The 143,065-nt window shown below is 36.7% G+C and overlaps 13 protein-coding genes, 1 long non-coding RNA gene and 1 pseudogene across 16 annotated transcripts; 9 read left to right on the forward strand and 6 right to left on the reverse strand.

Moving 5' to 3' along the window:
• Window positions 1–1,824: 1,824 nt before the first annotated feature.
• Window positions 1,825–5,382, forward strand: LOC103326557 (U3 small nucleolar RNA-associated-like protein). The gene is given in 8 exon segments (XM_008228797.3): window positions 1,825–1,967; window positions 2,158–2,606; window positions 2,852–3,224; window positions 3,227–3,507; window positions 3,635–4,084; window positions 4,192–4,364; window positions 4,536–4,719; window positions 5,147–5,382. Coding segments are annotated over 7 exon segments (1,965 nt in total). The 5' UTR covers window positions 1,825–1,967; window positions 2,158–2,192; the 3' UTR covers window positions 5,237–5,382.
• A 518-nt stretch (window positions 5,383–5,900) lies between these two features.
• On the forward strand, window positions 5,901–23,223 carry LOC103326583 (TMV resistance protein N-like). Of its 2 annotated transcripts, XR_016125089.1 has the most exons (6): window positions 5,901–6,679; window positions 18,377–19,502; window positions 20,234–20,506; window positions 20,780–21,829; window positions 21,940–22,563; window positions 23,085–23,223. XR_016125089.1 is itself a non-coding variant. In XM_089048011.1 (5 exons), exons 1-5 carry the CDS (start codon window positions 6,069–6,071, stop codon window positions 22,474–22,476), a joined length of 3,597 nt encoding a protein of 1,198 aa, XP_088904137.1. In that variant the 5' UTR covers window positions 5,901–6,068; the 3' UTR covers window positions 22,477–22,777. The 2 variants fall into 2 exon arrangements, 1 of the variants encoding a protein (XP_088904137.1); XM_089048011.1 differs by lacking the exon at window positions 23,085–23,223 and having other exon boundaries at window positions 21,940–22,777.
• LOC148918932 (uncharacterized) lies at window positions 15,605–16,268 on the reverse strand. Its single transcript, XM_089048012.1, has one exon. It carries the CDS (start codon window positions 16,251–16,253, stop codon window positions 15,741–15,743), a length of 513 nt encoding a protein of 170 aa, XP_088904138.1. The 5' UTR covers window positions 16,254–16,268; the 3' UTR covers window positions 15,605–15,740.
• A 1,887-nt stretch (window positions 23,224–25,110) lies between the features above and the next one.
• PPX2 (protein phosphatase X 2) lies at window positions 25,111–30,255 on the reverse strand. The gene is made up of 8 exons (XM_008228799.2): window positions 29,912–30,255; window positions 29,097–29,249; window positions 27,390–27,452; window positions 27,226–27,311; window positions 26,613–26,688; window positions 26,245–26,513; window positions 26,082–26,160; window positions 25,111–25,626 (listed from the first exon to the last, which is right to left on the reverse strand). Exons 1-8 carry the CDS (start codon window positions 30,050–30,052, stop codon window positions 25,576–25,578), a joined length of 918 nt encoding a protein of 305 aa, XP_008227021.1. The 5' UTR covers window positions 30,053–30,255; the 3' UTR covers window positions 25,111–25,575.
• A 163-nt stretch (window positions 30,256–30,418) lies between these two features.
• Window positions 30,419–33,027, forward strand: LOC103326560 (NADH-ubiquinone oxidoreductase B8 subunit). Its single transcript, XM_008228801.3, has 3 exons — window positions 30,419–30,578; window positions 30,678–30,784; window positions 32,640–33,027. The coding sequence occupies exons 1-3, from the start codon at window positions 30,493–30,495 to the stop codon at window positions 32,741–32,743; spliced, it is 297 nt and encodes a 98-aa protein (XP_008227023.1). The 5' UTR covers window positions 30,419–30,492; the 3' UTR covers window positions 32,744–33,027.
• A 3,095-nt stretch (window positions 33,028–36,122) lies between these two features.
• Window positions 36,123–36,693, forward strand: LOC148918933 (uncharacterized). The gene is made up of 2 exons (XR_016125631.1): window positions 36,123–36,216; window positions 36,575–36,693. It is a non-coding gene; the product is annotated as an uncharacterized LOC148918933 (long non-coding RNA).
• A 1,044-nt stretch (window positions 36,694–37,737) lies between these two features.
• Window positions 37,738–41,889, forward strand: LOC103326561 (syntaxin-52-like). The gene is made up of 6 exons (XM_008228802.3): window positions 37,738–38,006; window positions 39,268–39,489; window positions 39,812–40,014; window positions 40,121–40,221; window positions 40,344–40,388; window positions 41,562–41,889. Exons 2-6 carry the CDS (start codon window positions 39,272–39,274, stop codon window positions 41,691–41,693), a joined length of 699 nt encoding a protein of 232 aa, XP_008227024.2. The 5' UTR covers window positions 37,738–38,006; window positions 39,268–39,271; the 3' UTR covers window positions 41,694–41,889.
• Window positions 41,890–42,971: 1,082 nt separating this feature from the next.
• Window positions 42,972–49,799, forward strand: LOC103326562 (transcription initiation factor TFIID subunit 6-like). The gene is made up of 13 exons (XM_089049339.1): window positions 42,972–43,113; window positions 43,344–43,552; window positions 44,003–44,089; window positions 44,825–44,926; window positions 45,018–45,126; window positions 45,443–45,546; window positions 45,628–45,762; window positions 45,841–45,936; window positions 46,085–46,209; window positions 46,776–46,908; window positions 47,126–47,251; window positions 47,345–47,456; window positions 49,209–49,799. The coding sequence occupies exons 2-13, from the start codon at window positions 43,427–43,429 to the stop codon at window positions 49,571–49,573; spliced, it is 1,620 nt and encodes a 539-aa protein (XP_088905465.1). The 5' UTR covers window positions 42,972–43,113; window positions 43,344–43,426; the 3' UTR covers window positions 49,574–49,799.
• Window positions 49,800–50,180: 381 nt separating this feature from the next.
• FTSZ1-1 (homolog of bacterial cytokinesis Z-ring protein FTSZ 1-1) lies at window positions 50,181–53,705 on the reverse strand. Its single transcript, XM_008228804.2, has 6 exons — window positions 53,319–53,705; window positions 52,790–52,889; window positions 52,343–52,572; window positions 51,414–51,581; window positions 50,925–51,158; window positions 50,181–50,539 (listed from the first exon to the last, which is right to left on the reverse strand). Exons 1-6 carry the CDS (start codon window positions 53,574–53,576, stop codon window positions 50,270–50,272), a joined length of 1,260 nt encoding a protein of 419 aa, XP_008227026.1. The 5' UTR covers window positions 53,577–53,705; the 3' UTR covers window positions 50,181–50,269.
• Window positions 53,706–54,412: 707 nt separating this feature from the next.
• Window positions 54,413–57,024, reverse strand: LOC103326564 (ATPase, V0 complex, subunit E). Of its 2 annotated transcripts, none has more exons than XM_008228805.2 (4): window positions 56,897–57,024; window positions 56,615–56,761; window positions 55,610–55,657; window positions 54,413–54,755 (listed from the first exon to the last, which is right to left on the reverse strand). In XM_008228805.2, the coding sequence occupies exons 2-4, from the start codon at window positions 56,710–56,712 to the stop codon at window positions 54,689–54,691; spliced, it is 213 nt and encodes a 70-aa protein (XP_008227027.1). In that variant the 5' UTR covers window positions 56,713–56,761; window positions 56,897–57,024; the 3' UTR covers window positions 54,413–54,688. The 2 variants fall into 2 exon arrangements, with proteins under 2 accessions (XP_008227027.1, XP_088905466.1); XM_089049340.1 differs by having other exon boundaries at window positions 56,968–56,992.
• A 1,531-nt stretch (window positions 57,025–58,555) lies between these two features.
• On the forward strand, window positions 58,556–59,432 carry LOC103326565 (uncharacterized). Its single transcript, XM_008228807.3, has 2 exons — window positions 58,556–58,717; window positions 58,995–59,432. The coding sequence occupies exons 1-2, from the start codon at window positions 58,633–58,635 to the stop codon at window positions 59,207–59,209; spliced, it is 300 nt and encodes a 99-aa protein (XP_008227029.1). The 5' UTR covers window positions 58,556–58,632; the 3' UTR covers window positions 59,210–59,432.
• Window positions 59,433–65,753: 6,321 nt separating this feature from the next.
• LOC103326584 (uncharacterized) lies at window positions 65,754–74,071 on the reverse strand. Its single transcript, XM_089048741.1, has 5 exons — window positions 73,925–74,071; window positions 73,545–73,824; window positions 73,075–73,450; window positions 72,653–72,871; window positions 65,754–66,735 (listed from the first exon to the last, which is right to left on the reverse strand). The coding sequence occupies exons 1-5, from the start codon at window positions 74,051–74,053 to the stop codon at window positions 65,754–65,756; spliced, it is 1,986 nt and encodes a 661-aa protein (XP_088904867.1). The 5' UTR covers window positions 74,054–74,071.
• Window positions 74,072–76,850: 2,779 nt separating this feature from the next.
• LOC148918934 (uncharacterized) lies at window positions 76,851–77,498 on the reverse strand (annotated as a pseudogene).
• Window positions 77,499–92,469: 14,971 nt separating this feature from the next.
• On the forward strand, window positions 92,470–93,799 carry LOC103326566 (uncharacterized). The gene is made up of 2 exons (XM_008228808.3): window positions 92,470–92,630; window positions 93,289–93,799. Exons 1-2 carry the CDS (start codon window positions 92,546–92,548, stop codon window positions 93,477–93,479), a joined length of 276 nt encoding a protein of 91 aa, XP_008227030.2. The 5' UTR covers window positions 92,470–92,545; the 3' UTR covers window positions 93,480–93,799.
• Window positions 93,800–104,975: 11,176 nt separating this feature from the next.
• On the forward strand, window positions 104,976–106,018 carry LOC103326569 (uncharacterized). The gene is made up of 2 exons (XM_008228810.3): window positions 104,976–105,142; window positions 105,369–106,018. The coding sequence occupies exons 1-2, from the start codon at window positions 105,031–105,033 to the stop codon at window positions 105,818–105,820; spliced, it is 564 nt and encodes a 187-aa protein (XP_008227032.1). The 5' UTR covers window positions 104,976–105,030; the 3' UTR covers window positions 105,821–106,018.
• Window positions 106,019–143,065: the final 37,047 nt, after the last annotated feature.

Genomic DNA, 143,065 nt, shown 5'->3' on the forward strand with positions numbered 1-143,065 from the left:
AAAAAGTGAGTTTTGGTTTATGTGATTTTTCAAGGAAACATTACAAATTCCAACAAATTTCTTTCAATTTTGTCCATTATATCAAGATCACATGCTTACTCTGTCAAAAAATTGGACAGTAATATCTCTTTCAGCCTTCTTATACTGCGATAAAGGTATCCAAATAAACATTTGAGGATCCAATTATTATATGATAGACAAAGAAATAAAAATGTGCTTATCGTTCTGGATATGGATAAAGTAGATCAAATAAAGACTTCAGCAGATGAGTCCTAGTTAGGTCCACAGAGTCGAGTGATTATAGCAATTAGAGATAAGCATGAGTTGGACGGTGGACTACTTGCAAATAATATTTACGAGATTGACAAGTTGAAGGTTGGTGAAGATTCTCAACTCTTCTGTTAAAATGCCTTGAAGGAAAACGATGCTCCACATGATTATAAAGAGGTGTCCAAATAATTTGTAAAATATGATGGTGGCATTCATTTAGCTCTTGTAATTTTGGATTCATATGGAAAAAAATGTAACATAATGATCATAAGCATTTGAAAGACTTGATGAAGATCCTAAAAAAAGACATTATGAATGTGCTTTAAATAAGTTTTAACACATTAAAAGGAACAATGAAGAAAGTTTTTCTAGACACTGCATGCTTGCTCAATAGAGAGGATCAAGTTCATGTAAAAATGATATTAGAAAGTCTGCAATGAAATAGGTCGTGCTCATGCCATGCTTGCTTAATAGAGAGGATCAAGTTCATGTAAAAATGATATTAGAAAGTCTGCAATGAAATAGGTCGTGCTCATGCCATGCTCGGGCTCAAGATCGAGACTGGGCCAAACCATCCATATGATACCATCGAATGTATATCAAGTAGCAGAAGTTTTAATGAAGCACCACTTTGATTTTATTTGCTTTGTTTTCTCTATTAGAAGGGAATCCACAAAAGCAAATGGTAAAGTTTGCTTGCAAAAATCTATCTTTGCAACCTTATGTATTGCGATGAAGATATTTGTAATAAATATTTGGGGATCAATTATTACATCATAGACTAAGGAATAAGAAGGTACTTATCATTCTAGTTCTAGACGATGTGAATAAAGTAGATCAAATAAAGACTTTAGCAGATCAGTCCTAGTTGGGTCCAAGGAGTCGAGCGATTATAAAATTTAGAGAGAAGCATGAGTTGGAGACGTGTGGACTACTTGCAGATAATTTATACAAGGTTGACAAGTTGAAGGTTGGTGAAAATTATTGTTGAGGCCCAAAAAATTCAAGGCTATGCCTAAATATATTTCTGGCCCAATACAACACTAAACCAGGAAAGAAGCCTGACTTGGGTATACAAGAATTTGTCGTACGTGCTTGCGCAAGTTATGGCCCACATTGCCATGCCAAGCAAACATGCAACTTGCCATGCAGAGAGCTCATAACGAGCAGTACTTTTATTAAATTGACACACCGACCCACCCAACTTTTAGTATTTTATCCCTTAGAGTACTTCCACCTATTTGTCATGGCAAAAGTTAAGGATGAGTAAGGGCTTTACGTGAATAGTCTTCCATATTTGTTTTGTGCTTTTCCACCCATTGTCATGGCAACCCAAGAGCAATTACTATTCATATGAGATTAATTTTCTTTTTTATGTATGAAATTAATAAATAAAAATCTGAATTTTTTGGTAATTTTTCAGAATTTTATTTTATTTTTTTAAAAAAGTTTCTTCACTGACGTCAGCCCTCAAACAGCAGTTTGGGCTATGTTGCCTGGGCTGGGCTGTACTCATCGAATCCATTCGTCCTCCAAAAAAATCCTCTCCGAACCCAATATCTTCCTTCCCCTTACGCCATGAGACCAAGATTCAAACGTGGGCTCATCAGCTATAGCACTCTCCCTCGTGTGCCCTAGATTGCTCGTCTGCTGTCGGCGGTGAGGTACTGTTCGGTACCAGCGACGTCGTCTATCAGGTACTGTTCTCGTCTCTGGAGCTGAGTCGTTAAATCTTTCGTTCCAGATCGATACCGTACCGTGATTGGGTAGGCACCTGTTCTGTAATAGTTTTCCTGGTTTTATTCATATGTTTGATTTAGTAGTTACTTTTGGAGTGCTAATTTTGTTTGTTCTTGTCTAATTTGGATTTATTTGCCTTGTTCTCAGATTGATCCCCTTGACTTACAACACCTTAACAAAGAATGGCTGACGTGGTCCAGTACCGGTTGGAGCGGATGATCAACGAGCTCGATGACCTCGAGCAACGGATGATCTTCACGCGCCGTGAGATTGCTGAGATCGTCAAGCAGCGTCGGAAGTTCGAATACCGTCTCAAGCGGCCGAGCCCACTCAAGGAAGACTACCTTGCCTACATTGAGTATGAGACTCAGCTTGACACACTCCGTGGCCTCCGGAAAAAGTCGGTGATGCGTGAGCTGCAAAAACAGGGGCTGAAGACCAATAAGAAGATGAAGAAGTCAGTTTCTGACTTCGCTGGCGTAAGGAGGATCGTTGATATATATAGGCTTGCGGTCATGAGGTTTAAGGGTGACATTGAGCTCTGGTTTCGGTACCTTGAGTATTGTAGAGAGCGACGGCATGGTAGGATGAAGAAGGTAATACTCATTCCCCTAAAATGGCCCCAACTTTCTGGGAGTTGTTTTGTATCTGTGGGTTGAATTTATTACATAGTTGATTACTGCATTTCTACATTTGCTATATAGAAAATGGTTGTTAGTCAATTGTACTCTCTCCTATTACAACGATCATGAGAATTTGCATATAAGTAGAATGTTTGACCTGTCATTTTATTTACTATTATCAAATTTTCAATTGTTGAAGGAGGAGTGCCTTTTTGCAGGTCCTGGCACAAGTAATCAGGTTTCACCCAAAGGTCCCAGGAGTTTGGATATATGCTGCAGCTTGGGAATTTGACCATAACTTAAATGTTGAAGCTGCCCGTGCTATCATGCAAAGTGGGTTGAGAGTCTGCCCAACTTCAGAAGATCTTTGGATAGAGTATCTTCGGATGGAACTCACATTCCTTAATAAGCTAAAGGCCCGAAAGGTTGCTCTTGGAGAGCATGTGGGCATTCTGGCCCATGATCAGATAAGTGCCGATGAGAAACAGTGGAGAGATGAAAATAAAGATTTATACATGCCCCTTAATGAAGAAGGAGAACATAATGAAGGATCAGACATCGAAAGTGAGAAGTCAAGGAAGAAAATCGACAAGTTTCAGAGCAAGGTTTTAGCATTCTAAGAACCATATATAGCGGAGCAATTGAAGCTCTTCCCTCTAGTTTTAGTATGAGAAAGAAGTTTTTGGAGATTTTGGATGCAACTGACTTGGTTAATTCAGAAGAAATGCATAAGGAAATACTAAGTGACATCAAGAGAGACTTCTCAACACAGCCAGAGTATTGGGACTGGCTAGCAAGACTTGAATACAATCCTGCAACCACACAGGAGATCAGTGAAGAAAATATGCATTCTCAAGTGGAAAAAGCAGTTCAGGTATAAATCCATGTGGACTGCTTAAATCCTATAGTAGTAAAATTATTATGCTAGATGAATCTGAATAAGACATGCATTTTCTAATCGTGTTTGTCTTATGTTCCTGTAACTGCCATGCTATGACTAGGTTTATGAGGAGGCTGTAGAACTTCTGCCTTCCGCCATAATGTTCAACCAGTATGCAAAATTTTTTATGGGTGTTACTGCTCTTCTAAAAGGAGAAAACAAACCTTCTGGGTTAGCCAGTCAGTCTGCTAGTTATATTTCACATCTTTTGAGAGTCTATGAAAAGGCTGAAACAATGGAATGCATTGACGAGGATCTTGCCTGTCAGCATATCTCATTTTATTTGCAACTTGGAAGACTGGATGAAGCCCGGAAACTGGCAGAAAAGCTTTGTTGTGAAAAATTTTCGAGTTCAGCACAGTTATGTCTATTAAGGGTCTCAGTAGAAGTTAGGCATTTGACAAGGGATTCCACTTCACCAAGTAAAGCCGAGCTGCTATCCATCTTTGAACTTCTAAAAGATGCTTTGACAAGAGTTTCGACTTCAGAAGCTGAGAGCCTGTGGCTAATGGTATGTTCTCTGCACATTTGAATTTTTCCCTCTCTTCTGTGTTTGACTGTGAGTCATTAGCTGATGCAGCATCTTTGTGAGAAAGTTAACATTATCTCATATTGCAGGCCCTCAAAATCTTTGCAAATCAAAAGCATTATTTTGAAAAATTAGTTGAGATTTCTGTTAAATCATTAGCTAAAGATGGTGGCCCTGAAAATGGATTCTCTCTTTCTTCCGCCATTGTGAATTTTGTTCTTCAAAAGGATGGAGTTCGACATGCTAGGGATGTGTATAAGCGGTATGTCATTTTATTATGAGCTTGATTTTTCCCCCAAGGAGATTTTCACAACCATATTAACTGTACATTTTGACTTCAATGAAAATAATTTTGTACATAAATTTGATGATCATAGCTTCTGCAGTGTTCTCTCCAAGAAGTTTTTAAGCTTGTGTCCTGTTTGAATTGCAGCTTTCTTGCTTTACCGCACCCTGGGCTTGCTATATATAGGACCTGCATTGAATTGGAATCAAACCTTGCATCCAATGGCGATAAAGATAGTCTTGTTAATGCCCGAAAGTTATATGAATCTGCACTTAAAAATTACGACCAAAATCTGAGCTTATGGCGAGATTACTATTGTATGGAGACCAAGGTGAGCTTTCCTATGGTTTTACATCTATTTAACAATGCATTCATAAAGTCCATTCAGTGCATGCATAAGGTTGGGGTTTTACTGTTTGATTAAATTTGGAAGCAGACCAACCATTTTGCGGTCTCTGCCTATCAGCGGAGCAGACTGGCCTTTTTAAAATATTATTATTTTAGTTTAACTGGCTTTATATATAGGCATCTACTATCCAGAAAACTACAATTTCCATTTTAAAAAACAGTTCCATTTCTGTTAGTGTCCTGACATGAGACAGGAATTGTGAACACCGCCCTGCCACTATCGTTTTTGTGCGGCTTTGTACTCGGAATCTGTTTTTAATAATACTTGGTGTTCATTGTTTGATCACATTTTTATCATGTAATCTCAAAAAACCTACTGATAAGTTTAGCATATTCCACTAATTTTACAGATGGGAACATCAGAAACAGCTTCTGCTGTCTATTGGCGTGCACGGAAGATTCTGAAAGACAGTTCCGCACTTATTACTCAAGATTTGTGAAAGTTGTGTAAAATGCTATTCAGTTTTGATCTCGTGTAGCTTCACTTCTTTGAATGTAGTTTGAATAGAAAGTGGATAGTAAGCCATAACTCTGTTGCATTTGATGCCAAAGGAGTTGGGTAATGATTACAGGTTTTGTTTTTAAACTTTGGTGCTCAGAGTAATCTGGACAATTGCTTAAAATATTTTGGCTTGCCCCTCCATTTGCTGCAGGGGCGCACTAGAATCTCTCGTCTCAAAATCCTGCGTTTCATGTAGAACTGACTAATTTATGGGGCAACAAAGCATACTAATTTATTATAGGGACATTTTGCAAAATGGACAAAAATGCCTTATTTATTTTTAGATTTCTTTAATCCAATACATTTTTGAAGTTGACTTTTTAAAAAGCAAAGTGAAATTTTTATGTTTAAAACCTAAAAAACCTTTTATTATACAAACTTATTACACTAATAAATCACGTATTATGTAATGAAGTATGAAGATGAAAAATTATTTATACACTTGAAACCAACCAATTTGACCTCTCTGTTATGCAAAATGATTTATAACTTGAAACCAACCACCTAGCTTGTTTTGGCTTTGACCTTCAGTCAACTCAAAGAAGAAAAGAAAGAAGGTAAAAAAGGCGTCTTGTTTGAAAGGTAGAAGTCATTGTGTCGTCGGTTTTTTCTGAGGCCGCCTAGGAAGTTTCCGCTTTTCCCCATGCGTTCCTTTCACCTGCTTTCCCAAAACGCGGAAATTTGACACTGCCGAGCGTTGACCAAATAAAAGCAATATATGTTCCTCCTCATTTCATGATGCAAACCTTCTGTTGAATTTACCCATTATCATGTTCATAATCCTCCTCCTTCTCCTTCCTTCTTTAATTCTTCACCTTGTTAATTTTCTCCTAGGACGTACTGAGTTTCCTTCTTCTTCAACCCCTGAATTGGAGCATGAGGAAGCTCCCCAAGCAGTGCCTTCATCTTCTTCATCTTCAACCCCTGAAACATTGGACTTTGATGTCTTCCTTAGTTTTAGGGGTGAAGACACCCGCAATAGTTTTACAGACCATTTATATCACGGTTTGGATCTGAAAGGAATCGATACATTCAGGGATGAAGAGAAGCTTGAGAGGGGAAAACTCATCAAACCAAAACTCCTGAAAGCAATTGAACACTCCAAGTTTGCAGTCGTCGTTCTTTCAAAAGACTACGCTTCTTCAACTTGGTGTTTGGATGAACTTGCTCATATTGTTCAGTGCATGAAAGAGGGAAGACTAGAAGTGTTTCCGGTCTTCTACTACATCGAGGCATCCGAGGTAAGAAATCAAACAGGAAATTTTGGAAAGGCCTTTGCAAAGCATGAAGAAAATTTAAAGAAGGAAAAAGGGAAGGTGAAAAAGTGGAGGAGAGCTCTGAGGAAAGTAGCCAATGTTGCTGGATGGGATTTGAAAAATAGGTATTTCTAGTACTCTCTTCTTTAATTGAAATTACAAGGTAGTCTTATATTTAACTGTTTTAATAACATATGCCCTGCTTGATTAGATGATTATGCTTTCATTTTATTACTTTTTCCCATTGATGTTTATGGTTCTCTATTATATAGCTATTCTTTTTTGCTTGATGCAGCAAATTGAATCAAAGCTTGCTTATAAATTTGATGCTTAAAAAGAAATGACAACTTGTGGCCTTGTTTAATTAACTAAAATGGGAGAAGAACTTTCCAGTACCAGTTGCATACACTGATTCTCTCTTTCTCACACATCATGCACCTAAGTTGTGTGAGAAAGAGGGAACTGTTAGTTCTTATTTCACATGTAATCTATAAGCACTAACCTTGAGAAGCCATTAAAGCAAGCACATCAACAGCAGCAAAAACACACGAACTGGCCTTGGTCTTCCTCTCTCTATGCACTCTAAATCTCTCCTGTATGGGTAGGAATATGAGTCTGTTTTTCTGTGCATGAGAGTGGGGACCGAAGCCTTAGTTTTATAGGTGAGAGCCTTGAGGTTCCTAGCCCATAAAGGAATCCTTAAAGCTTATCCTTATTACCTCATGAATCCATAGCCTAATATAATAGATATTCCACAAGTGAGATAGAGCTTCAACTCTGTCAAACTTATCCGTGTATACCCAGCTTATCGCTCCCTTGTATCCCTGATCAAATTGGATTCCTAAATAGATGTGAACTCAAATAGAGTTCTTACATTCTCCCACTTGAGTGAAACATCCATTTAAGACTCTTCTTTAAAGATCAAGGATCAAAACCTTATGTGCAAAGTTTGGAAAGACAGCTTGATAACAATATAACAAATTGGAAAGAATATATATCTATATCAAACTCATTGTCAAATATTACCAACATAAAGGACTACAGACACGATAACCATTACATGGTATCATCCACCTATAATCACAGCAAGCAGTAACATACACAGAGTACCAACAAGCTATGTCCAACATCACATGATGAATGATCTAATCTTTGAAGTTATTCATTCACCACATGAATGGTCCTCTTTATGATCAATATATTTATACACATGATCTTACCTGTAGCTTAAATAGTTTTACAACTTGAACCGTAAACTGTAATCATATTGCAAAATCAATGAAATTTAATCAATATTCATTTAAGAATCCAAACTGTCCAGAATAATTTAACCAGATGAAAAGACAAAAACACTAGCTCAAACAACAAACAAAACTTAAACAAAACAGCTGAAATGAGAACAAGTCATCAATTCCCACTAGACCAAATAATCTTCGAAACTGGACGGTAATCCCATATTGGTCACATGCCTATGAAAAGCATTGTTTGGAATTGCTTTATTTAAGGGATCTGCTATCATTTCTGTAGTGTTGATATAATCAACAGTGGTTAAGCCCTCTTGAACCTTTTCTCTTACTAGCAAATACTTAACTTTCATATGCTTGAGTCCAGCAGACCTTTTATTGTTCTTGCAAAAGAACACTGCTCCTTTATTGTCACAAAACTGTTGACGTGAGTCTCCTAATTAATTAAGGAGATTTATTTCCTTGATTAATTAAGGGATTTACTTTCCTATTCTATATAGTTGACAAATCATTATATAATTAGGAGATACTATCCTAATTTATTACTATATTTATTTCCTTGTAAAACACTCATGTAAACTCTTATATATATCTCCTTATGGAGAAGAATAAAAACTAATGCAGAGTATTCAAACCATGTTCATATTTTAGTATGGTATCAGAGCAATCGATCCTAGGTTGTCTCTAAATCCTTATCTCAAATTTCTCATATTCAAATCCGAAACCCTAAATCAAATTTCTCATATTTTTCCCCAAATCCAAATCCCTCAAATCTAAAGTCCTCAAATCCTCTTAGCAAAATCCCTCAACACATACCCTCAAATCTTATATACATACCTCTCAAATCCAATTCCTATATCAAATTCATATATCAATTCCTCAAATCAAATTCCGACAATCACAGTTCCTCACATTCTCATATCACATCTTACTTCCGTTGTAATGTCAAGAACCCCTACGATTCTTTCCCTTATTGCAAACTCACAGAAGCATGCGGTCAATCCTGCTGACCTGGCTACCTGGACTCATGCTTATATCGCCACCACCAAAGGTTCTACTTTTCATACGTCCTTTCAAAAATCCGCATGAATTATCGACTCGGGTGCTACGGATCACATGACATTTGATCCTGGGCAACTTATTAGTCGCAAATCATCCACTCCGTCGGTGGTGTCTAATGCTAATGGCTCTCTATCTCCCCCTCCCATATTACTGTTCCATCTTTGGACCATAACTTACTATCTATTGCGCAACTTACTACTACTTTGAGGTGTACTGTAACAATTTGGCCGAATCATTGTGCTTTTCAGGACATCCTCACAGGAAAGACGATTGGTTGTGGTACTCGGCGGGGCAAACTCTACTACTTGGACTCGGCACTGGATAGTGAGATCAAGGTTGGTCAAGCTTTTACAACCAGTGGAACTCGTTCTGAGGAGGAGAGAGACAAAATTTGGTTATGGCATAAACGTCTTGGGTATGCCTCGTTCAGTTAACTTAAGAAGTTGTTTCCATCATTATTTTCCAGTCTTGATGTTTCCAGCTTCCAGTATGATACGTGTGAATTGGCTAAGAGTCATCGTGTCCCGTTCCCATTAAGTTCAAATATGAGTTTGGTTTCGTTTTCTTTGTTCATTCTGATGTTTGGGGACCTGCTAAATTTGCCACTCCGTCAAGGGCGCGATGATTTGTCACGTTTATAGATGCTTGCACATGCATGACTTGGGTTTCCCTTCTCAAAACTAAAGGGGAAGTCAATTCCAGGTTTCAATAGTTTTATCAAATGGTGGAGACTCAGTGTCATGGCAGAATTCAGGTTCTTCATTCTGACAATGGCGGAGAATTTCTCAACCATGATCTTAACCAGTTCTTACAAGATCATGCATCATACATCAACGCTCATGCCCTTACACTCCCCAACAGAATGGGGTGGCCGAAAGAAATAGGAAGTCATTTGTGCCTCTCTCTTTGGTGCCAATATGCCACGATCCTTTTGGGGCGAAGCCGTCGTCTCTGTAGCATACCTTATCAATCGGATTCCCTTTAGTATCCTAAATTTTCAAGCACCATTTCAAACACTTCACCACCATATCCAAACACATCCCACCCCAAATCTGGAACCTTGGATTTTCAGCTGTGTTGTATTTGTCTACTTACATGATCACTAACGAAGCAAATTGGATCCCCGAGTCAAAAAGTGTGTTTTCATTGGCTATGCACCTCATCAGAAAGGATACTGGTGTTATCATCCTCCTAATCAGAAGGTCTTTACCTCCATAGATGCTTTGTTTTGGGAACATGATTTATATTTTTCAACAGCCCAGGAGGAGAATCGAGAATCTACCACTGCTCTAATTCTTGATTTTTTCCCTAACGTCACTCTGCATCAAAATGACCAGTGGAAAGCAACCATCGCACCCTTTAGTTCTTCAACTACAGATAATCTGCTTCATAATGACTGATCGCAAGTATATTGTCTCCATTTGTCAAAATCGGGAGGAAATTGAACGGTTTATGAGATTTTGCGCTTTAGCTCGATTGCACCAATCACTGCTGAGGAAGTCATTCATGTAACATCTTTTTATGAAACTAATAACACTAATGAAATATCCCGTCATGATTTGATTTAGAAGGAACAGAGCCTAGATATCAGCTTCTAGAAAGGAATAACTGTGGCAAACCTCGAGTACAATATGAAGCAGATCTTAAAGCCAAAGGGAAATACCCCATCAATAATTATATATCTCTCAGCAGATTATCAAAGTCACGTGTGCACTATGTGAAGCAGTTGGCTGACATATCTGTCCCCAACAGTGTAATTGAAGCACTAAAAGACCCAAAATGAAAAGAAGCTATGAATGAAGAAATGCGAGCTCTCCAAAAGAATGTCACATGGGAACTCATGTATTTACCTCATGGAAAGAAGACAATAGGACTCAGGTGGATTCATACTGTGAAACTCAAAGCAGATGGATCCTTTGAAAGATATAAAGCTAGATTGGTGGTGAAGGGGTACACACAGAGATATGGGATAGACTACGAGGAGACCTTTGCCCTAGTAGCCAAGATTAACACTATTATAGTCCTATTGTCTCTAGTAGCAAATCTCGATTGGCCACTACATCAATTTGATGTCAAAAATGTATTCTTACATGGAGACTTGGAAGAAGAAGTATATATGGACTTACCCCTAGGATGTAAGCTTAGAAAAATCAGCTCTTAATAAGAAAAATCAAGTTTGCAAGCTCAGAAAGTCATTACATGGGTTAAAGCAATCTCCTAGGACATGGTTTGGCAGATTTACTAAATCTATGAAGAATTTTGAATATACACAGAGTAATTCAGATCACACCCTGTTCTTGAAGCGTGATGAAGGAAAACTTACTGCATTGATTGTTTATGTAGATGACATAATCGTAACTGAAAACGACACAGAAGAGCAATTGAAGTTGCAAAAGTATTTCTCAGAAATTTGAGTTGAAGGATTTAGGTGATCTGAAGTACTTTCTCAGAATCAAAGTAGCAAGGTCAAAAATTGGTATATTTCTGTCTAAAGGAAGTATGTAATGGATCTACTCACTGAAACAAGAATACTTGGATGTAAGCTTGCTAACACACCCATTGAGATGAATCACAAGTTGTGTGAAGACATTGACCAAGAACCAACCAATAAGGAATAGTACCAACGCCTTGTTGGAAGGTTGATATACCTGGCACACACAAAACCAGATATTGCATATGTTGTGAGTGTGGTTAGTCAATTTATGCATTCGCCCAGTGTTTCTCATAGGAATGCAGTTGATCGGATCTTAAGATACTTAAAGTCAGCCCCTGGGAAAGGATTAATGTTCTCAAAAAATGGAGATCTTGAAGTTATTGGATATGCAAATGCTGATTGGGCATGTTCCATTACAGATGGACGCTCTACTTCTGGTTACTTTACATTCGTGGGAGGTAACCTAGTTACTTGACGAAGTAAAAAGCAAAATGTGGTTTCTCGGTCTAGTGCAGAAGCAGAGTATCGAGGAATGGCTCACGAAGTTTGTGAATTATTATGGATCAGAAGACTCTTGACAGAATTGGGCTTCAAGCCAGAAAAGCCAATGGAGTTGCATTGTGACAACAAGTCAGCTATCGATATTGCCCATAATCCAGTTCAATATGATCGAACCAAACATGTTGAGGTGGATAGATATTTTATCAAAGAAAAAATTGAGAAGATCATTCGCCTACCATTCGTAAAATCAGAAGATCAATTGGCAGATATCTTAACAAAAGCTGTTTGTGGCAAAGTATTTCATGACTCACTTACCAAGTTGGGTATTGGTGACATATATACACCAACTTGAGGAGGAGTGTTGACATGAGTCTCCTAATTAATCAAGGAGATTTATTTTTTTGATTAATTAAGGGATTTACTTTCCTATTCTATATAGTTGACAAATCATTGTATAAGTAGGAGATACTATCATAATTGATTACTATATTTATTTCCTTCTAAAGCACTCATGTAAACTCCTATATATACCTCCTTATGGAGAAGAATAAAAACTAACCCAAAGTATTCAAACCATGTTCATATTTTAACAAAAACAGCTAAATAGGCTTCTCTATAGAATCAACTACTTCTAGGTCTTGTATGAAATTCTCCAACCACATGGCATGTGAAGTAGCTTCATAACACGCCACGTACTCAACAAACATAGTAGATGTAGCTATAGATGGTTGTTTTGCACTCTTCCAAGCAACTGCACCTCCTCCCATCATGAACACAAAACTGGAAGTTGATTGGGAAGTATCTTTGCATCCTGCAAAATCTGAATCTGTGTAACCAACCAACTCCAAGCTATTTGTTCTTTTGTAGACTAACATATGTCCTTTTGTTCTTTGCATATATCTCAACACTTTCTTTGCAGCCTTCCAATGTGCAATGCCCAGATCAGATTGATACTTGCCTAATACATTAATGGAAAATGCTAGATCAGGTCGTGTGCACACTTGTGCATACATGATACTGCCTACGACCGAAGCATATGGTTTGTCCTTCATTTCTTCCCTTTCTACATCATTCCTTGGACAATCTTCTTTGCTTAGTCTGTCTCCCTTTGAAACAGGAACCTTAGCTCCATTACTTTGAAGCATGTTAAATTTCTTCAACACCTTCTCAATTATGCCTTTTGCGACAAACTTAGCAACCCCTTTTCTCTATCTCTGTGGATTTCGATTCCTAATACATATGATGCTTCTCCAAGGTCATTCATCTCAAAACTTATGGAAAGAAAACTCTTAGTCTCATGTAAAAGACTTTCATTACTACTAGCAAGCAAGATGTCATCTACATAAAGAACAAGAAAAATGAATTTACTCCTACTGAATTTTAAGTATATGCACTCATCTAATCTGTTTTCGACAAAACCATTTGAAGTAATGATCTTGTCAAACTTGAGATACCATTGTCTAGAGGCTTGCTTCAAACCATAAATTGATTTCTTCAATTTACATACCAAATGCTCACTGCCTTCTTCTATAAAACCCTCAGGTTGTAGCATGAAAATTTTTCACTCAAATCTCCATTAAGAAAGGCTGTTTTCACATCCATTTGATGTAAAAACAAATCAAAATGAGCCACAAGTGCCATTATGATCCTAAAAGCATCCTTGGTTGAAACTAGTGAGAAAGTTTCATTGTAGTCTACTCCTTCTTGTTGTGTGAAACCCTTTGCCACTAACCTTGCTTTGTGTCTCTCAGTGTTACCCTTAGAGTCTTTCTTAGTTTTGAACACCTACTTACAACCAATAGGTTTAATTCCTTGTCTCAGCTCAACTAGCTCCCACACATTGTTACTTTGCATGGATTCCAACTCCGATTGCATAGCTTCAATCCACTTTGCAGAGTATTCACTATACATAGCATGTTTATAAGTTGATGGGTCCTCAAATTCAATATCGTCAAATTCAGCTTCATTCAAGTATACAATGTCTGGCAGCACATTTGGTCGTCTATCCCTTGTAGATCTTCTCAGCTCTTGTTATGGCAACTGTTGATTCTCAAAAGCCTCATGTTCATTCTCTTCCCCATTCAAATCCTCCATGTCTTGATCATGAATCACAGGTTCAGTTGGTGGATTAGTTTGAGAAGACATCTGATTTAATGACAAGGGCAACACTGGATTTGTGACATTTACAGTTTCAGTTCCTATCTCTCCTTCTTCTTCAAAAACAAAGTCTTTATGAACTCCTTCACTGTCATCATGCTCTATAAACCTTGCCTTGCCTGTATCCACAATTATATTCACGTAATTAGGATAGTAGAATCGAAAACCTTTTGATCTGTCAGCATATCTAATGAATCTGCAGCTTACTGTTTTTGGATCAAGTTTAGCAAGCTCAAGATTATAGACTTTGGCTTCAGCTCTACAACCCCAAACGTGTAAGTGATTAAGGCTAGGTTTTCTCTTATTCCACAACTCGAAAGGAGTCTTAGGAACTGACTTGCTTGGACATCTATTTAGAATGTAATTTGCAGTTTTGATTGCATCACCCCACAGAAATTTTGGAAGATCAGTGTTGCAAATCATGCTTCTCACCATGTCCTTTAAAGTTATATTTCCTCTCTCTGAAACTCCATTCTCCTGAGGTGTTCCAGGGTTCGTATATTGAGCAATAATTCCACAATCTTGTAGAAAACGTGACAAGGGTGAAGGATGTCTGCCTTGCTCATCATACTTGCCATAATACTCTCCACCCCTATCTGACCTTAAAACTTTAATCTTTAATTCTAATTGATTTTCTACTTCAGTTTTAAAGACTTTAAAAACTTCAAAAGCACTAGACTTGTTCTGGATTAGATATACATAACAAAACCTAGAGAAATCATCAATGAAGGTGATGAAATACCTATGACCTTCTATGGTTGGAACTGGAAAATGGCCACAGATATCTGTGTGAATAATTTCAAGAAGATTTTGGCTTCAAGTGGAAGGATTTGTTCTTTCACAATCTGAAAAAATCTGATTTCCTTTAAGAAGATTTCCTTTAATGCATTCAATGCATTCTTCAAAATCTGAAAAAATCTAAGGGAGGAAGGATTTGTTCTTTCACAAGGTATTGCATTCTTTTCGTAGACACATGGCCTAGCCTTTTATGCCATAGCCTTGCTGAATTTTCATTGTTTTGAGATCGTTTTTGACCTATGGAGTCAATGGCAAAAACATTGTTTGAACTGAAACAATTTAGCTTAAAGAGACCATCAACTAAAACACCATTGCCAACTTCATTTTCATTAAAATTCAAATTAAATCCCACCTCAGAAAAAACAAAAATAAATTTCTCCCTAGCCAATCTAGAAACTGAAATCAAATTCCTTCTCATGGAAGGTACATAAGCAACATCTTTTAAAACCAAAGAAAATCCTAAAACTAGTTGAAGTTGGACTGATCCTACAGCAAGAACTGCCACCTTCTTGCCATTTCCTACGAAGTCATGGTCATGATCTCTACTTGGTTTGCTCTGGCTTATAAAGTCTTGCAAAGAATTGGCAATGTGGATTAATGAACCAGTATCAATCCACCAAAAATTAGAAGGTATATTGACATAACTATACTCAAAACAAACTGAAACAAAATTTGATTTACCTTTAGCCTTCTTTTTCTCTACCCAACACTCATACTTATGACACTCCCTCTTAAGATGACCTGCCCTGTCACAAAAATAGCACTTAAAGACATTGGTTTTGTTAACAGCTAGAGCATTGGAACTTTTGGGTGGAGAGTTGGCCTTAGCAGCAGATGAATTTGGCTTAGGGTGATGTCTTTTTGGAGCATTGGTTGTGAGATGGACTGTGTTCACTTCTTTCTCCTTCTTCATTCTTGCCTCTTCTTGAACACAAACTGAAATCAGTTCATTGAGGCTCCATTTGTCCTTTTGAGCATTGTAGATCACCTTTAGTTCTCCTTCTTCATTCTTGCCTCTTCTTGAACACAAACTGAAATCAGTTCATTGAGGCTCCATTTGTCCTTTTGAGCATTATAGATCACCTTTAGTTGAGCAAACTGAGAGGGAAGAGAATTTAATGCAAGGTGAACTAGAAAAGGGTTAGCTATTGGGATCTCAAGTGCTTTCAACTTGCTTGCTACTTCTATCATGCTCAAAAGATAAACCCTTATGTCCTCAACACCATCATACTTTATGGTTGCAAGTTTGGTCATCAAGGTTCTAGTTTCTGCCTTCTCGGATTCTTTAAACTTCAGTCCTATAGCCTCCAAAAACTCCTTAGCATTCTCAGATTCAGTGATGCCCCCACAAATAGTGTCTGTCATGGATTTTTTCATGACAAGTAGGCATATCCTATTTGCCTTCTCCCACTTCTCGGGTTTCTGCTTCTGTTCAACATTGCTATTAATAGTGACCTCAAGTTTCTCTTCTCTTAGCGCTAAGTCGTGATCTAAAAGTCCCATAACTATCTCTAAGTCTCTCTTCCACTTCTTAAAATTGCTACCAGTCAATGGTTCAATTGAATTGATAGCAGAGGGATTCACAACTAAAAACATAGAATTTTGCAATACAATTAATCTTTACCCCAAAAACTTTATGCACATATGACACACATCTGTGGACAATATATCAAAATGCCCATAATTTCCTTCACAAGTCCAGCAAGATGAACTGTGTGATTTTCCTTTATCAAAACAATTTACTGTCTATGGACAGTAATGCTTGATCACTCACAACAACTAATGAACTCTCTTGTTCTATCATGGAGCACAAACAATTGGAGTTCACACTTGTAAGCGGAGAAAACCAATTGTTGTACCCTATGACACAATTTTGCCATTGATACTTTGAGATGATATGAAACCATCAATTAATACTCATCTGTGGACTGAGCAATAACAAATTATTCTCTATCAAACATGGCAACACTTTATGGAATGTTATTCTTTATGTGGAATCATAACATATTTTTTATTAAGGAAAACCAGTTTTGATCTCTTTTATCCTAAGCATACTTCTATCAAATTTTGAAACAACAAACAGCACATCAAAGTCCAGGATCTCGAAACAAAATGTAAGATTGATTCATTAACATGGCATGCCTGAAACAATTTTAAATCAACACAGAACAAATATGCATGCTTCTCAATTTTATCTTGTTTAGACCTATAGATGCATATGACTACTCTGATACCACATGTAAGTTCTTATTTCACATGTAATCTATAAGCACTAACCTTGAGAAGCCATTAGAGCAAGCACAACAACAGTAGCAAAAACACACGAACTGGCCTTGGTCTTCCTCTCTCTATGCACTCTAAATCTCTCCTGTATGGGTAAGAATATAAGTCTGTTTTTCTGTGCATGAGAGTGGGGACCGAAGCCTTAGTTTTATAGGTGAAAGCCTTGAGGTTCCTAGCCCATAAAGGAATCCTTAGAGCTTATCCTTACCACCTCATGAATCCATAGCCTAATATAATAGATATTCCACAAGTGAGATAGAGCTTCAACTCTATCAAACTTATCTGTGTATACCCAGCTTATCTCTCCCTTGTATCCCTGATCAAATTGGATTCCTAAATAGATGTGAACTCAAATAGGGTTCTTACATGAACTGGTGCACCTAAGTTTTGTGGCTTGATTGCATACAATATTTATAGCAAGATATGCAGAAAGCACGTAGGTGATCTGATTGGAAATATCATGTACGTGGCTGGTCTCTGATAAAAGATATTGTTCTTTGGAGATATTAATGTTTTTAACATAGGACCATCCGGTGATGAGAGATTAAGTGAGAGAAAGAGGAGAAGAAAGAGAGGGATAGTGAAAGCGAGAGGTCAGAGGTGGTGGAATATATGGTGGTCGGAGGTTGGATATTTTATGATAAAAAAAATATTATGGGTGTTATTAGCGCGGTTTTGAAAGGTGGTGCTGCAATGGGGGATATGTAGGAAGCAAATTCCAGATTTTGATATTTATGAAGCAGCAGCAGCAGTGTTTTGTGCGGTTCAAATTCTGGGCCTGAAGAGAAAGGAGGAAGACCAGGAGAGAAAGGAAAAGGAAATAGACAGAGAGATGGGTTAGTGTTAAGGTGCAACATAATCGAACTCCATTAGAGAGCATCTTCAACCAATGTGTCAAAAGTGCCACATAGACATTTAACATTATAAATAACATCTCACATCACTCCAATCGATGTGTCAAAGTTGATGTGGAATGAAGGCTGGAGGTTGAGATGCTATTTTTGACATCCCAAAAGCAAGATGTCAAATGAATATTTTATTATCTTTTCTTTTCTTTTCTTTTTAATTAAAAATAAATCAACACTAAAATGTAATATAATAATAATTTAATTTGACACATCGGGTGGAGTATAAAGCTATGTAAGATGTTAAATTGGCACATCAACCATCAAATTTAAATTTGATGTTTGGTATTTGACATCTCCCTTGGAGATGCTCGCTGACCACGAAAGCAAAGCTCTGACATAGCCATTTCCGACACAACAATTAATATTTCTAATTTACTTTATTGCATGTCACTTGTGGCCAGCTAACCTCAAAATAGTTATTGTATTCTTTTGCAGGAAAGAATCAAAAGTTATTGAGGAAATAGCTAACAAGATTTCAAATATATTGAACGACAAACTCTCAAGTTCTAGCAACGATTTAATTGGAATGGATTCTCGTATTAAGAAAATGGAGGAGTACTTGGCTCTTTGCAGGTCGGATGATGTTCGCACCATAGGGATTTGGGGGTTCGGGGGCATTGGTAAGACAACTCTCGCAAACGAAGTTTTTAAGAAGATCAGGAACCAATTTGATGCTAAATGCTTCGTTTCCTCTGTTAGAGAGGAATCCACAAAAGTAAATGGTCTAGCTGGCATGCAAAAATTTCTGTTTGCAACCTTGCTGAGCTGCAAAGAAGATATACAAAATGCTGATTTGGGGATCCAATTGTTACGTACTAGACTAAGGAAAAAAAAGGTGCTTATTGTTCTGGACGATGTTGATAAACTAGATCAAATAAAGGCTTTAGCAGATGAGTCTTGGTTGGGTCCAGGGAGTCGAGTCATTATAACAACTAGGGAGAAGCATGAGTTGGATACGTGCGGACTACTTGCAGATAGTATATACGAGGTTGACAAGCTAAAGGTTGGTGAAGATTTTCAGCTCTTTTGCCGAAAAGCCTTCAAGGAAAACGATGCTCCACATGATTATAAAGAGCTGTCCAAAAAATTTGTAGAATATGCTGGTGGCATTCCTTTAGCTCTTGAAGTTTTGGGTTCATGCTTGAGGGTAAAAAATGTAGCAGAATGGTCAGAAGCATTTGATAGACTTGATGAAGATCCTGAAAAAGACATTATGAATGTGCTTAAAGTAAGTTTTGACGCATTAAAGAACACAGTGAAACAAATCTTTCTGGACATTGCATGCTTCTTTAATGGAGAGGATCAAGTTCGTGTAAAGAGGATATTAGCAAGTTGCTGGTTTTATCCTGAAAGTGGTATGCGTGACCTTCTTGATAAAGCCCTAATTAAAATTAACGAAAGAAATGAACTGTGGATGCATGATTTACTCCGGAAAATGGGTCAAGACATTGTTCGTAGAAAATTTCCTAATGAGCCCGGAAAGCGCAGTAGGTTGTGGATTAATGAGAATGCCTACAAACGCAGCAGGTCATGGCATGACAAAGTACTCGCAGAGAATACGGTACGTGTTAATCCTAGTTAGTACAAGCATAAATTTTTTTTCTTTCTTCAAAAGTAAACCCTTAAGGTAGTGATAAAAAAACATTAAAACCTTGAAGAACACAAATGTGGTCTCCCTAATACACTTGGCGACAACCTGACTAACTTATCAAGTCACAAGTGGGCCCCCACTTGTATCTTCATGGACCCTTTAAGAGAGTTGACGGGAAGGGGCGAAGTAAGATAAATAGATAAATTTCAGAGGGTTAAGTGAGGCAAAATGAATTTAGACAGGTAAGATGAGATTAATATCATAGTATGTGCTCAGACAATAATTTAAGCATAAAATTTTAAGAAACTTATTAAGTTATTAAAAGTTTATTTGGTAATACTTTCGTTTTTAGTTTTTCTTTTATGGTTAATGATAGAGGGCAAATGTATGGAAGGAATGAGGGAGGAAAAGGGGAGGAGGGAGGAGGAATAAATGAGGAAGAACTAAAAGAGAATGTGTGAAATAAAAAACTTAAAACAAAAAACTATTTAAAATTGTTTTTAGCTTTTGTGTTTTGGTTTTCATACCATTTATCACTCATCCATTCTTCCCCCGTCCCTCCTTCCTGCCTTTCTTCACTTGTTCTCCTTTACATTTTCTCTATGTTCTAGATAATAGATGTGAATTAATTATTAGGTTATTTGTTCATCTTATTGTCTAGCATGCTATGTCTTACACTTGAAGTTTATTGTTTGGTATAGGGAACAACTGCTGTCGAAGGCATATTCCTGAGCTTGCTGGCAAAGGAAGAGATACAGTTGGATGCTGACCCATTCGCTAAAATGTGCAACCTAAGATTGTTGAAGATTTGTAATGTGAACTTTTCTAGATGCCCTGAGTATTTCTCTAAAGAGTTACGGCTTCTGGAATGGCATGAATATCCTTTAGAATCTCTGCCATCAAGTTTTAAACCATGTCAGCTTGTTGAACTCAAGATGCCTAACAGTCGCATTACCCAACTATGGCATGAAAGTGTAAGATCATTTGTGTGTGTGTATATATATATATATATATATATATACAGTTATTCTCTCTTCTGTATGTCCGCACGTTATTATTGTGTGGATGCCATTGTAAATAGGGAGGAAAGCAGGGTGAGGTAGTAGAAAATACATGGCTGACAATTTATATATATATATATATATATATTTCTTGCACCGAGTTAGGCTGACAATTAGTTATGATGAAGTTAAAGCTAGAATGCTTATCTTCTAATAACTCTTCTTTCTTTTCCAATTCCATAACAGTGTACCACGATGGAAAACTTAGTACAAATGGATCTTTCCTACTGCAAATTCTTGATCAAGACCCCAGACTTCAGAAAGGTCCCAAATCTTGAGAGGTTGATTCTTGAAGGTTGTGAAAAATTATCAGAGGTTCACGCAACAATTGGGGATCTCCACCATCTCGTTGTATTGAGTATGAAAGGTTGTGAAAGTCTAGAGAGCCTTCCCTACTCCATCAGCTTGGAATCTCTTAAAACCTTTAATCTTTCTGGTTGTTCAAAACTCAAAGAGTTTCCAGACATTGTGGGAAACATGGAAGCTTTGTCAGAACTTTATTTAGATGGGACGGCTATAAGGAAGCTGCCGGCATCAATCCAGCAATTGAGGGGCCTTATTTTGTTAAATTTAAGTGGTTGCAAGAACCTTACGAGTTTTCCGATGGCCATTTGTAGTTTGACATCTTTGATATATATATATATGTCTGGCTGCTCACGGATTGACGTACTGCCAGAAAACCTGGGGAGCTTGGAACGGTTGCAAGAGCTTGAGGCCTGTTACACTGCTATAACAAAAATGCCATGGTCCGTTTTATTACTTCCGAAGCTTAAACGATTATGTTTCCGCGGAAACGAAGATGTGCCAGTGGAATCCTCTGTATCCGCTGAACATAAAGATGAGCTCGCAGAATCCTCTGTTTCCACTGAACATAAAGATGAGCTGGTGGAATCCTCTGAATCCTCATATAAGCATGAACGCAGGATGCCTAACAGCATTATCCACCTATTGCTTTTAAATTTGAGTAAATGTGATATTGTGCACATACCTGAAAGCATATCTGAGCTTTCTAAGCTTAGAGTACTTAAGTTGTTTAGGTGTAGCAAACTTCAGTCGTTGCCAAAACAACTTCCGTTGAGTATAAAGTTCATAGATGTACGTCATTGTCCCAAGCTGCCAATTTCAAAGACTTTGACAGTATGGACTGCTATTAACGGTTTAAGTTTCATGATTTCTGGAAATTCCAATGCGGCTGAAGAACTTGATGATGAACTATTCTTTTTTAAATACATTGAGGTGTTGACTCTCTCTCTCTCTCTCTCTCTCCCTCTCTCTCTCTCATATTGAACATCTTTATTATTGTTTTTCTCTTTGGTTTTATTTATTTATTATTATTTTTTGTACAGGACCTAATTTATCATGAAAAGCCATTTGAAATTCGCGCTCATTTTCCTGATGGTACGAGAGTTCCGAACTGGTGCAGACATTGGATGAGTGGGTCTTCTGTAAGAGCCAAACTACCTATTGATACAGAAGGTAGTAATAGTTGGTGTATGGGGTTTGCCCTATTTGTTGCTTTCGAAATCCTTGAGAATGAAAATTTTCAGAAAAGTTGGGAATTGGAAAAGACTGTTTGCCATTTTTCCACCTGTGAAGGTCGTCTTGAACACCCCTTAGTCTTTCAAAACTTCGACGGCTACAGTGTTGGGTCGTCCTATGGACTTTGCTGCTACGAGCCCCGAGGTGGGCAGTTTGCAAGGCAATTGAATGAAGGGAGTCGACAATTTGAAGCTTCAGTTACAACGAAAAGACCAGACTTGGAAGTAAAAGGGTGCGGCATACATTTCATATGGCAGCAATATGTTGCAGATTTTGTTAATAATTTAATAGTACCAATTGCTAATCACCAACACCCAGGATTTGAGCTTTGGTCTGCATTGTAAAGCTCTTGTGCATGATCGATCCATGGGAACCTCCATGAACTTTCCACTCTGAATGAAGACAGCTACAAACACTGGAACAATTGCAAGGTTTTGTAGTCTGACCACATAATTGTCACTCCAAACACTGTCGTTTTGTCATCATTTACATATAATGGCCGAGCCTGAGACAACTCTATGGTCGACCTAATTTTGCAGACCAGAAGAGAGAACTTGAGTTTTGTTGCATCAGTCTTAAAGGACATATTGTTTCTGTTTTAAAGCACTTCAATCCTTCTTCCACATAAAATATTTGTTTCCGTCACGAGTGTAAGATCATTTGTATATATACAGTTATTCTCTCTTCCGTATGTCCGCACGTTATTAGTGTGCGGATGCCATTGTAAATAGGGAGAAAAGTAGGGTGAGGTAGTAGAAAATACATGGCATTTGCACTATAATAACGTTCGATGTCCGCATAGGAGAATTTATGTATGTATATATATATATATATTTCTTGCACCGAGTTAGGCTGACAATTAGTTATGATAAAGTTAAAGCTAGAATGCTTATCTTCCCAATAATTGCTAAGTTGTCTAATAACTCTTTTTTCTTTTCCAATTCCATAACAGTGTACCATGATGGAAAACCTAGTACAAATGGATCTTTTCAACTGCAAATTCTTGATCAAGACCCCTGACTTCAGAAAGGTCCCAAATCTTGAGAGGTTGATTCTTGAAGGTTGTGAAAAATTATCAGAGGTTCACGCAACAATTGGGGATCTCCAACATCTCGTTGTATTGAATATGAAAGGTTGTGAAAGTCTAGAGAGCCTTCCACACTCCATCAGCTTGGAATCTCTTAAAATCTTTAATCTTTCTGGTTGTTCAAAACTTAAAGAGTTTCCAGAGATTGTGGGAAACATGGAAGCTTTGTCAGAACTTTATTTAGATGGGACGGCTATAAGGAAGCTGCCGGCATCAATCCAGCAATTGAGGGGCCTTTTTTTGTTAAATTTAAGTCATTGCAAGAACCTTACGAGTCTTCCGATGGCCATTTGTAGTTTGACATCTTTGAGATATATATATCTGTCTGGCTGCTTACTTATTGACATACTGCCGGAAAAACTGGGGAGCTTGGAACAGTTGCGAGAGTTTGATGCCTGTAAAACTGCTATAACAGAAGTGCCTGGCTCCATTTTATTACTTCCGAACCTTAAACGATTATGTTTTGGCGGAAACAAAGATGTGCCAATCGAATCCTCTGTATCCGCTGAACATAAAGATGAGCTGGCGGAATCCTCTGTTTCCACTGAACATAAAGATGAGCTGGCTGAATTAAGATTGAGTTCATCCGCTTTGAAAACAAATATTTTAGTAAGAAGTCCAGGTAATTATAGCTCTGTATTGAATTTAGATTTGAGTGAAATGGTTTTGTCAGCTTACCTGAAAGCTTCTCTCTGCATTCTAAGCGTATAAGACCTAGGTTGTTTAGGTGGAGCAACCTTCAGTCGTTGCCAAAACAACTTCCGTTGAGTATAAAGTTCATAGATGTACGTCATTGTCCTATGCTGCCAATTTCAAAGAATTTGACAGGATGGACTGCTATTCACGGTATTAGTTTCATGATTTGTGGAAATTCCGATGAGGATGAAGATAGAACAAGGCACCCACTTGCAGTTCACGAAGAACTTGATGATGAACTATTCTTTTCTTAATGCATTGAGGTGTTGATTCTCTCTCTCTCTCTCTCTCTCTCATATTGAACATCTTTATCATTGTTTTTCTCTTTGGTTTTAATTATTATTTTGTACAGGACCGAATTTATCATGAAAAGTCATTTGAAATTCGCGCTCATTTTCCTGACAGTACAAGAGTTCTGAACTGGTGCAAACATTGGATGAGTGGGTCTTCTGTAAGAGCCAAACTACCTATGGATACAGAAGGTAGTAATAGTAGGTGTATGGGGTTTGCCCTATTTGTTGCTTTCGAAATCCTTGAGAATGAAAATTTTCAGAAAAGTTGGGAATTGGAAAAGACTGTTTGCCATTTTTCCACCCGTGAAGGTCGTCTTGAACACCTCATAGTCTTTCAAAACTTTGAAGACTACAGGGTTGGGTCGTCCTATGAACTTTGCTGCTACGAGCCTCGTGGTGGGCAGTTTGCAAGGCAATTGAATGAAGGGAGTCGACAATTTGAAGCTTCAGTTACAACGAATCGACCAGACTTGGAAGTAAAAGGGTTAGGGATACATTTCATATGGCAGCAAGATGTTGCAGATTTTGTTAATAATTTAATAATACCATTTGCTAATCACCATCAACACCCTGGATTTGAGCTTTGGTCAAGGCTCTGGTGCTGAGATGGTATTGTGCTTGATCGATCCATGGGAACCTCAATGAACTTTCCACTCTGAATGAAGACAGCTACAAACGCTGGAACAATTGCAAGGTTTTGTAGCCTGACCACATAATTGTCACTGCAAACATTGTCGTTTTGTCATCATTTACATATGACGGCCAAGCCTGATACAACGCGACCGTAGGGAGACCGGAAAAGAGAACTTGAGTTTGTTGCTTCAGTCTTAAAAGGACACATTGTTTCTGTTTTAAAGCACTTCAATCCTTCTTCCACATAAAATATTTGTTTCCGTCACAAGTTTAAGGAAGAAAAAGATAATCATAACGAGCTTTTATTGCCCAGAAGGACAAAAATAATTGTTTTACTCCTCCCCTTTGTCCGTATTTCAATCCAATCCTTCTATTCAGGTTACCATGGATACAAGCAAAAGCCTCCATATCCAAGACCCTTTGTCTCTCCCTCCTCTGACAATCACAGGAAAAGGATTCTATAATTCACATGGTAGGCTAGGCAATGCACACTACTCATACATGTAAAAATGAAAGATGGTAGAAGCAGCAGGCATACAAGAAAAGCAAAACCAACAATCCAAACTGGCGAAGAACAGAAAAGTACAACTCTTGCTGGTCACTGGAGGAGCCGATCACAAGACGCCCACCACCCATAAATTTCTGTGTACCATGCGATACCATCCTCTATCCACCTTGTGTCTGTATAGGCTGCCCCCATGAATGTTGATAATAACAGGAAAGCTTTACCAATCTCATAGAAAGTAGTCTGGTGCAGGTTTCTTGGCAGGTGTGCCTCTTGATTCCTGCATTTTTATCACAACCATTCAGAATCAAATATAAGGGAACAGAGACACGATGTCTGGAGGGGACACCCAGGTGTTCACCAGTGGCAAAGGTTAAAGAGGAAAAGAGGACCCAAAAAAAGGACAATATACTCAAGGTCCATGCATTGAATTGAGTGTCATTCTTTTGTGCACTGGTGAAACGTAAAAGTTGTTACTAAGCATACCCAATGTTACAATTTCCATATAATCATTCATAGTCAGCATCCCAACTCTTTCCAAATTTTATTGACAATCATATCAAGTAGAATCCTTTGCTAAAAGAACCAGTGCATTTCATCAGTGGACGCATGGAACCCCACATAACAATGGAATGTGAACAACATGAACAAAGTTTCGTGCTGCTGCTCAAATAACCAAAGCAATTTCAAGAAAAAGAAAAGGTGATCAATTGCGACTTAATTTTATGTACAAACCTGTGGCGCAGCATCAAAGACACGAAACTGCTTATTAAGATTTTCATCCAGCTCAAGAATTGCAGCTACATTACCACATCTGAAACAGACCCATCATTGATAATATAAACTTTCAAATTCCAGAAAAATGGGGAAAAATGTTAATTGCAGATTGCTAATTTACCTGTAACAGTAATTGGGTGCTGACCAGACTGTAACTATCTGGTTATTAAACATCCATTTATACCCTTCCATTACCAACTGATGGGCACGACATATATAGTCAATGTTGTTTGCATGGTTAAATGAAGAAACAACGCTGCCACCAAAGAGGAAACCAGCACCACGAGGACTCAAACCCCAACCATCCACGATATCTTCAGGATCTGACCATAGTAGGTCACACATGGCACCATCATGCGGTACTTCTTGCTTCCGGTCAATTGTTCGTATCTGCCAAACAGAACATGTGAGTTGGTTAGTATATAAAGGATTGAAGATTACAATTTAAATCAACATAGTAACGATGCAACTCAAACTGGATTATCAAACCTGATCCAGAGTTGAAATGGCAGGAGAGAGACCACCATGTACGCTAAAAATCTTATTCTCAATGAGAGCTGACAAACTGCATTAAGCCGCCATCAAAACTCAAAAGCTGTAAAAGAGAAACAACATAATATACCCAAATTTTGTTTCACTTTTTGACCTATTGACTTCTTTTTTGTGCCAGATTTCCACCTGAATCTTTTTAAACCCCTAAAAGGAGTTTTTGAATTTTTTTTCACCAAGGCTTAAACCTACAATTTATGGGCAATTCGGCACAAAATGAAAACTTTGGGGTGGCAATCTGGCACAAAAAAAGTTCAGGTGGAAATCTGAAACAAAATAGTGGTCATGTGACTCGCATGTGACTCTTTCTTAACAGTCTTGACGGTATGTGGTATTTTGGTGCAAAAAGATTTAGTTACAGGTGGTAAATAGTCAATAAAAGATAAACTCAAGTGGTCAAGCGTCACAAGTGGCAAAGTTCAGGTGTTATTGCTAAAATATTCCCAGAAACAATAACCTACCATCACCCACTATGAAACCAAGTTTCCGTGTCATAATATTTTCAGCTGCCTAACCTTAAACAGACAGAGTTATGTGATAGAAAAGGGCAAACCTTAGGTAATCAAATATATCAGTGCAATATCTCCAAACATTGACAGATCCATACTTTCGTAGACACTCATCATAGAATCCATACACCTGTCTAGAGAGGATAACTCAGTAAATATTCTGAATGGGTAAGTAATAAAAAATAGGCACCAGTAAAAGAGACTTAACCTGTGTGATTTGACGACTCTCGTGGTTTCCTCTAATAAGTGTTATCCGATCTGGATATCTAACCTGAAGTAAAATTATTCGTTAAAAAAATAAACTTATGAATAACCATCAAAGGCTTAGATCAACATGAGAATAAATGCACAATCTACATGATGGCCAAAATCATTGATCGGCCACTGGGAATTAAGATGGTCTCATAAACTAAACCTAATAAAATAAAAGGAAGATGATTCCAGTTATCTCCCTTGACTTTACAAGAACTAAAATGGAGCCTAGATGGATAAACAAATGAGACTACTACAATCAAATTATAAATTAGCTTTATCTGATTAGTTTTTTCCCCTTTTTCTTTGGGGGACAAGTGATAAGTTTTTCTTCTCACTCTATCTACTAATCATACATTAAGGTCATACTCACTAACAAGTTGCATAGGCCTTTCAGTTTCCCCTGAGTTTTTCCCCGTTTGTTTGGACAGGGTGATGACTCAAAACGTATCCCTGTGACTAGATATGTTCCTACTAATTCAGATAGCAAATGTGTAGCCATAGCCTTATGTGTGCTAGCACATAATGCAGTTCTAGTATTTTCTTTTTTTCTAAACCACAGTTTCTTAAAAACGAAATGAAAGGTATCATTTTTTTGCCTTAAACCATCATGAGTTAATGTGGCATTCAATCCACAATCAATTTACAACTTTAGAGAAAACTTTTCAGCAGTTCAACATCAAAGACTCCTGAAAAGTCCAGTGAAGTAAGATAAGCCCTTAAAGTGGCCATAAAATTTTGCAAGAAGTTCTTATCATCTAGAAGATATGCTAGTGGAAGGAAAAGAAAATGTGCATATGAGTATCTATTATTTCCTAGGTATTTCCATGATAGAGCAAAGCATACTTGCATCAGCACTAGTACAAGAACGGGCTACGACAAACAGCCTTTGTGATGCAGGAAAACACAGGTGGGTGCTGTCTACGACTTTTAAGAAATAAAGTATTTTAGAGGAGACAGGGACGGAGAAGAAGGTAGAGGAGATACAAACACACCATGCCTTCATCAACACTTAATTATCATTCATTTCAATCTGATATGCTTTACAACAGATAGCCTTGTTTATAGGTTTCAAATAGAACAGTTAAGGGTAAAAATAAATAGTATAATACTAAAAATTCATTACTAACTTTCAGACATTGCATGTTCCTAAAACCCAAATAAGTAGACTCTAAATAACACTTGACCAAAATCAATACTCTTAATAAGATTTGGCATAAACGCTTATACTGACAATTTCACTTACTATTTTTACTCTATTTTGTTAATTTTCTTGCACTACCATGGACATCTCACTTAAAACTCAAAGGCCTTAGTTTTCGAGTTTGGCAAATGAGAAGTCTTGGGCTACTTCTTCACTAACCAAGTTGTAGCTACTTCATCACCTTTGGTTTCCAAGGCAGAGGGTGCAATATAAATAATTGCCATGGAATTTGGTGTTCCACAATCTTTACACGACACCAATCTACTATCTTTAAATTTAGGGTTATGTTTTAAAGCAATAGAAACAACACTTGTACTAGAACCCCTGAAGAATATGGCTAAAACATCAAATGAAATGCAGGTAAAAACCATTAATCTTCTTAATGATCTAAAGAGCAAGTAGAGCATATCTGAAGGCTCAACAAATCAAGCAAAGTAGAGAAGTATATAAGCCTATCACCTTGAGTGCAAGTAGGAGTAGAAATGTCTCAACGGAATAGAATCCTCTGTCAACAAAATCTCCAAGAAACAAGTAGTTAGTCTTTGGGCAATCACCTCCTACTTTGAAAAGCTCTTTCATGTCATAAAACTGCCCGTGGATGTCACCGCAAATCTATGTAACAACAACCGGTTAGCATGCAACCCGCAACATTTAGCATTTGAACTTCATATTCTAAAGCACCATATCTTCACTACAAAAAAATTATTCCACTAGCCCTATTTCCCTGCTAAATTTTGTTTATAACCCCACTACCTCCAACTAGCTCATAATATAAAGTAATGAACAAGAATCAGAGTGAAAATAGGGCTCCTCGTTATTCTAAAGACACATACAAGTTTAGCGTATAAAGCAGCCATAATCCATTAAGCAAGAAATGTAAACTATCATTACCTACGGCAAAATAAATGGTAACAACTGCTGTATTTCGTTCCCAAATCCTAAACCCTACAACATGTATTTCTTTCAACCATATGGTTTTCCCAGTAAAGAAAAGAAAATCCAATAGAAGTAATATTATAAAAACCTTATCTATTCTCTGGAATCCAACACCATTTCAATCTTCTTTCTTCACAAAATTACTATTCCACAAGTATCAACAAATAAAGAAAAACCCACTTGTCCGAAACAAATAGTAAAATCGAAATCATAGCTAAATCAAATCCATAACCCAAAGATCAACCAAACCCCAAAAACAAAATATGAACTATTACATCGAAGACTACCCAGCAAAATCAAAGAGTTCTCAAGTAGATAGATAGAGAGAGAGGAAATACAGTGACAGGAGCATCGACCCTCTGAACGTTGCTCTCTTCGACGAGGATTTCCATGGCCTTGAGGCAGAGGGCCTTGACCTCCGACTCTTTGAGAGGCTCGCACTTCTTGAGCTGCTCTATTTGCCTGTCTAGGTCTGACATCTCTCTCTCCCTCCCTACTTTCTCTCTCTACCCTACCCCTCTTCTCCTTCCTCACACCCACACCACCACCAATCCCCTCTCTCTCTTTCACTCTCTCAACTCAAACAGTGAGATTGTGAATCTGTGAATATCTCTCTCTCCGCGGCCTTTGTCTTTCACTCTCACTTTCTCTTTCTGCGGGCTCTCTCTATCTCAACTCTCCAGGTTTTTGCTTTATTTTAGTTTTGCCCCCGTTTTCAATTTTCTTCTTGCAAAAATGCCCATCCCAATTTCAAACACTCCCAGCGACATGTCGCAGACTCACACGACAAGTCGTTAGACAAAAAAGTCACCAAGCGAATAAAAACCTTTGGCATAAAGTACCTCAATCTTCTTCATCATCCTTGAGCTGAAGCGAAAAGAAGAGAGGGAGAGAGTCTGAGACCCAAAAGACCAAGAAAATGGCATGGAGAGGAAAGCTATCTCAGAACTTAAAGGAGCTTAGGGTTTTACTCTGCCAATCTTCCCCTTCAAGCGCAACAACCAGGTCCTTTGATTCTCTCATGCCTTTTATTTCTCTTAATTTCTTTGTTTATTGCTTGTAACACCAATAAAAATGATAAATCTTCTTTCTTTGTATGTGCAGAACATTTGTGGAGAAGAATTACAAGGATCTCAAGAGTTTGAACCCCAAATTGCCCATCTTGATTCGTGAATGCAGAGGGATTGAGCCTCAGTTATGGGCTAGATATGGTATTTCCATTCTTCCCTAGCTTCTTTTTCTTTTCTTTTTCTGATGGTTTTTTTCTTTTACATTTCTCAATATTTTTGGAATTTAGAATGCTCAAGTTCATGGATATATTATGGTTGGTTTAAGGTAGATTTCAACTCATGCTGCATTTTTTTGGTACATATGACCAAGTTCGTTTTGTGATATTTCGCTTCCAGTCTTTCTGTTGGTTCATAAGATAAGATGCTATGCCAAGGACACACACGCGTGTTTACCTTTAAGTGATGGAATCTGCTGATGTTAGGGGGCCCGTTAGGTAGCAATTTTCAGTTTGGTTTTTATTTGTAATGGAAGATAGAGAATGAGAAATTAGTGAGAAGAGAGATGATAGATTAGAAAGTGTATATGTGATGATTGATTAATAAAATTAAAATTAAAAACCAAAAACAATTTCATATGGTTTGTTTTAGTTTTATGCATTTTGCCCTCGTTTGTTCTCTTCGTCTCTCATATCTCCTCTTCCTCCCTCCTTTCTCCTATACGTAGTTCCTCCATCTCTTTAACTAAAAAAACTATAAGCCAACATAAACGGTATGAATTATCAGACTGGCCCTTTAACTATCAATTCTTTAGAGCTGATCAACAAAAGGAATTTGAGATTTCTAAATCTGGGGGCACTTCAAGATGTTTTTGCTCTAGACTTGTGATAATACCCTTTTCTTATAACTGGATCTAAGATACCCTTTTCAATTAGGAGAGTAATTATAAAATGTTACCTATAGTTGTGAAAGCTGTTAAATGACGGAAAGGAGATGCAGCAGTGTTTGTGAGTTGCTCCATAAAGTTAATTGATTAAAACTATTTAGCATTGTTTGTTAAGTTCAGTGGGGAACATGAGTTTTTATCTTTCCTTGCGTGACCTAGGATCTAGTGACAATTGATTTATTAACGAGCTTGAATATGCACCTGTCATGTGTTTGTTTTCTTCACCATAGCATGTCTATGAATGAAACTGTGTATTGAAAGCCTTATTTGAAAATGTCTAATAAAGATGGTGATTGATTACTTTAAAAATAAGTTAATGCCTAAACTGACTTTTGAAAGATGTAGGCTTTATTCAAGCAACAATTTATGTAAGAAAAAAGACAGATGTCTCCTCTGTTACTCTTATGAACTTATAGTCATTTCAGTTACTGTTTTGATTGGTGGTGCCAAATTTATTTATCTTGTTTAAGTTGAAAATGCAACCAGAGATCAAGAGTGGGCAAAACTTAGGTTAGGGAAATTAGAGGAGCATGATTTCTGACAATGGAAAATGTCTTTGTTGGATGGCCAACTATGATTGTTCTAGCTAACCTCCAGCAAATGGTTTTCAGGATTGTTCTATATTGGAGCCAAGCTTTTTTCTGCTTTTCTTTTGTAAGAAATGCTCTTAGGAATCCCAAAGTTTTGGCTTTGATTCTATTTTGAAAAGTATTGCAAATGTGATGGGGATGCATGGCCTGAGTTTTATAGGTCATTTTAAAATTGTAACTCAAGTATGGAGAAACTTTGCAACAATCAACATTAGAGATACCGAAGTCTGCTTTCACCCGAGTGGATAACGAAGTTTAGCTATCTAGTTGTCATTTTAGGTGCGGATTAACAGCAATGTAATAGTTCTGGGTTTGAGTACTTGATAAATGGTAAACAAATTCTCTGTTCACAATTAGGTGCAAGTACTTAATACGTTCCAGTATGCTTAATGGCCTGATATGCTCATGTTTAATGTACATTTATTCAAGCTACGCAAGTTCTTTTGTTGGTTCTTTAGTCCTGTGTTGTTAACTTGAATGTTGCACCATTGCTCCATCTACATAACCTTTGATTATTAAACAGACATGGGTGTTGAGAGAGGCGTTCGTTTGGAAGGTTTGACAGAGCCACAGATCTCAAAGGCACTCGAGGAACTTGTTAAAGTGGGGGAGTCTCTTAAGGCCTGAGGATTGACTGTATGAGATGAAATAAATGTATATTCATGGGAAAATCTTTCCTATGATCGCCTGCCCTTTCTTTAGATAAGGTGTGTGTTGTGTAAGATGATTCTTTGGGTCATTACTCAGTACCGCGTGTTTTGTAGTTTGAATAATGCATGTATTTCCATCTTCCATGGAGACAACAAATTTTCCAGAAAGGGAGTTCTTTGCTGCCTATGCACTTCCTTTCCAATATGGCCCCCCTCTTGGTTTATTTATGAAGATGCAAACAAAGCCAATATTTTGAGTTTTGCTGCTAAATGCTCAAAATGAACATCATTATTCAGACTTCCTCTCCTCTTGCCACACAAATAGAGTAGGAACAAGCCCTAATAAAAATTTGAGCTCGTAGTATATAGATGAGTAGCTCATTCAAATGGTTGAAAATCTTACCATGTAATGTCTTCTAACAATCCAAGTACTTCCTAAAGAACCACATAGTAGGTGATTCTCTAGAAACTACTTCTATAACCTAAAAGCACTTCTAAATTTTCCTCCCAAACATTGTTAGAAAGCCTTTTTTCATTATCATAAAGCCCCAAACAAGCCCTTAGTAATTCTAACATTATTTTTTAGATTTTTTTCTATTTAAAACCCCAATACTTAAATTATTATGCTCTTAAGTTTTATTATAGGTTTTAGGTTTTAGACATAAAAATTTCACTTTGGAAAAAGCCAAAACTTTTTCAAAAGGCAAAAACCACTCAACTTTCAAATCAAAGACATACAAATGTATTGGATTCCTTAGGAAATCTAAAAATAAATAAGGGCATTTTTGTCCATTTTTGCTTCTTTTAAAATTTTTCTCTCTCCTTTTGCTTTTTCCAAAATGTCCATTTTATTGTTGTGTAAAAAGACAAAAAAATGTCATCCAACTTAATACTTAGCCCTAGTACATCTATATACACACCTCACCACTTTTTATATTAAGTTTTAGAAAAACACAGACTCCTATACCCTATTGCCAAATCACTCTTCTCTTTCAATCCAAGAAACCTATTTGTCAATGTATACTTTATACTAAAATCTCATAAAACCATGCATCATTGAAAACATTAGTATTTCAAAAGTCCATTTTTCATACTTAGTCAGATTTTGATAGAAAACAGTTTTACTACATATCATACTTGAAAAACTGTTTTCTCTTAAAATTTGACTAATTATGAAAATTAGTCTTTTGAAATGCTAATGTTTTCAATGATATTTTTGGCGGTTTATATTCCTTACCACTTAAATAATCAAACACGATTTTATGAGATTTTAGTATAAAGTATACATTGACTTATTGAGGTATCAATATTGGTATAAACTGTATCTTATACTAAAACTGGATTTTCATATTTTGATTTTCTAGTTTTTTTTTTTTATTTTTATTGAATCCAAATTGGGGTACTTCCTTATTTACATTGTAAACTTAAAGTAAATTGAGTAATATAAAAATAAATTAAAGTAAAAAAATATGTAAATAAGGAAGTGCCCTTTACTTAAATGTTTAGAATGAAAATAAGGCAAAAAAAAAAAAAAAAAAGGCAATGAGAGGCCCGTGGGTGGCCCGGCCCAACCCAAAAAGTCTACTTAGGCCTTATGAGCAGACTCGGACTGATTCCTTTCAAACTTCGGGCTGACCCAACCCACCTCAAAAAAATTAAAAATCCAACAAAGCCCCGCCTGATGACGGACACTGCTTTTAACACATGTAGTCACATGCTTTGAAGGTGGAAAAGAATTGGTCACCAACTCGTTAATTAGGACCTTCACGTTTCTTTGCTGATCTTGTTGGTATGGAAATGTATCAGTTTTTCATATATATTGATATAAATACTACTCCCACAAAACACTACTTTCACATCTCCTAATTAGATAACAACAAACGTGGATGAGATCCCCAAATATATACTAGTGTCGTGAGAGGCTGTGATATGCCATTGCCTATGGTACAAGAAGAGCTTATAGAACGCAACTTTTTGCTCATCTCCTTCTTATGATAGTTGGGTCATTTCGTGCCATAGGCAATGGCCTCTCATGACAGTGACACCCATATTTAGCCAGCTTATCGACACGTTTTGTGTCACATATCGTTCCCATGGTTTCTAATTTGTACATGCATTAATTTTTGTTTTGTATCAACCCAAAAACAAAAACAATATTTGTATTTGTGTTTAAAAGAAAACCAAGATTCTTGGTTTTTTCTCTTTTTGGAGGTTGTTTGCTGATCATGATCCATCTATATAGACATGAAAGAAGAAACTTGGGGTTTTTTAATAATAATAATAATACAAATTTATAAATAAACCCAATCATAAACATGTATTTATAAAAAAACCCAAACACTATTTAAACATAGAAACACACCCAAAATCAACAATTGTATATTTTTTTGGGTGTGTTTATAAATGGGTTTTGAATGTGTGTAATGATGAGTTTTGGGTGTGTTTATAAAGTGTTTTGGGTGTTGAGTTTTTTTATAATTTCAGCCCACATTTGGGTGTTTTAGTGAAATTTCCTAATAATAATAATAATAATAATAAAGAATTTGGGATTACTCCTTGTAACTGTTTTTGTAAATAATTTTTTATACATGTGTTGCTTAAATTAGTATGTTTGGCTATTGGCACTGGCATTGCAGCATTTCTACGTAAGTGTGAATTATCCTTTTTCATTTTTATCTTTTTTGTTTTATTAATTTTATTTTATGTATTATTCCATAATTTTACTTTGTTGGGTTGATAATTATTGAGTGCTGCTAAACGAAAAGTACACTATATTATCAAACTATTTATTGAATTATTAATTTACTCTAATATAAAATGACCAAAAAGGATATATTGAATTGTGAAACAAATGTAATTTTAATAAGTACACCCTACTCATTATATTCAATCCTAATCAAATGTAAAAAAAAAAACCTACTTCCAAAAAGCTTAAAATTAACTCCAACAATTTGTTTCATCGTTATTTAGTAAATACAATTTGTATCCTATATGCCGAGGAAAGCATGCTAATCATGCAAATTGATGGTTCACATGACATGCAATTATGTTCTTTAAAGCCTGTCAACCCACTCCTAAGCACCTTGAATTTTCAGGGTCGTCAAATGTCAAAGCAACTGATTTGTTGGTGTACAACCTTCTCGAATGTCAAGAAACGAATGCGCTCTACAAATTTCCCACTTTCAACTCCAAAGAAGAAGTTATGCACTGGAATCACAACGAGACCAACGCGGCCCATACATGCAAACACTACTGCACGCTTTTTCAAGTTATTCTGTAGTTCATCATGCGGTTGATAGAACATATTAAGAATTTTTACCCGTTTTGCCCCTGAAGTATAACCTTAATCGAATTTAACCCATGAACGAAATCGTCAGACAATTTAGTCCATTCCTGCTATTAAAATTTTCAAATTTCATCCACTTTTTTATCCAAAAAGTCACATGCCACGTGAGTTACTATTTGATTTTTTTACTATCTAAAATATTTAGAAAATAGAAAAATGAACTGGCATAAGCTTATCTCCTTTCCTAAATCTCCCTCCCTTATTTATTTATTATTTATTTTGATTTTATGTGTATTTAGCTAATTCGTGTGTTAAATTGGCTGAATTTTTAGTTCATGGGAAGAGAGAGGGGGGGGGTGTTTCAATTTACTCACATATTAATGGCTTTAGGGAGTAGTAAGTCATAGACAAGGAAAAGTACTATGTTCCCTGCTGCAGTTAAGGCTCCAAGCAGCAAAAATGGAAGCTCATGTTTGTTCAGGCTGGCCAGCCTTCTGATGGAATCTCTTTTACGGTTTTCAGGATTAGATGGGAGGTGGAATTGAATTTAGAGAAGCTGAGAAGTTGTAGAGAGATGGTTTTGAGAGAATGATTCAATTGAAGAATTAGCCCAAAAAAGGTGATGGGGAACTTCGAAATAAGCATGACTCAAAAGAAATCACCACATGAGGCTTCTTATTCATAAGGCCCAAAGAAAGGAAAATAGTAAAGGGAAGGAGGGGTTGTGACGCTTCTTCCTCCTCCCCCTCCATTGAGTTTTTTCTTTGAAACTCAAAGAGAGACAGAGAAAGAGTGAGAGAGAACAACTAGGATTTCTTCAAGAATAATTATGTTCACGACTCATTTTACACTTTAGCCAATGTCATTCAATTGAATGACTCATTTTACACTCTATGTCATTCAATTTTACCAATTGAGCAATGCTAGGTTTACCATATTTTTATACAACATTATATACCATCTCTCTAATGGAGGTGGAATCCACCAATACAATAGGGCTCACATTTATTAAAGAGGATATACAATGTGGTATAAAAATGTGGGAAGCCTAGCATTTTCCTTTTTGTTATTAATATTAGATTTATAGAACTTAATTGCTAATTAAATGAAACTACAAGACTAAATTTTTAATTTTTTGGTTAAAAAAGATACTTTTACATAACTAAAATTGTTAAAATTGAAATGACAAACCAAAAATGCGTTTAGGCCTTATTTCTCTCTCTAGACCGATAGAGATGGGAGGGGATCCGCTGTCCTTGTTTTTCATGTCACTTCGGGTTCCTTGTATAATTTGTTGACACGTGTCTATCCACTTAACCCCAATAATAACACTATTAACTTTTAATAAAATAAAAATGAAAAGGAATTAAACCGTAAACAAAACAATAATAACACTGTATAATTTGTTGACACGTTTCTGGGATTCATTCACTGGTATATGGTGATTTTGTGGCTGAGGGAGGAGGTCAGGGAAGGGGCATGAAGGTCACGAGGGGTGGTTGCCGGCTGCTGCTATGGTGTTGGTTTTTTATTTCTAAATTTTATAAAGTTAACGGTGTTAATTCAGGGTGAAGTGAATGGACATGTGTCAAATAATTAAATAAGGAACACAAGGGGATATGTAATTTGGGGACTGCAGATCCGCTCCCGATAGAGATAAACGCTTCGGGTACTCCAACAATAATAAAGACAGTTGGACAGCTCAACGTTTATACAACCGAGTGTGAAGTATACGTCGGGGTCGGACAAAGACTTCCCCGTGTTGGTTGTGCCGTACGGCGTCGTCGCGGTCGCGGTCGCCTCCAGTTCCAGCTCAAACCCCTTTTCATTCATCAATTTTTAAACAATTAAACTGTCTCCCTCATCTCCCTTCTCATCTCTATCCTTATACGACCCCGTTTCGTCACCACCAAATCCCATTCTCCGCGACCCACGATCGCAATCCCTAAATTAGGTAATTCCTCACCCACTACATTGGGATATCTGTATTGGAATCTTGTTTTTCCAGTCCTTTTTATGTTTGAGATCAATTTCGTGATTGGATTTTACAATCGATCATCTTTTTTTTTTTTTGGGCGAATTATGGATTATTTTGGATCGTTTAGGTTTGTTTTTATTTCTTAAAATTAGTACTGAATTTTTTTAAAAGTTTGCATTTGATTCCATTTTATACATGCCGAATTTGGGTATGAGTTGCTTTGAATTAACATTTATTTGAATTGGTTCAAATTGTTTTACTTAGCTTGAATTCTGGGGTTTGTTGATTTGAAGACCTAAAAGAGCTTGATTTGCGGCGTTTGACTTTGTTCATCTTTTTGACCTTTGTTGCTCTCGATAGAGCAAAATTGGTGCAAGAATGTGCATGTAGTCCACTCAACTTACGGCCAATTAAGAGCTTAGTTATGGCTGGTGTCGCCGCATTTGGGAATAAAAGAATGAATAGGGTTTTCATAATGAGCTGATGCAATGTATTTTATAGCCTGTTTCCTTTATTTTTTTGGGTTATATGAGCTAGTGGGTGCAAGCTGGTGGTCCTTTATATGGCGTTGGAGATTTGTAGTCAACTGCTGGGAGAAAGTGGAATTATATTACTTTTCTGGAAGTAGCAATGTTCATGATGTATGTTCATGTATAGGTTGCTTCATGGATATTGTAGTTTTTTGAGATTTGGTAAGATTAGACTATCTATACAGAGATGCTATACAGATGGTGGTGTAACCGCATGCTTTGCTGAAGATGCACCAAGTAGTTTTGGCTGAATTTATAACTAGTTGACATTGCTTTGGGATTGGTAGGTTTAAGTTTATTGGAAATTAGCAGTAGGATCACAGAGGGAACTGTTGATTTTGATTTGAGTTTATTTTGTTTCTTAAGCATTTATCAACCAAACATATTCCACTCGTGCTGTGCTGCACTTACCAAAATAATCCTTGTGATTTTAACGTAAGGTCTAGAATAGGGTGGTTTAGTGGAGGTATTGGGAAAGAAAATTGTGCTAACCAGAATGATGAAATATCTTTGTATGATCCTATTCTAGATGTAATCTTCCATTTTCTCTTATATCTACTGTATATGTTTAGTCTTGTATTTTTCTTGTTATTGGCTTTTTATAATCTTATGCAAGGTCCAAGTATATGTAAAGATGTTGTGTTTATTTGTTTATAAAGAATTCTCGAGTATGTTGTTGATGAATTAGTATGCCTGATATATTGCAGTTCAATGGCATCTTCTTCGGATTCATGGATGAAGGAATATAATGAAGCAACAAAACTTGCGGATGATATCAATGGTATGATATCTGAACGGATTACATTGCCTGCATCAGGTCCAGACGCTCAGCGTTATGTTTCTGCCATACGGAGGAAGATTACAATATTAGGGACTAGACTTGATAGCTTACAGTCCCTTTTATCAAAACTCCCTGGAAAGCAGCCCATGTAAGTCATCTTAGGTGAATTGTTTTACTACATAAAACAACCTGCCATTGGAGCGAATTTATCTAGAACTTAACAATGTTGTCGACTCTTCTTGTTGTCAACTCTCCTTTCTTTTCCTGCTTGTGTTTGTCAATGTCATGTGAAGGAGTTTATTCCCATATTATGAGTTTTTTAAGTTGGTTTTCATGTGATCCTCTTTTGTGATAAAAGTTCTTTAAACTGTTGATTGAGCATGGTTATTGTAAGATAGTCCTTCACAATGCAAAAATGATTCTGGCTATCATCATATGAAATTTTGTGTGCTGCCTATTGTAATACTCAGATCAGAGAAAGAGCTGAATCGTCGGAAGGATATGATTGGAACTTTAAGATCGAGAGTTGTACAGATGTCGTCAACACTGACGTCACATTCTGCGAACCGAGACAGCTTGCTTGGGCCAGAAATAAATAAAGCTGATGCCATGGGAAGAACAGTTGGTCTGGACAACTATGGCCTAGTTGGTCTGCAGCGACAAGTTATGAAAGGCAAGTTCCTTAATATTAAGTTCTAACCTTTTAACATTCTTTAATCTTCTTTCACATGGTTTGGATTTCACTATATTGATCTTAACATCGTATGCCTTTGAAGCAGAGCAAGATGAGGGGCTTGAGAAATTGGAGGAGACTGTAGTAAGCACAAAACATATTGCATTGGCAGTCAATGAGGAACTTGACCTACACGCTGCACTTATTGTATGTTCTTGCAGCCAAATCTTTTTGTCTTTGGATCTTCCATCTAAAAAGTAATTACTCATTTATCTAAAATGAGTTTTGCTTTTCTGACTATTACTTATTCTTTCTGGCCCACTGTACAGGATGATTTGGATCAACATGTGGAAGTTACAGACTCCCGGCTACGGGTAATGTTCTAACTCATGTATTTTAAAATAGCTTGTCCCCTTGTTTAGCAAGTAACTATTCTGTACCCTGACAAGCAAAAGGTGTGTTCCGGGTGGATATTTCGTGTGGTTTTAAATGCATTGTGATCCGTTCACTCTTAGTTAATTCATTCTTGAATTTCTTAGGAAAAACTTATCAATAAAAGTAAGATTGACACGAGGAAAATAGATGTTATGGAGAAATAAAAAAGAAAAAAGAAAAGATATATTAAAGATGTTTGGAATGACTCTGGTATATGCCTTTTTTTAGTTGTCATATAGAATGCATACGCTTATTCACTAGGGAAATAGAAGAAAAGAAAAGTAAGGGGTTTTGAGTGATAAATTTTTCTTTTCATCTTCTTGGCGGTCAATGGTTCATTTTTATATATGTAACTCTCAAGGGTCTCGACTGAGATCGATACAGATGGCGTAGGGTTTGGATATCTCTTGGGCTAAATCTTACCAATAGAAATTTAATTTATTGAAAACCTATATTCTCTTTTGGAAATAGGTGCTGTTAACTTGAACTGACTTCAGCACTGATATTTGTCATTAAATTGCATTGAGGAGGCTATAAATGTGCTCAATGCACAAGATCATTGGGTTTTATCAGCTTAAAACTCAAATGTTAACATAAATCAATTTATCATACCTTTTGTTGTAGAATGTTTGGGAGTCCCAGTTGCATTTCTTTATGCTGCTATGTTGGGCTTTGAATGTCATATTCTATTGGTTGACTCAAAAGAAAGGAAAAAGGAAGAAAATGGTTAGGTGACTCGTAAAAGATTCACTTTATTTGTCAACAAAACTAAACTTCTATATTGTGCTGCAACTACTTTGGGTGGTTTCTGCTTTATTAGAAAAGGAAAAACTAAAACTAAAATAGGATGGCATCTGATCTGAGTTTATAAGTGTTGTTACAGTAAAAAAAAAAAAAAGCATCTGATTCCAAATTGATATGAGGTTTTATGCCAAAGCTGTTGGAGCATGTTGTAGGCATTGTAGGGTATACCGTATCATGCCGAGGGCAGTCATGGAAGTTAAATTGGATTTTTTGATTTTTCTGTTTTCCATTTATTAAGAATTAAAATATTTTATTGTGGGGAAATAGTAATCACAAACTATTTTGTCTATCTGATACTGTCAAAACAGCGGGTGCAGAAGAACTTGGCAGTTTTGAACAAGCGCACAAAGGGTGGTTGCTCCTGCATGTGCATGCTTCTATGTGTTGTCGGGATTGTGGTTCTGCTTGCCGTGATATTTTTGCTGATCAAATACTTGTAATCTACCACCAACTATAAGTCTATACCGAACACAAAGACCTCCTGTTTGTGTGTCTTGTTGTGGAGTGCTGTCTTGGTTGTGATGTTGCCTGCGGCTTTCTTTGGTGTTTAGTAAGTTTGTGAATTTGTGTGTTGTTAAAATAATTGTAAATTGCATGGCTCATTGGCGCCTTTAAGTACGATCTTTTGTTGACAAAGTTTTGTGTTTGTAATTGTTGGAGGTTCCGGAGCAAATAGACCACCAAAGTTCAAAATTTCTAACTCCCCATTTTTCACAAGCGTGCGAGAGAGAGAGAGAGAAAACTCCAGTTTCTTTTCTATTGCTAAGAAGTCCAATGTTTCTGCTGCTTGGAAGAGGATTTTGCAAACTATTCTCATTGGTGGAAGGGGACTAAAAAGTCCTTTCACGATTGTGTTAACAGGAGAGATCTGATATTTTACTAGTATTATTTTTTTCTCGCTCCCGTTCAATTGACTCTCCATAAATTAATGGAGGCGGAGCTCATCTCTCTATAAAAACAAACCGATAAAATCACGCTGGGACATCGGAGAACTTGAGAAGACGAAAATATTCCCTTGTCACGAAGTCCTATAATTTAAAGGAGAAATGGAATTAGTTTGTAATTTTTCTTCTTAAAGTACTGTTACAATAAGTATGAATTTCTATATTCCTGCCACTAGTTATGTGATATGCGTGCATAAATTTTTTGTTTTTATTTTTGATGAATTATTTTTGAATATGTGTCAAACTGTGATTCGCATAAAAGATGAGTATATCCTTACGGTGAAAGAGGCATGCAGTATCCTATACCAATTAGCGTTTATGTGTTTTAAGTAATAAATGATATGTCAATATTCTTAAGGATCTTATACTGGAGTGGTTAACAACAATTGTCTATGCACCTAGCAAGTAAAATATCCACATGTGCGTATATATGATGAGCAAATTAGTGATAAATTTAATGACCATTGTGTTAGTCTTGTAACTATCATACGTCCCGAGTTCGATTCCTAAAATTATTTATTTATTTCTCTTCCTAATATTAAAGAGGTTGTAAATTATAAGGGGCTAGCTCAAGTAGTTGATAACAATTACTTCTAGATCTTGTGCTTGAATCTACCTCCCCAAATATCACTTTTATTATTTTTTTATTATTTTTTGTTCCAAATCTCCTACTCCTACAATTGAACAAATAAAAAAAGAATTCTTTCCTTGAAGCCCAAATTGGCTTATGTTTTCTCATTTAGTGTCCAATCCGGTAATTAATGACTGGGTTCATGGACTGTTAGGCATATAAATATAAGCCCAGTAAACCTCTTTGTTGAACTGACAACCATGGCTCTAAGCCTGTAACTTCCTCACCGGAGCTCGTCGTCCATCATTGACAGTCGACCCCAACTCGGATTTGGCTTGCCATTTCAGGTACTTCTTTTCAAAATTGACTTTCTTTACAGTTTGAATTGCCTGAGCGATATGTAGACCTATATTGGTATACATATAAATATATAATCATCAAGCTGACCGAACCCAGATGAGTTTTTGCGACTTTCTTTGTGCCTAATCTCAATTCCATGCGTATATTGCTTGAAAATAGCATACCCAGCTCCGTAACGAAGTAGGGTTTTACTTATTATTTTAATAATTGCTTTGCAGAACCAGTGGGGTGGCCTTTGGTACAAGAGCTTTATGAAGTAATTAAGCAAAAAAATTACCAAACAAAAATAAAAATAAAAATGAGCAATGTGCCTAAAGAAGCGATAGAGGTCGTAGCACAGAGCATTGGCATTTCCAATTTGTCTCCCGATGTCGCGCTTGCTCTCACCCCAGATGTCGAGTACCGGGTCCGAGAGATCATGCAGGTATTTGCCTGGTTAATGCGGTTACAGAAAGCTTTTTCTTAAATTTTATTTAGTTATAATTGGCATTTTGTAGTGCTGTGGAGTTTTCAACCTTTATGTCACAAAAATGGAAGAACTTGCTTTAGTTTACTTGCTAGGTTTGGATAGAGGAATCAGACATATCCCCAGTGTTTTCATGTGTAAATTCTTATCTTTCATTGCCAAATATAACCCAAAAATCTTATTGTGTAAAATATCACCTGAACTTTTTTTTAAAAAATTATATATATTTTTTTAAAGTTGTAAATTGAAGTTAAGGTAAGATTCAACTACAGCAGCAACTTCTTGTTTTATTCATTAAGGTGGATTATGAAGAAAATATTAGGGTTGAGCTCATTATGTGGTCTATGCTTACCATTTATATAGAGCCTGTGAGGAAGGAAATAAATGGTTGAAATTTTAAAATCACAGGAGGCAATTAAATGCATGCGACACTCAAGGCGAACTGTTCTGACTACAGATGATGTGGATAGTGCACTTAAATTAAGAAATGTGGAGGTAAGCTGTGTTGTTATTCAGATGTGACTACGTCAGTGGTGCTCCTTTAATTCTATGGTTTTCTTTGTGTTGGAAATGCAAAATTGATTTTCCTTCATTCTAAAAGCTTATTAATTGTTTCTGTTCGTTTTTTTTAAACTCTGTTAAGTCAAATGCTTTGAGCATCCTTGTTGGAAGCTGTCGTTTATGCATTTTGTTAGTCTGTAGCATGATTAGTATTATGATGTCTGTGCGACTGAGGACACATGTTAGAACTTGTAGTCTTTTTGGGAAGACCCTCTGGAATCTTCATGGAAGTAAGTCTGGACGGCAGCAAACAGAAAATGATTCCTGGGACTTGTAATATAAAGTAGATGGGAAAGGAATGTTAGAAGGATTAAGGTAATCAGTACTCTAATAAGGAATGAAATCTTGAGACAATCTCCTGAGGGTGACATTATGTGACGCAGTCTGGTGTAGTGTGGGATGGGTTTCACGTGATGGGTAGAGTGGTGGACAAGAAGTGCTCCACATGTCTTTGTCAACCTTTGCTCCCTTTTGCTTTTTTAGGGGTGTGTGCTTTGGTGCTTCCTTGAGCATCTATAAGTGTATCATGTTTGTCTCATATGTGGATGCTGTGCTGACAAGGTCTTAAGTTTGAAAAGCTTGACCTTCATTCATTTTCCGATTTTGTTTGTTTAATTTTGTGTTCTATAAAAAAAAGATAAAAGATTACTTGTCTTCTACCTGCTTTAGCCGATATATGGCTTTGCCTCTGGAGATCCTTTGAGGTTCAAGAGAGCTGCGGGACATAAGGATTTGTTCTACATCGATGACAATGACGTGGAATTTAAAGATGTAAGAGCTTATTGATGAATTTAAACAAGGTTTTCTGTGCTACATTTATTAGTTATCTTCTGACGTTTTATATATTGCATGATATTTATAGGTGATTGAAGCACCTTTACCAAGAGCACCTCTTGGTGTATCAGTTACTGCTCACTGGCTGGCAATTGACGGTGTTCAACCTGCAATTCCAGAAAATGCTCCTATTGAAGGTATCCTGCTACAGTTACGTGCAAGATTGCTTGGCTAAACTAGGGATCTGATGTTTACCAAGTTCTTATTCTAGCTTATTCTAGCCTACCATGCTGAGGCAGGCATCATGCATTGAATTATCATTTGCATATCTATTACATAAAACCTGTTTAATCATGTTCAGTACTGATTTATGATGATATGATCCCTGTCTAATAATTTACTTACAGTTTGCAGTAATCTTTGTGTTGCATTCTTATGTATGACCTATTTTATTTGAAATTTAAACTTTACCATCAATAGTAATTTGGATTGCCATAATGCTTTGCTTTGTAGCACTGGCAGCGTACTCTGATGTGAAAAAATCTGAATACAAGGAAGATGGAATTCCTGTAGACATTAAATTGCCTGTTAAGCATGTACTGTCAAGGGAACTTCAGGTATATTATTTTCCATGTTCTGTAAGCACCTTGTGTAAAATACTATTAAATGCCATAATTTCTCTGTGGTTGCTTCTGCAGCTTTACTTTGAGAAGATTACAGAGCTTACTCGCAGGTCTAGTTCCACCCTCTTCAAAGAAGCATTAGTCAGCTTGGCAACAGATTCAGGACTCCATTCGTTGGTTCCTTACTTCACATGCTTTGTTGCTGATGAGGTAGTCTTTCTGATGGTATCTTGGTCTAATTACTTTTTGTTATGCGTTTTACATGATGTTTTCCTGCAATCATCTCAGGTTACACGGAATTTGAATAGTTTCCCTCTCCTATTTGCTTTGATGCGCCTTGTCCGGAGCCTTCTTCAAAATCCTCACATACATATTGAACCTTATGTAAGCATTTAATTCTATCAACTGTTGAAGTACATAGGTTTTATAGCTATATAACCTTTCAGAAGAATTTATAGTCTCTGTCTATCTGATATTTACATGTTTCATTTCAAGTGAGATTTTATCTATCTAATTTTGTAATTTGTTCCAGCTACAACAATTGATGCCATCTGTTATTACCTGCCTTGTTGCCAAAAGATTAGGGAATAGATATACTGACAATCACTGGGAACTTAGAAACTTTACTGCAAACCTGGTTTCTTCAATATGCAAAAGGTGAAGATTTTTTTATTTTGTTAAACCTCTTTCTTTGTTTCAAGGCAAAGACACATGCAACAAATATAACAATGTTGTGCTACATATGTATTTGAAAACTATCAAGTAAGATATGTGTACCAAAAAGAAGAAAAGTTTATTATTAATTTCAATTTGGTTTATCATGTCCACTGGGTCCTGGCAAATCTTGTCCATATTGCCTCAAAGTCATTCTTGTAACAGAAAATTACACATATAGAGCTAAAGGGGGGCATGTGTATATGGCATTAGTGACTAATTATATGGTCTAACACATGTGCAGTGTACATTTTAGTCAGGGCTCCATTTCCATAGACCAAGAACCATGTTTCAGCTAACCTAGCTGACTTGGCCTGTGGAATTTATCATTCTAGTAAAGCTTTGTCTGACACTGTGACCAATTACCTTTGGTAATTTAGTTTGCTAAGTGATTTGGCAACATGCGGAGATGTCAAGACTCTTTAAAAACAATGAGATACTGAGCATTATAAAATTTATGCATTACATCGAGATACTTCTATCTTTTTATTAGCATTGTATTTTTGCAGATTTGGGCATGTTTATCACAATCTTCAACCACGTTTGACAAGGACTCTGCTTCATGCTTTCTTGGACCCAACAAAAACATTACCTCAGCATTATGGTGCAATTCAAGGGCTAGCAGCCCTTGGTCCTAGTGTGGTATGCTCTCCTGCATGCTTTTATATTACATGGATTTTCTAATAAGGCTGCAGTCTTGGTGTTGGACATAGTTTCTTAGCACATTTGCGTCTAGTTTTAGTTGTGGCTGCCTTCGTTGTCTCTGTGTTTTTCTGCTTAACCTAGTGGGAACATCCTCTTTTTTTTTTTTTTTTTTTGGTGGTTTGATCTGATTGCCATGCTTCTCAACTTTGAGCAGGTTCGTCTACTTATACTACCAAATCTCGATTCATATATGCAACTTCTTGAACCAGAAATGATACTAGAGAAGCAAAAGAATGAAATAAAGAGGCATGAAGCTTGGCATGTCTATGGGGCCTTGCTGGTGAGTTCATATTTCAAATCTGGATTTTGTTTTTATGTTTATAGGTTTTGCTTTTAAATTGACATCACATGGAACTAACAAAGCCACTTCCAGAAAGCGGCTGGCCAATGCATGCATGATCGGCTCAAGATGTTCCACAGTTTGTTGTCTCCTCCAGCTCATGCCATTTGGAAGAGCAAGGGAAGGGTTGCAACAACAATGACAAGTATGCCTTCCTTTAACTTGTTTAGTTGCTATGCTACATGCCTGAAGATACACTGATCCACTCATAGTGCTTCTGTGTGTGTGCGGTGATGTGCGTCCAGTACTCAGGGTTATGTGTACATTACACAGAGACAGAGACAGAGACACAGACACAGACACAGACACAGACACACACACACACACACACACACACTGGAAGAACTTAAGAAGAGGGTTCCTCTCTGATAAGAGAAGAAAGGGATTGCATTCAGGCCCAACTCAATGCAATCATGTAATATAGGCAAACACAGTGTTTTTTAGTGCGGTGATGTGCGTCCAGTATTCAGGGTTATGTGTACATTACACACAGACACACAGACACACAGACACACACACATCAGAAAAACTTAAGAAGAGGGTTCCTCTCTGATAAGAGAAGAAGGAGATTGAATTTGGGCCCAACTCAATGCAATCATGTAATATTGGTGAAGATGGTGTTTTTTTATACACACTAAATTGATTGTGATAAAAATTGAATTACAATGCAGAGTGAGGCCCCAAGGGATCTCCCCCTTTTTTTTTCAAGTAAAAAAGGGAACCCTATATGTATTGTATATATTCAGAGTTGTATGTGTATTTTACATTGCTGTGTGATACAAGATTGTATTTGTGGATGTATTGAAAAGAGAGTTTCTAATAGCCAGTAGTGTGACTTGTAATTGTCTTCCTTTCAAAGATGGTTGAAGGCAGGGAAAGGTGATGCATGTATGCACTTATGGTATACAGTGTGTAAGCCACCCACATGGTGAGGCCAAATATACCTAACCAAAAAGATTGGGATTGATGTGTTTTGTGGCAAGTTCATTGAAAAATGACGTCATGGCCTATTAACATGGGGATGTCAGATGTTTGCTTTAAGTGTAATTCTGACCAAATTATTGTATTGCATGCTTCTGTAGTTTGCATGTAGGTTGAGCGTGTTGGATTTTAGATTTGGTGTTAGTTTGCTTCTGTTTGCCCTAGGTATGCGCATGCAGCTTGTGTGTGTTTGTAGAGTTGACAAGAAATAGGGTGTGATTAGAAGAAACTTCAAAATGGTATGAATTACCTGTTGAAGCAGTGGCACTGGCCCCCCAGTTTTTCATCTCTCCTCTGATACATCATATAATACATACAACTAGTAATAGACAATTTTTAATTTAAGTTAATGGCCCCTCTAAAATAAATTAGACATACTAAGCTAGAAATATTTAGCTCCAACATGTAACTCTTGAAAACTTATGTATTTGATATACGTGTATTTTCTATTTCGCCCCCCCCCCCCCAAACCTTACGGTTCAGCTCCACCCTTTTGTTGAAGGGTTTTGGTTGTTGGATTTAATGTTCTGCTAGTCTTTGTTGCCTCGAACTTTCAAGGAACATGGAAAAGGTGAAATTATACCTGTAACTTTGATTGAATACTTAAATCTAAAATCCCTCTTTTATGTTATTGGAAGCTCTCTCTTTGTGCACATGCATACTGGTCTCTGGTTGTGCGTTTGCATGGGTCAAACATGTGCAACTGGAGTATAATTGAACTTGTATGTTTCCTTTGTAAGACCAATCTGCTTACATATGCAACAATATACAGCACATTTGTTTTTCGATTCACATGGTAGCTTTAGCCTCTATTGAACAAGGTTTGAAAAATGGTGATGAGATTTACCTCATTTAACGTGAATATCTACTTTGTCCCATATCATCCTTGTGCTTAACCTCTTTCTTCTCATTCAAGATAAACGCAAGGCAAGCACAGACAACTTGATGCAGCAACCACCACTCAAAAAATTAGCTTCCGATGGCACGGGGGGAGCAATGCCAATGAACTCCATGCAAGTTGACATGCAAGGGGCTGTAGGTGGATTTTCCTCATCTGGTGGGGGTTTAAATGTTGGTTTACCATCCATATCCCACCAGTTACCAAAGGAACACATGTCAGGAAGGGAGGTCAGTGGTCAAATGGTAAAGGGTTCTGCAGTTCTTGCTCAGGCGTGGAAAGAGGAGACGGATGCAGGACCTTTACTGGCATCACTGTCTGAATATTTTGGTGAAAGTGTGTTCACCTTTATGCCCAAATCAGAGTTGTCTCTTTTCCTGTGATTAATTTGTGGTCAGTGTTTGTTATTGTTCTCAAGAACGTGTAAATCATTTGTTTTACTGCTCTGATCCCTTTGTGGAAGGAAAAAGAAATCTTGTGGGTTAAAGATGTGTCCATACCAAAGCTATTTGTTTTTTACATCGGTAGTAATCTGTAGGTTCCAGTGGCTGTACTTGTATCTCAGGCCCTAACGATTAGATAAATTAAACTTACAGACCTTGCTTGGAATTTTGGCACCATTTAAATACAGCTAATGGCCATTTGCATACCACAATCATAACGTTAAGATTCACGAAGTTCCCATACCCCAGCATTATGAGCATTAAGGTTCTGTCGAAGGTGCTGAATCGATGTGCTTGACAGTATGACATAAGTTTCACTCTTTGTACTTCAAAGGAAAAAAAAACACATTTTTCTTCTCATTTTCATGAGGAAAAAGGATTGAAACATCATGGTTTTACTTACACTTGTTGCTACTGATTTAGTCGCCTTACAGTTTCTGGCCAAAAAAAAAAAGAAAAAAAAAGAAAAGGAATTTAGTCGCCTTACAGTCACCCGTTGCGTTTCTTAAAAAGGTTTATTAATCGCGCTAAATATTGGCAAGGAAAATGGATAAAAAGTAATGACATTTCATAAATCGGAGCTTCAATATCATTACAAGGCAAAATGCGCAAGAGACTAAAAAACATCAAACTGATTTAAAAGAAAAGCTTTCTGGGAGATGGCTTTGATGAACTGCTGGGTGGCGAGGTTGAGGACTTCAGAGGAAGGGGAATTCCCCTGCTTTCTTGACCCCCTGCTACTTTGTCCAACAGCTTTGCTGCCTTGGGGTCTGTAAGCAGTGTCTTCTGAAACGACTGTGAAAAGCCTGTTGCAATAATAGTCACATGGATCTCTCCATTGTAGCGGTCATCCACAACAGCTCCAAATATTATGTTAGCAGCAGGATCTGCCAAACTCGTCACAACCTGAAAATTTACATTAATATGCAAACTTCATTAAATTGGAAAGGGAAAAATAAAAAACTGTCACCAGCACCAACCATGAGCAAAAATTTACAACTTCCCCTCATTTTTAAAAATAAAAACACTGAAGTAGGACAATTCACAAAACTAATTGAGGAGCATATTGAATTTATTGCCTTTTCTCTTAAGATTTGGGAGGAAAGACTGACATTTTATATCACATACACTGATGACAGGTGCATAAATACACGAAACTTTTAGAGGAAAGGAGCATCTATATAAGAACATGCAATTCTCAATAAATTGAACGCTATTGTTACATTTTTAAATAAACAGAAAATTATAAGGGCCTTCAAGATTAAATTATTCATAAAACACTGAAGTGTACCTGAGACACTCTGTTGACTTCCTGCAGGGTTATGTCCTTTCCTCCAGTGATATTATACACTACGCCAGTAGCTGATTGAATTGAAGATCCAATCAAAGGAGCCAAAGTCGCCTGTTCAGCTGCTTCTTCTGCACGGTTTTTGCTGGAGGAAACCCCTACTCCAAGCATTGCAGTTCCTGAGTTTTTCATAACTGCCTTTACATCTGCAAAATCCACATTTACCAGTCCGGGTATCTGCAATAAAAGGAGCAACACTTTAATTTATCAGAATATGGTGACTGTATGATTCAAATCCAAAAGCAGGCAAATAAAGCTATTCTAAAATAATTGGAATAGTTTCAGCATCTTACTCCTTTCTTATTCACAAATCATCATGTATTTAACCAATTATAATATAACTATTAATAGGGCAAGGCTATGCTTAGTTGATTTTAGTTGTCAATATATTAGAACTTCTGATATGTTTCAGTATCTCAAAAAAGTACTCACCGTGATTATGTCGGAAATTCCTTGCACTCCCTGACGTAAAACATCATCAGCAAGAAGGAAAGCATCCTGAAGGGGTGTCTGCTCATCAGCAATATCAAGAAGGCGATCATTGGGTATCACTATAAGAGTGTCAACATTCTTCTGCAACTTGTCAATGGCCTCGAATGCCTGACAGAAGCAAAAACAAGACAACAATTTAAAAAAATTTGGATGACAAAGAAAGTGGCACTATGATTTAGATAATGCCGAACATTTAAAAATTTATAATTCTCTCCAATCCATAATACTGGTAAACAGATAATCTTATCTATATGCATGTCAATGATAAATGGAAATATTGGTTTTATGTCAAAATTTGGAGCCTGCAAACACCCCATCCTGACGCCAATGAATGCATGTAAGAATTCTCCTCAATGCTCATAATGGATGGAAAAAACAATCAATAACTGAATAGAGTTTACTAAACTTTAGATCATGTAAAAGCTTTCAGTTATGATTTAGATACAGGGAAGTAGGATACTATCGTAGTTCGGCCTAAGGCTCAAAAGCACCATTAAAGAAGAACTAGGGTCACATCAACTTCCATGAATTTTTAAATTGGTCAAGATGACATGAAGATCTTTTCATTCTGCTACCCCCTGAATAATTATTTAACTAATGTAAATGAAAGTCTCATAGAGCGATTTTAAAGAATACAACATTCAAAACAACATAACAACAGGCTAAGAAGATGTGTATGCCAAGTAGTGAGGTAATAAACTCATAATATAAATCAACTATCTAAGCATATTAGCAAAGGAAACATTTGATTTTATACAATTCAAGAAAAGTGCATCAAGTATTTACTAATAGTCTAATAGAGATCCCTCGTATGCACTTATGAAGTTGCCAACATAAGATATAAAAATAAGGACCAAATTGACACCTGCCTGCAAGGATCTTTTACGCCCTTCAAAGCTGAAAGGATAGGTAACCACACCAACAGTCAAATAGCCTGCCTCTTTGGATATCTGTGCAACGACAGGGGCAGCACCAGACCCTGTGCCTCCACCCATACCAGCTGTTATAAACACAAGATCTGAGCCCTTCAGAGCATTTGAAATGGCCTCTTTTGATTCCTCAGCTGCCTGCTCCCCCAAAAGTGGATTCCCACCGGTACCTGCATCTCTATCAAATGATTGAAATCAAAGAACCTCATAGAGTATACAACACATTCAGATCCGTGATACTGCAAACAACACCAGATGTAGGTGCAAATATAAAATGTGGTGCTACATTACTATACTATATTCATACATACATCATGGATTGACATATATATGTACACGCCCACATAAATTATGGAGATTTCTTATATCGAAAGAAGAGTGCCTGACCTAGTCCACGAGTCAAAAGCTCTCCAATTTGAAGTGGGTACTCGGCAGCAGACTGTAATAGTGCTTGGGCATCCGTGTTTATGGCATAGAAATCAACACCCTAATGTCAAAATAAGCAACATACCATCAGTAATCAAATCATTGCAAGTAATCTTCAAAGCATTGCTAACGCTACTTCCAGAAAATTCCTTTTTAGGCCTAAATTACCATGCCATGCTAAAGTTGGTTACTCAATCAAGCCAATCCAGTACCAGCAACAAATAAGAAAAAGAAAAAGAAAAATCAACGTTCTTTAACAACTATGAAACAGAAGTGGATTTGTACAGTAAGGCAATTATAACACATTGCAAAAACCCAAGAAGAGATACATATTTAAAATACAAACAATGTACAAACTGAGATACATAAACATAAAAATTTATGCACATTAAGAAATGGGCTTCGAACAAAATACCCTATTTTCCTGTTACAGAAAGAGAAAATTTCAAACTTCGAGCAAAGACCCAGAAAAAGTAAAAGGAAAACCCACATGTAAACCGCTGCCAATCATGCGATTAACGGCATTGTTGCCACCGCCACCAACCCCAACCACCTTAATCTTGGCCGATTCCATGGGTGCAAATGAACAGCTCACAACACCAAAACATCGCCGTTTCAGTGCACTTCTTTTGCGACTCAGAGGAATGCATGTCCTGAAGGAGGGCACTGCCTTATGGTGGTGAAATGCTGTGGGAATTGTCGACGACGTCGTTGAGATTAGCTCGTTTGGGTTTGTCCATGTAGCCATCGTTTTCGTGTTTGGTTCTCTCAGTCAAGAATTTACAAATGGGTTTTGGGTTTTTAGGGTTTTACAAAAATAGAAATGCATCGTTTTCGTTTCCGGAGTTATTTCCAGGTCACTTTATGCATAAAACAAACAGAAAAGTAGAAGAAGCTAACAACTTCACAATTTGTTTCACCAAAATCACTTTTATCACTAATTCTTTTGCCAAATTTTATTTTATTTTTCAAAATTCATCTTTCATTTTCTCCTTCTAACTTTTTATTTTTATTTTTTATTTTTCTCTCCCTTTGAGTGCTTTAAAAATATAATAAAATGATTACTTTTGATTTATAGAATGACAAATTGAGAGTGGAACTATCATCTACCTATCTTTTAAACAAAACTCAATTTTCACCTTACAATCCCATGCCAACACAATCACATCCAAAACATACTTATCCAACCTTCACAGCAAAGCTGAACTCAAACAACAATACTAGAGTTATAAAAAAACAGTTTCCTCAATTCTGCCCATAATTTGGATTTTTTCACTTCAGTTTTGGTAATATAGCATTACTCGATTTCGAATATGTGGATTTTATGAAATAATTGTTGTTTTCTTTTAAAAGGATCTTCAAATTATGTGTTGGGTATGAAATTGAGATCATTGAAAGCCATGTAGGAATAAATTAAGAGGTTTTTGGTTATTGGGAATTTGGATTCTTTTTGGTCATATGGTAACTTGAAAATCTAAGATGACAATCAAGTGAGGGTAGGAAAAAAATAATAGAAGCCTAAAGCATCATTCATAGGCTAAAGTTGGCAACACGAGTACATCAAACTTGTCAGCTCATTCGATCTCTATAACTTATTCCATTCCAATCACATTTATACTTTTCTTACTGTCTAACAGTGAATTCTAAATGAATGAGGGTACATATAACATTTAATAGCAGGTGATGTAGAGCAACAATGCCAAACAAATTCAAAGTTGACACTCCAACATTTACATACAAATCCAACACCAGAAGATGCTAAACAATCAATTGGACTAAAACTTGCTGTTCTCTGAAGATAATCCATAATCCGATTGGCACGTAACCAATATGGCAATCTATGCTTTTCGAAACAGAACTTCACTCTCCTTCATTTAGAATAGGGACTATGAGTGGTTTCATTTGTGCAAGATATACAATTGCCCACCTAACAACGCCAAAGAATAAAATGATGTCAGGAAGATTAAGGGTGAAAAGAAAAGGACATTACACTAAGAAATTGTATCAAAGATTAATAATGATTAAAAACACTCATCAATACCACATAGTAACAGATTAAACAAAATAAGAAAATACATAAACTCAACAGGCACCGATTGAGTCTTTACATCTTCATATCAAGGCAGGAGAGGAAAGAAAGAAAGTTAACCTCATAGGCAATAGCACTATCAAGCACAATGACAAACTCTTCCTAAGCTATCACTGTAACAACATAGCTGCCGCCACCACATTCATGCAGTCTAACGAATCAAGGAAGGCATGGGGTTTTTTTATTTCATGTAACTTGAAACAAGAAGATTCAGTTTTTCCCTTCTCTACCCCTTGGAACTTGGAACAAGTCCTCCACCATGATGTGACACAATGTCACTGCTGGGGGTGGATAGGCTGTTGCAATGAGTCAAATGACTATATGGGCTAAGCTCTATAGGCCTCCGAGGAGGAGGATTTTCAATGTGAAGCATATAACATACACATTGTTTTTCCAATATATGCAAAGGCTTCGTTAAATATTAAGGGTGAGAACAAAATGGAAATAATCCAATAATTGAGCATAACTGTTTGTTTCGGGCCATACGCCCTTTTCTCGCACTCAAACAGGGATGTATAAAGCACAGCGTAGATGCAAGACAGCAAAAATGCAGTCCAAAGATGCACAACTACAAATTTATATAGGACGTTTGGCACAAATTTATGTTCCACTACCTATTGATTAATGAAAAACCTTCTTAATACCGAAGAAAGAAAAAAGAGATACGATATACATCTTGCACAAGAACTTACATCATCCAGCAGCAGATTGTTGCTGTAATAACCAATGTTAGATGGAACCTGAATAAAAATATAAAGGTCAGTATTTTGCACAAGAAAAGCATGAGTTTGGATAAATAAGGAAGCAAAAAGAAGTATTAACAAGGAGAAAAGTATCAATACGTTCAAGACAAAATAACCAAATCAAACCACATATTTTCTCAAACCACTCTTAGACGCTGAACAATAAACTTTCAAGAACTGATATTCTGAATTATCATATTCGTAAGCAGACATAACATACAAGATCAACTAGAAACTGTGAAAGCAAATATATTAAGCTGAATTTTTTATTTTCACAAAACAAAATAAGACTACGTATTTTTATAAATTCAATCATATTCAACAAAACAAAATGTCTTAACAAAGAACTAAGAATTGAACAATCCGAGGCCAAGGGCCTTGAAAGCCCCCGCGCCAATGGCGTATAGATGGCCCCAGGTGGAATGAAGGTTTCGAGTTACATCTACACATGAATGGGTCGGAATCTACAATCGAGAGTCTTAGTACACACAGATAAACCATTTAATTGTAAGATAGAGCAAACGAACCAACTAACCAAATTCACCCAGTTTCCACACAAGTTCCCCAGTATAAAAAAGCTCTTTACATTACAAGAAGTGCATAATTCTCCAAAGTCATATATAAGCATAAATGAGCAGTTATTCAACCAATTAACTTGTAACAAAGCATAAACGCGTCCCCTAATACTGCAACTAATTCAATAGCGAAATCCCTAATCATATGTATGATTGAACAACATCTAAGCACACTGACATGAATCAAATCCTAAGCTCCCCCAATACCAAATATTTCTTAAATTGTAAGACTAGTGTGATCTTAAAATTAACAAATTCAGCAGCTAAACACATATTGTACATAAAGAAAAAGACCCAACATATTTAAGAGCTACAACCAAAAACAATGAAAGAAGAAATGAGAAAGAAAACAGTGAAATTGGATAATGCGGAAACGTACAAATTAGTAGAAGGTCCTCGGTTGCAGCAAATTCTGGTACACAGAGAAGCAATGATCCCAATCACAAGGAAAATTAAGGTCGTTACTAAAAACCCCATGTTGGATTTCTCTTCGATCTCGATGCACACAACCAGAAAAGTTCAATTTCTATAATAGAAAAGAGAAACAAAAAGGAAATTGAATGCGATTTAGGATTTGAAATTTTGAATAATTTAATTTAGCTAGATCAGAAAAAATAAAGGGCAAATAATTCAGAATGAAACAAAGAAATGGAAACCCTACCGGTCTGTTTGGCTGCCGAGAAAGTGTGGGAAAAGAAATTAAAAGAAACGAAAAATATCTGGGGATCTTACACTCGATTTTGGAACGCCGGGTCGTGGGTCCATCCGAAGGATAGAGGCTGTTTTTGTTAATTCAAAAGAAAACAAACTCGGACCCAAGATTTAACCCAATATATTTTTGGCCCAAAAAGTGCAAAACTCAATTTCAAATGGGCTTATTAACGTTTAGTTTTTATTGATGAAGCCCATGGTCCAAAGTTTGTTGGGAAGCCCAACCTGAATGGACCTTCGACAACGAGGGGTCTGCGTTGAGCTTCACGAGGTGTATTGAAGGGTTCAATCCAGCCGTCTAATAATATAAAGAAATTATTGAACTTAAACATTTTCATTAATCGAAGGGCTAATAAGAACCCAAAGGCAAATATAATGGTTTACGCGGGTGGGTATGGAACTTGTGTTTATTCTTTGACCTTGCCAATCTTATTAATGAGTGTAGGTTGGTGGTCCCGATTTGCATATCTATTGTCAGGTAAAATACTTTGAAACAGCACAAATCGTCAAAGTTTGCGGACATGCGAGGGCTGGATTGTCAACAATGAGAGTGTGAACGACTTTACTTCATGGTGTGCTTCAGCTACATCTTCTACCCTTCTGCGTTGGTCACATTCATGTAATCTTGTACATGAAACAACGTACCACAAAGGCTACCAAAACTTTAATAACTGTGGACCAGAAGGAAGCAGTATATAGGTCCTACTGCCTGTCCATTATTGGTTGACTAATGGTTTGATGCTTAAGGTAAATCCAATACAATTAGTGTAAATGTCCTTTTACTATATAATTAGGTAAATCCAATACAAAATAAATCTTTAATCTTGAACATATTTATACATGATATAGGGATTCTATGACTCACAAAGAAAACCTATGGATACATTTGTGTTTATATTTAATCTCATTTTCTATTTTGTAATTCCATTTACTTTTCATAAGAATTTTGCGGTAGGATGAAATCAACAAAATAGACAAACACGGTATTTCAAGAAAAGACTATAATAACAACTATCTAATTGAATGATCAAATGGTTTTGGATCCAAGTGATTGTCGCAGAGATGATATTTGAAGAAATATCTAAAAACTAAACGGTATCGGATTATTGAAATGCATGGTGAGTGTTATAAGAGTGTCCTTCAAATAAACTTATTTAAGAAATCCCTCAACTAAAGCTATATCAGTCTCCTTCTAACAGTAGATATATACACACCACACCTTTTGTGAAAATCTAAAAATGCTAAATTAGGAATGAAAACTGACAATTAAATAACTCTGGTGATCACTCTACAAGATTGTGACCTGAATGATGAATCAGCAGCTTAAGTTTCAGCCCGTTTGCCACATACCTTGAAAGTATCGCACCCAATTAATCACACATAAAACAACTTCTTTTGACTTGATCACACAACACAACTTAGCTAGCTTTTGCCGTCCCGCCTCTAATAAAAGCTTACTTAATACGTAGTCCCATCACCATCAAAGTAGGGGTTGAATTTGGCGCTCTTTAGCCTTTAATCACCACAAGAGTCACAAATTCTTCTCTCTCCTTATCTTTATTCCAACCCCACTGATATCTCAGAAAGGTCTATAAATAGGGAGAACCAAGCCATATTATACTCACTCAGCAATCATCTCTTGCATACTTTCGTATATACATTATCGTGCTTGTTGTTAAGCAAAACATGGCATCCTCAAAGGCTTTTCTTCTTCTTGTTCTTGTCTTTGCTGTTCTCCTCATCTCCTCTGAGGTCTCAGCTACTCCAACTCGTGAGTTTCTCACTTTCTTAACTAAATCATATATATTAAATTAGTAATTGTATCTTTCTTTCCAGTAACGATTTGTGAATTTATGCACATTTTAATTAAGGTGCACTGGTCGTGAAAATGATTATGCTTCGAACCATTTTTCTGCATGTAGGGTTAGTGGTTGTTGCTCTTGCATGGCTTAATTTGCACCTTATTAAATACAAACCGATCTATGATTTGTTATTAGTTATGTATATTGTTTTTGCTTTATATATGAAGTTTTTGTTTGTTCTCTCAGTGTCAGAGGAGAGTACAGTCAACGGTGATGGCCACGGATATGGAGGGTATGGCCACGGACATGGAGGTTATGGCCACGGACATGGAGGGTATGGCAAAGGACATGGAGGGTATGGCAAAGGACATGGAGGTTATGGCAAAGGACGTGGAGGGTATGGCCACGGCCACCACGGCAAAGGGGGGCCTGGTGCTGCTGAGACGGAAATCGAGAATTAGATAACATGTTAGTTTCTGTGACTTACGTTGCAGGTGTGTTGTAAGGGTAGTAGTACGAAATAAAGTTGTTTGGTTGAGTAATCTATATGAACTCTCAATCATAGACTCGTCTTAAGCTTGTTCTCTAGTTCTCTGTAATATACGCATTGGAATGTGTTCTCTTATTATGTGATAAAATGTGATGTAACTTGCTCAATGCATATTATGTAAAAAATGTTTAGTATGGCCTGTCTCCTTAAAATTGAGGGAGAGCACATCCTCACAACAAATGAGATTTTGGCACTAGTTAAACTTCAAAAAAAAAAAAATTAAAGAAAAGAGGTTAAAAGAATTCAAATGAAAAAAATTAAAGGAATTTTCCAAGTGTTAAAACTCTATTTGTTTTGAGGATGAATTGCTCCTCAGTTTTGTGGAGCCAAACTTTTTCCTAATATTAATGGAGTTCATGTATGACTCATTTGTTTTGTGTGATCACCGTTTGGACAATGAATTGTGCACCAAATTTAATGAATTGTGCATTCATTGGTGGACCCATAAGCATATAGACTTTAATTTAGGTGATACTCTCGGCAATTTAAATCATGTCAAAAACATGATTTCAAAAAAAATCAGCCGTCATCGAGTTTGTAGATAAAGAAATAATATATATGGATGAACGTAAGCTATAGAGAAGAACATTACCGTGAGCTTTCGTACTGATAACATGTTGTGAAACTAGGAATTTGTAGGGAGAAATAAGAGGAAGAAAAAGACATTATAATTTGCTCAAATCAACTTGTATTCCATTCATATTTGGTGCCACTATTTATAGGGGTAGAGAGGCCTAAATCATTTACCACCAATAATTGGTAGGTGACAAATATATAATGATGAGTATTACGATAGGTTAATAGTAGCTATTATTGTGGGCATCCATAACCTATAAACCCATAACGTATGGATTTATAACACAAATACGTTTATTAAATAAACAATAATTAAAAGCTAAAAGAAGATAAGAGTCTATGTCCAACAAGAATTCTATATAGATTACTGTTGAGGCCCAAAATTATGTCACGAGAAGCTCAAGGTTATTTAAAGTCCAATATAACATATAATGTTGGTTATGCATTAATCCAAGCTATATTTTGGGAATTAATTCATTAAATAAATATAGAAATAGTGTACATGCCATACCAAGCAAATAATATATTATTCTATGCTAAACCACCCGACAAGCTTAAGTGGACCCAAGCCACATATATGTTTGGGGCTTGCTGAGCGGATTGTGGTGTGGATGGTTACAAGTGTTCATAAAGCTCGTTGAGGGATCAGATAGTGGAAGTTTTACAGCTGCTTGGGAGTACCAAAATTTATACAACTTTCTTGAGCCTAATTACACGAGTAAGAAGATAGGGAACTCCTAGCCTCCTCCAAAACTCAAACCCACTTTCATTACTATGCACACAGTAATTACTGCACACTCATGGAGAAACCAATTGTTGAGCACTGTACACTCACGGATCCTTACACAATCATTTTTAAGCCTATAAATAGACCTTCATCCCTCCTTGCAATACACACACCGAAACCAGAAGAAGAACGGCATGAGGCAAGCTCATCCTCCCACTGCCGTAAACACACAAAGCCCAAGCCTTCCTTCATCACGCTTCTCTTCTTTCATAACACCACTGCAAGTGGTGAACATCACATGGAAAATCATCCCAAACCATCCCAACTCCAGAAAACACCACTTGCATCTCACCTCCAACATCTTATTCCAATCCAAGCAGCAAAAGGACTCTCTCTTACTAAACTTATGGAGACTTGCTCTCACACCATAAGCCTTTCAAGCCAAGCTTCATATTGATTCATTGAAGCAAGCTCTCATGCCAAGCGTACAGTATCAACGTAGCTACTCTTCACCAGAGACCACCTCCCTCTAGCATATTCTCCAACGCTATTAATTCCACTACCTGCATCACATATTTCACTTCAATAAAAGCACTCCAAACACAACAAAATCAAGCACAATCATTCCAGTACCTGTTGTACATCAAAACTTGCAAGAAGCCACTGAAGATAACTAAATCACTCCCTAAGTCTTAAACTATTTCAGAGTGCTTTTGACAGGACTCATCCCAATTTCCCAAACCCGAGATGAATCCTGCGGAGACCCCGCATCACACCCACGCCGGGTTCACTTCTTAAAACTATGTCCTCTTTTACCAAAGAGGATTAATGACACGAGACTTTTTGCCGAGATTTCGGCAGAGTCTCCCCTGTAAATTGAACATTTCCTCATAATTTCCACCTGCATAAAACACATTTTATAACCCAACCGGCAGCACGCACAATATAATCTTATGCAATTTACATAAATGGCCTCCGGTCTTCAAATGATTCTAGCAGAACTGCCCACAATGTTTTTAAAATAACTTAATGCATTAAACATGCATATAACAAATTCAAAATTTATTTATGCACACTTTCACTCACTTAGTCCACAAGACAAGCCTCAATTCAACCAAGTTCCAGAACTGGCCTCACAACACAACCTAAGTGAGGTTTGACCCGCGGCTGCACCTAGTAACCAGTGCCTCGTACCACTTTCGAGGGATCAAGACACACGTAGTTCTTTCCTTAAAACCTTTTTTCCTCTGAATTACAACTCAACAATACTCACAACATCTCCCCATACGCCGGAACATCCAAAGTCACGTATGGGGCCTATCCGCACGCCGGATAAACCTACGACACGTGGGAACTCATCAACATATCACATAATCCCCTCATACGAAGGGACGCACCCGGCCTCGTATGAGGTCTGTCAACACGCCGGCTACTCCTACGACTTGTGCGACCTCAACTTTGGGCCTGACTACATTCTCACCAGCCCGCACACAATCATATCTCCTTCATACATCGGGACGCACCCGGCCACTTATGGGGTCTGTCAACACGCCGGCTACTCCTACGACACGTGCGACCTCAACACAATAACAATATCACCCCTCATACAACGGATGCACCCGGCCTCGTATGAGGTCTGTCAACACGCCGGCTACTCCTACGACACGTGCGACCTCAACTTTGGGCCTGGCTACATTCTCACCACCTGCACACAATCATATCTCCTCATACGTCGGGACGTACCCGACCACGATGGGGTTTGTCAACACGCCGGCTACTCGTACGACACGCGTGCGACTCAACACAATCTCCCTCATACGACGGGACGCACCCGGCCTCGTATGGGGTCTATCAACAAGCCCGCTACTCCTATGACACGTGCGACCTCAACACAATCTCTCCGCACGACGGACGCACCCGCCTCGTATGGGGTCTGCATCAACACGTCGGCTACTCCTACGACACGTGCGACCTTAACACAATAACAATATCACCCCCATACGACGGACGCACCGACCTTGTATGAGGTCCATCAACATCTGTGGAGGTATATAGGATAGTGCGTATAGCACTCCAAACTGACATTCTATACTCTTTTATACCTTTAAATAAACACATAAATATATATAAATTTCTAATATTGTATACACCTCAACCCCAATATAGCATTCGATAATCCCCGAATTTAAATCAATGAATTAATATTCTAATCCCACATAACTAATATACAATCAAGACCCGCCACTACGGTCATTTTTAATCTTCCTAGGAAGGTAACACTACCTAGGAAGTCTCACGGTCAATCCCGGGGTCAAACTACCCACCCTTGGTCAAACGGGCCCGCGGGGCCCACGACCTCCAAATTTCAATCCGACAGTTTCTATGAATGCTACCTGGTATAGGACACTCGTCCTGTAAGTTTGGTCCAGATCGAACGGTCGGATCGCTCCCGATCGCACGATCGGACGGTTACTAAAACCCTAACCCTAGGGTTGGCATTTCCGGGACTCCGTTTTACTATCCGTCGAATCCTACACAATCCTGGTAATCCTTAGATCAACATATTATAACTTCAGGACCATCCAACGGTCCAAACCTAGCGAACCCAGAAAATACGCAATATGCATAATCCGTTTGGGGTTCAAACGTCAACCGAATTGGAATCCGAAAGAACCCACGCGCTCATGAAAATCAGGAGATCGATCGGGACCCAAAGCTCTTTTCTACAGTCTGCGGCGTCCACACGTTCCGGCAGACATGGGTGTCCAAACCGATAACCCATTGCTGGAAAAACCCAAAATCACGGCTCAAGATCCTACCCTAAGTAAAACACCCTATTTGGAGCCACTTTTGTTCTTGGACATACCCCAAAAACTGACCGGAAGTGGCCGGAATCTCCCCTCGAAATTCGGCCGAAATCCAATTCATAAATCGAGTTGCCTACGCTAGAAATTGATCAATTCCTACCTAACAGGCAGCTAGAACTCGGAAAATAGGTGAGAAACCATACCTCACTTGCCGGAATTGGTGGCGGACGACGGAGAACGAAGCCAGCTGAGTTTCACAAAACCGAGCTTTTCTCCTTGTTTTTCGCGAGTTTGGTGGCCCGGTCATTTTGGTATCGGCCGTCGAGTTTGGTGGCTCGATAAGCGAATGGCCAAAACATGGCTACTGTGGTGGCGGTCTCGAACTAGATGAGAGAGAGAGAGAGAGAGAGAGAGAGAGAGAGAGAGAGAGAGAGCTAAGGGCTTTTCTGTCTTTTAACCAAAAACCTATTTCAAAATATTTACGATTTTGCCACTGGTGATGTTTTGCCCGTAACTTCTTCGTTACAGCTTCTATTTAAGCCCACTACGTCTCTACGGACTTATCTCGCCGTGCTCTACGCAACGGTATAGTCAAAATTCCTAAATTCCTTTCGGATAAGAAATGACCAAATTACCCCTACCCTAAGGGCAATTTCGTAATTTCACTTAAATAAATTAAAATGGGCAATAAATTTGGAGTCGGGGTGTTATAGCTTTGGGGCATGGTGCTGCAAACTCAGAAAGAGTAAAGGAGAGCTCAGTCCACCTCACACCGGTCCAAAAAACCCGTATATTTATAGAAATGTCACTTGAATTTTTCAAAATCTATAATTTGTCACCTGACTTTAACATAATCCAATTGTCCATATATTTTTAAGGGTATTTTAGTCTTTTCATTTTCAAGGGTATTTTAAAAATGGAAAAAATTATTGTTATTTTTTAAAACCTCAGTTGTGAGCAACTAGGGATGGTGGGGTAGGGTTTGTTCTTGTGAGAGGAAGAGAGAGATATATATTAAGGGGTGAGATGGATCAGAGTTGGGGTGGCGGGTTGTTGTTAGGGAGAAAGAGAAGAGAGAACAATGGTGGCTGGCGGTTGGGATTGGACGATTGGAGGTGGTGTCTTTTTTTTATTTTTGATTTTAATGTTTAAATTTTTTATTCATTTATTAAGTTAACTCTTATTTATTTATTTATTTTAAATTGTATATAAATAGAGTAGTGATGGTGGGTGTGGAAGATAAAGAGGGGGAAGAGAGAAATTTTTTTTTTTCCATAATTTTTCTTTTTATTTTTAATTATTTAAAAGATATATAACTTTTTTTATTATGAATTTTCTATTTTTAAAATACCATTGAAAATAAAAAGACTAAATTACCCTTAAAAATAGATGGAAAATTGGATGATGTTAAAGTGAGGTGACAAATAATAGATTTTAAAAAATTGAGGTGACATTTCTCTTAATTTTTTTTTTCATGTGACAAATTGAAACTAAGGTATAAGTTCAGGTGACATTTCTACAAATATCCCTTGCATCTTCCAACAAAAAAGACTCTCACATAAATGGCAACTCTGCTAAAGACTAGGCCATTATTCTTAGAGTGGGTCCTCCACAATCACAAACTTTGTGATTCGTAAGTCACACCATTGGTGGCTTCATGCAAAGCAAGTTTTCCGTTGCCTTCAAGTTCTTCCTGCTGCAAGAAAGAAGAAATCGTGAATTAATTTTCTTTGTATTCAGTATTCATTGCTAAAAAAAAATTTCTTTCGATCAAGCAAGTTGCCAAAAAAAAAAAAAAAAAAAAAGGAGTAAAGCATCCAGGAGCTGTTGATTTTAGTTTTCTTCCTAAAACAATTAGAGAAAAAACACACAACCAAATTCTACAACCCCTTTCCGTGCCAAGTGTCACGGGATGACTTTTTCGGAGTCTTCCTTCCGTGCGGCCTTAGACTTGATCGCCTCTCGAACAAGCTAAGTCAGCCTCCTTCCTACAATACAAGATCGAACCAAGCAAAGAATAATCGCAAGAGCAAGAACAGTAAGAATGCTTAACAGAGTTTGGGAGAATATATGCTTGTATTGCTATCCCTATATATACTATCCCTATAAGTTGTGAGGTGAGGATACACAATGTGTCATCCCCCTTATATACTATCCCTATCCCACCTACCACCACAGTAGGTGGGTAAGATACAATGTCACCTACCAACATCTACCAACTACTGTCACCAACTGTAGTATACCAACTACTATACAACGAATCTGGACATGTGGGCTAAGAGGTCTAGCATGATCAATCCAACGGGTTGGGCCTTGAACATGCGGGCCGTGACATTCTCCCCCACCTAATCCGGTGACGTCCTCGTCGCCGCAGTAGATCCTTCTCGTTCGAATGCTTCGATGATGTCTTTGTACTTCCACAAAGACTCTTCTTTCTCCCAGTTGCCTTCGGACTCTGGCAGGCCCTTCCATTTGACAAAGTACTCAAAGTACCTCGGTACACCCTTGCGTCGCACCTCTCGCTTGGCCATGATGCACTCAACCTCCTTGTCAAATGAAGTCACCATCAAAGGTGGAGCTCGTTTGGACTCTCCACGACTTGGCTCCTCGGAGTCGGCATGGTAGGGCTTGAGATTGCTCACGTGGAACACCGGATGAATCTTCAATCGGGGTGGTAGTTCCACACGGTAAGCAGCTCTTCCCACTGATCGGATGATAGGAAATGGGCCCTCATATCTCCTCAACAACGCCTTGTGTAACTTTCTAGTGGACTTGTGTTGAGAAGGGTTGAGCTTCACAAAGACCATATCACCTGGTTGGAACACAACATCTCGCCTATGCTTGTCCGCCCATTTCTTCATCTTCCGAGTTGCCTTCTCCAATTGAGCCCGCGCCAGCTCATTAGTCTCCTGCCACTCCTTGGCTGTCTTGTATGCAGCTGGGCTACTCCCCGTGTAGCCTGACACCACTGTGTTCGGTGTCATAGGTTGTTGTCCTGTTGCCAACTCGAAAGGACTTGACCCTGTTGACTCCGACCGCTGCAAGTTGTATGAGAATTGAGCAACATCCAACAACTTTGCCCAATCTCGCTGGTTGGCACTCACATAGTGCCTCAAGTATAGCTCCAACAATGCAGTGGGCATGTCGACGAGGACGTCGCCATTATCAGTGGGGGAGAATGTCACGGATCGCACATAAGTGAGTGCTATCGTGATTCTGAAGTCGATAGTGTAGTGGGGCACGTCGATGAGGACGTCGACACTATCAGTGGGGGAGAATGTCACGGGTCGCACATAGACAAGTGCTACCGTGACTCCGTTGGAGCATCTATGCGCTTAAGAGGAAGTCTAAGTGTGGAAAAGGCTAGAGCTTAAGAGCTAGAATGGTTGGTGTTGGCCGGGTTGCACTTGTGAAGGGTATTTTGGGTATTTCTGAAGGTTACGGGAGGACCCTGAAGAAGCTAAGAATACCGGAACGTTCGTAATGTTGAGACGCAGGATACGCAACTGACGGTTCGCCATTCGGAGTTCGTATGAGGGAGTTATGCCCAATTATGACTCCTCGTGCATAGGTGATGTTCCCTCCTGGCAGAAGGCTAAATGCATAAAATGCTATATAGGGGGTGACATGGTGTCATGCTCTCCACCACCCCTGGTGCTTACACCCTTGTGGCACTAAGCGAGCATCCTTATGACATTGGAGATAGTCATAAGGGCGGGCATACGATTGTTGAAGGATAATCTGTGTCTCCGAGGGAAAGGAATTCCCGAGGACAGTACGAACACGCAATGGGGCCGTTCGTATTGCGCATCGTGGCAAAGAGTGAGGTCAACGTATGGCATTCGCTATGCCATTGGCTAGCGAGGCATTTGACAATACTCGATGGACTTGGCTTGGGTTCGGCCTTGTCCAAGATGGAAGGAAGATATTCGGATGCCGGTACGCATGGGTTGCGACCCCATGCAATGCATAGAGGGTTATGTGGGACATTCGGAATACATATGTCGCCAAGGCTTGGGCGACATGCAAGTAGGACAGCTTGCGTGTATAGCTTGAGGATGTGGGCTATCGTGGATGCTAAAGGAATGACCGACAGAAGTGTGGGTAAACCGATGGTGTGTTGGATCGCTATGTCTTGACTTGGACATGAGCGAGCCATGAGTTAAGCATGCGACGTGGTCGATGCAGTTGACGTGTCTTATGCAACGCTTGATGTATGGGCGTCGAGGGTTCGTTGCCGGATGCGGAGTGATTGTATTGTCACATGGTAGTGTGACTCGTTGTCTAGGGGAAGACGACACTGGAAGGGGAACCTCTCGCGGAGTTGTGAGAGTCATGTATATCATGAAGTGGGAGAAGGCTGACTGGGATCTGAAGGGATCCTAGGCCGCACGGGTGTGCTTTGAGTGGCGAAATTTGTGTTTCGCTTCCGCCGCGCCGCGCCGCTCGCTCATCCCGTGACACAAGGGTAGCATTCATATGCTCAGTCAATGCTTGAAATGGTAAAAATGAACAACAACAAAATTAACGATATAGTTTGCGGTTCTATTTATTTCAGTCTCCCTTTCAAACCAGTTGAGTAAAGGCCATCATACCCACTAACATGGTCTAGTCTCGTGTAAAATATTTTTAACTTGTAAACTAGTAGTTTTATGTTCGAACTCCCATAACACTTTGGTAGTGTGTGTGAGAAAACCCCCTCCTTATTCCTAACTTTGGCAACCAAAAAAAAAAAAACGTCATCAGGCCATCATTTAAACTGATCTTGTTATTTGATCAACAAAAAAAACTCATCTTATTTGTTATCTCAAAATTACTTACATGTATTATTTTAAATAATCACATGAACGCTTAGAATAATAAATTAATGTAAATATATTTGATTATTTATCATTAAACATATTTTATTATGTAAGTATACAAAACATATTTTATTATGTACAAGGCATATTAGTAACCAAATTGATTTTGATTCCTATTACTGAATACTTATATAAGAATGATATAATAATTAGTGGACAAAAAAGGGCCTGGTTTCAGACAAAATACTAAACATGAGTGGGAAATATACTAAACACAATAACTTCTGTTTACTTATGTTACTCCATTAATAAAATAATATATTAATTTGTAGAGGAAACAGGGATCAAATTTCCTAAAACTCTTGCTATATATTTCTGTCCTGAAAGATTTAAGGAGCCTCAATTTTGGATATTGCAACCACTTGAGAGGTTAATTAATTAGACTTTAGAGAACGGTTAGGATTTTGCAACCTCTTTGCAATTTTGGATATTATGTATTCTTTCTCTACTTTACCTTAATGACTCATAATTACCAACAGGGACACTAGCACTGTAGCACAGCTTCAAGTTTAAGCCATGGCAGAGGCGAGGGAGGGGAGAAAGACTTCTATATACTATAGTGCTATCCCCGACCAATAACGCCGTAACATTCATGATAATACTTCGATGTGGCATAACATTATTGGTCGAAGTTAACAAAACAATACTATCCCCATTGCAACTAAGTTTTTATCCGTGGAGCTGCTCTTAGGCTTATCTAATCTTTAAAATGCAGTTGAAGAATTTATTATTATGAAAATGACGTGAGAAAGGGAGGGGGTCATATATTTTCAGAATATTTTGCTAAAAAACGAAAGTAGAAGAATTAATTATTATGAAAATGACGTGTAATAAAACCACAGGTTGCGTGACATTGCCGTACATGCAGTCGGTGAGTCCACAGATGACCATGCATTTGTTTTGAGTCGGATTAAGCAGTGAATGGGGGCACTAGTTGTCCATCTTTATATGACCCAATGACCCAATGACTTAAGATATCTATATGCAGACAGACTTAAAAAGTAGAAGCAATACAGCCTTAGAAAGGCAGTGCGTGCATGGAAAAAGATTATCTGGTCCCGATTTGCATATCTATTATTAGGTAAAATACTTTGAAAAAGCACAAATCGTCAAAGTTTGTGGACATGAGAGATAGATACTGTGGCTGGATTGTCAACAATATCAGTGTGAACGACTTTTCTTCATGGTGTGCTTTAGCTACATCTTCTACCCTTCTGCGTTGGTCCCATTCATGTAATCTCGTACATGAAGCCACGTACCACAAAGGCTATCCAAAATTATTGTATATAGGTATATTATTTACCAAAAAAAAAAAAACAAAGTCAGTTACTTTGTAATTGCGTATATTTTTCATAATTAAAAATAGGTACACAATAATTTATATAAAATATAGGTACATTATTTACCTACAGGTAAATTAATTTACAATATACCTGTAAATGTGTATAGGTACATTATTTGGAATAGATAATTATGTACACTTTTCATACAGGTAAATTATGTTTTTCATAAAACAAACAAGTAATAGGTACATTATTTTTTCAACATAATTAGTATGTAAAATTTTATTCATAAACAATTATAAAGTGGATTATTAGTCATGTATAATTCATAAAAAGAAAATAACATAACCATTTTATTAAACAAACAGATTACCTAAATTTGAATTTATTGTTAAATTTTTTTAAAAATGTTTCAAAATTAATTCCTACATCAATTATAACCATTTGAAGATTTTTCCAAATTCAACATCTGTCATTATATACAATCCAATTAAAAACAGTTTCCATATTGATTCCTACATTAATATACAAAATGCAATAATGGCTTAGTTGGGGGTATTTTTGGAATCTGAAAAGTACAATAAACCAGATTTTATGCTTAATTAGGTAACTTGCTGAGTTGGATCCTAGTATTGAGTTTTTACTTATACAAATTGGGTATTATTTATAGGAACAAAAAGTGAAGGGTTTTAGGTATGGCAAATTGAATTAAAAGGGTGTAAGCCAAATTTACTATTTATATTTTCAATGACGTTGTTTTGGTTATCGTTAATACTTAGAAAGGCAGACATTTGTAAGCTGGTAGAGAAAAGGATCACATACCACCAAGCTTGTTACGGCTGTTCTTTATACATATATTATGTTTATCTGTTCTATTTGTTGTATATATGTGTACTTGTGATGCAGGGCTTTTTGTTTCTGTTCCTGTTGTCACAAAGAATTTTTATTTTATTTTTGTTTAAGATATTATGTTCTTTAAGTTAACTTACGTGACTACGGTGTTCATTGTTGTCTAATAAGGAACAATGATCACATAACATGGCTACTATAATAGCGGCCTAAATCGTAAGGTCCTGATGAACTAATGTTTGTGTTGAATTCTGTCTAACAAATGGAAAACTCGAACTCCCTTTATAACGCACAAATGATATGGAAAAAATTAGATGATGTCATTGAAAAGAGTAATTAGGCCATTTCCAGTTAATGGCGGATCTATGAATTTTTCAGGGGAGGTGTAATATTTAAAAGGCTAAAAATTTACAAAGGACTATACAACGTCTGCATGAGTGTTGTACCATAGTTTTTCTCAAAATAATAAAATATGAAGGATCATAAAATATAGCCTTACATTGCTGGAGATGGAAAAATTTAGCCATGGACTATTCTTTAAAAAATTAATATTTTGGAGGGCTAAATTTTTAGTTCTGGACTACATTTGGCCCTATAACTGGGGATGACCTTAGAATCCATACACAAGTTTAACGTACACATATCCTTTTCACTTAAGTTTAACATACACATATCCTTTTCACTTAAGTTTAACATACACACTAATGGGGTCTAACCCAGTAGAAAATGACATTAATTTACAGACTAGAGGTCTTAAGTTCGAACTCCCATAGCATCCTAGTTGTGTGTGTGAGTTTATACCATCGTTTGTACTAAAAAAAAAAAAAAGGTTTAACATACACAACCTATCGTTGATAAAAAATTAGAATCCATTAAGAAGCAAAGCAAAGCTCTAGTTATTCTTTCTTCTTTCTCATACATACAATCCAGACTCAGGGTCATGGTGGTGCCGGATCAATGAAAAAAGAAGCAACACTATCTTTCATGACTTTTCCAACACGTGTGAAGCCATCATCTTTTTTGTAGACGAGATCCACTATTCTTGTTAAATTAAGAACAAGTACAAGGATAGGCATTGGCACAGAGGTTGGTCCGAGGAACTCCTCGTTGATATCTTTCCACGAATCCACAATCTGTTTGTTGAAGGCATCAATTATTTCCTGCTCATCTGACACCTCATATTGCTTCCTGTAACAATCAATGGCAGAAGCAACATGCCCTCTCTCTTTCTCAAACTGCAAAAATATAATCCAAAATTTGTGAATTGTAATTCTAAACTCTACCGTGGTTTTGGTCGGAGAAGCAAAGCGGTTTTGGATATGCTACTAGCTGTAAAAAGAGTCTAATCCAGCTTGACAGAGCAAAAGTAAGAAAAGGGATTAATTGTGCTCTATAATAAGCAATAGGAACCTGTTTTTTTTTTACAAATTTATAAATAAACCCAATCCTAGACATGTATTTATAAAAAAACCCAAGCACTATTTAAACATAGAAACACACCCAAAATCAACCCCAAAGTCAACTTTTTGGGTGTGTTTATAAATGGGTTTTGAGTGTGTGTAATGATGGGTTTTGGGTGTGTTTATATGTTTAAATAGTGCTTGGGTTTTTTTATAATTTCAACTCCCATTTTGGGTGTTTTAGTGAAACTCCCTTTTTTTTTTGGGTCGAAAGCAATAGGAACCTATTCCTTAAGAAAAGGGAAATCGACAAGTAAAAGTTACATGGGTGCATTTGTGGTTATTAATTGTAAGCACAAATATTTGTGCTTATAAAAGTCAGAGCACAAAAGCCACTCAGAGAGCACAAAAATAAAACCGGTCCTATGACCAATTTTGTAGTAGTGTGAGAAGCAGGGTAAAATTATATGGTGTGAGCAAATATTTTTGGCAATAAAAAAAAATAGAAAAATTAACAAAATTTGACAGAAGGATCAAAGCGGACGCATTACTGGATGGAAAAATATGAAAACACATTATCAAAAATATGAAAACACATATATATATATATTTACCTATGCAATAGGCAACATGCAATATGACATAAATGATTATTACCCGATTCAAGTCGTAAGAGACAACATTGGAATAAAAAATAATTTTAAAAATAAAAATAATTTTATACGGCACAAAAGTCAAAAGACTTGGATCAAAGTCACCAAAAAATCCGAAGATTAAACCCTATTCCTCAATGAGAATTTGAATTTATATAAACTTTTCTATTTTATTTACTTATAAATATTCATCCAACCTTTGAACTGCTTTCGTAAAGATCTCGAGTTCTTCAAATGTACCGTATGCATCATAGATGTCATCCATTACTGCTATCAGGGCAATCACTTTTGTGAGAATCTTTCTTCCAACGAGGTATTGAGGCTCAAAATAGACCCCCACAACCCAGAAGTATAACTCCACAATTCTGTCTCTTGCAAAAGGTAGCTTCCTTTTGAAGTCTACTTCTTTCCACCACCTAATTCATTGCTAATAATATTAGTTAATGAATTACAAACTTAATTACATGTGCTAATCTCACATAATTAAAAAAGGGCAATGATTTCTCCACTCCTATTTTATCCACTTACACTCCTTTTTTATTTTATAAAAAAGGAGTGTAAGTGGATAAAATAGGAGAAAAAGGAGTGGGGAAATCACCACTCTTAAAAAATAACCTACCTAATAATCTCACTCAGCTCCTGTTTGTGCAAAGACTGAACAAGATCGAAATCTGACTTGGCAAGTTTTAATAGAGCTTCATTATGTGAAGCTTCATCTTGGTAGATGGACATGTACCGACGGGTGCATAACCTCTCGAGACTCTTTCGGAGCGGTCTCTCTAGGGCTTGAGCTATTTGTTCTGCCAGTTGATAGCTTACATGGGTTGTTGCCGACTCCAGATGTTTTGTCGTGAAAACAAGAGCTTCTTCTAGTATATCTTCTCCATGCACTCTCAGATGCGTTGCTTCATAAAAACTTAGCATTCCCGGCACATCAGCGATTAAGCTTTCCTTGAAGCCTCCATTTTTACTATCTTTGAACTTGTTGAATATTCCTGCTCGATTGCAGCAAATGGACACATAACACATAAATATTAAGAAATAATTTGGCCATATTCAGTCTCGTTACATTAATCTCTAATAACTTACTGCATGAAACATTATGTCCATGTTGTCTTAGTAGCCGAAAACCAAGGGAAACATTGTATAGGTCACCATCACCATCATCATCATGGAAATGATTTGCAGCATATATATGTTCCAGTGCTTCTTCTATTTCCTTTTCAAAGTGGTACGCCACGTCGAGGCGCTGGATTGCATCAATTAGCTTCATCTGATATGAAAAATCACCTGCACCAGTTGTGAATACTTCCCTCCTCACTACTTGTTCCAGGTCTTCAACTTCTTGTTGCTTATGGGAATAAGTTATCTGCACCCATAACATTAAATGAGCAAAATACATGTCAAATTTCTTTTGAAACAAAAAACAACGTGGATTTATTAATTTAATTGCATGATATATAAATTACAATGTCTTCTGGATCATAATTCATGAACTGATCCCCCCAAATGCTCGGATGGAAATTTGCTGTCTGTCGAACAATTTGATCAGGCTTAGAACTTTGTGATTGAGCTGCTGAACCAGCTTCTAGAGCCATGATTTGTAGTTGTGTAAAAATGTCAGATCTTTTTACCTCTGCAAGTGTGGAAAAAATTGATCAGCCTTAACGTTTAATGCATGATAGGCTTAGAAAAAACTTACTTGTATGGAGAATATTATTGTGGCGCTATCTCGAGCCAATTCTCTAAAAATTGTATTTCAATAACATTTAATACCGTTCCATTCCGTTGTATGAAGACTATTAAACTGGTTACATACCTATCTACAAGTTGTGTTTGGCTGCATACTGTATGAGAGAAACCAGTTTGGTTTATATATACAGGCATCTAAAAGAGATCAAAGTATATATGACCGCTTAACTTGGATGAAGAAACATGCATAAAAACAACATAGAGATTGATTATTATTGGTGAGCTGCAGGTTAGGCAAGCTACACTACTTTCCTTGGGCTCACGCATGCACTGCAGGTTAGGCAAGCTACTACGTATTCCTTGGGCTCATGCATGCGCTGCAGGTTAGGCAAGCTACTACTTTCGTTGGGCTCATGCATGCGCTGTAGTTTAGGCAAGCTGCTTATTTCCTTAGGCTCATGCATAATATGTTGCTAATTAATGCGATCTAACATTTCCCTGATCGGTTATTTATTGTAACGAATCTTCTAGGCTAGAACACGGGTGAGCATAACACACAGGTCATCAAAAAATCGACTCTGATTCCAAGTCAAATAATATAGGATATGTTTATAATGGTTCATATCATCACTATAAGCCGAACCTATTAGAGAGCACCATGTGGCCAAAAGAGACCAGGATGTCCTTGATCGATATAAAGACCCGGGTACCCGGAGATTGAGAAACTAGCCCTGGCTCTAATCATCTCGGCTCGGAAATTTTAGTACTTTCTTAAGGCACCATTTTCATCGATTTTGTAGGACATAATTAGATATTGAAATGGTTTCTAATTTGTCTAATTTTTTACAAGGATGATCTATGAATGTAGACTGAAAAAATAGATGGTTCGGATCGTTGAAAAAAAATTCACGCATGCCCCAATGACTGCATATTGTATAGGAAGGATTATGAAGATTCAACTAATTGTCCTACTTGTGGTATTTCAAGGTAGAAGGAATGCAAATATTCAATCTTGAAAGAGGGTGTGCCAGCGAATGTGGTGTGATATTTTCCGCCAATTCCAATGTTTAAAAGGATGTTTCAATCACGTAAGACAACTAAGAGTTTGACTTGGCATTCTGATAGAAAATCAGTTGACGGTCATACGTCTCATCCAGCAAATTCTCTTTCCTGGAAACTTGTTGATGATAAATGCCCCAAGTTTGGTAAAGAGCCGAGAACCTTGAGAAGGTAGTGCAAGATATGCTTTATACCATTCCAGTGTCTACGTGTTGGATCCGAGCTATACCTGGCTAATAAATTTACTAGAAATGCAATATTTGCCCTAGTACATTGGGTTAAATATAATAAAGCACATATCGCACTAAGATATGGTACTTTTGCACCAAGTATCATTTCATCATCCTCTTTATGATGGAATGGATCTTTATTTGTGTCTAATGGACAAACTACCATTGGAGTGCTCAACAAGTGGGCATTATCCATATAAAATCGCTTCAAATTTTTTTCCAGTATAAGCTGATTGATGGACAAGAATCCCACTGGGATATTGCTCGATTTGCAAGCCCAGACAATATTTAGTTTTTCCAAGGTCTTTCATCTCAAATTCACACTTGAAATATTCATCAATTTTAATGATCCCTTCAGGAGTTCCAATTAAGTTTATGTCAACGACATAAACTGCTACGATTGCAAATCCAGAATTTGATTTCTTTATAAAAACATAAGGGCATGTGGGATCATTAATGTAGCCTTCCTTAATCAAATATTCACTAAGACGGTTATACTGCATTCATTCGGATTGTTTCAACCCATATAGTGAACGCCTCAACTTAATGGAGTACATGTTCTGTGATTTAGTGTTTGATTCTGCCAACTTGAGTCCTTCAGGGACTTTCATACAAATATTAGCATCTAACTTGTGTATGCAGTAACAACGTCCATAGGATGCATGTCAAGTTTTTTTGAAACTGGAAGACTTATTAAATAACGGAACGTAATTGCATCCATAACAGGAGAATATGTTTCTTCATAATCAATCCCAGTCCTTTGAGAAAAGCCTTGCGCAATGAGTCGTGCCTTATACCTTGCAATCTCATTTTTCTCATTACGCTTTCTTGTGAACACCCATTTATATCCCATAGGTTTTACACCTTGTGGTGTTTGAACCACAGGTCCAAATATACCACGTTTTTCCAAGGAATTTAACTCAACTTGGATTGCATCTTTCCATTTTGGCCAATCATGCCTCTCTTTGCATTCATCAACAAATCGTGGTTCAATATCTTCATGACCTTTTATAATTTCAGCAGCTATTGCGAAAGAAAAAATGTCATCGATAACCATTTCACTACGGTCCCACAATTCATCATTGCATCCGAAATTTACAGAAATTTCTGTAATAGGTATCTTTTCCTTTTCAGTGGCTTGTGTCTTTTCAATGACACTTTCATTCTCTGGATGAATTGTAGGTTCAAGGTGAATCTCTTTCCCAATAATATCTTCATGAGCGTTTCATTGGGATTGGAATATGCTTTCAATTTTCGCTTTCTAAGAGCTGAGTCCTTCGAACCAATGGGTTTACCTCACTTCAAGCGTGCAGTAGATGATTCATTTGCTGCAGCATTGGCTAATCCGATTGGGATATCAATCCTTACTGGTGTATTTGCTACAGGTATATGTGATGTTCTCATTTTGCCTGTATCAGAGTGAATGCATCTGGCATTTGATTAACAATTTGCTGAAGGTGGACAATCTTTTGTACTTCATTTTCACTTTGAGTTGTAGCTTCTGATGGTTCTACATCAGAAGCTCATTATTCTGTTCAGCTAGAAGTAGATAAGATATGAGGTCTGAATACTTGTGGAAACATCGCTCTCGATATTGTTGTTGCAAAACCACATTGGAGAAATGAAATGTGGTGAAAGTTTTCTCCAATAGTTCTGCATCAATTATATTTTCTCCACAAAGTAGTAACTTGGAGCTAATTTTGAACAGAGCAGAATTATAGTCAGCCACTGATTAGAAATATTGTAGACACAAGTGCATCTAGTCATGGCGAGCCTTAGGAAGAATAACCGTCCTCTAATGGTCATATCTTTCCTTGAGATTTCCCCAAAGGGCCAACGGATCCTTGACTGTAAGGTATTCACACTTCAATCCTTCATGGATGTGGCGTCTGAGAAAAATCATGGCCTTCGCTCGATCCACAGAGGATGACTCATTGCCTTCCTTAATGGTTTCCCCTAGGTTCATAGCCTCAAGATGAACCTCAGCATCATTGATCCATGAAAGGTAGTTCTTTCTAGAGATGTCAAGTGCAACAAATTCGAGCTCTGCCAAGTTCGACATTTTCTATATAAAAGAAAATGGAATGTGTTACAGATCAAGAAAAATTGTTGATATAGTTAACATAAATATAATCACCAAAACTTTTGGTTTGGGATGTTTAGACAATTAGAATTGAGGAACTTGCCTTCAATTATTTTGAATCACATAAACTTAGGTTCTGATTAGATAAAAGAACTGCAGATCCTTATCTATTATGAGGATCGAAGAACTTCATGCCCTGATAATAAAAACTTGTTAATAAAAAAACTCATCATAATAGTGTTTAAATAAAATAAAATAAAAACTTCAAAGGGGAAAAGAAAGAAAAAGAAAATAAAAAATTGCATACTACTCGTGATTTAATTAGCTACAGCATGGGTGCAAACAAGTTTTCAATTAATAGTGGTCATATAACCAAAAAAAAAAAAACAAACTAGATGTTCATGCATTCATTGGTGGACCCATAAGCATACATACTTTAATTTAGGTGATACTCTCTACAATTTAAATCATGTCGAAAACATGATTTCAAAAAAAATCAGCCGTCATCGAGTTTCGTAGATAAAAGAAATAATATATATGGATGACTGTAAGCTATAGAGAAGAACATTACTAAGAGCTTTCGTGCTGATAACGTGTTGTGAAACTAGAAATTTGTAAGGAGAAATAAGAGAAAGAAAGAGACAGTATAATTTGCTCAAATCAACTTGTATTCCATTTGTATTTGGTGCCACTATTTATAGGGGTAGAAAGGCCTAAATCATTTACCACCAATAATTGGTAGGTGACAAATATATAATGATGAGTATTATGATAAGTTTATAGTGGCTAGTATTGTAGGCATCCATAACCTATAAACCCATAACGTATGGATTTATAACACAAACACGTTTATTAAATAAATAATAAGTAAAAGCTAAAAAGGAGATAAGAGTCTATGTCCAACAAGAATTCTATATAGATTACTGTTAAGGCCCAAAATGTCACGAGAAGCTCAACGATATTTAAAGTCCAATATAACATATAATGTTGGTCATGCGTTAATCCAAGCAGTATTTTGGGAATTAATTCATTAAATAAATATAGAAATAGTGTACATGTCATGCCAAGCAAATAATATATTTTTCTATGCTAAATCACCCGACAAGGTTAAGTGGACCCAAGCCCCACATATATGTTTGGGGCTTGCTGAGCGGATTGTAGTGTGCATGATTACAAGTGTTCATTAAGCTCGTTGAAGGACCAGATAGTGGAAGTTTTAGGGCTAATTGGGAGTACCAAAATTCATACCCACTTTCTTGAGCCTAATTACACGAGTAAGCGGAGAGGGAACTCCCAGCCTCTTTCAAAACTCAAACCCACTTTCATTACTATGCACACAGTAATTACCGCACTCTCATGGAGAAACCAATTGTTGAACACTGTATACTCATGGATCCTTCCTTACACAATCATTCTTCAGCCCATAAATAGACCTTCATCCCTCCTTGCAATACACACACCGAAACCAGAAGAAGAACGGCACGAGGCAAGCTCATCCTCCCACTGCCGTAAACACACAAAGCCCAAGCCTTCCTCCATCATGCTTCTCTTCTTTCATAACACCACTCCAAGTCCTGAACATCACATGGAAAACCATCCCAAACCATCCCAACTCCCCAAAACACTACATGCATCTCACCTCCAACATCTTATTCCAATCCAAGCAGCAAAAGCACTCTCTCTTACTAAACTTATGGAGACTTGCTCCCACACCATAAGCCTTTCAAGCCAAGCTTCATATTGATTCATTGAAGCAAGCTCATTGAAGAAAGCTCTCATGCCAAGCGTACAGTATCAACGTACCCACTCTTCACCAGAGACCACCTCCTCTACCATATTCTCCAGCGCTATTAATTCCACTACCTGCATCAATCACATATTTCACTTCAAGAAAAGCACTTCCAACACAACAAAATCAAGCACAATCATTCCAGTACCTGTTGTACATCAAAACTTGCAAGAAGCCACTGAAGATAACTAAATCAACGCCTAAGTCTTAAACTTTTTCGGAGTGCTTTGGGGCCTGGTGCTGCAAACTCAGAAAGAGTAAAGGAGAGCTCAATCCACCTCACACCAGTCCAATAAACCCATTGCATCTTTCAACAAAAAAGACTCTCACATAAATGGCAACTCTGCTAAAGACTAGGCCATATTCTTAGAGTGGGTCCTCCATAATCACAAACTTTGTGATTCGTAAGTCACGCCACTGGTGGCTTCATGCAAAGCAAGTTTTCCGTTGCCTTCAAGTTCTTCCTGCAGCAGGAAAGAAGAAATCGTGAATTTTTCTTTGTATTCAGTGTTTATTGCTAAAATAAAGGTTCTTTCGATCAAGCAATAAGCTGCTAAAAAAAACGAGTCAAGCATCCAGGAGCTGTTGATTTTAGTTTTCTTCCTGAAACAATTAGAGAAAAAACACACAATCAAATTCTACAACCCCTGCCGTTCCAAGGGTAGCATTCATATATGCTCAGTCAATGCTTGAAATGGTAAAAATGAACAACAACAAAATTAACGATATAGTTTGCGGTTCTATTTAATTCATTGTCCCTTTCAAACCAGTTGAGTAAAGGCCATCAGACCCACTAACATGGTCTAGTCTCATGGAAAATATTCTTAACTTACAAACTAGTAGTTTCATGTTCGAACCCCCATGACACCTTAGTAGTGTGTGTGAGAAAACCTCCTCCGTATTCCTAACTTTGGCAACAAAAAAAAAAAAAAAAAAAACATAATAATAAAAAATAAAAGTCATCAGGCCATCATATAAACTCATCTTGTTCTTTGTTATCTCAAAATTACTCACATGAATTATTTTAAATAATCACATGAATGCTTAGAATAATATATTAATGTAAATATATTTGATTATTTATCATTAAACATATTTTATTATGTAAGTATACAAAACATATTTTATTATGTACAAGGCATATTAGTAATCAAATTGATTTTGGTTCCTATTACTGAATACTTATATAAGAATGATATAATAATTAGTGGAAAAAAAGGCCTGGTTTCAGACAAAGTACTAAACATGGGTGGGAATTATACTAAACACAATAACTTCTGTTTACTTATGTTACTTCATTAATAAAATAATATATTAATTTGTAGTTTTGGATATTGCAACCACTTGAGACGTTAATTAATTATACTTTAGAGAACGGTTAGGATTTTGCAACCACTTTGCAATTTTGGATATTATATATTCTTTCTCTACTTTACCTTAATGACTCATAATTACCAACAGGGACAGTAGCACTGTAGCACAGCTTCAAGTTGAAGCCATGGCAGAGGCGAGGGAGGGGAGAGAGACTTCTATAGTGTTATCCCTGACCAATAACGCCATAACATTTGTGATAATACTTCGATGTGGCATAACATTATTGACCGAAGGTAACAAAACAGTACTATCCCCGTTGCAACTAAGTTTTTCTCCGTGGGGCTGCTCTTAGGCTTATCTAGTCTTTGAATTTGGCGCTCTTTAGCCTTTAATCACCACAAGAGTCACAAATTCTTCTCTCTCCTTATCTTTCCAACCCCATTGTCACTGATATCTCAGAAAGGTCTATAAATAGGGAGAACCAAGCCATATTATACTCACTCAGCTACGTCAACTCGTGAGTTTCTCACTTTCTTAACTAAATCATATATATTAAATCAGTAATTGTATCTTTCTTTCCAGTAATGATTTGTGAATTTAGGCACATTTTAATTAAGGTGCACCGGTCGTGAAAATGATTATGCTTCGAACTCTTTTTCTGCATGTAGGGTTAGTGGTTGTTGCACTTGCATGGCTTAATTTGCACCTTATTAAATACAAACTGATCTATGATTGTTATAAGTTATGTATATTGTATTTGCTTTATATATAAAGTTTTTGTTTGTTTTCACAGAGGAGAGTACAGTCAACGGTGATGGCCACGGCCACCACGGCAAAGGGGGCCTGGTGCTGCTGAGACTGAAATCGAGAATTAGATAACCTGTTAGTTTCTGTGACTTACGTTGCAGGTGTGTTGTAAGGGTAGTAGTACGAAATAAAGTTGTTTGGTTGAGTAATCTATATGAACTCTCAATCATTTACTCGTCTTAAGCTTGTTCTCGTGTTATCTGTAATGTACGCATTGGAATGTGTTCTCTTGTTATGTGATAAAATGTGATGTAACTTTTTTTTTTTTTTTGATAAAAAGAGGGGGCCAAGCCCCAAAACAAAACCTGAAAGCCTAATCAAAACAAATCAAACGGCCCCTAGTGACCCCCAACAAATCATCAGCTAAAGCAGAGCTAGCCCAGACAGGAGCTGAAGTAAAAAGCTGAATATTCAAGTCAAGATTCTGGCTCCATTTGGCAAGGCAATCCGCCAAGCCATTCTTCTCTCTGAAAATATGCTGGATATCCCAGCTCTCAAAATGTCTAAGCATCTGCCCACAGTTTGAAAGCAAAGCAGCTAGAGGATGGAAACAAAGAGAGTCCCTTTGTTGGAATAGATTCACAGCAATCTGAGAATCCATTTCAATGATAATCTTGGTGAAACCCTTTGCCACAGCTAATCGGAGGCCAAAAAACAAACCCCAGATTTCAGCATCCAAAATGCGTCCTTTCCCCAAGTTCACAGCAAAACCTGCACACCACTCCCCAACACAATCTCTAATCACACCACCAGCACCAATTTTCCCAGAAACAGTCATGCAGGTGCCATCCACATTGAGCTTAACCCATCCACTTCCAGGCGGCTCCCACCTTAGCATAACCTGAGTTCTAGGCACGTTCCTGCAATTCACACTAGAAGCTTTAACCCAATCCAAAACAGCAGCACAAATAATCCTCCTAGGATCATAAGGTAAGTCCTCAGCATCATTAAAAATGTACTTGTTACGCCACTTCCAAACATACCAACAAGTGAAGACAAACATGACATTCCAAGGAGACCTCCCTTCCCACTTAGCTTTAGAAAATAGATTACTCCGAAGCCACGAAGGATAATCAGATAAGAAAAAATCATGGACATTACTAGGGTTCAGAACAGAAAGCCATACTTCCTTAACCCGCCCACAATCCCTAAGCGTATGAATAATAGTTTCCGAGTGCCAACCACAAACAGAACAAGAGGACTCCACAGCTAACTGTCTCCTAACTCTTTGCTCATTAGTTAGGATCTTACCTTGGAAAACAAGCCATAAGAAAACTTTCAACTTAGGCGGGATAGACATACTCCACAGACCCTTCCAACACGCATTAGACCAAATAGAGCCCCCATGGATCAGCTGAAAGGCAGATTTAACAGTGAAGATGCCATTAGAAGTAGGCTTCCATATCTGAGCATCTTGACTATTACCTCCAAAACCAACAGGAAAACAGGTGATCTTTTGCACCATATCCTCATCAAGAACAGCTCTTAACTTCTCAATATCCCACCACCCTTCTTTAAAGAAATTAGAAACCTTGCAGTCCAAATCGATCCCTGATTGCGCCCCTGCATACTGTAACAAAGGGAGATCAGCCACCCAATTGTCCTTCCAAAACTTCACCTTTTCCCCATTCTCTACTCTCCAAACCATTCCCTTTCTCAGCAACTCAACACCATAGAGAACACTTCTCCAGGTAGCAGAACAATCTCGCTTGGAGACCCCATGAGTATCCAGGATAGAGCAGCCCTTTAGGTACTTCTTTTCATAAATTTGAGCCCATAACCCTTGATCATGAGTGTGCATCCTCCAACCAATCTTTGCTAAAAGGGCCCTATTCATGTCTGCAGTTTTCTTGAAACCTAGACCCCCCCTACATTTAGGACGGCAAACCAAGTCCCACTGGCATAGATGAACCTTCTGCTTTTTGCCATTGTTGCTCCAAAAAAAATCCTTATTAATTCGATCAAGATCTTCACAAATGCTACCTGGTAACTTAACAGTCTGCATCGTATACACAGGTATGGAAGATGTAACAGCTTGGATGAGGGTAGCTCTGCCAGCTAAGGACAGACACTTTCTTTTCCAGGCAGCAAGCCTATTTTGCACTTTATCAAGAAGACCATTATACGTCCCTTTAGTCACACGACTATGCAACAAAGGCAAACCTAAATATTTTCCCAAATCCTCTGTGATGGGAGAGCCACAAATAGCACCAATCTCTTTTGCCACCATTTTACAAGTATTCGGAGAGCAAAAAATTGCAGACTTAGCAAAGTTCACAGTCTGACCAGAAGCACTACAGAATAAATCCAAGCAATCCTTCATTACCCGAGCTTGACAGGGAGTAGCTTCAGCAAAAAGCACAAGGTCGTCAGCAAAGAACAGATGAGACACACTCGGACCATTTCGAGAAGTTTTGATAGGCTTCCAAAGTCTTCTCTTAACAGCATCAACAATAATATGAGACAATTTCTCAATACAAAGAACAAAAAGGTAAGGGGAAAGAGGATCCCCTTGGCGAATGCCACTGCTAGGAGAAAAGGGATCAGTCAATTCACCATTGATGCAAATCTGATATCTCACAGTAGACACACACTGCATAATAAGTTGAGTAAAACTAGAAGGTAAACCCACTTCCAAAAGGACAGACTTAATAAAGCCCCAGTTAAGCCTATCATAGGCTTTGGAGAGGTCAATCTTCCAAGCAAACATCCCTTTTTTCCCTTTAGCTGACTTAAACTTGTGCATAAGCTCTTGAGCAATCATTATATTATCAGTTATATGGCGGCCTGGCACAAAACTAACTTGATTGGGACTAATCAAGTTGGGCAAAATAGTGCGCAGACGAGACACCAAGATCTTAGAGATGACTTTATACAACGTGCAGCACAAACTTATTGGTCTGAACTGAACCATAGAGTGAGGATTCTCCACCTTGGGGACCAAAGTAATTAGAGTGGCATTAAGCTCCAAAGGGAATCTACTCTTTTGAAAAGCTTCACACACCATAGCATGTATATCAGAAGCACACAAGTCCCACTGGTGTTGATAAAAACAAGCAGGAAATCCATCAACACCAGGGGCCTTAAGACCACCAATACCAAATAAACTATCCTTTACTTCCAACAAATCAATATTTTTAACCAAGGAGGCAATCTCACCATCAGTCACTGAAGGGAAAAAACAAGGAAGACTTACAGAATAGTAGCTCGAGCAGAGCAAAGAGTTTGGAAAAGAAACCCACAGCCAGATCTTTAATACGTGCAGCATCCTCCACCCAAACCCCTTTATCATCCTTTAACCGTTCAATTCTATTTCTCCTTCTTCTAATTATAGTAGTGAGATGAAAAAACTTCGTATTTCTATCCCCTTCCTGAAGCCATTTCAACCTGGATTTCTGATGCCAAAATATAGCTTCTTGATCCAGGATAGAATTAAATTCATCATGCAGCTGCACTTCCAAATTACTCAGAAAAGAATTAGGTCCCTTACAAAGAGCTCTCTGGATCCCAGACAACCTAGCCACCACCCTTGCTTTCTTTTGCCTAAGATGCCCAAACACATTTTTATTCCACACCTTAAGGGGCTCAACAAAGGCACAAGACTTATCGAGAGCAGAACCAGAAGACCCCAACCAATTCTCAGAAACAAACTGATTGAACTCAGCATGCTTCAGCCACATTGCCTCAAACCGAAATGGTCGCAGATGAGGAGTATACCGAAGTGAAGACTGCAAGCAAATCTTAATTGGACTATGATCAGATTTAGTTCGAGGCAAGTGCCTCACATAAGCTTCAGCAAACACACGTCTCCAAAGGGTATTGCAAACAGCCCTATCAAGCCTTTCCAAGATCCTTTTATTGGTCCAAGTGTACTTAGGACCCGTGAAGTGCAATTCACACATTTCATTCTCATCAAACCAAGCTTTGAACCCTCTTAAACGACCCCGAGGAACTCCACCTAACTTATCATCCAAATGAAGCAAATCATTGAAATCCCCAGCCAAGAGCCAAGGCATATCATGACAGCTTGCGGAAACTAAGATACTCCCAGAGTTTAGCCCTTTTAACCTCACAAGGCTTAGCATAGATAGCTGAAAAGAGCCAAGGAGACTGTCCAGGCCAAGAAACACACGCAGAAATAGATTGATCATGAGTACCAATGATCTCCACATTCACCTTGGAATCATCCCAAAACAGCCATAGACCTCCAGAAAAACCCACAGGATCAACAATCTCAAAACAAGGAAACCCCAAAGACTTAACCATTGATACAGCTTTAGAGCCACTTATCCTTGGTTCACAAACAAATAAAATCTCCATATGATGAACCCGAATCAATTCCATCATATTATTCCTAAACTTAGTGCCTGAAGCACCCCTTGCATTCCAACAAAGAATATTCATAAAGTCAACCAATAAAAAGTGGAGAACCTAAGGGCTGACCCTTAAAGTCAAAATTCATATCTTCACCTGTTGTGAAGATATTATCTACCGAAACCCCATTGAGATGGTCCACATGGCTTGCAGCCAGGTTCATTTTCTCTGCTGGAATCAAGCCCTCCTGAGCAGGAACAACCAAAGAATCAACATCTACATCAATATCCACCTCAGCCTCAGTATTAGCACAAGTAGTGGCTATGTTGGGTGGTTGATGGCCAAATTGGTAAACCCCTGTATACGCATCTTGACCATTCGTCCAAATCTTCAACTGGTCATTCAAAGATATAATCCCACCAGCTTTCTTCCCCTCATAACCCAAATTACTTTTATTCATCAATTGACCAACTTTGGAAAAGCTAGCCTCCTTCACCTTACCAACAGTAGCTTGCACTTTCCCCTTTTCCTTGACATGCAGATTAGAAATGTCATTCAGGACAGTTCTAGCTTTACCAAGATTAGCCTTAGACTTAGTCCAAACTTTCGATCCCTTCCCAGCATCTCTAACCAATGATCCCAGCTGCTCAGTGCAAGTTTGGGTAGCCACACCCCTCAATCCTACCATCAGTCCCAAAATTCTCACCCACCTGTCTCAACGCATCAAATCTAGAACCCGTATTTCGACCTCCCTTACCTCCAACTTCCTGAGTCACACCTTTAGGTCTCCGTCGTGCTGGAACATTCATCCATGGCCCACGCAAATTCTCAATACCAGCATTTCCATCTTTCCTCATTACAGTATCACCTCCTACCAACCCATCATCACCCAAATTGGAACCATCACCAGTCTTCTCCACAGAGGTAGGATCTAGCACAAAATGTGATGTAACTTGCTCAATGCATATTATGTCAAAAATGTTTAGTATGGCTTGGCTCCTTAAAATTGAGGAGGAGCACATCTTTACAACAAACGAGATTTTGGCACAAGTTAAACTTCCAAAAAAAAAAAGAGAAAAAAAAAAAAAGGAATTTGCCAAGTGTCAAAACTCTATTTATTTTGAGAAGGAACTGCTCTTCAGTTTTATGGAGCCAAACTTTTTCCTAATATTATTCGAGTTCATATATGACTCATTTGTTTTGCGTGATCACCATTTGGTTAATGAATTGTGCACAAAATTTAATAGGTTACGGATCCTCTGGTATGATTTTAGTCCCCTAATAGGATGGATCGTACTTTGGAGCACATGTGGGAGTTCCTACTCGCACTCACAAATACATATTGGTTGGTCCATTAAAATGCAAATATCACCTCTCATATCATTTTGCGAACATTGGGAACAAGAGTATTGTTTCCACCGTTGACGAGGGATTAGAAGATCTAGCTTGATGGAAAAATAAGGAGTACAAACTTACAGAAGCATGCATGCCGTGTATGTATTGTTGTTATCATGGCGATACTAATTTGGCAATTTCTAGCGGGATTAAAAAAACATTTTTAATCTATATATGTAAAGTAAAATATCCTTGTAGTTAAATTTTAAAATAACTCATTTAAGAAAAAATTTAAAACACAAGTATTAATTCATTGTGAAAGGACAAATTGTTGTGAAACTAGGAAATTTGTAGGGAGAAATAAGAGGAAGAAAGAGACCGTATAATTTGCTCAAATTAACTTGTATTCCATTCATATTTGGTGCCGCTATTTATAGGGGTAGAGATGCCTAAATCATTTATCGCCAATAATTGGTAGGTTACAAATATATAATGATGGTATTATGATAGGTTAATAGTAGCTATTATTGTGGACATCCATAACTTATAAACCCATAATGTATGGATTTATAACACTCCCTCTTGGATGTCCACCATACAATGACATCATGTTGGACGTGCTAAATGTTGCCTTGTTAAAAACCTTGTCAGAAAAAATCACATGGGATAAAAACCTTATCGAAGGAAAAAAGAGTACATTGCACATACATCCGATGTATTAAAACTGAGGAGTTTCCTCAATTGATATCTCCCCTTGATCTTCAACAGTTCGATTGCTTGTAAAGTTGTTGCATCCCTATACCATATACCGACTTTTGAAATATAGACTTCAAAGAGCTTTGGTGAAGAGGTCTGCCAGGTTATCTTGGGAACGAATTTGTTTGACTTCAATCTCTTGATTCTTCTGAAACTCATGTAGGTAGAAGAACTCACCCTGCGCAAGATTTTCCTTATCTTTGAATTATTTGGTTTTCAGGCACCTAAGGCTTAAAATAACTTATATTCTTTGAAAAATTTTATAGGAACTAGTTGTGGAAGAGGTAATGGGTGGAACGCACCAAGTTAATTAAATAAAAAGAAGGCTTAAATGTCAAAATAGTCCTTGTATTTTACCTCATCGGCCAATTTAATTCCCCTGTTATCAATTTGGTCAATTTAGTCCATATGTTTATATATATATATATATTAACAAAAGTTGATCCTTTTCGTCAAAATTCCGTTAAAACTGAAGAAAAAAATATTTAAAATTAAATTAAAAAACGGTAATTAATTATTAAATATTTAAATTCAATCTAGAAATGGAATTAATAAAAAAAATTTTTGCCTCCCCCAATTTCACACTCAGATCCCAACCCCACCTAAACCACCATTTTTTCTCTCGTGCCTTCCTCTCCGGCAAACTGCAAAGAACTTCGTAGCCAATCATTGCAGCCTTCTTGGCTCTGCCAGTTCATCATCCTTGTTGTAGTAAAAGTCGGCGGCATTCACACAAACATGCACACTCAAGTGGTGGAGCCAGGAATCGAAACACAAGGGGTCTTAGTGTAAAAGTCCCCAAAAAAAAAAAAAAAGGATGGAATCAACATATATATTCTACATATGCAAAAAAATGGAAATAAAAACTCACATTGTTACTAGAAATTAGTGCGATAAACATCTCTAAGAATCTAATACTTCACTTAAGCACTAAACACATAAATTTGAGACATCATTTTATTCGAGATCACATAGAAAAGGGAGGAAGGAGAGAGGAGATTATGTAGTTACCCTAAATTCCTTAATTAAACTGCTGCCTAAGTTTTATTTAAAAAATAAAAATAGAATGGCATGCACAGGCTGAGGCGCAAGAGTGGCAGAAGTTGCAGCTTCGGATAGATATTAAAGTGTAAACTTTGTTATTACTAGGGGCAAGAATGCTTTGTGATGGTCCAGAGGCCAATAGATAGCAATTTGCCATTTTTCTTTGACTTCAATTACAGTGTCTCACAGGCGGACCCAATTTTTTTTAGCGGATGTGCTATATTAACTAAGTATAAAAAATGATTTTTTGGAATAATCATTTTCTCAAGATAATTTTTGACGGCTTTTATTCCTTACACATCACATAAGAAAACTTGATTTTATGGGATTTTAGTATGAAGTATATATTGACTTAATGAGCCATCATTTTTAGCCTAAATCGTATTTTGCACTAAAACCGAATTTTCATATTTTGATTTGGTGGGAATTTGATTTTCTAGTATTTTTATTTGAATTCAAATGGGGGGTACTTCCTTATTTACATTGTAAACTTAAGTAAATGGAGTAATATAAAAATAAATAAAAGTAAAAGGACAAAGACATTTACTTAAATGTTGAAAATGGAAATAAGGACAGATTGGAGAAGCGTGGTGCGCGCTAGCCTTCTTCTTCAAGAGGTCGCACCAGCAGTTGTGGCTCCGCCACTGTGCACACTGCAGATTCCATAGCCCACTAGAACCCTCGTCATTGTTCGCGCCAAGACCACCCACGTCTTCTTGTATTCGGTTGAAAAGGTGGGTCTAGGTTGCGTGCTGGTGGTGGAGAAGGAAGGTGACTGCAGCAAGAAAAATAACTCAATAACTTTCTTTTGCTACAGAATGCAAGAACATGACTTTTAATAATTAAATTTGTATTATTATTTGAATTTGAATATTTATAAAAAAATTCCTTCATTTTTAACAGAATTTTGACGGAAAAGACCACATTTACTAAAATATACAAATAAATGGATTAAATTAGCCAAATTAATAACACAAGAACTAAGAGTTGAAACAAATCAACCATTTCAACATTTAAGCCTAAAAAAAACATTTTGATCATATGGGCCGCTTTCACAAGAGATAAAGAAAACCTCTTTTTCTACAACCTAGTGATTTATAATAAAATATTATTTGTCTTATTATTTCCATTGCATGCTGCCATAAGCCTTATATTTTTATATTGTAATAGAGGTGAAACGCGTCACTCAATGACTTTCAGCATGAGCAGTAGCCAAAAATATTATAAATTAATTTATGCATATGTTCAGTGCTCAAATTTAAGGGATGAAGCCACGTGAAGATTTTATTATATAAAAACAAAAAGAAGCAAAAAAGAAAAATGGAAAGTCGGCCACCCCACGTGAAATGGAGAAGCAACGGCTGCCTACAATTACAAAGCAAACCATCAACAAAGAAAAAGCAAAAGGAAGTATCCAATGCAAATTAATTAAAAAAAGTAATAGAAACCGTGCGAACGCCAGTCTTCATTCTTAAAAGCCACCATGCCAAGCATATAAAAAGTAAAATCTAATAGTAAAGATTGTTAGCTAGGTAACAATATCAATTTACGGTGCCTAATACATTAATTAGAACTAATCGTTAATTTTTTTGATACTCTAACGATAATATCGATAATTAGGGGTGTATCCAATTCAAACTTTTAATGAATTGTATAGAGCATAAATGTCTGGATGTATTCAATTTAGATTTTAAAGAGTTTATAAAAGTCTAGTAGTATTCAATTTTGACTTTTAAAAAGTACTTAAAAGTTTAGTGGTATCTAGTATGACTTTTAAGAAGTCATTAAGAGTTTAGTGGTATCCAAAAAGTTAATGACTTTTAAAAAAACTTATTAAATGACTGACTTTTTATACTTTTAAGGCTAATTGTTAAGAGCAAAAATCTTGCTAATTTACTAGTGACTTTTATAAACTCTATCAAAATATTTAAGAATTTGTCAACTCTATGAAAGTTACTCACTTCAAAAAAGTCTTTATAAGTATGAATTGGATACACCTAGTATTGAATTCGTAATATATCAGGTACTATAAATTTATATTCCGTATTTTTACCCAAAAAAAAATTTATATTCTTTACCAGGCGGTAAGTAGCTATATAGCCATATTTTCGAGTAAATATTATATGAGCATTGAAGATAATTAACATTTATTCTCTTTGTACTTTAGTAGTTGGGATTGTATCTGGTCCTGATTTTGCATATATATTATTTGGTAAAGTCTTCTGAAAAAGCACAAATCATCAAAGTTTGTGGACATGAGAGAGAGATTACTGTGGCTGGATTGTCAACAAAGTGTGAATGGCTTTTCTTCATGGTCCTTTGGCTTCATCTTCTACCCTTCTGCGTTGGTCACATTCATGTAATCTTATAAAGGAAGCCACGTACCACAAAGGCTACCAAAGGCTGAGTTGGAATCCCATTCTAACTATGGATTCTTGTGGTTTCAGAGGATTTAGTTACACGAGAACTAGGAACGGAGAATTTTCCCTCCTTTCAACCCGACTCTTTGGTCTTAAGAATGCTGGTTTTAAGAATGAGTGATTGCCCTTCTCTGACCCTCACTGTCCAACCTAAAGCAGACAGCTAATACGGTCCACTTATTGATAACTATTGTAGATTAATCTATATTAAATTGACTTGTATTAATATGACTTTATACACAATACTAGATCAGATTCAGAAACTTTAATTATTGTGACCACAAAAGGAAGCAGTATAGGTCCTACCTGTGCATTTTTTCCTACCTAAACCCTAAACACCTTTTGTTTTTGTTATCATCTAAAAATGCTAAATTAAGAATGAAAACAGACAATTTAAGGACTCTCACGATCACTCTACAATACTGTGACCTGAATGCTGAATCAGCAGCTTAAGTTTCAGCCCATTTGCCACATACCTTGAAAATATCCCATCCAATTTCATGCAACTAATCACACAAAAAACAACTTCTTTTGACTTGATCGCACAAGACAGCTTAGGGCCCGTTTGATAACCATTTTAATTTTAGATTTTAGTTTTTATTTTTTGTGTTAGAGTATACAGGAAAAAGAAGGAGAATGAAAGTGAGAATGAGAGTGAAGATGAGATTGAGAGAGAAGATAAAAGGGGAGGATAAGAGGAATGAGTGACAAAAGTGAAAACAAAACAAAAAACTGGAATATATTTGAAATTGTTTTCACTTTCAAGTTTTTATTCACTTTTGTTCCTCCTCCCTCCCATATCCTCCCTTTTCATCATCTCCCTCATCTCAATCCTCACTCCCACTCTCATTTTCCTCTAACACTCTAGCACAAAAAATGAAAACCAAAAACTAAAATTGAAATGATTATCAAATAGCCCTTAGCTTTTGCGTTCCCACCTTTAAGAAAAGCCTACTTAATACGTAGTCCTATCAAAAGCAGGAAAAAAAAGCATTGCTTGATAAAGTCCAAAACCAAAAGATTAAAAATAGGGGTTGAGTTTGGCACTTTAGCCTTTAATCATACTTATCTTCTGATTTGAAAAAAAAAATCACAAATTCTTCTCTTCTCTCTCCTTATCATTCCAACCCCACTGATATCTCAGAAAGGTCTATAAATAGGGAGAACCAAGCCACATTATACTCACTCAGCAATCATCTCTTGCATACTTTCATATATACGTTATCGTGCTTGTTGTTAAGCAAAACATGGCATCCTCAAAGGCTTTTCTTCTTCTTGGTCTTGTCTTTGCTGTTCTCCTCATCTCCTCTGAGGTCTCAGCTACTCCAACTCGTGAGTTTCTCACTTTCTTATCTAAATCATATATATTAAATTAGTAATTGTATCTTTCTTTCCAGTAACGATTTGTGAATTTAGGCACATTTTAATTAAGGTGCACTGGTCGTGAAAATGATTATGCTTCGAATTTGTACTAGATATATATAGCATTTGTGCTCCAAAATATATTAATTATGAGAATATCTGGATATAATTTACTCTTTCTGCATGGAGGGCTAGTGGTTGTTGTAATTGCATGGCTTAATCTATGATGGTTAAGTGATATTTATTTTAGAGACTAATGCTATTTGTATCACATTTATTGACCACATTGTTGATCACCTCTCTAATATAGATAGGCAGCACATATATACTGGTGGGTCCACCTTTATTAGAGAAGTGGTCAATGATCGATAAATGATCAAATAAAGAACACTCTATTTTTTCTACATATTTTCTTGGGTGTGGATTTTTCCACTCCCTTTTTGGTTTTTTAACGCTTTTTACTTTAACATACAAGAGAGTGTAAGTTGACATAAGATGAGTGAGAACATACAATTTCTAAATCAGCTCTCTCTCTCTCTCTCTCTCTCTCTCTCTCTCTCTCTCTCTCTCTCTCTCTCTCTCTATATATATATATATATAAATATAAAGTTTTTGTTTGTTCTATCAGAGGAGAGTGCCGTCAACTATGGTGACAATTTTCTTGATGACCACGAGCATGGGCATGGGCATGGGCATGACCACAGGCACGTCCATGGCCATGGGCATGACCACAGGCATGTCCACGGGCATGGACGACATGGCCACGGCCACCACGGCAAAGGGGGACCTGGTGCTGCTGAGACTAAAACCGAGAATTAGATAACCTGTTAGTTTCTGTGACTTATGTTGCAGGTGTATCGTAAGGGTAGTAGTATGCAATAAAGTTGTAATGGTTTGAGTAATATCTATAAACTCTCGGTCATGGGTTCGCCTTAAGCCCGTTCTTGTGTCTCTGTCATGTACGGATTGGATCACCTTGTTATGTACTAAAATGTGATTTAACTTGCTGACTACATATCATGTCAAAAATGTCTAGTATGGCTTGGCTACTTAAAATTGAGGAGGACATCCTCACAACAAATGAGTTTTAAGGAGTGTAAGTTTTTTCCTAATATTAATGGAGTTTCATAGATGACTCATTTGTTTTGTGTGATCACCATTTGGTTCATGAGTTGTGCACCTAATCTAATGAAGTGATTTACGATTGATTTTATGTGAACATTGGAAGCCAGAGTAGTGTTTCCAACGTTGACAAGGGATTGGAAGATCTAGCTTGATGGAAAAATAACGAGGAGCAAGCCTCTATAGGGCATCTTATAAAGGAAAAAAGAATCCCAAACAAGCATGAAAAGCATCTGCTGGGAGAGAATATATCCAAACATGTGTTTCCTATGCCATGGCCTTGAACCGCCATTGCATCTGCTATAAAATTAGCTTCTCGAATAACATGATTAAAGAAAATATATACTCAAAGGAGCATGCCAATCTTAGAATGTTCTTATGATAGTGTGAAGGCATCAAAAAATTTCAGACTTGGCGTTTATGGCATCAATTAGTGTCTGGAAATCACCTTCAACTTCTAGTCTTCTCTTCTGTCTGCTGGCAACAAAGGATAAACAATCTTAGCAATAAGCACACAAGTGTCTACAGTATTTCGAGCTCATGAAAAGAGAGGGTTGCCATACAAATAATAAACCTCGACGTTCCCTGACTAGCTTTGAGCCCCAAACCATCAAAGTTGAGCTTATAGAAAGTGGGGGAAGGTGGTTTCCATTTACAGAGGGGATGCTCCTGTCTAGCATGGCGAGTCCCTTGGCCAATGGCTCTATAAAAAGCCACACCAACATGTCTCGCAGTATGTATGACTTTGATGAGCGGGTGGAGTTGGAGTTGCTTGAAAATCCATTTATTTATGCATATCCCAAAGTTGTAACAGATAATAAGTACTTGAATTATGGTTGAAAGGTATTAGCCAAACTTCGAAACATGGAAGCCTAGAATCCAAGCTAGCAAATCATTAGAAGTGTTTGGTCTCAAATTAGGAGGGCACGGTTCCACACTTGCCAATGGACACGACACTGAAAAACCACACATGCCAAAGGCTTAACCATCATAATCGACCGAAGTGTTAAGATGAAGAGAAGAACAAAGAAATGAATAACAAGAAGATGAAGCAGAGAGACAATCTTAGGAGAAGAATTAGATTTTCTGTATTTCGTTCATCGCTACACTAGCCTTAGCTAATATCTCACTTCTATGACTATCCTAACTGCCTTGTAACAATACTTAACAGCTCACTAACAAACTTCAAGGCTGGCCCTGAGATTTTTAAGGCCAAGGGCGACATCGAAAATAGACCCTATGTATGTATAGCTCCACACAAGAAAGATCATTTGATTTTATTTGCACGTGTGTGTACATGAAACCTTTTATAACCATATAAATTTTTTTAGGTTTTTTAGATTTTAGACATAAAAAAATTTTCACTTTTGGAAAAAGCCAAAGCTTTTTCAAAAAGACAAAAACCACTCAACTTTCAAATCATAGACATGCAAATGTATTGGATTCCTTAGGAAATCTAAAAATAAATAAGGGCATTTTTGTCCATTTTTGCTTCTTTTAAAATTTTTCTCTCTCTTTTTGCTTTTTCCAAAATGTCCCAATTTTTTTTAGGGCTCCGATAAAGTGTCATTTAATTTTTGTATATAAGAAATGATTGAAGATCCTATGTATCTATAGCTCAACACACAAGAAAAATAATTTGATTTTATTTGCGCGTGTTTAGAATATTAAAAAATAGAACTTTTATAACCACAGAAAAAATTTTAGGCCTCTGACAAAATGTTATTTATTTTTTTATATATAAGAAATGGTTGAAGACAAAAAAAAAGTACTAAGAAGAACCATGCACTCGCATAAAAAAGAGGCACAATGATATAACTAGTTACCAAAATATGACCACATAGAAAAAATTAAAAAAATTTGGGGCCCTCCCTTGAGCCAAGGCCCAGGGCGGTCACACTGACTACCCTGGCTCAGGGACGGGGCTAACAAGCTTAATAGCTCACTAACAATATTCTAATAACTCACTCCTTAATATGCTGACACTTGGCACTATCATCATGGATACTCTTGCCCTAAGAACGTCCTTTTGACTGCAATAACCACGCAAGCCCTCGACCAGGATTGTTGACGGAACACCCTACCAATTGACGAGGCACAATCCGCCATTGCTGAACGACAGTAAGGACCATCAAAAAATCTGAATGTGCTTCTCAACCACTAGGCATCCTACTTGCCGAAGAAGGATCTGAACAAGGCTGTCATGTCAACACAACGATTGACAGGAAGTCCCACATTGAAGAAAATGTGCAAATATCCCCTGCACATTTGTCTATACACTATTCCCAAAATGGAAGATAATCAATCAATACTAGCCATTACTCTGTAAAAATCATTTCAGACTTCGCATTTAGCTAACTTAAGTATTGGACAGCCTTTGGTCGGTACCAATTCGGTGCCAATATTTCACCAATCATCTTCCTCATAAGTCATCCTACATTTGCCGAAGGCTGCATAAGGAAAAGTTTTTGAAGATCAGCTCCCTTTAGAGTTGCATCCAATTTTGGACATCAACAACAATTTATGAAGAGGGTCGAAAGATTCAGTATTTGTCTCACATAAAGCACACATTAGATTTGCATGAGGTAAGAAGACACTTTAGTAAGTTCTAGTGTTTAAATGATGTTTCACATAAAGCACACATTAGATTTGCATGGGGATTATTTGAGCTGGTGATTACTTTTACTTGTAAGAATCCTTTTGACTTAGTGGATTGCCTGATTGGAGGAATAACCTCCACAGTTTTTTTTTTTTTTTTTTTTTTTTCAATGATGGGTTTTTGAGTGAACATGTCTTGTGTGTTGATCTGAGTACTATGACTAGTCATATTATATATGTTATCCTTGTAATGTTGATGAATTTTCACACACCTCTCACTTTAATTGTTGCTAGCACATTAGATGACTAGATTGACACGTCCTTTTTAGTGCCTAGATTGACAGGACCTCTCACTTTAATCATCTTCTATAAGTTTGCATGGATTTGAATATTGATTGATAAGTGAATGTGTCTCTTCTGTTATGTGTTCTTAGATCTATGACTAGACTAGTCATATTTTCTAGGATTACTTTATTGGTCTAATTTGTGGTCTATGTGATTAGCATTTAAATTTACCCCTTCCACCTGATTACTAATTTTATTTTGACTTTGGGTGGGCTTTGGAGTTTCCAATTTTTTTAGAGCAAATGTTGTAAGGATAGGACAGCCGAAAAAATTCAACTGTATTCTAATGCAAATGATATTGAAATGTGGACCTGAAGAATTGTAAACTAGTGTGACGGGTTAAGTGATACAATCCCTCGAGTCAAACAGAGAGAAAATGTTTACCATTTGTTTGTTTGTAATACAATTTTATTTATCACTCCTCTTTCTCAGCCCAAATGTATGAAATATTATCTTTAATATCTAATCAATTGAAATATTATCTTTCATAATCACCCAACAATTTGATATGCATCTTAAGATGCTAGCTATCAATCACGCTATCTAACCAACTTTTGACTTAGCTATTCGTCATTTTCATAATCAATCGTATAACCACACTCAAACCAAACTCTATTGACTTTAGTTATTGCTCCTTACATTTTGCGCATAAGGAAAGAGTCATCTACACCAATCTGCCCACATTACTAATCACATCTTGCACACAAACAAAACTCATATGAAATTTTGCTGATCACGTAGTCTTATCAACCTATCAAAATCAGACAAAGCATCTTGATATAAACTAGGTTCTGCCTTTTTCTTTTGGTGAGAAAAAAACCTTAAAGGTCTATAAATAGAGAGCCAAGTGCCACATTATGTTCACTCAGCAGAAATCATCTACCCTTCATACATTGTTTGTGTTCACCTTGTGTTGATTACCAGAGCATGGCATCGTCGAAAACTTTTCTTCTTCTTGGTCTTGTCTTTGCTGTTGTCCTCGTCTCCTCTGAGGTCGCCTCAGCTCGCGAGCTGGTTCCGACTACTGCTCAAACCCGTCAGTTTCTTTCTTTCTCAAATAAATCTTTTGTTTCTTTTATTCTAGTATGGATTCGTAAACTTTTCGAGGCACATTCTATATGTGGTGCAGGATAGATCATGACAATTTTTAATGATACGAATTCATTTGTATTTATATATGTGACTTGTAAAGAAATGAATGGTTATGATTCCTTTAGCTAAATGATGTACCTGCATGGCTTAATTTGCAACTTTTCGACATATATAACGTTTTTCTTTTTATGTTATTTTCCTTTTTCTTTTTATTCTTTTTTTTTCTTTCAGAGGAAAATGTAGAGAAGGATAACCATGGTGACCATTTTCACTGCCACGAGCATGGACTTTGGGAGCACGGCCATTGCCACGGACACTGGGAGCATTGTGGCCATGGCTGCCACGGAAAATGGGGACATGGTGCTGCTGAGAGTGAAATAGAGAATTAGATATAACCCTATAATTTGCCTGTGGTAGTATATGTTGCAGGCATGTTATAAGGTTCATAAATAAATCTTTGTTTGCCAATAAAGCAGCATTAATTGGTTGAGTAGATCCATATAACTCCCAATCACAGCTGGTTTTTAGGGTTTGTTGATCCTCTTATATATTCTCTGTAATATGTACGCCTTAGATTTGCTACAATGCGCTTTGATTTGCTAAGTTGAAGTTGTGTCAAAAGTGTACTGTTGAACTTTGGAATCTATCCTTGTAAATAAATAAATTTAAAGTTTCTTTTTTAATTACTGTGTTCCATTGAATTGAAGTGCGTCAAATAGAAGTATATACCATAAACTCTCTATGCGTGGTTGGTGTATAGATAGAGTGATAGAAATTTGTACAAGTGTTTGATTGTATTCGGTCCACGTGTAATGTAATGATATGACTGTTAGTCTGTTTGATATGATTAGGGACTGCTTAATAGTTAGTTTGAAGGTTAGTTTTGGCGGCAATTGATGACTTTGCAGAGCTGTCGATGATTTCGTAAAAATATTGTATTCTTGAATTTTAATAGCACAAAGTTCTTGTTCACATATCTTCGAGTCAAGGTTGAGGATAAACTGGGTCCTATCAAAGAAACAAAATTGCAACCTTCTACTGGATTTCAAATTGGAAAGCCTCTCATCAATCAGACTTCACAGAAGCTCACGGCCCAATACTTCATGCAGCACTGGAGCACTTTCTTGAAGTCCTTGCTAAAGTAGTACGTATAAATAGCTTACTATATAAGTAGCCAAAGGAAGGACGTGCGCACTTTTGTTACAATTATGACATTCTTAACATAAAAAAATTCTATGTGTATATGTATATTTTCTTTTCGAGTCATGTTAGGGATATTAACTTTAGATACCAATTTGTGTATTATTTTTTAATAGATGTGGAGCCCACCAATACAATGGGTCTCACCTCTATTAGAGAGATGGTACACAAATTGGTATTTAAAGTTGGTCTCCCTAACATTTTCTTTTTCTTTTTATATATATGAGTGCTCAAACGCTAATTAGTTAGTAAGATAATATGATGCTAATCATTCATTTGGGCTCACTCCACAACGTCATCTGATGATCCAAACCAATCATTTTTTAGTTCAACATTCAAAGATAACCCTTGTAAAAAGTTAGCCAAATTAGACAACATTTTGTCATTTAGGTGTGATCAAATAAACACAAACACAATTTTTTTTAATAGATAATGAAAATATTCAAGATGATAATAAAATAGTTAAATTATTTCTGATTTGGCTAATTTAAAATGACACTAAAGTTTGAGAGATTAACCCTAACTTTTTATGGGTGCCAATACTGTTTCCTATATATATATAATATAAATATTCTTCTACTCTTTTTTTTTTTTTTTTGTTGGGAAAAGATGCTTTATTAAGATAAGCACCTGTGGGCTCTGTTTGGTTAATGGAAAAAGGAGGCTTGGGGATGAGAAATCAATTGTTTTCTCATATTTGGTAAGTCCAGGCATGAAAAATGGTTGCCTGGCACATAGAAAGTAGAGGAAAAGTGAAGCCCTCCTCCTAACTTGGGTTTTGTTTTCCCTCCTCATGGGAAAGTTTGAAAAAATGACTCAACATTAAATGCACATTTTTCATGACTATTTTGTCCCCATTAACAATTTAGAATTACAATATATCATTAAATGCATTCTTGTTTTATTTGATTTAATACGGGTATAATTGAAAAATTATACAAACTTTGTTTCCATTCCTACTCAAAACAAACATGGGAAAGAAAATGAAGTGATATCTCCCTGTTACTTTCCCAACATTTCCTAACGTAGGAAAGGAATTTTCCATTTCCCATATCATATAAAGTGATTTTCCCTCAAATCCGTTCCGTGAACCAAATGGGGAGGGCGGACCTCTGAAGGTGCTTAATTGGGCTTTAGCCCAGTGCTGTTTTTGTACTTTAGTCTTTATTGTACAACAAAATCCACTACAATTAAATATTAGCCCACTTATCTTTTAGAATTCAGCCTATCCTAGCTACCAAAATTCGATTTTATTTTCTTCTACCCACTGGAATCGTACCATATTTTCTATAACATATCTATATATATAATCCTACCATATAATATTAATTAGCCCAAAAATTCTTGGTTATAAAAGATCTTCCCAATTTTTTTTTTTTGTCCACACCTAGAAAAATCCATGGGTCCGCCATTGAGAAGCACCTACACAAATGATAGGATGAAACCATATGAAACATAGAGCCAGGAATAGGAGCATAATCTTAAAAAAAAAATTCGCGCCCTGAACTAATCAATAAAAAAACAAAGAAAAGAAAAAAGAAAAGGAAACCAGAACACCCCTACATGTTGCACACCCAAAGTGGCTTTGCCAGCAACAGAAATTGTCAAGAAGAACAAAAAATTAAGAAAAAAACTTTCGAAAAACAAAGAGATAGTAAAATAGCATAATCATATAGACAATAAAAAGAAAAGAAAAACTGCAAATTAGAGAAGCAAAGAAAACCTGCTAAAACAACCCAACACAAACTAAAATACAAAATAAACCAAGAAAACATACAAAACAGCAAGATACCAAAAGAACATAGAAAAAGCACAATAAACAACAAAGAGTCTAATTAGCAGACTCTATTAGCGGGATGCCCAAGTCAGTTCCCTTCATTCTTTGTGGTTATTGTGCCTTTTCTCTGTTCTTTTGTGGTTTATTGTAGGTTTTCTTTTGGTTTATTGTACGTTTTCTTTGTGTTTTGCAATTTTGTTTTGCTTCTTCTCTTTAACAAGCAAAGATAAGGGTGCAATAGTTATCCATTATAATATTATAATAACATTATTTTTGCCTAATCATGCTCAAATGTGGAATTCTAATAAAGTTGGTGTTGGAAATCAATTAGAAATTAACATATAATATAACACGAAAATAAATTATATATATATATATTATATCAAATCAAATTAATACAGCAAAGTTCAATACAACAGTAGAATCAAATAGAAAATACTAACATGATTGGGTGATAGTGTTCGGCAGAGTTGCAGTGTCCTTTAGACAACATTTGTCCTTTAGACAACATTTCTCCTCTACCTCTTGTGCTTGTAATTCAATAGAAGGCTGCCCACCAGATTAAACTATCACAAATCAAAGCCTAAGTACAATATTGGCTTTGATTTCTGGCGAACAATGATATGTTTTTCTCTCAGGAAGTAATTATTTGTGGAGAAGTGATAATGTGATTTCAAAATTCTATGTGTAATAGCTTGAACGAATTGTCTGTTATATAGAGGTCTGATACCTCTTCATCTAATAATTGTAATAACTGTTCAAACATAATTCTAAGTAATAAACAAAATTAATTTAATTAACAGAGCCAAGGCCTATCTTTTGACCATTAAATATATATTTATTAGCCAAATGTACAGTGAGCTTGTATTGAGGAATTCATCAAATAACTTATTTGAGGGCTCACTCTGTATTGTATTTCACTAATCCAAACCATCTATTTTGTAGATATTCATTTAATGATCATCTCTATCCAAAAAATCACTTGAATCCGATGTCATTTGACAACTCAATTGAATTATTGAAATTTTAATACTTTTTTGAATCACCGTGTTCATTTTTTTGATCTAATAATTTCTTGGTGCAGCAAACCTTTACATTGTCACCATTGAAATTAGTTTTTTATGATTGATGAGTCTAACTTCTAACAGTGACCACCGTATACGATTTGAATCAAACCCAAGAGAGACCATTCTAAAGAATTTTTCAGATTAATGATTTGTCGAAGTCTCAACAAAAAGAAAACAGAAAAAGAGAAACTTGATATGCAGATCGTATGAAGATTTCCAATCCCCTTCCGCTGCAAAAACAAAGGCTTCAATGTCTCTCTCTGTCCTTTTCTTTCCTGTAACTGTTATAACAGCATAAAAACGTTTATCATTTGTTGTAAGTCCCATAGTTTGCGTGACATCATTGTAGCAACGTCACAAATCGTCATAAATTGAAGAACAGAACCTAAGTGGAGAATTACTCATAAATTATATTGAGGAAAGGAAATATATCAAGCAAGTAGATTTTGAAATAAATAAATAGTACTCTTTCTACTTTAGCTTGATTTGCATGTCGGAAAAGATTGATAGAAAAGCGACAAATCCATGATACATGTGTGAGTCAACATGGCACTGTGAAAAGTCTTTCTTCGAAACTTCTTCGCAACTACATCCTTTGCATTTGCCTTAATTTATTATAATTTTTGGAATAGCTTTTAATTTAATTTTTATTTTTATTTCTTTGTCGGAATGTCCTTTTGCCTTAATTATTGGATCAGTGATAAGATGAAGCCACTGCAAACCACCGTAAATTATAAAGTCGATGAATATAGACAGAAGCAACATATAGGTAGTGGTCCTATCAGTGCCAACAGTTTTCTCTATCCCTCTTACAAACAGAAATTATTGTATGGTATTAGAGTATGATCACGTGGTATAATTTGTATATCTATATATATAAAGCAAAATGTAGAGAATGGTGAAACATTCAAAATGCTAGAAAATGCCCTTGTTTAATTCAAACATTAAGAATTGAAATTATTAATTAAATGAGGATAATATGGTAAATTCACATTTTTTATATTAAAAAAATTAAAATTAAAAACAAAATTAGATAATAGGTCTTACTTTTATGGAACATAACTACCCATGTTATCTTTTCTCAATTCTAAAAATAAAACCAATTGACACATGCTAAGAGGCTAGTATGTTATAATATGGATGGACAACATAGACCAATCACAGTGAGATATATGTACAAAAGTACCTCATCAAATTTACAAAATAGAAAGTTTGACACACATGTCAGATTGTGATTTGTTTATAAGATGGAATGACTCCTTACATATGCAATGAGCCAAAGATTTTTCTTAATCCGTTTGGATGGAGGAAATTAACTCCGAATTGAGCTAAAAGTTAATAATTGGAGAGAAGAAATTGATAGTAAATGACGTGCAGAAAAAAATCGTGGACAATGGGTTTCGAAATTTATGAGTTTAATTTCCCCAAAAGAGGCATCATTTCACACTTTCTATGTAAGAATTTGTTTTTCAATGTAGTTTCTATCATTTATAAAATTTGGCATACATAAATCTAAACACTGAAATTATTTATACAAATTTATAAATAAACCCAATCCTAGACATGTATTTATAAAAAAAACCCAAATACTATTTAAACATAGAAACACACCCAAAATCAACAATTGTATATTTTCTGGGTGTGTTTATAAATGGGTTTTAAGTGTGTGTAATGATGGGTTTTGGGTGTGTTTATAAAGTGTTTTGGGTGTTGGGTTTTTTTATAATTTCAGCCCCTATTTTGGGTGTTTTAGTAAAACTCCCAATTATTTATTATAAAAAAATTTAAATAATAGAAATATAAATTCCATCGTTTTAGAATTCTAAACAATTTTTAATTCGTTCATCCAAATCAAAGGTAAAGATTGCCCTAGTATACTGGGTACGAAAAGTACCAAAACAAACCCAAATACCCGTGCTATTGTTGACCTTTTTAGTAGAATTATCTTATCTATTTCTAGTGTAATACGTGTTCTTGGACTTGCGGTGATTATTAACAGGTGGCATTGGTTTTCACTTATCTCGGATTGGTGTCGGCTTCTAATGTTAATTTCTTTTGCTCATTGTTCTGGGTTTCTGTAGGTGTATTGTCAAATTTTTGTATTTGCCAGAAGCCTCATCCAAAATTGTATTTCGCCCCTTGCTGCTGTATGAAGGGAAAACAAATAAGGTTCTCCAAAAAAACATATTGGTTGAGACTTACTTTTTCTTGCTGAACACATGTATCACGAGTCAACCTACTTTCTTTCTTTCTTCTTCTTCCTCTTTTCTATTTTTTATTTAATTATTTTTGTTTATTTTTTATTTTTTTTGGGTCCCCCTTTTTCTTTTGTGCATTTACACGTTATACAAACTGATATAAACAATTCATGATGACTAAATGGGAGCTTTCCAGTTCTTAACTTTATCTTATCTTCAACTTTATATCACATATTGTACTAATCCTTTTAAAAGCAAGACACTTTTGTGTGTGCATTTTTTTTTGACGATACGGTCCTTTTAAGTGATCTTGATGCTTGTTATCAATTTTGTGCATAATTAAGTTAGTTTCTTGGTATTTAACTCTTTTAATGTTTTTAATTATAAAATTTAATTTTCCTTCCCTAGCATACATGTCAATTTACTCTTCAGTATGAACTTTAACTAATTAAATACGATTTTCCCGACTTCAAATAATTAAATATAACTGGGGACGTGGAGTTGTTGGACTTTGATATCATGAAGCAAGTTGAGTTTCCATCCCAAAATCAATTGGGAATGGAGGGAGTGACCAAACTTCTTATAAGCCATTTGTGAGATTTCTTAACTTTTCAACGTAGGACATTTCTTCCCATTCTCATATATACATATACATACACATATATATATATATATGTATAATTATTATCACACCTTTTGTCAGATAAAAATGGTGTCTAGAAATGTAAATATAGAATGAAAACTGAAATGAAAAGGACTTGCATAATCACTCTACAGTGAGAGGCATGAACGATGAATACGGAGATACCAAGCCAAATTAAAAGATGAGTGAGAAACTCAGGGTGAATTTCTCTCTCTCTCCCTCCACCACCCCACTCTATCTTAAAGGGTCTATAAATAGGGAGAGCCAATCCCCATTATGTTCACTCAGAAATCACGTCTTATTTGTCTTGTTAATTATAAGCAAAAATATGGCATCCTCGAAAACTTTACTTCTTCTTGGGCTTATGTTCGCTGTTGTCATCCTCATCTTCTCTGAGGTCTCAGCTCGTGAGCTAGCTGGAACTACTACTCCACCTAGTCGTGAGTTTCTCCCTTTGTTAACAAAAACATATAAGTCTCTTTTATTCCTCTCTGATTTCTGAATTTAATTTATGCATGACATCTATCCTTTAGTTGACGAGACGTAATAACATATCAATAATTTTTTACAAATCTGGATGTTTCATCATTTTGCATGTACGTATATATAGGTCGACGCATACTTTTTATATATTCATTTATCTTATTCTATCTTTATATATAAAAGGAGGCGCAGTGTCATGTAACCGTCCAGGCGCACTGTGCCATGGCCGTGGAGAAAAAGGCAATAACCCTAAACCTGGAGGAGAGCATTGTAAAAATAATCCAAGTGTCAGAGAGTGCTATAAGCATGGAGGTCATGAACGTGGAGGAGAGGAAGACCCTATCCACAAAAGGCATGGTCATGAACATGGAGGAGAGCATGACCCCAACCATAAAGGCCATGGTCATGAAAAGGGAGGAAAGCTTGACCCCATCCATGGAGGGAAAGGCCACGGTCACGAACGCGGAGGAGAGGGAGACCCTAACCATGGAGCCCATTGTAAACGTGGAGAAACCAATAGAGCGTGCTACGGGCATGGAGGTCATGAACGTGGAGGAGAGGGAGACCCCTTCAACCATGGCAGCAAAAACAGACCAGGACAACCAGGCACCGCTGAGACCGAAACAAAGAATTAGATAAAACCTTGGCCTGTGTACGTGTGTGGAAAGTTTGTTTGTCAATAAAAAGGTCTATTACATATGTTGGTTGAGTACTTGTGAACACTCAGGCAAAATCAGACCTACTATATAAGGTTTATCTCTGTACTGTTACGTAATGTAGTCTTGGATCCTGGTTGTTATATGTACTTAATGCATGTGTTTTAATTTTCTGAATTGATATTGCTTGTGGAAAGTGCCTAGAACTTCAATTTCACCTTTGCTTGCTTACCGAGTTCCATTTGAAATCTCACAATTTTCTTTTTTGATTTGTGTCATGAATAAATAATAAATAAACTATGAGAGGGACCAAATAGAACTAATGCACACCCACACACACTACTACATTTGTGAAATACAATTGGGCACAAAAAGTATCAATTATGGTCAATCAATGCAACTAGCTTCTAAATATGGGTGGTTACTATAGATGGTCATTTGTACTACATCAGGATCCAACAAAATATTACCCACCTCCGCCCAATAGATAGGTGACTTACAAGGTGTACCATACAACGTTTCATATGGTGACATGCCAATACTGGAGTGATAATTGTTGTGATTAAAAAAAGGCATCTCTCACACGTGTGGAGAGGCTAGTAAATAATATAATATTTAGTTTGTTTAATCTTAGCAATTCATTGTAGTTTAATCTAATGATTGAAAATTTGTGTAAAAAATTGTGCAAAAAATATGATGCCGTGAATTCGCCACCCACATATATATATATATATATATATATATGGGTGATATATATATATATATATATATATATATATATATACAAGGAGCTTTAGTTGAGGGATCTCTCAAATAAGCTTATTTGAGAGACACCTTTGTAGGGCCCATTCCGTATTGTATTTCACTAATCCTAACTTTCTATTTTGTAGATACTTATTATTCAAAGATCATCTCTAAAAAAAAAAAAAAAAATCACTTGAATCTGATATCATTTGACCACTCAATTGATGTATTGAAATTTTAGTACTTTCTTGAAGCACCATGTACATTGATTTTGTAGGACACAATTGGATGTCGAAACGGTTTCCGATTCGTCTAATTTTTTTGCAAGGATGATTTATGAATGTAGACTTAAAAAATTGATGGTTTGGATCATTGGAAAAAAATTCATAGAGGACCCTAAAGGGTGTCCCTCAAATAAAATTATTTGAGGGATCTCTCAACAAAAGGAGATTGTATATACATATACAGTTATTATCTTGTCTACACATTATTACCGTACGGATGTAATAGTAAACATGGAAGAAAGTAGGGACGGGTAGTAAAAAATACATGCCGTTTGCACGATAATAATGTTTGGACCGTCTAGTAGAAAATAAACATATTTGAGGTTCACCCTTGTATGACCCACTACACATTATAATTAATTATCCGAACTGCCTAGTTTTTAAATATTCCCTCAAAGATCATATATGCAAAAAAGCATTTGAATCCGAAACCATTTGGCTACTCAACTATATGGTTGTTATTATAAACTTTTTTTGAAGCACCGTGTTTGTGTATTTTATTGGTTCCAATTAGATACATTTTTTATTTTTAATTTACATGATTTTTTCCAAGAACGATTTATGAATGAAGGTCTTAAAAATAGATGGTTTGGATCGAGGAAATTTTTTCTGTAGAGTAACCTAAAGGATGTCTCTCAAATAAAATTATTTTAGAGATCCCTCAATTAAAGGGGAATATATATATTAGAAATTAAGGCTTTTTCCTTAAGCAAAGATAAAGACACAATCGCTATCCATTTATTAATCCTGCTCAAATGTGGAATTCTAATAAAGTTGGGTGCATTAGTGTTTGTATGATATTATCTTTTTCTTATAAAATAGTTTCGATGACATCATTGTAGGACATCACATAAGTCGTCATAATTTGAGAAGCCATTAAATTAGACCTAAAAGTGGGTAACCACAAGTCTCTTGGACTATATGAGTCCAAAAATGGGATTGTATGCAGGACGGAGCCACATTGGGACAGTGTGGTCAGAACCCACTCAAGTTTTTATATATTTTAAAAGTAATATCTGTTATGTATTCTATATGTATATTATTTCAAATACTTTACGTTTTGATATGTACCCACATGTGTTGTGGCGGATCTATTAAGGCACAATGAGATGCTTCAAATTGCCCCTTTGCTCAGTTGGTGGTGGTGCACTCCAGGTATACAGATTATCTTATTTCCATTTTCAGCATTTAAGTAAATGTCTTTGTCCTTTTACTTTAATTTATTTTTATATTACTCCATTTACTTAAGTTTACAATGTAAATAAGGAAGTACCCCCTATTTGGATTCAAATAAAAATACTAGAAAATCAAATTCCTACCAAATCAAAATATGAAAAATCGGTTTTAGTGCAAAATATGATTTAGGCTAAAAATGATGGCTTATTAAGTCAATATATACTTTATATTAAAATCCCATAAAATCAAGTTTTCTTATTTGATGTGTAAGGAATAAAAGCAGCCAAAAATTATCTTGAGAAAATGATTATTTGAAAAACCATTTTTCATACTTAGTCAATATTTTTACATAAAACATTTTTTCATGTATGATAATATGATATGAATGCATGAAGGGACCTAAGGTTTTTTTTAGTTTGTGAAATTTTGATTTTTTCTTTCTATTGGGTTTAATGGGGAAAAAAGCTTTAAAGATATTTGCTAAATCACTGTTCTTTGTCTATTTCTTACAATTTTTCTTGCTTAAAATGTATTTGTCTATCTCTTTGTGGAGGACAATTATGATTGCAACCAATAAACAATATAATTATTGACATATGTGATATATATACATATATACACTATTTTTTTGTATGTATTGTGAGTTCGAACTTTTGATTCTTTATAATTTGTAAGAGGCACATATATGAAATCCTGATTTCGCTACTAATTGTATGTATATATATGGAGGAAAAGAAATATATCAAGCAAGAATATTGTAAAAGATTCTAGAAAAACGACAAATCAACAATACATGACAGTGCGAAAAGTCTTATTGTTCAAAACTTTTTTATTTTGGTAGAGAGGAGGGCTAAAGCCCAATACAAAACACTAACTAATAATTAATATTAAATGGTCCATAGCAAGGGAGCATCCCAAATATGGAGACCCAGAGGCTTAATAATTTGGAAAAAAAAGAAAAAAAACAAGCATATCAACAAATAATTGTTTTCCCTAAACACATGATGAATCTGACACATACCATTAGACAAAATAGATTTGCAACAAGATATAAGACTGTACAACGGGTGCAAAGGATCACAACTAAGAGTATTATGACCTAATTTTTTATTTTTTATTTTGTATGAATGCCTTTTAGCTTAGTTAGATCCATAATAAGATGAAACCACCGAAGTTTATAAAGTTGATGAATATCCTTACGCAATGGTAATTTTCCTTCTAAATAAACAAAATAAATCTTAAATTTTAACCTGGTGATTATTTGTTTATGTCTAATCTCATTTATTTTTCAACTAATTTTTGTTAGTAGTGTATTAGAAAAAACTATTAGTGTGCTCAAAATCATAAATTAATTGATGAATAGTCTTTAGAGGATCCTCTTTATAATTCTAGTTTCCGTCTTTAAAAAAATTTAGTTGAGACTACAATTTTTTAAAAATTAGTGAACACATGTATCACGAGTCAACCTACTTTCGTCTTTACACGCACAAACTGATTTAAACAATTCCTACACAACAGCTATTTGATGATAAAATGGAAGCTTTCCAGTCGAGCTACTTTCTGTTAATTTATCTTTAACTTTATGTCACACTGAGTCTACTAATCCTCTTACGAGCAAGACTTTTTTTTTGTTCCCTGAGCTTTGAAGTAAGACACTTTTGTGTGCATTTCTTTTGACGATTATGTCCTTTTTAGGTAGAGCTTGAGCTTGTTTATTAATTATCTGCGTTAGTTTCTGGTACTTAATGTTTTTTTCTTTGCATACATGGCTTATGCCAGTTGGTTCAGATAGTGAGTTTGTCTTCATACATACTTTAAATATACGGAGTATCCAATCCAATACTAGTTACCAAAATAACCATTTGTGTCTGGAAATATAAATATAAGAACGGAAACTGAAATTGAAAAGACTTTTGTAATCACTCTACAGTGAGAGACATGAAAAATAAATATTATAATGAGTGAGAATACTATTCCACCTATTCGTGAGTTTCTTCCTTTGTTAACAATATATATAGATATATATATATAGTTGTCTTTTATTCCTCAGATTTGTGAATTTAATTAAGCACATCATGCATACAAATCTATGACATATCAATAAATTTTTTATAAATTATCCTGATTTGTCCGTATATAACATTTTTGTTTCTATGTTAACTCAGGATTTATTAGTTCGAAATTAATTATGATTGTTGTACGTAATCTTGGATTAATCTTCCTATGGAAATAGCTCCTCTACAACTACGCAATTTATATAGTTGTGAATGTGCTATTAATTAGTAAGATTATTCTAACATTCAAGATAAGTTCTATAAGGAGAATGCCCCAATCAAGAAATATATTTATTTTTTAGTCCCCTACTTTATTCACAAATGGAAATATTTTTCCTCACTACTTTAATCTAAGGTGTATCATCACAACCCTTTTTAATACTTGACACGTGTCCATAGGCATAATCTTGGTTAACTTTTTACTTTGTACTTATGAAACCATATGATTATATATATAGACACGTGTAAGTATTGAACATAGTGAGGAGAATACACCTTGAGTTAAAGTGGTGAGCAAAAATGCTCTCATTCACAAATATATTACTAGTTGGTTTCCAATTTAATGAATTGACTTTCATTTTTGCAAAATTGTTACTCAAAAGAGGATCTAAAAAATGGATATTTATGAGTACCTGTTTTTTTTCTTTCTTAGAAAAATACATCCTATCTCATATATGGATATAAAACACAGTATTTGGACCATCACCAAAAGAAATTTTTATTCACACACAAATTTGTACAAATCTGGATGTTTAGTCATTTTGCATGAAGTACTGTACATATGTATACGTCGACTTATATTTTGTTATATTCTTTTTTCTTATTCTCTCTATATATGAAGAGAATGGTGGAAAAGGAGGACGTGTAGTGCATTGTAAAGTTGAAGAAAAAGAGTGCTAAAAGCATGGAGGGAAAGGCAACCTTGAACGTGGAGGAGAGGCTGACCCGGTCATCGGCCATGGAGGGACAGGAGAACGTGGAGCGCATTGTAAAGGTACAGAAAGAACGTGCTACAAGTATGGAGGAAAAGCCCATGGTCATGATGGTGGAGGAGAGCAAGACCCCATCCATAAAGGCCAAAAGTGAATAGTTTTTGCCCCTTGCTGTGGCAATGGGTGGAAACACACATTGCTTTTTGCAAGGGCAGCCACTATTCACTTGAATAATGTCTGCCCTAACTCCCCTTTGCTCTTTGCCATGGCAAATGGATGGAATCGCTCTAAGCCCTTGCCGATTTAGCCCAAACCCACAATCACTCTCTCTCTCTCTCTCTCTCTCTCTCTCTCTCTCTCTGTGACCTAGCTCAACTCTCTTCCCCTCCTTACTGCCAGCCAGCCCAGACAAAGACAGAGAACCACCCCATCCCACTCTACAACAGCCCACTTTTTCCCTCCTTCACATAAATTTTAATAAATTCTAACACAAAATTCCAAAATTGTAAATTAAAAGTCCATTCTTTGATTTTTGGTGATTGCAAAATGGTGGAACTGAATTCATCGACCATGGGTGTGAGTCGTCTGGTTTGGTGTTGAGAGTATGAGGGTTTCAGTGGGTTTTCGAGTATGAGAATTGTTGTACAACCAGGAGATATAAGCATCAGATTGCATGAATGGTTTTTGAATATTTGGGTTTTGAATTCTGTTACAATATGAATTAATTTTGATTTTGTTTCTCTTTGAATTTGGGTTCTTTTGGATTTTGTGATTGGGTTGCTGTGGTGGTGTTGGAGGGGTCGGAAGGTCGGGAAGGAAATGTTATTAACACTCTCAGATCTTTGAACAAAGAGGGGCTCAATTAGAGAGATGGTGCAGAGTGGGGTTGCCATTGGAGTAGGAAAAAAAGGTGTTGGTGCTTGGCAACGGGTTAAACTCAGGCCCCGTTTGGTTCATGGAAAAGGAGACTTGGGAATGGGAAATCAATTACTTTTCCATGTTTGGTAAGTCCATAATGGGAAATCGTTGCCTAGCCCATGGAAAAGTAGGGGGGAAAGTGAAGCCACCCTCCCAACTTGAGTTTTGTTTTCCCTCCTCATGGGAAAGTTTGGGGAAATTAACTAACATTAAATACACATTTTTCATGACCATTTTGTCCCCATTAACAATTTAGAATTACAATGTATTAATAAATTCATTCTTTTTTATTTAATTTAATATGGGTATAATTGAAAATTTGTACAAACTTTGTTTTCCATTCCTACTCAAAACAAACATGGGAAAGGAAATAAAGTGCTATCTCTCGGTTACTTTCCCAGCATTACCAAACGTGGGAAAGGAATCTTCCATTTCTCATCCCTTGGGAAATGACATGGAAAATGATTTCCCCTCAAATTCATTCCATGAACCAAACAGGGCCTCAAAGTGAATGAGAGAGAGAGAGAGAGGAATGAGAAGATCTTTTTGATAGAATTCATATTGAGAAGGAAAAAGGTCTACAGGTATTGAGAAAAAGCAATATGTTTATATTTCTATTAATATTGATGATGGGTTACAATCAATGTATGAGACAATAAAAGACTATCGCTCTTGACATTTACAATTGAGGTAAAGGGTATATATATATATATATATATACACACACACACAAGAGACTATACAGAAAACCCTAGGACAAGGACCCCCCGAGGATGACTCAGCGGATAAGAACAAGGAATATGCTTGTGTTGAATATGCTTTTGTGACCGTTGGAGCACAGCAGCTGTCATAGCATGGGTATGTTAACCATTTTCTGGTTTTTGCTGGGTGTGATGATCATTTTGATCAACCATAGAGTTATGGCTAATACTTTTGGCTGTGGGGAAGGGTGGCTGGGCTGTTCGAGATAAGGTAGTGGGGAGGGTTGGAGTTGTTGGTTTGTGTAAAATGCGTATTTTTAATTTTTTGTTATTTTAACAAAAACAAATAGACTTAACAGAGTTAAGTGATGTTAAGTGGTTTGCAATATGTCAAAAAGTAAGGAAGAAAATGGGGTGGGCACATGCCAGTAACAGCGAAACTGGACTCGAAATTATTGTATGGTATTGGAGTATGAAGATGTGGTAAAACTTGTATACATGTTATAATATGAGTGGACGACACAAACCAATTACAGTGAAATACATATACAAAAGTATCTCATCAAATTTACAAAATAAAAAGTTAGACACACATGTCAAATCCTGATTTGTTTATAAGATGAAATTACTCTTTATATATGAAATGAGCCAAAGATTTTCCTTAATCCGTTTGGATGGAGGAACATAACTATGGATTTAGCTAAAATTTGGGAATTGAAGAGGATAAATTGATATTAAATGACGCGTGGAAAAAATTGTGGAAATTGGGAGTCGAGATTTCTGATTTTAATTTCCACAAAAAAATATGTCATTTCACAATTTCTATTGAGCAAGAATTTATTTTTCAATGTAGCTAGTTTCTGTCATTTACAAATTTTGACATACATAAATCAAAACACCAAAATTATTAATTGCCAAAAATTTAAATGATGGAGATCTAAATTCCGTCATTTTAGAATTCTAAGCAATTTTCAATTCATTCATCTAAATAAAGGGTAAAAGAATGCCCTAGTATATGTGTCAGTTTGGCATTGCTATCTTGTGAAAATAATCATTGTCGATTTCTGTGGGAGAAATCATTTGTGAGAAAGCGGTTTGGCGTTTTGTAAAATTTTTGTTAAAAGTGTTGTTGATATTGATTTCCGCATAATCAGAAAATGATGGCCGTGTAATTATCAAACCCAACGCCTTTTCCCGATTCTGCATAATCAAAAATGAAAGCACCTCATTAGCTGCTTTCCCTTATAGCTTTCTCTCACAATAATTTTTAACAATAAGTGATTTTCTCACAGTTTACTAAACGAGTTGGGCTTCCCAAATTTTTTAAAAATCACTTATCACCCCAAATAAGCAATACCAAACTGGCATTGGCAAGTACGAAGAGTACCCAATGCAAACCCACTTAGTGGACACAAATACACGTGCTATTGTTGACCCTTTTTAGTAGAATTTATCTTGTCTATTTCTAGTGTGGTGATGATTAACATGCGGCACTGGTTTTCAAGTATCTCGGATTGGTATCAGTTTCTAATGAGTTGGTTTGTAATGTTAATTTCTTTTGCTCATTGTTTCTGGGTTTCCATTGGGTTATTGACAAATCTAGTATTTCCCAGAAGCCTCATCCAAATTTGTATTTAACCCCTGTTGCTTTATGAAGGGAAAACTAAGGGCCCGTTTGGTATCCTACTTGAATCTAATTTTATAAACTGAAAAATAAATTTTAAGTCTAAAACTTAAAAAACCTGTTTGGTAGACGCATTTTTAAAGACCCAAACCCAAAACAAACTCAAAAACACCCTATTATTGAAAACAAAAATAGTGAGGTTTTATATTTTCTCTCTCTCTCTCTCTCTCTCTCTCTCTCTCTCTCCAGTTGGTGGTTCTGGGTCCAAACTGTGTTTGCAGCTCCATCAAGGTCTCCTTTGTCCAACCCGACCTCAAATTGATTAATCATTTTTCATGTTTTGGGTTTCTTAGATTTCTATTGAAATTTGGGAATCTAGGGGCTGATTTTAATTTCAATTTTGTTTAGATATTAAAAATAGTTTAGAGTTCAATACCAAACAAGTTTTTAGATCTTAAAATCACTATTTAAAAACTCATCCTTTTAAAAAAGAATTATAGTTTTTGAGTTTATTGTTTTGAGTAGGATACCAAAAAGGGCCTAAGGTTCTCCCAAAACAAAAAAAAATGGATTAACTACACTTTAGTCCCTGGAGGTTTAGTGTTAGTATCGAAATAGGCCTCAAGGTTTCATTTTCATCAATTTCGTACCCAACATTTCGAAATATTACCAATTGACACCAGCCGTTACATTGACCATCAAAGTTAACCGTTAAATGCTGACGTGGCAGTCGTGGGACCCACCTCATAACCAAACAGCAGTTAGAAAGAGACGAGGCGATGGGCAATTTCGGAAAAAAAACACACTGGCTTCACACGCGTTCCAAGGCGTGCTTGATTACTAGGCTTGGAAAAATCGAACAAACTCAGTTTTGAGTTGTGTTCGTGTATCTTGAGACAAACATAGAGGAGATGGTTTGAGGGTTTGATGGTTTGTTCATGTTTTGGAGTGCAAAAAGTTGAAATAGACTGCAAAAATCATACTGAATCGGAGGTTTCGAAAGATCTGAAGAATATGAGTTGGGGAATTCGTCAGGAAGGATATGGAGAACCTTTCTACGATGCGTATGGCTTACTTGTTCAAATAGAGTCAGTTTCGAGTTTGGTGTCGACTGAAAGTTTGGCTTTTATAATGGATTGTGAGTTTCGAGTTAGGTGTCGGTATCACTGTGTCTTTATTTAATTGGTGGATGGAATGGTGTGAATGGTAGGTGGTATGCGGAAGTAAACTTTGGCTTTTGTATGTGGTCCTACAACCACTGTGAATCTTACCTTTTGTTTATGTGTGTACTGACATATGTGTGTTTGTATTTGTCTGTTTGTATATCTGCATTTGTATATCTGTATATGTATATGTATTTGTATGTGTATTTGTATGTGTGTATTTGTAAACAGGAGTACATGTATTATTTTTGGGTAAAATTAGTAAAATTCATGTGTGGCTTTCGACCTGCAGGGGATGAGGCAGGATTTTCTATTCAAATGTACCACAATGGTGAAATAAGAGGTAACTATTATGTGAATGGGTCTGTGGATTGGTTTTGATTATTGTGATAAGGATAGAATGTCAATGATTAAGATAGATGCCATGGTGAAGGAGTTAGGGCATGAAGGTTTGATTAACTATTGGTACAGTATTCCAGGTGATAGTTTTGATGGTGGCCTAGTTAAGCTGAGTGAGGATATAGATGTCTTAGACATGCTAGTATTTGTGCCAAACACTAGGGTGATAAATATATTCCTAGAACATGTCTTGGCATGTAGTCAAGAGCAGTTTTACAGTCAAGTGGGTTCAAACATATTTATAAATTTGGATGATGATTTTGGACCAATACTGGGGTAGTTTTACAAGAGCTTGATGATAATTATGGTGCCATTGTTCCAGTGGGTGGGGGAGTTGGTAAGGTGCAAAAGGTGAAAGAAACAAGTGTTGTAATAGAAGAGTTGAATGAAGAAGAGTTGAATGAAGAAGGGTTCAATTGACAGGACCGCCCGAATTTCCGAACTCGAGGCAGTCATGGAATTCGACATCACCCGATGTCGGGCCCACTACTAAAGCTGTAACCTCCTTTTTCCAAAAAGGGTAAGGGCATGAGACTTTTGCCAAAAATTGAGTCTCCCCTGTAATTTGAGCTTTTCCCAAAGTTCCAACATGCATAAAACACATTTAATATCCCAACCGGCAGTACGCACAATATAATTTCAAGCAATTCACATAAATGGCCTCCGGCCTTCTAATATTCCGAAACCAAACTACCAATAAAGTTCTTAAGCCAAAAATACCTTAAATAGGGCAAATATAAGTTCAAGCACACTTCAGAATGCCGAAAGCAAAGTTTACAACATCTAACTTTCCTAATCTCAACATATGAGGATTTAACCTCCGAACATGAACACCTCTCGTTCTCACCTGAATCTCAGGACCAATGACAAGGTCTACACCACACTCAAAACACACAAAAGTAAAGTTTAACTCGCGGCTGCACCTAATAACCGGTGCCTCATTGCCCTTACCGAGGATCAAGCCACACGTAGTTCTTTCTCTAAAACCCTTTTTCTCTAAATCACAACTCAACAATACTCACAAAATTTCCCCGTACGCCGGAACATCCAAAGTCACTCATGGGGCTTGTCCGCGCGGATAATCCTCGCGCGTGGGACCTCATCAACATACCACATAATCCCTTATATGCGGTACTCGACCAGCGCCACATATAGGTCTGTCAACACACCCTTACTCCTATGACCGTGCGACCTCAACACAATATCAATATCCCCCATATGCCGGTATGACGACCAGCGCTGCATATGGGGTGCATCAACACGCCGGCTACTCCTACGACACATGCGACCTCAACACTATCAATATCCCCCATATGCCGGTACGGCGACCAAGCGCCGCATATGGGGTCTGTCAACACGCCAGCTACTCCTACGACATGTATGACCTCAACACAATATCAATGTCCCCATATGCGGTGCGGACGACCAACGCCGCATATGGGGTGCATCAACACCCGGCTACTCCTCGACACGTGCGACCTCAACACAATATCAATATCCCCATATGCCGATAAGACGACCAAGCGCCGCATGTGGGGTCTGTCAACACGCCGGCTACTCCTACGACACGTGCGACCTCACGAGCCAGGTGGTACTTACACAAGTGTAATCAATATCCGGGGAGGTACATAGGGTAGCGCGTATAACACTCCAAACTGACATTCTAAACTCTTTTTTTATACCTTGATATATCCACATAAATATATATATATATATATATATATATACTTTCTAATCTTACATAAACCTCAACCAATATAGCATCCAATAAACCCCCCATTAAAATCATCACTTAATATCCTAAACCCACAATATCCACATAACTTGGCTATCGATCAAGGCATGTCTCTATCTACGGTCATTCTAACCCTCCTGGGAAGGTAGAACTATCTCAAAAGTCTCATAGTCAACCCAGGGTCAAACTACCCAACTTTTGTCAAACGGGCCCACGGGGCCTACAACCTCCAAATTACGATATGAAAGTCCCTATAGGTTCTACAAGGTCTAGGACACATGTCCTGCAAGTTTGGTCTAAATCGGACGGTCGGATCGCTCACGATCGCACGATCGGACGATTCTGAAACCCTAGCCCAAGGGTTGGCATTTTCGGAGTATCCGGGACTCCGTTTTACGATCCGTCGAATCCTACACAATACTAAGGATGTCTAGATTAATATATTATAAACTCAGGACCATCCAACGGTCCAAACCTAGCGAACCCGAATAACGCGTAATATGCGCTATCCGTTCGGACTATAACGGTATCCAAATTGGGAGCCGAGCACACCTACACGCTCATGACAATCTGAGGATCCCATTGGGACAAAAATACCCCTCAGCTACATTGCCTACGCGCGCCACATGCTGGCAGTGCGTGGGTGTCCAAAGCGATTATGCTTCGTCGGAAAAATCTGAAATTCAAGGCTCAAGACTCCTACACTAGGTAAAACACCCTATTTGGAGTCACTTTTGTTCTTGGGCATACCCCAAAAATAGACAGGAAGTGGCCGGAATCTCCCCACAAAATCTGGCCAAAATTCAATTCGTAAATCGAGTTGCCTACTCTACAAATTGATCAATTCCTACCCAACAGGCAGCTAGAGCTTGAAAAATAGGTGAAAAACCATACCTCACTCGTCGGGATCGGTGGCGGAAGAGAGATCGAGCAGCGAGTTTGGCGAAAACCGGCCGAAACTCGCGTTTTCCGGCAGGTGGGCGGCGGTGATGTCGGGAAGGGCTAGGCCTTGGCGGCGGGCTGGCCAGTCCTTTTGCACCGGTCCGTCCGCTGCCATGGATGGTGGCGAAGAGAGATAGAGGGAGGGGCTGCCGTCGGGAGAGAGAGAGCGTGCAAGAGAGAGAGAGCGTCGGAGGAGAGAGAGAGAGAGAAAAAGGAGGGCATTTCTGACTTTTATAAAAATCCATTTTTCAAATAATTATGATTATGCCACTGAGTTTCATTCGACCATAACTCTCTCGTTACAACTCCGATTTGAGCCCACTATGTGTCTACAGACTCATCTCAGTGCGACCTACGTAATGGTCTAGCCGGAATTCCCAAATTCCTTCCGAATAAAAAATGACCAAAATACCCCTATCCCAAGGGTAAATTCGTAATTTCACTCACATTAATTAAAACGGAAATAAATTTGGAGTCGGGGTGTTACATCAATCAAGAAGCAAGGGGAGAAGGCAAAGAGTTGAATGAAGAAGGGCTGAATGAAGATGGGTTGATTGATGAAGCTTATAAACAAGGCAAAGAAACTACCACTATGAATAATGAGGAGAATTCTGACACGGGCCAAGAAAAACCAAGTCAAGGTTGTTCTGATAAAGGCAAAGGCAAGGATAAAGAGATGTCACATAGGGTGAAGGGTGCATTTGGTAAAAAAAGATGCGCAGTTTGAGGAGGACAAAGACTGTTCACCATAAAGACAAAGTTGTGGAAGGAAGGGTTGATGGCGTCAGGACTGAGTTTCAAAGGCATTCCATGATGTTGAGAAGTGGAAGAAGAATGGCAAATGCTGCAGACTTTGAAGATGAAGATGATGATGCTTGTGATAGTGATAGTGAGGACTCAGATTATATGATTCCCAAAAACTTCGGTGAAGATGAAGATGATGTTTTTTTTTATGAATGGGTGGATGGCCAAACTGAATGGATAGGGGTTAAAGAAACTAGGAATGAGGCTGCTCCTGATTGGCCTACAGATGTTGAATTGGATTACGAAGATTCTGAGTGCAGGATTATGCCAAGTATAATTGACGAGGAAGTTGATAAGAATTGGCCAAAGTTCAATCTGCAACTGACATGACAGATCCAAAGTTTGAGATTGGGATGTTATTTAATGATTGTAAGGTGTTTAGGGCAGCTGTTAGAGAATACTCCATATTGCAGAATATGGATGTAGTTTTTATTAGGAATGAGGCTTTGAAGCTGAAGGCAGTTTGTGGTGACCCAGATTGTGGGTGGATGATATATGCTTCAAAAATGCAACATGACAACACATTGCAAGTGAAGAAATATGTAAGTGAGCACACATGTACACAGCTATGGGAGAACCCTACTGTGAAGTCAACATGGATAAGCAAGAAATATGTTGACATTTTCAAGTCCAATCCCCAATGGCTAGTCAGGTCATTCAAGCAGGCTGTTGAGAAGGATTATAATACAGGGGTGTCAAGACAACAAGTGTATAGGGCAAAAGATAAGGCACTAAAGCTGATTGAGGGCAGTTTCAATGAACAATATTCAAGAATTTGGGATTATTGTGAGGATTAAGGAAGAGTAACCCAGGAATTACAGCAATGGTTAAGTGTGATTTCCAACAGCAGTTGGGGCAACTAAAGTTTCAAAGGTTGTATGTTTGTTTAAGAGCTACTAAGGAAGAGTTCAAAGCTGAGTGCAGGCCTATTATAGGTTTAGATGGGTGCTTTTTGAAGAGTGTTTATGCAGGGCAACTGTTAACTGCTATGGGTATAGATGCCAATAATGAAACCTAGGTAATTGCTTAGCGATTACGGAATCAGAGTGCAAGGAATCTTGGATTTGGTTTCTGGAGCTATTGGTTAAGGACTATCAAATTGTGAATCAATTTGGCTTCACCTTTATATCTGACAAACAAAAAGGTTTACTGCCTGCTTTTGAGCAAGTGGTCCCTCATTGTGACCACCGGTTCTGTGCAAGACACTTGTTTTCCAACTATAGGCTGCTTTTCAAAGCAAAAAGCCTCATAGACAAGTTTTGGGAAGCATCATATGCAACCACTGTCCCCCACTTTACAAGGGCCATAGAAGACCCAAAAAAACTGTCAAAGGATGCATATGAATGGCTAACCAGTCCAGATAAACCTCCAAGGCATTGGTCCAAGTCACACTTCAACACTCATTTGAAGTGTGACATGTTGTTAAATAATCTTTGCGAGTCTTTCAATGCTACCATATTGGAATGTGGGGATAGACCAATTATGTCAATGTTTGAGTATATTAGATGTAAGTTGATGAAGAGAATACAAGGAAGAAGGGACAAAATGATGAAATGGAACAAGCCTATCTACCTAAGGATATTTAAGAAGGTGGAGGGAAATAAAGCCAAGGCAGGTGCTTGTGTGGCAATGTGGTTAGGTGGAGGTAAATTCCAAGTGTCAGCTGGTGGCCATGCACAATATATTGTGGACTTGTAATTGAGAACTTGTTCTTGTAGAGCTTGGGATTTGTAGGGATGGCCTTGTGTTCATGCTATTGCAGCCATAAATTATAAAGGGGGTCTTAATGTCATGGATTTTGTGGATGACTGCTATTTGAAAACAACTTACTTGAAGAGATATGAGAATCTCATACTGCCTATGAATGGGATGGATATGTGGGATAGGAGTGAATTTCCTCCATGTCTTCCTCATTCTTACTCTAAACAGCTTGAAAGGCCAAGAAAATGTAGAAACAAAGAGCAGGAAAAGCACAAGGGCAAGATGAAGATGAGAGCATCAAGCAACCAATTTGAAACTGCATTGTCTCACATTCCCAACACACATGACTCTCTCAAATGTGGCCAATGTGGTAAAAAAAGGCACAATAAGAGGACTTGCCATATGAATCTTCCCCCAAAAGCCAAACCTGCAACTAAGAGGAAGAGGAGTACTGAAAATATCCAGGTATAGCAACTCAATCTTGTTCAATTCTATCCCTTAATAACCTTAAGCTTTTGTTGCAAACTGATGTAGTTTTTATGTTGTAGACCACTCCATCTGACACATCCACTCTAGCTGGTGTGTGCAAAAATCAAAGCCTCCAAGGCGTGTGCAAAAAGGGAAGTCAAAACCAAGTAAGAAAGGACATGCCACTTCTGAAGCACAACCAGCCTTCCCTTCATATCCTCATGCATCAACTTCTGTTTCAACTGCAGGATCAAATGTTGTGCATTGAAGCTGACTGAAAAAGCTATTTGATGATTTTGGTTTGATTTGTTAGACTGGCAGTTTGTGATTAGGAGGTTTTTGTTTTTGATAAATTGGTCCTGTATAACTTAAGTGCTGACTTTTTTTGATGGATGTAATGGCATTCACATAAGCCTCAACCACTGTGAATGCAATTACATCCACTGAAGATGATGTTTTGGAATGAATTTGAATGGACATGAAATATGTACGATATGCAATGTTATTATCTGGCTATTTTGAGCCCATTTTGAATGCAGAATTTTCGGAGTTTTTGGGTTGCCACTTTGCTTCATTATTTTGGTCATTCAAGTAGGCTGTTCCAGGTGCATCCATTTTCTAAGCCATTTTATAACTTCCCTGCTACATTGTTTTTGCCATTCCATCTTCTAAAATTTTTCCCATTCCATTCACTTCATCAACTTACTAAAAGTCAGCAATTAAGCCCTTAAGCCTTACCCCTAAAACCCTAAGACCCTAAAACCCTAAAACCCTAAACCCTTACATAACAATTAAACCATTACAAAATGCTACTAACAACCCAACACTTACTAAATCACAGAAAATACCCTAACCAACCCACAAACAATACATTCATTCAATGGCAGAAGCTAATTCCAAGCTCTTCTTTTTGTTCACTCCACATTCACACATCCCTCCCAAAATGATGCTTGCAAATAGAACCCACGAAGCCACCAACAACACCCAAACGACCTTTTCTCTTTGTCTTGCCTTTGCCACTGACTTCTCCGACTTATGCGTGATTTTAGAAGCTCGGGAATCACTGCCTTCGACCCGTTCACACATGGCGGATTAACCCATGCCTAGAATTGACAGCCCTTAAAACCCTTCTTAGTTTCACGTACCTTTGCTGCACACATGGAATATCGCCTCCCGAGTTGAATCGTGAATTGTAGCAGACCTTTCGCACTAACACATTGGCGCTGTTCATTCATTTCACCCACCAATCAAATCCTCTTTGTCGATTTCCTTCCACTTTTTTCCTCGCTCCTTTGCTCTCGAAAACACGAATCCAATCCATCTAAGTTTGTTCGATTTTTCAAAACACAGTAATCGAAGCACGCCTTGGAATGCGTCTTTGACCGTTTGTTTGTTTTTTTCCGAAATTGCCCATCGTCTCATCTCTTTCTAACTGTTGTTTGGTTATGAGGTGGGTCCCACAACTGCCACCACTACTACAAAAAGTGAAAAACACGACCAGAAAAACACGACGGTCTAAGTGAAAACCGTCGTTGTTTTTTAAAAGACGACGGTTTTATAAAACCGCCGTGTAATAACACATTAGACAACTAAAAAATGGAGTTTCAAATGGCTGTTCATAAAACACGACGTACTTAATTTAAAAACCGACGTCTTATTGAAATAGGTTTTCAAGAGGTAAAATCGAAGCCAACAAATAACGGCGGAAGTTATGAATCGACCGACGTAGAAAGTAAAGACGACGGTTTCAAAAAAGCCGTCGTTTTACCGAAATGCTAACACGACCAAGTTTTCGTATAAGGCGCCGTATAATTACAAATAAATCCACGGCGGTAAAATACAAAATACCGCCGTATTAAATTAATGTACAACTACGGCAAGGTAAATATAACGACGTCTTTCTAGTATTTCTCGACGACATCTTTAATTCTTACCAAGTTGGGGTTTTCATATAACGACGTATTATAGAATTTAACGTCGTATTTGTCCACTTTATCGTCATACACTATATTTAAACCGTCGTGTGAATAAGAATTGTTTTTAACAATTTATTTCTTGGATTTTGTTATCCTCGTCGGTAGATCTATATGACAAGAATTGAAATAACCACGACGGTTTATATAGAAAACCGCCGACATAATCAGTTATTACGAGATCAAGGGTTAGGAAATCTTACAAGATGGAACTCTGTTGCTCATCATAATCTTACAGAAGACAATATTTTAGAGGTTAATGATGTATGTGTATTTGTGTCTTTGAGATACACAAGCGCACATACACATTAACATCAAATTGCATCTGAAATTTGACGACCTCAGTTGCAATCGAGAGACAATTTTTGGAAGTGAATGATGCGTGTGCGTTTGTGTATCTACACAAACGCACACACATTCACATCCAAACAATTGCCTCCTAAAACTTCACGACGGCAGCCACAGATTTGCAATCAGTGAGACAATTTATTGAAAATTGGTGATTTGCAATCAGATTTCCAATCAGCCATAGATAACCAACATTCAAACAATTGCCTCCCAAGAGATGAGGTGAGACAGAGAAAGGGGCAAGAAGAAGTTGAAACCCTAATCGAATACTAAAACTGAAAGAACCCGTGGAAAAAAACCCTATTTATAATTTAAAAACAAAATCCACGTCGGTTATATTACACATAACGACGTTTAACAAAAATAATCCTCGTCGGTAACAAATACATTACGTCGTTTTCTTCTTACTTAAGACGACAAGAAACAACGACGTACAACAAAAACAGTCGTTGTTTTATATTTTTATTTGATTTAAATCAGTCACCTAGAAAAGAAACTTTATAAATTCTAGAACATTAATTTCCTCGGGAAAAAAAACTATATGTATAAGGCACTGTTTTTGAAAAATAAACTATAAGAAAAGGAGAAAAAAATTATATTTATAATAAAAAAATAAAATCCCGTCGGTTATATTACACATAACGGCGTGTAAAAACGAATCCACGTCGCGAAAAAAATAATCGTCATTTTAGTTTAGTGTTATCCACGTCGGTATATTACAATAAAACGACGTATATTATAAAATATCGTCGTAAATTTAAAACAACCGTCGTGTTAAATATATCTACCATGACGCGAGATATTGAGTTATCGACTTTTATTTAGGAGTTTACTACGGCGGTACCTACAACACTCTGTCGTATTATGTACCACGTCATAAGTTCAAATTAACGTCGTAGTTTGTCTATTAATACGTCGTCGTTGTATGTAAACCGCCGTCTTATTACTATGAAACGGTTTGTATACATATACAACTTTTCGTCTACTGACTTACACATACTTTGTTTCCAAACCGAGAAAAAATTTCTATCTCCCAAGAAAACTTTTCGTCTTTTTCCTTGTCGAGCCATGGAGTATCCTATCGTCTTCCTCTTGTCTTCGTCGTCGCCTCTGAACTTAAACACCAAAATCCGAGAAAGCTTTCATTGCACGCAAAAGGTAAGCTTTCATTTCTCACTATTTTTGTTGCTATTTTGCATGCTCATACTGTTTTTGTTTTGAAAATCTTTTTACCTTTTTTCCGGCGAAAATCATTTTTATTCTTTCAAGTTTGATAAAATACACAGAAAGAGAGGGAAAGTTTCAACTTTGAACACAACTAATTCAACTAAATAAGACGACGGTAGCTTTGTATTTACGTGGTTAAATATGTAGACCACGACGGTTCGTCAGTCGTCCTAGCGTCGTCTTAAAATTGATCTAAGTTGTTTTTAAAATGACGGTCAAATTTTTATTTGCTTGTTTAGTTGCAGGTTTGATTTCTCTGAACCATGGTTTTCGTTTTTCCTAATTTGATAAAATACAGAGAGAAAGAAAGTAGGGTTTGGTATCTTATATAGACGACGGTATCTTATTATTGACGCCGTGTGAATGTTCATACCACGACGTTCGTTTTAAGATACCGTCGTCTATAAAAAGATGCCAAAGCTTTTTTTCTTTGTATTTTATCAAATTAGGAAAAACAAAAACCATGTTCGAAATTAAACCTGCAATCAAACATTCACAGAGAAAGAAAAATGATTTTGGTTTCTTATAAATACGACGGTAGCTTATTATTCACGTCGTGTGAATATCCATAACATGACGGTATATTAATATTTACGTCGTGTTAATATGAATATCACGACGTCGTGTAAATATCGCCGTAATAAGTTCTTATTACGTCTTATTTAATATTGTTTCGTCGTTGTTTAAACATTTATATTGTTTCTTCTTTAAACATTTATTACGTCTGATGTTATGTTATTACGTCGTGTAACATCTTATCATACGTCGTAGTTTATAAATAACCGTCGTTTGTGTTCTAATTTTTTCCCAAAATATTTTCACTTGCAGGTTTGTTTATTCTGTAACCATGGTTTCTCAAGACCAAAGTAAGTACTCTGGCTCCAAAAAAAATGGAGGTAAGGAGCTTGGAATGGTAACTCCTCAAGACAAGCCCTTGAAGAAGATGAAGTTTGTTTCATCTGCTGAGACAGAACCAAGCAGCCCGACAACAATTTCGAGGATTCAAAGTCAGGTCGAGTATGAGCACAATGCCTCGTGTTGTGAGAGAAAATTGCAGAAAATCAAGCGGTTGTTGAGTACAACAAAGGGGAAAGGATGTGGCCCTGCACATCTTGAGATGCAGTCCTACATTGGTGTGTTGGCACGCTCGAGTCCCACTTGTGGACAAGAAATGGGCTGAAATCCCAATGATATAAAGGAGCAGATTTGGGAAGCCGTTGACATGGCTTTTGTGGTAGGTCAAGGGGGCAAGACCTCGGTGTTATCTTCTGCTGCCAAGAAATGGAAGGATTTCAAGTCTACACTGACGAGGCATTATATCCTTCCATACATCAAGGAGAGGAGAAATTAAGCCAACCCCCTGAAGTATATAAATTCATAGAAAGCAGAATGGGATGCCTTTGTAGCTTCAAGGTTATCCAAAGAATTTGAGTCTGTGCATTCTCAACATTCACAGATTAGGGAGAAACTTGAGTACAATCATCGATTGTCTCGAAAAGGATATGCTGGTTTGGAGGATCAATTGGAGGAAACCATGCCTGGGTAGAAATTGATCGATCTACCTTATGGAAGAAAGCTAGACAGGACAAACATGGTAACATCCCAGATCCAAAGGTGGCAGAGAAAGCAAAATTAATTGTAAGCCTACACACTCTGTTTTAAAATTTTATTAAACTGTGTATATATAATTCTTATTACGTCTTATGTTATATTTTTTCGTCGTGTCAATGATTTTACTACGTCGAAATATTTTAAAAAACGTCGTGAAAGATCTAAAACTGGAATCACAACTCTGTTTTCTGTAATTATAGATAAGACGTCGGTGGTTAATTTTTTCGCTCGTTTTAATGATATTACTACGTCGAAATGTTTTCAAAAACGTCGTGAAAGATCTAAATCTGGAATCACAACTCTGTTTTCTGTAATTAAAGCAAAAGACGTCGGTGGTTTATTTATTGCGTCGTTTTAAACATCTAACCACGTCGGTTTTAATTAACGTCGTTATAAATATATTATAACGTCGATTTATATTTTGGTGAGTCGTGTGAAATTATATACTGCGTCGTTTGTTTATAAATAACCGTCGTGTGTTTTCTTGTGCTGACTTTTTTGTATGTCTTTGTTTTAGGATGAATTGCAAAAACAAGTGGCTGAAGGCATCTGAGTGTGGCAGTAATGATGTCTTGACCTTGGCTTTGGGTCCCGAGCATCCGGGAGAGTAAGAGGGTAGGTGCTGGGATTTCCCCTAGGCAATTCTTCAATTTACCTAGACCACAGAGGGTAAAGTTTGCTGATCAATTGAAGGAAAGTGTAAGACTTGTCCTTCAAGAGGAGACTAAGAAGATGGAAGCTAGAACCAAACAATTAGTAGAGGCTGAGAGGGAACATTTACTAAGTCGCTTTCCCACCTCATCCCCAATTTTGATCCAAGCATGCTTAAACCGAAAACTAGCCCTTCTCAAAACCAAGGTCTACAGAAAGTCCCATAAATCAATGTCCGATAAAGCAAGCTGTTTACGGGGCTGAAGGGAGATCCCAACATTTAGAGGATAATCTTGCCAAAAATGGGGAGCAGCGAGGAAGAAAGCGGTAACATAAGCGAACTTTGAATTCTCTGTTTTTTACATTAGACGTCCTTATTATGAATAAACCCGTCGTTTTAAAAACATACCACGACGATTTTATAAATAACCCGTCGTGTTTATTTAAATATCACGTCGTATTTAGTTTACTTGTTTTACACGCCACTAGACGTCGTACTTTGTGGTTTTTAGACGACGGTTTATAGTCCTTAACGACGTAATATACAATTACCACGACGTTTATTATTTACCATCGTTTAATAATTTTAAGACGTCCATAATTCTTACATACCGTCTTAGGTTATGCCTTACCACGACGTTTTGGTTTAATTTTTTTACTCTCTGTACAATCTGTCTTATATATATATTTCTTTATTATTTAAAACAGAAATCTGGGGCTTTAGATAATCAAGATGAAGAGAAGAAAGGAGAAAACAAAGATGAAGGGAAGAAGGAAGAAAAAAAAGAGAAAAAAGATGAAGGCCAAAAGGAAGACACAAATGATGAAGAGAAGAAAGAAGAAAAACAAGAAGAAGAAAAGCATGACGAGGAGGTATATTCTCATAACTTTGCCTTTTTAATTTGTTTTTCACATTTCAGACGTCGATATTTTTCTTTAAACCGTCGTTTGTTTTCACATTAGACGTTCGGAATTTATTTTCTACGACGTCGATAGTTATCTAAAACGACGGTATTTAATTATCGTCGTTTAAATTATAATAAGACGACGTTTTTTAATTTAAACCGTCGTTTTTAATGAATTACCACGTCATTTTATTTTGCTTTATTTCTTTAAACAGGGTACTGAAGTAGTTGATTATTCGAATGTGGAGGTGCCATCTTCCTCTACATCCCTTTGTCGTTATGTGGAAACGACACTAAAGCCTCAGGAGAAGATCATGACCTTCAACATTGAGAAGGAGGTGTTTGGTGCAGATCGAAGTACCTTCGTCTTGCATGAAGATATTACACGGTTTGCGGCATGGAAGAAATTGGGGCTACGTGGTTGCGTATATATGAGGTTTGTCCTAATCAAATATCAAACATTATATCATAAGACGTCGGTTGTTTAATTATTACGTCGTTTTAAACCACTAACCACGTCGTTCTTTTTTTACCGTCGTGATAAATTAGTTATCACGTCTGTTTCTATTTCAGTTCGTCGTGTGAAATTGTATAATACGTCGTTTGTGTATAAATAACCGTCGTTTGTTTTATATATTTAGGTGCTTATATGATGTTTTGAGAGAAGCAAATATGTGCAGCATGGTTGGCTTTATCGACCCTGCTCAAGTTAGTGCCAACGTATTTGGTCACTAAGTGATCACAATTGTAGCCAATCGACTTCAAAAAACAGATGGTGAACAGATTTTCATGATGCCTTACAATCCAGGGTTAGTCTCCTTAAAAGGATTTTGTTTGTATGATTTTCACTAATTGACCACTTATAAAACGTTTAACTAATTCTATGTCGTTTGAAACATCTAACCACGTCGGTTATTTATTTATTGAGTCGTTTGAAACAACTAACCACGTCGGTAGTTAATTATCGTCGTGATAAATTTATAATGACGTCGATGATTAAGTTATTACGTCGTGTGAAACTATATAATACGTCGGTTTTTATAAATAAACGTCGTTTTCCCTCTGGTCTGACTTTTATATTAACCGTCGTTTTTATTTTATTTTTGTGCAGCCGTCATTGGGTCTTGCTGATTGTGAGGGCAAAGAGGGAAACCGTCTATTTTCTGGATCCTCTGCCTGGAAATCGTGTGGTTGATGAGGAGGGCAAAAACATCGTGAACAGTGCTTTAAAAATTTATAATTCCCACATAGGCAGACCAGGCCGTAAAGCACCAATCTGGAAAACTCTGCCGGGCACACCAAAGCAACCCAGCAGTGTCGAATGCGGGTATTATGTGATGCGCTTCATGAGGGACATCATCATGGATCCTTCCTTGGAGTTTGAGAAGAAGGTAAGAATAAAATTTTCAGAAACATTTTTTGTGGTTTTTTGTATTATCAACGACGGTCATTTAAAATTACCGTCGTTGAATCGATATACTACGTCGGTTATGAAAAAACGTCGTCTGTGTCTGAATTTCTTTTTATTTTGTAAAGCTTAATAATCATTGTTTATGGATTGCAGTTTGCCAAGGGAAAAGATCAAGCGCCATACCCCCAAGCACCATTGATGAAGTCAGGAAAGAATGGGCAGAGTTTGTTTGCCTTCATATGGATTAGAGGATTTTTGGAACACTTGATATTTTTATATGTACTAATTTTGTCTATAATATATAATGTCCAAATTTTGTCTATAATATACATCCTTTTTTTCCCTGAAAATTTGTTGAGGTTTTCATAATATAAAAGAAAAAACAAATTGCGTAACCGACGTGTAATAACTTTCCAACGACATAATTATGTAAAAAACCGACGTAAAATGATATTTAGACGTGATGGGACGTACATAAGACGTCGTTTTGATGACAATTTCGCCATGGTTTCGCTTTTAAAGCGGACGTGCTTTTGAACAAGTAAGTCGTTTATTAGGGTTTAGGTTAATACCTTATAACGACGGTGATTAGGTCGTTGAATATGTATTTTACGTCTGATGGTGAAACATCCGCCATGGTTTCTCTTTTAAAGACGTCCTTTTTACATGTGAGTCGTTTATTATTATTTACAACGTCGTGGTTTGTTGTTGATATAGAATATTTTATTATTTTTAATTCAAAATTTTAAAAATAAATTTAAAATAAATTCAAAAAATTCAACTTCAACTCCTATGAAGTCATTGATATATTTTCTTCCCCCTAAAACCCAAAAAAATGCAGTTTGTGTAATAAAAGATTAAAATGTCCAACCTAAATAAAATTGTTTTGATGAGTCATAGCATCACTTACATAGTTTGATGGTTTAGGGTCTAGGGTTTGGGGATTAGGGTTGTTATTTATTAGGGTTTATGGTTAAAGTATAATTTTTGGGGTTTAGGGTTTATGTTTGTTATTTATTAGGATGTAAAACCATAAACAATTTTATAAAATTAAATTTTACAAATATATAATTTAGGGTTTTAAAGTTTAGGGTATTACTTTTAACGACGGTGATTGAGTCGTGGAATATTGAGTTTACGTCGTATGGTGAAAAATCCGACGTCGTTTCTCTTTTAAACGACGTTTTGTTTACACGTGAGTCGTTTATTATTGTTTACAACGTCGGTAGTTAATTAACCCCGCCGTGGTTTGTTGTTGACATAAGAATATTTTATTATTTTTAATTCAAAATTTTAAAAATAAATTTAAAATAAATTCAAAAAATTCAACTTCAACTCCTATGAAGTCATTGATATATTTTCTTCCCCCTAAAACCCAAAAAAATGCAGTTTGTGTAATAAAAGATTAAAATGTCCAACCTAAATAAAATTGTTTTGATGAGTCATGAGCATCACTTACATAGTTTGATGGTTTAGGGTCTAGGGTTTGGGATTAGGGTTATTATTTATTAGGGTTTATGGTTAAAGTATAATTTTTGGGGTTTAGGGTTTATGTTTGTTATTTATTAGGATGTAAAACCATAAACAATTTTATAAAATTAAATTTTACAAATATATAATTTAGGGTTTTAAAGTTTAGGGTATTACTTTTAACGACGGTGATTGAGTCGTGGAATATTGAGTTTACGTCGTATGGTGAAAAATCCGACGTCGTTTCTCTTTTAAACGACGTTTTGTTTACACGTGAGTCGTTTATTATTGTTTACAACGTCGGTAGTTAATTAACCCCGCCGTGGTTTTTCATAGTTTTAACGCCTTTTTTGATTTTGCGTGGTACATAGTTTTACCACGACGTCCTTAATGTAATAGCGTCATGTTTAATGTTAAATTTTAACGTACGCGTGTTTTTTGATCGATGTTTTAAAAAGCGCGCTTTCTTAAAATATTCGCGGGACCTAAAATTTTCAGATTTGGCTCTTATTTTTATACTTCTAACCACTGAACCTAAAATTGTCAGATTTCGCGCAACATAACATTTCGCTCTCTCACTTCATCTCTAATTCAAAGTTGGGCCAGGCTGTGTCAAATCCAATTTGGTCATAATCTGTGAGCTCTGCCAACCTGTAAGTACAAACCCTCTCTTCCTTGTAAATTCATTGAATGATATATTACGTTGTTTTGTTAAAGGGTTTTAGGTATATGTTTTGCGATCTGTTAATAATGTTGTTGGAGGTATGGGTTCATGGATTTTCTGTTTAATGTTTTCTTGATCACTCTCTGTTATGTTGAATTGGGAATGGATTTCATTTTGTCGGATCTTTTAATCACTCTCTGTTATGTTGAATTGAGAATGGATTTATTGTTTTCATGCTTAGTATATGTTGGTTTCTTGCTTGGTTTCATGTCTATGTTGTGTTCTTAATAGGGTTTTGGGATCTTGAAAATAAAGCCGGATATCGACGCGTTTTCGGGACATCGATGCGGTTTTACTTTAAACAATCGTCGTTTTTATTACTTATACACGGTGTTATGTAACTACCGTCGTGGTTATAATTAAACGACGTAAAATCCGTCGTCTATATATGTCAAATCACGTCTGTTTTTGTTTAAAAACCGTCGTCTATGTTGTATATTACTTGCTATTAGACTTTATATAATCTGCTATAGTGATGGTCATTGCTTTCCTTTTCACTTTATTATATATAATAGGGTATAGTGTCGGAGATGGATAAGTCATGGATGCACTCGGATAGGAAGATCGAAGGCATATGAGTTAGGGGTGGAAGCATTTTTGAACTTTTCTGTAGAAAATCTTCTAACTACCACACATATCCGTTGTCAATGTGTTAAGTGTGTTAATTTGAAATTGTTTGGGGTTGGAATTATAAGGGATCACTTATACTTTAATGGAGTTGACCAAAGCTATAAGAATTGGACATTTCACGGAGAACCTTAGGAAGCACTACTAATGCTAGTAGAAATGTTGAAGAAGATGATGATCATAGTAGGTGCAGTTTTGTGTATGAAGAAATAGAGATGGATGATAATGATTTTGGTGATTTTGGATCTGATCCTTATGAGTTTGCCAATGTGATTGGGGATGGAGATCAACCATTGTACCCTGGTTGTAGAAAGTACACGAAGTTATCGGCATTAGTGAAGTTGTATAATTTGAAGGCAAAATATGGGATGAGTGATGGCTGTTTTACAGAATTATTGATACTTCAAGGCGATTTGCTTCCAGAAGGAAATACAATACCGGCCTCTATGTATGAGGCAAAAAAGACTTTGTGTGCATTGGGGCTGAGTTATGAGAAAATGCACGCATGCCCCAATGATTGCATCTTGTATAGGAAGGAGTATGAGGATTTAACTCATTGTCCTAATTGTGGTATCTCAAGGTGGAAGGAAGGCAAAGATTCAATCTTGAAAGAGGGTGTGCCAGCGAAGGTGGTGTGGTATTTTCCTCCAATTCCAAGGTTTAAAAGGATGTTTCGATCACATGAGACCGCTAAGAGTTTGACTTGGCATGCTGCTAGAAAATCAATTGACGGTTATATGTCTCATCCGGAATTCCCCTTGAAACTTCTTGATGATAAATGGCCCGAGTTTGGTAATGAGCCGAGAAACTTGAGATTGGCTCTGTCATCTGATGGATTCAATCCCCAGTTCTCTAAGTAGCAGATATAGTTGCTGGCCAGTTATCTTAGTTACATATAATCTCCCTCCATGGCTGTGCATGAAACGAAAGTTCATGATGTTGACCTTATTGATTTCGGTCCTAAACAACCGGAAATGATATAGACGTCTACTGAGCCTTTGATTGATGATTTAAAATCTTTGTGGGATGGGATTGGAGGAGTGTATGATGCACATAATGGAGAATACTTTACACTCAGAGCTGCATTAATGTGGACAATTAATGATTTCCCATATGGAAACTTATCTAGTTGTGTTGTTAAAGGATATAAAGCTTGTCCAATATGCGGCGATGATACACCTAGTCACAGGTTGAAAAATGGCCACAAAATTTGTTACATTGGGCATAGAAAATGGTTACCGATCAATCATCCATATAGGAGGCAACGTGCAGCTTTTAATGGGAAACTGAATATGGCGCCTCTGAGCCATTAGCGGAGAAGAAGTGCTGCATATGGTTGAAGATGGTGTGAGTTTGTTGGAAGAAGAAATCAATATTCTTTGATCTCGAGTATTGGAAATACCTTCCTGTGAGGCATGTCCTAGATGTTATGCACATTGAGAAGAATGTTTGCGATAGTATCATTGGTACATTGCTGGAGATCCCTGGAAAAAATAAAGATGGGATTGCTGCTCGATTAGATTTATTGAACATGGGGGTCAAAACTGATTTGCAACCCGAGTATGGAGAAAGACGTACTCGTTTGCCTCCCGGGCCTTGGAATTTGTCAAGAGCGAGAGAAAGAGAGGTTTGCAATTCTTTCTATGGTATGAAGGTCCCTGAAGGTTATTCTTCAAATATAAAAAATCTTGTATCTTTACAAGATTCAAGACTTCTTGGCCTTAAATCACATGATTGTCATACCTTAATGCAACAATTGCTCCCTGTGGCAATTAGTTACATTTTGAGAAGCACTGCAAGGTATGCAATAACTCGTTTGTGCTTCTTCTTCAATGCTATATGTGCAAAGCTGTTGATGTTTCCAAGCTAGATAAGTTGGAAGAAGATGTAGTAGTTACTTTGTGTTTGCTTGAGAAGTACTTTCCCCCTTCATTCTTTGATATCATGGTTCATCTAGTAGTACATCTTGTCGGAGAAGTTCATGCTGTGTGGGCGGTATATTTTAGATGGATGTATCCGTTTGAAAGATATATGAAAGTGCTAAAGGGTATGTTGAATCGTGCTCGTCCCGAAGGTTGCATTCTTGAGCGGTATATAGCTGAAGAAGCTGTAGAGTTTTGTACCAGCATTTATCGATGTTAGTACAGTTGGAGTGCCTTCAAGCCAAAAGATGGGAGTTTCAAAGCCATTATCGGGTTGCGGTGGCGTAGTTGATCGGGACTGTTGAACCAAGCACATCTATATGTCTTGGAGAATACGGAGGAAGTCCTACCTTATATCAGTGCGTATGAGTTTTATTCTTTAAGTTTCCATTTAAATTATTTCTTATGTTTATCTTATATGTTTGGGACCGTAATACTTGAATTTTGTGTGTCATGTAGGCAACATATGATCCACATCAGACCACTTATCCAAAATTTAGAAAGAACAAAGTGGCTGCAGGATAAGCACAATAGCACTTTCATTCAATGGCTACGCTTCAAGGTATATGTTATTGAATAACATATTGGACTTTTAATTTTCTTTCTTTCTATGTTAGATTGAATTAAGTTATATGATTAATTTGCAGGTTCAAAGTGAACTTAATGAGGAAGACAATCATGGCGTATCAGAAAATTTAAGGTGGCTAGCAGCTGGTCCAAACATGGCAAAGTGCCATTATATAGGAGCTATCTCATTAAAGGTATTAAATTCAACATCAAGGCACAAGATGATGTGCGGACAACTCAAAATAGTGGAGTTTATTTACTTGCACATACTATGCAAGTTGTTAGTGCCAGGATAAAAACCCAATTCTCTCAAATATGGGTTTCTATGGTGTCATTCAAGAAATTTGGGACCTTGACTACCAAAAGTTTACAATCCCAGTCTTTAGGTGTGATTGGATTGATAATACTTCTGGTCTTGTAGATTTAACTTGGATTTACCCTTGTAGATTTGAGTAAAATTGGACATAGGAATGACCAATTTGTTTTGGCTTCTCAAGTCAAACAAGTATTTTTTGTTGACCGATGCATCGTGGTTGGTCGGTAGTGTTATCAATGCCTAATAGAGAATATAATGATGTTATTGGTGATGATGTCTTAGGTGATGTGAGAATTGAGTGTGAGCCATTTACTAGGGGATGCCAAATGTTGACACATTTGATGAAGTGGTGGTTGAGTTAGGAGTCAAAATATTCGAGATGGGTGTGAAGATATATGGGTTGAATGATGCTTTTAATTGGCAGTGTATGACATTAATTTTGTAATATATTGTAATGTGATTTCTTCACTTTCATTATACGAGTTTTGGCCACAAAACAATCGAACAAAATTATCGGTTCCAGATTACAAAACACGACGGTTTTGATAAAAATGTGAAAAACAAACGTCTGTTCTAATAAATAACGACGTTTTGGAGCATTCAACGACCGCAATATATTTACCGCGTCTTAAAGCAAAGTAACAATGAAGAACCACGGCGCTATTGTGAAACAGTAATCCAGGATAACACGTCGGACAAGCATAAAGAACCGCCATGTAATTCAAAATAACACGACTCCAATCCCATAATACCGACGTCTAAAAGATGAGAATTTTAACCTGAGCGTTACAAAAGACGACGCCATCGTCATGAATTTACCACGTTGTAAGTTCTTTAATAAACGAAGTGGAAAAGGATGAATTCGGACGGTATTTGAAGTCCATTAAATTCGTCGACGTTAAGATGAATTAGACGACGTTAATTTTTTTAATGAAGACGTATAAATTATTAAACACGACGGTCTTTTTCATGGTACCGACGTTGTATATAGACGACAACGTCGTCCTTATAAATTACTGTGTCGTAATTAATGACCCCATCATTTTTTCCACGTCGTTTATTTTCAAAATATGACGTATAAATTCTGTAATACGGCTCTCATTTATTTGGAACCGACGTTGTTTATTCATTTCAACGTCGTCTAAGTAAATACATACGTCGTAATTAATGACCGACATCTATTTCCACGTCATAATTCATAAAAATCGAAGTGGAAAATTTATTTTACGACGGTTGTGGGAAATGTTGTGACGTAGTAGGTGTCAATAACGTCGTCTATTATGATTGTAAAGCGTCGTATTTATATTTGTCATCTATTTCCTTTTTAACGACGCTTTTTGTTGGAGTTGGTCGCTCTATTCTCATCCTCGACTCGTTTTTTATGTCTTTTTGCAGCACAAAGACGCCGGTTTTATTTTTTGATGACGTTTTTGTCTAAACAACGACGGTTATTCACCGTCGTGGTTTGGTTATGGAAAAGATGTCGGTGGATTCCACGACGATTTGAAAACAGAATACACGACGGTGAATTCCCGTCGTGGTTTTCCTTTTGTAGTAGTGCGCGTCAGCATTTAACAGACTTTGATGGTCAATGTAACGTGGTGTCAATTGGTAATATTTCGAAATGTTGGGTACGAAATTGATGAAAATGAAACCTTGGGGCCCATTTCGATACTGACACTAAACCTCCGGGGACTAAAGTGTAGTTAATCCAAAAAAATTATATTGGTTGAGACTTACTTTTTCTTGTTGAACACATGTATCACGAGTCAACCTACTTTCTTTTTTCCTTTTTTTTCCTTCTTCTTTCTCTTTTCTATTTTTTATTTAAGTTTTTAAACATTTTTTCTGTTCCCCTTTTTCTTTTTTGCATTTACACGTTATACAAACTGATATAAACTATTTGAGACCAAAAACAAACAAACAAACTGATATAAACAATTCATGCGCTCCACAGCTACATGATAATAGAATGGAAGCTTTTCAGTTCTTAAGTTTACCTTATCTTCAACTTTATATTACATATTGTACTAATCTTTTTAAAAGCAAGACTTATCTCTTTTTTCTGAGCTGTAAAATAAGACAATTTTGTTTGTGCAATCTTTTGACGATACTTTTTGTTTTTGCTTTTTTTTTAAAGGATATTTTTTATTGAGAGGAGCGATAGTATACTAAACTCACATACACTGCACGGATGCTAGGACTCGAACCTAAGATCTTTTCTTGGGATGCTAAGACATGATACATCCTTATCTTGAGCTTGTTCATCAATTTTGTACATAATTGAGTTAGTCTCTTGGTAATGTAACCCTTTTAATGTTTTTCTTTATAAAATTTAATTTGTCTCCCCGAGTGTACATGCCAATTTACTCTTCAATATGAAGTTTAACTAATTTAATATGATTTCCTCGACTTCAAATAATTAAATATAACTGGGTGACATACGTGGAGTTGTTGGGCTATGATATCATGATGCAAGTTGAGTTTCCATCCCAAAATCAATTGGGAATGGAGGGAGTGACCAAAATCCTCATAAGCGCATTTGTAACTTTTCAATGTAGGACATTTCTTCCCGTTCTCATACATATACACATATACATATATACTATAGTAATGTGAAGAATTAAAACTTGCTACTCTAGCTAGCAGCTTTCTCAATTCACTACTACAAAAATCGAAATAGGCAACGGGAAACCACCGTCGTGAAATCGACCGCCATCTTTTGTACAATCAACAATGACGGTTAATAACCGATGTTGTTAAGGAATTCAACGTCCATATTTATTACTAACCGACGTGTAATTACTATATAATTAGCCTAAAATGAAATCTCGACAACATTAGACGACGGTTTTATTAAAAAGGAGACGTCTAAAGGCTGTTACATGTCATGATCCAAAGAAGAACTGACATACAGATAATTATCCACGTCTCTAAATGAAGGGAAAAAGACTTGGATAAGCTGGAAACCGTCGTGGTTAATATTTACTACGTTAAAAAAAACCGACGTGTGAACCATAAACAACGACGTACATAAACCAACGGACGCTAAACAGACATGTCATTTGTCTTTCAATAGCCGCTGTAAAATAAAATAACTACGTCCTGCACTAGGCATCACTGACGCTTATGTATTTATCCACGTCACGAACTATAATACAAACCGTCGTGTTAACTCGTTGACACGTCTGTTTTTTTCGAGATTCGTCGTTTAAATAGAATAAAGAAGGCCCTTTAACAGAGGTGGACATCACTCTTTCTAAATAACTGATGTCTAAAATATTTGAAAGGATAGAATATTACTCAATATCGACGTACAAAACTCTCCCCCACGTCGGTTTATGTCAAAGGCTGACGTTATAAATAGTATTTAAGGCGTGGATAGAAACATAACCGATGTGGATTATAGATTCAACGTCTATTGCTTTAAAATAAAGGATGTGGTTAATTACTTCACTACGTCTAGAGATCCACCTGCTTGACGTTGTAATTGCTTACCACGTCGGTTCTTATTACATAATGACATGGTTGTCCTTTTAAAAGTCGCTTGTTTGACCTTCCGTGACATATGTATGCGCAGAGACGTCATCGTTATAGACTAGCAATGTGCAGAACATCACACGGCAGTTAATGGAACTGAAAGGCCTTTATTTTGAGGTTTAGACGATGGTTTATCTTAAGCAAACCGTCTTAATTTATTTTTTTAGATGTCTATTTTTTTGTTTTACGGTCTGTTGCCTTTTGAAACCCGACGTTGTTTTTATCTTAGACGTCTGTGTTTCCAATTTTTATCCCTAATCGTCGTACTTTACAGCTTTAACCCAGCTTTTTTAATTTTTGGTTTGTCTTGCCCAAAGCTTGCATAATGAAAATGTCATAAGAATTAAAATGTTGTACATAATTATTAATTAATGTCATACAATTAACTGAATAACTAAGGTCATACATTACAACAATCATTCAATCCATATATCTTCACACCCATCTCTAATATTTTCATTCCCAAAGTCACCCACTAGGTCATCAAATGTGTCAACATTTGGTATCTCTCTAATAAATGGCTCACACTCAATTCTAGTATCACCTAGCACACCATCACCAATAACATCATTATATTCTCTATTAGGCATTGATAACATTACCGACCAACCATGATGCATTGGGTCGTTAACATAAAATACTTGTTTGACTTGAGAAGCCATAACAAATTGGGCATTCCTATGTCCAATTTTACTCAGATCTACAAGGGCCGAAGTGTTATCAATCCAATCACACCTCAAGACTGAGATTCTAAACTTTTGGTAGTCAAGGTCCCAAATTTCTTGAATAACACCATAAAAACCCATATTGGAGACAATAGGGTTTTTATCCTTGGCACTAGCAACTTGCATAGTATGTGCAAGTAAATAAACTCCACAATTTTGGACAGTTCGCACATCATCTTGTGCCTTGGTGTTAAATTTAATACTATTAATAAGATAGCTCCTATATGATGGCACTGCCATGCTTAGACCAGCTGCTAGCCACCTCAAATTTTCTGATACGTCATTATGCTCTTCCCATTAAGTTCACTTTGAACCTGCAAATTAATCATATATACCTTAATTCAATCTAACATATAGAATGGAAGAAAATTAAAAGTTGATGCATGTCATTCAATAACATATATATACCTTAAAGTGGAGCCATTGAATGAAACTGCTATTATGCTTATCTTGCAAACACTTTGTTCTCTTTCTAAATTTTGGATAAGTGGTCTTGATGTGGATCATATGGTCCCTACATTGACACCAAAAAATCAAGCATTATGATTCCTTGTATATAAGATAAACATAAGGAATAATAATGTTTAAAATGGCTCCATATGAAAAATAAAAGTCATACGTATTCGATATAAGGCAGGACTTCCTCCGTATTCTCCAAGACATATAAATGTGCCTGGTTTAACAGGTCCCGATCAACTAAACTTACTGTACAGCGATAATGGCTTCGAAACTCCCATCTTCTGGCTTGAAGGCACTCCAACTGTATAAACTTCAGATAAATGTTCGGTTCAAAACTCTCACTTCTTCATATATACCGTTCAGCAATGTAACCTTCTGGACGAGTACGGTTCTGAACATACCCTTTTAGCACTTTCATATCCCTTTCAAACGGATACATCCATCTAAAATATACTGAGCCACATAGACGAACTTCTATGACAACATGTACTACTAGATGAACCATGATATCAAAGAATGAAAGGGGAAAGTACTTCTCAAGCAAACACAAAGTAATTACTACATCTTCTTCAAATTATATAACTTCACCAAAGCCAACAACATCGTGTACTTACTACTACCAGGGTACAAGGGTTGATCTCCATCTCCAATCACATTGGCAAACTCGTAAGGATCAAATCCAATATAGCCTAAATCATTATCATCCATCCCTACTTCTTCAGAAACAAAACTGAACCCACATTGCTCATCCTCTTCCACATTTCTACTAGCATTAGTAGTTCATTCCAAAGGTTCTCCGTGCCATGTCCAAATCTTATAACTTTGGTCAATTCCATTAAAGTATAAGTGGTCCCTTACAATTCCAACTCCAAACAATCGAATATTCCCACATTTAACACATGGACAACAAATATGAGTTGTATTTAAAAGATTTTCTACAACAAAATTCAAAAATCCTTCCACACCTAACTCATATGCCTTCGATCTTCTATCCGCATGCATCCGTGACTTATCCATCTCACACACTATAAAATCATACATATAATAAACTGAAAAGACCAGCAATGAAACACTACTATATTGACAGAGAACAGAACGAAGTGGGAAAAATGAAAAAAAAAAAAAGCACAATAATCAGATGACGATTTGTACAAAATAATTGTCGCGTAACATATATTAAGACGACGGTATGTCTATTTACGGTCGTCTTTAAGCAAACAACAAGATATCTGTATTCTTTTTGAAGAACAAAGCTGGGTTATGGTAGACTAACAACGACGGCGGTAGTAAATAAAAAGCCGACGTATAATAAAAATTTAGACGACGGTTGGTGAAACCAACCATCGTCATGGTCTACAAAAAACCAAAGCCTAAGTCTTCCATCCCCATTCCATTTCAAAGAACCCTTAACAGAATGCAAACATCAAAACATAAAAAACCCATATATAGCTCCCAAAACATAAAAGAACCCATATTAAGAAACCAAAGGTGAGAGAATATACAAACTAACAAAATATTTAGAGAGATCTAAGAGAATATTGAGAGAGTGCTGAGAGAATATATACAAACTAATAATAAGAGAATATTGAGAGAGAGCTGAGAGAACATACTTACATGGATATTAAGAGAGAGCTTTGAGAATATACCCAATGCTTTGAAAGAGAGCTCAGAGAAAATACCCAATGCTTTAAGAGAGAGCGAAAACTTTAAGACAAATTTACGTTGAAGAGAGAGAAGGAAATACTTTAGGGTTAAATGGAAATTCGGAAAATACGTAATAGCCACACTCTACAGTTGTTGGTTGTCTAGGAGTGCCTTGTAGATTTTTCCATACGGGTGATTTACATGATGATTGTTTCCCTGTGTGAGAGTTATACATTTTGATTGAACTGTATCAAGAAAACAAAAAGTGTTAATGACAAAACTAAAAATTAGCATCAAAATTAACTGTCGTGGTAAATAATTGAAGACGACGGTTTTGTAAAACAAATGACGTTGTATTTTATATACAACGTCGGAAAATAAGAATTGCCGTTGTGTTTCATTCTAACGTCGGTGACGAAGAAAAACGACATATAACCAAAGTTAATTTTAAATGAAAGTTTTACAGAAAAATTTAAAAGTCCTAAAATTAAAAACAAAATCGACGTGGTATTTCAATTACGATGACGGTTTCAAGAAAATACTGACGTTGTAAATGATTCAAAACGTCGGTTATAATATACTGTCGTTGTGTTTTCACTACAACGTCGGTATTGGAAAAAGCCGTCGTATCAATCAAATGTAGATATAAAAAATCATAGGTTTTCATTAAGAAACTTACGTATTCACTATATTTCTCATGTCCTTGTCAACAGAGCGGTTTGGTAATGAATTCATGTAATAGACAGTCTCCTGAGCTAGTCTCACAATTATTAACACCCAATGACCCCTACACAAAATTATCCATATATATTAAATATACTACAAAGAAATATATTACAAGGAACCAATTAAGTGTAGAAGGGGACTAACCCTGGATTATAAGGCACCAAGTAAAATTGATCCCCATCTACCTTTTTCAGGCTTTCTGAGAGATGTTTTGAGCGGTGAGATAATGTTCCAGATTGAGAGCTGACTTGTCCAGGGTCCACGAGGCCAACAAGTTTTACCATATTTGCCATTTTTAAATAGTCAAATAGGTACCTAATTAAATATATGAAATTCAATTAAATGAAATTTTAATTTAAAAGAAAGAAAATGTAAAAACAAAATTGGATTTCTAGAATTACCTCATGTATACTGCAATCACTGTGGCTCTAATCTCAACCATGTTGTAAGCAAATCTGTAAAATGTCTTCACTCAAGAGCAGTATCATGATCGATGCCAAACATTTCCTCGGGCATGTGAATGAATGGTCTCTAGCGTGCTTCAACTTGGTCTCGACATATTGGCATAGAGCTAACAGAGGTGGCATGTCAAGCTTTGATGATCCTGTAACAAGAAATAAATAAAGAAATAAAAGTTAGTGTGTTCATGAAGTAAAATAAACGACTCCAACAAATCAACAAAACCGATGTGGTATATAATATCAACGACGGTTTCTAAAACATACTTGTGACG

This window comes from Prunus mume, linkage group LG3, assembly GCF_029339155.1.
Source record: "Prunus mume cultivar Tortuosa linkage group LG3, ASM2933915v1, whole genome shotgun sequence".
Lineage (NCBI taxonomy): Eukaryota > Viridiplantae > Streptophyta > Magnoliopsida > Rosales > Rosaceae > Prunus > Prunus mume.

What these genes read in the sequence shown, in the direction of transcription:
- LOC103326584 (XM_089048741.1), bottom strand. Translation starts at nt 74,053, where the DNA reads ATGGCTCTAGAAGCTGGTTCAGCAGCTCAATCACAAAGTTCTAAGCCT. An exon ending in ATTATGATCCAGAAGACATT is followed by an intron (nt 73,825 to 73,924) that starts GTAATTTATATA and finishes TTATGGGTGCAG; the next exon opens with ATAACTTATTCCCATAAGCA. An exon ending in GAGCTGAGTGAGATTATTAG is followed by an intron (nt 72,872 to 73,074) that starts GTAGGTTATTTT and finishes GCAATGAATTAG; the next exon opens with GTGGTGGAAAGAAGTAGACT.
- LOC103326562 (XM_089049339.1), top strand. Translation starts at nt 43,427, where the DNA reads ATGAGCAATGTGCCTAAAGAAGCGATAGAGGTCGTAGCACAGAGCATT. An exon ending in ATGACGTGGAATTTAAAGAT is followed by an intron (nt 44,927 to 45,017) that starts GTAAGAGCTTAT and finishes TGATATTTATAG; the next exon opens with GTGATTGAAGCACCTTTACC. An exon ending in ATGTCTATGGGGCCTTGCTG is followed by an intron (nt 47,252 to 47,344) that starts GTGAGTTCATAT and finishes AGCCACTTCCAG; the next exon opens with AAAGCGGCTGGCCAATGCAT.
- PPX2 (XM_008228799.2), bottom strand. Translation starts at nt 30,052, where the DNA reads ATGTCAGACCTAGACAGGCAAATAGAGCAGCTCAAGAAGTGCGAGCCT. An exon ending in GCACCCAATTACTGTTACAG is followed by an intron (nt 26,161 to 26,244) that starts GTAAATTAGCAA and finishes GGTCTGTTTCAG; the next exon opens with ATGTGGTAATGTAGCTGCAA. An exon ending in TCTTTGATGCTGCGCCACAG is followed by an intron (nt 25,627 to 26,081) that starts GTTTGTACATAA and finishes ATAAAAATGCAG; the next exon opens with GAATCAAGAGGCACACCTGC.
- LOC103326565 (XM_008228807.3), top strand. Translation starts at nt 58,633, where the DNA reads ATGGCATCCTCAAAGGCTTTTCTTCTTCTTGTTCTTGTCTTTGCTGTT. An exon ending in GGTCTCAGCTACTCCAACTC is followed by an intron (nt 58,718 to 58,994) that starts GTGAGTTTCTCA and finishes TTGTTCTCTCAG; the next exon opens with TGTCAGAGGAGAGTACAGTC.
- LOC103326583 (XM_089048011.1), top strand. Translation starts at nt 6,069, where the DNA reads ATGTTCATAATCCTCCTCCTTCTCCTTCCTTCTTTAATTCTTCACCTT. An exon ending in GGATGGGATTTGAAAAATAG is followed by an intron (nt 6,680 to 18,376) that starts GTATTTCTAGTA and finishes ATTCTTTTGCAG; the next exon opens with GAAAGAATCAAAAGTTATTG. An exon ending in CCCAACTATGGCATGAAAGT is followed by an intron (nt 20,507 to 20,779) that starts GTAAGATCATTT and finishes ATTCCATAACAG; the next exon opens with TGTACCACGATGGAAAACTT.
- LOC148918932 (XM_089048012.1), bottom strand. Translation starts at nt 16,253, where the DNA reads ATGGGACTTTTAGATCACGACTTAGCGCTAAGAGAAGAGAAACTTGAG.
- LOC103326561 (XM_008228802.3), top strand. Translation starts at nt 39,272, where the DNA reads ATGGCATCTTCTTCGGATTCATGGATGAAGGAATATAATGAAGCAACA. An exon ending in GCAGCGACAAGTTATGAAAG is followed by an intron (nt 40,015 to 40,120) that starts GCAAGTTCCTTA and finishes CCTTTGAAGCAG; the next exon opens with AGCAAGATGAGGGGCTTGAG. An exon ending in TTACAGACTCCCGGCTACGG is followed by an intron (nt 40,389 to 41,561) that starts GTAATGTTCTAA and finishes CTGTCAAAACAG; the next exon opens with CGGGTGCAGAAGAACTTGGC.
- LOC103326566 (XM_008228808.3), top strand. Translation starts at nt 92,546, where the DNA reads ATGGCATCCTCAAAGGCTTTTCTTCTTCTTGGTCTTGTCTTTGCTGTT. An exon ending in GGTCTCAGCTACTCCAACTC is followed by an intron (nt 92,631 to 93,288) that starts GTGAGTTTCTCA and finishes TTGTTCTATCAG; the next exon opens with AGGAGAGTGCCGTCAACTAT.
- FTSZ1-1 (XM_008228804.2), bottom strand. Translation starts at nt 53,576, where the DNA reads ATGGCTACATGGACAAACCCAAACGAGCTAATCTCAACGACGTCGTCG. An exon ending in TGATTGGCAGCGGTTTACAT is followed by an intron (nt 52,890 to 53,318) that starts GTGGGTTTTCCT and finishes TTTTGACATTAG; the next exon opens with GGTGTTGATTTCTATGCCAT. An exon ending in GAATTTCCGACATAATCACG is followed by an intron (nt 51,159 to 51,413) that starts GTGAGTACTTTT and finishes CTTTTATTGCAG; the next exon opens with ATACCCGGACTGGTAAATGT.
- LOC103326560 (XM_008228801.3), top strand. Translation starts at nt 30,493, where the DNA reads ATGGCATGGAGAGGAAAGCTATCTCAGAACTTAAAGGAGCTTAGGGTT. An exon ending in CCTTCAAGCGCAACAACCAG is followed by an intron (nt 30,579 to 30,677) that starts GTCCTTTGATTC and finishes TTGTATGTGCAG; the next exon opens with AACATTTGTGGAGAAGAATT. An exon ending in TCAGTTATGGGCTAGATATG is followed by an intron (nt 30,785 to 32,639) that starts GTATTTCCATTC and finishes ATTATTAAACAG; the next exon opens with ACATGGGTGTTGAGAGAGGC.
- LOC103326564 (XM_008228805.2), bottom strand. Translation starts at nt 56,712, where the DNA reads ATGGGGTTTTTAGTAACGACCTTAATTTTCCTTGTGATTGGGATCATT. An exon ending in CGAGGACCTTCTACTAATTT is followed by an intron (nt 55,658 to 56,614) that starts GTACGTTTCCGC and finishes ATTTTTATTCAG; the next exon opens with GTTCCATCTAACATTGGTTA. An exon ending in ACAATCTGCTGCTGGATGAT is followed by an intron (nt 54,756 to 55,609) that starts GTAAGTTCTTGT and finishes TGGCGTTGTTAG; the next exon opens with GTGGGCAATTGTATATCTTG.
- LOC103326569 (XM_008228810.3), top strand. Translation starts at nt 105,031, where the DNA reads ATGGCATCCTCGAAAACTTTACTTCTTCTTGGGCTTATGTTCGCTGTT. An exon ending in AACTACTACTCCACCTAGTC is followed by an intron (nt 105,143 to 105,368) that starts GTGAGTTTCTCC and finishes TATATATAAAAG; the next exon opens with GAGGCGCAGTGTCATGTAAC.